This window comes from Sorghum bicolor, chromosome 5, assembly GCF_000003195.3.
Source record: "Sorghum bicolor cultivar BTx623 chromosome 5, Sorghum_bicolor_NCBIv3, whole genome shotgun sequence".
NCBI classification, from domain to species: Eukaryota; Viridiplantae; Streptophyta; class Magnoliopsida; order Poales; family Poaceae; genus Sorghum; species Sorghum bicolor.
Genome location: NC_012874.2, coordinates 70,791,359 through 70,925,455, shown reverse-complemented (window position 1 = coordinate 70,925,455; position 134,097 = coordinate 70,791,359). Strand labels below are relative to the sequence as shown.

At 42.3% G+C, this 134,097-nt stretch overlaps 8 protein-coding genes and 6 long non-coding RNA genes across 25 annotated transcripts; 3 read left to right on the top strand and 11 right to left on the bottom strand.

Moving 5' to 3' along the window:
- Nucleotides 7,263-10,876, top strand: LOC8076336 (phospholipase D alpha 2). Its single transcript, XM_002451254.2, has 3 exons — nt 7,263-7,459; nt 8,050-10,024; nt 10,175-10,876. Exons 1-3 carry the CDS (start codon nt 7,376-7,378, stop codon nt 10,630-10,632), a joined length of 2,517 nt encoding a protein of 838 aa, XP_002451299.1. The 5' UTR covers nt 7,263-7,375; the 3' UTR covers nt 10,633-10,876.
- LOC8076335 (3-hydroxyisobutyryl-CoA hydrolase 1) lies at nt 12,412-18,263 on the bottom strand. The gene is made up of 14 exons (XM_002449980.2): nt 18,088-18,263; nt 16,201-16,281; nt 16,048-16,116; nt 15,326-15,389; nt 15,033-15,112; nt 14,858-14,941; nt 14,339-14,423; nt 13,878-13,963; nt 13,531-13,652; nt 13,386-13,446; nt 13,203-13,301; nt 12,994-13,095; nt 12,858-12,899; nt 12,412-12,746 (listed from the first exon to the last, which is right to left on the bottom strand). Exons 1-14 carry the CDS (start codon nt 18,136-18,138, stop codon nt 12,609-12,611), a joined length of 1,164 nt encoding a protein of 387 aa, XP_002450025.2. The 5' UTR covers nt 18,139-18,263; the 3' UTR covers nt 12,412-12,608.
- On the bottom strand, nt 25,977-27,694 carry LOC110435242. Its single transcript, XR_002452853.1, has 3 exons — nt 27,565-27,694; nt 27,088-27,479; nt 25,977-26,057 (listed from the first exon to the last, which is right to left on the bottom strand). It is a non-coding gene; the product is annotated as an uncharacterized LOC110435242 (long non-coding RNA).
- Nucleotides 32,096-38,609, bottom strand: LOC8086011 (3-hydroxyisobutyryl-CoA hydrolase 1). Its single transcript, XM_021461888.1, has 14 exons — nt 38,556-38,609; nt 36,754-36,834; nt 36,600-36,668; nt 35,946-36,028; nt 35,737-35,812; nt 35,567-35,650; nt 33,801-33,885; nt 33,368-33,453; nt 33,010-33,131; nt 32,869-32,929; nt 32,685-32,783; nt 32,475-32,576; nt 32,339-32,380; nt 32,096-32,233 (listed from the first exon to the last, which is right to left on the bottom strand). Exons 1-14 carry the CDS (start codon nt 38,607-38,609, stop codon nt 32,096-32,098), a joined length of 1,182 nt encoding a protein of 393 aa, XP_021317563.1.
- On the top strand, nt 50,075-52,659 carry LOC8076334 (zinc finger MYM-type protein 1). Its single transcript, XM_002451253.2, has 2 exons — nt 50,075-52,420; nt 52,504-52,659. The coding sequence occupies exon 1, from the start codon at nt 50,075-50,077 to the stop codon at nt 52,415-52,417; it is 2,343 nt and encodes a 780-aa protein (XP_002451298.1). The 3' UTR covers nt 52,418-52,420; nt 52,504-52,659.
- Nucleotides 54,375-57,758, bottom strand: LOC8086010 (ATP-citrate synthase alpha chain protein 2). Its single transcript, XM_002449978.2, has 11 exons — nt 57,539-57,758; nt 56,609-56,785; nt 56,276-56,518; nt 56,143-56,194; nt 55,921-56,035; nt 55,765-55,846; nt 55,523-55,618; nt 55,301-55,402; nt 55,069-55,185; nt 54,850-54,966; nt 54,375-54,681 (listed from the first exon to the last, which is right to left on the bottom strand). Exons 1-11 carry the CDS (start codon nt 57,635-57,637, stop codon nt 54,610-54,612), a joined length of 1,272 nt encoding a protein of 423 aa, XP_002450023.1. The 5' UTR covers nt 57,638-57,758; the 3' UTR covers nt 54,375-54,609.
- Nucleotides 62,562-68,574, bottom strand: LOC110435613. 10 transcript variants are annotated; one of them, XR_002453408.1, is made up of 6 exons: nt 67,942-68,572; nt 67,253-67,461; nt 66,747-66,820; nt 65,341-66,673; nt 64,817-64,889; nt 62,562-63,293 (listed from the first exon to the last, which is right to left on the bottom strand). It is a non-coding gene; the product is annotated as an uncharacterized LOC110435613 (long non-coding RNA). The 10 variants fall into 10 exon arrangements; XR_002453403.1 differs by adding an exon at nt 65,006-65,073 and having other exon boundaries at nt 65,341-67,461; nt 67,942-68,574; XR_002453406.1 differs by adding an exon at nt 63,913-63,937 and having other exon boundaries at nt 65,341-67,461; nt 67,942-68,574.
- LOC8086009 lies at nt 70,565-79,075 on the top strand. Its single transcript, XM_021461195.1, has 21 exons — nt 70,565-71,069; nt 72,664-72,836; nt 72,940-73,110; nt 73,530-73,640; nt 73,726-73,803; nt 74,218-74,408; nt 74,516-74,576; nt 74,756-74,830; nt 74,913-74,990; nt 75,077-75,139; nt 75,219-75,302; nt 75,552-75,712; nt 75,831-75,870; nt 75,962-76,102; nt 76,245-76,364; nt 76,448-76,666; nt 77,037-77,210; nt 77,294-77,972; nt 78,087-78,289; nt 78,374-78,509; nt 78,602-79,075. The coding sequence occupies exons 1-21, from the start codon at nt 70,901-70,903 to the stop codon at nt 78,751-78,753; spliced, it is 3,279 nt and encodes a 1,092-aa protein (XP_021316870.1). The 5' UTR covers nt 70,565-70,900; the 3' UTR covers nt 78,754-79,075.
- LOC110435550 lies at nt 79,436-83,205 on the bottom strand. Of its 3 annotated transcripts, none has more exons than XR_002453288.1 (3): nt 82,641-83,203; nt 80,164-82,491; nt 79,436-80,064 (listed from the first exon to the last, which is right to left on the bottom strand). It is a non-coding gene; the product is annotated as an uncharacterized LOC110435550 (long non-coding RNA). The 3 variants fall into 3 exon arrangements; XR_002453287.1 differs by having other exon boundaries at nt 79,436-82,001; nt 82,090-82,491; XR_002453286.1 differs by having other exon boundaries at nt 79,436-82,491; nt 82,641-83,205.
- On the bottom strand, nt 88,696-90,093 carry LOC110435696. Its single transcript, XR_002453537.1, has 3 exons — nt 89,924-90,093; nt 89,346-89,460; nt 88,696-89,005 (listed from the first exon to the last, which is right to left on the bottom strand). It is a non-coding gene; the product is annotated as an uncharacterized LOC110435696 (long non-coding RNA).
- On the bottom strand, nt 97,483-98,555 carry LOC110435466. Its single transcript, XR_002453165.1, has 3 exons — nt 98,434-98,555; nt 97,683-98,245; nt 97,483-97,607 (listed from the first exon to the last, which is right to left on the bottom strand). It is a non-coding gene; the product is annotated as an uncharacterized LOC110435466 (long non-coding RNA).
- LOC8076332 lies at nt 99,778-102,282 on the bottom strand. Its single transcript, XR_002453591.1, has 3 exons — nt 102,268-102,282; nt 100,344-100,467; nt 99,778-100,119 (listed from the first exon to the last, which is right to left on the bottom strand). It is a non-coding gene; the product is annotated as an uncharacterized LOC8076332 (long non-coding RNA).
- LOC110435330 lies at nt 119,235-119,866 on the bottom strand. The gene is made up of 2 exons (XM_021460788.1): nt 119,709-119,866; nt 119,235-119,578 (listed from the first exon to the last, which is right to left on the bottom strand). The coding sequence occupies exons 1-2, from the start codon at nt 119,848-119,850 to the stop codon at nt 119,376-119,378; spliced, it is 345 nt and encodes a 114-aa protein (XP_021316463.1). The 5' UTR covers nt 119,851-119,866; the 3' UTR covers nt 119,235-119,375.
- Nucleotides 131,552-132,129, bottom strand: LOC110435385. The gene is made up of 2 exons (XM_021460887.1): nt 132,022-132,129; nt 131,552-131,854 (listed from the first exon to the last, which is right to left on the bottom strand). Exons 1-2 carry the CDS (start codon nt 132,125-132,127, stop codon nt 131,634-131,636), a joined length of 327 nt encoding a protein of 108 aa, XP_021316562.1. The 5' UTR covers nt 132,128-132,129; the 3' UTR covers nt 131,552-131,633.

Below are 134,097 nucleotides of genomic sequence, written 5' to 3'. Positions count from 1 at the left end.
ATCAGCCCCGGACTTATTCCCTCCTCAATTTCTTTTTTCAAATTACACAATACAAATGCTCGAACATCCTTGGGGGCAGTTTGAAATCTCTAAGAAAATAAATATTCTTGAGTGCTAACTCAACCCGCCAAGTTAATTTCATATGTCCTTGAGTGCTCGTCTGAACTGTCAAGGTAATTCATATTTTCTTGAGTGCAATTAGAAACCGCCAAAGTAATTCATACTCCCTCCGTCCTGTAATATAGTACAATATAGAACTTAAAATTTATCCTCAAATATAATGTATTCTAGAGGACAAAACCCAAATTTGCATTAAATACTTTCCTTTTATTAACCGATCATGATTAATCATGTTGATGATAGCGTCTGGTTAGGAAATAAAATGAGGGTAGATGTGTCTTTTCCATTCTCTCTTAATTTGTCTTAAAATTCCTAGAATGTACTATATTACATGACAGAGGGAGTATTTCCGTAAGTGCTATTACGTTGATGTCAAATCATCACACGCCCACCATGGGTTGTGACCGTCATCGGCGAGAGCAAGCCACAAGGGGCCCACAAAGGGGGCGTCACCATCCCTGATGCCACCAAAGGAGGGGCGGCATAGCCGCCGCCGCTGCGGCTGTTTCCTTCCAAGTCACCTTTGGTTAACATATCTAGTCTTAGTTGGGTTTGAAAATAGTTTGTTAAGATAGAAAGTAAAAGAGTTGATTGATGGATAGAAGAATCCATGTTCGATAAGGATCTCCTTGTTTTGCTTGTGAGCCAAGTCCAATAAGGACTATAAATAATAAGGAACATGTAATCATATCAATCAATTAAGTAATAGACTGGCGAAAGCTCTTTTCCTCTCTCCCTCTCTCTACCAATGTGGCCACCCTAGCTAGCGTCGTGGCCCCTTGCCACGCCGGCGGCCACCACCTGGCCAGGCCCCTAACACAAATGTTTGGAGAAGTTATTTTGGAAAGAACGGTAGTAAATGTTTGGACATCTATGTATTTACCTATGTTGATGCAAACAAGACATCTTTACATGTATTGGATTCATGTTAGACAATCTATCCATAGATCTATATGTATTTATTTTGTTACATCTCCATGATTCAATGTGTATTATATTACTCCTGTTGTATAGGATTTAGAAGTCGTTTATGACAGTGATACGGTCTCCAAAACACAACTTTGACATCTTATTTTTATAAAAATATTTATGAAAAGTGACATATGTATACTTTTATGAAAGTATTTTCCAAGAGAAATCTATTCATATATTTTTCAAATCAGTAATGCTTCTGTCAGGGCGTCTGTCCGAGCATCTCTATTCGGACACCGCGTTCTGGGGCTGCACAGCCATCAGGGCGCAACATCAATATCCTTACAGCCTTTTTAGCTCCCCAACTCATCTCCAGAACATTCCCCACTCCCGACCATCGTGGCTGCTTTCACTGCGCTCTCTGCTTACAACGATCGCAACCACCGCGACCTCCGCTCGTAGGAGACGCGTCCACGCCCATCAACCATGCCTCTGCTCGCCCCACTCCGCCTCACCTACCGCAACCATCCCCTACCATACCCCATCCTGAGGTCGCGCCGTGTGGGCGTCCCTCGCCATGCCCCCATCCACTTCACGCCTTCACGACCATGGAGTGTACCGCGCCACCACCACCCCGGCGCCACCAGGAGGAGGTCGCCGCCGGTTCCGCAGTTCTTCACGTAGGTAGGTCGTGGCCGCACGAGCGTATGTTGTCTTTGAAACATTTGAGATTTTTGTTTCAAATGTTTTATCTAGATGTTGCAAAAGTCGATCTAGGATGTTGAATATATTGTAATAGCAATATACATATGTTGTAAGCCTATGTTTCAATTGTTTCGTGTGTTTGAAACATTTCAAATGTTTCATCTGGATGTTTCAAAATAGATCTTGATGTTGTATATTAACTCTGGGCGTTCAGGTTACCCGATTATTTCGGGGCGGGTAGTTCGGGTTTTGAAAAGTTCGGGTAATGAAAAACGTTACCCGATTACAGCCCCAAAAAATTGCTACCCGCAAATTCGGGTTCGGGTTCGGGTATACCCAATTTACCCGAAATATTTAAGTAGAAATACTCAAACAGCACAGAATTTCTCATACAACTAGAACTGAATGAACTGAATAATTGGTAAGTTGATAACTGATATGTTGAACCGCAGGTGCCAACACAAAGACATAAGTACTCGACATACTAGATACTTAAGTCTTGGCGTCTTGTGCAAGTGCAAACCACGACACATTCAGAAAGAAAAAGACACAGGTACTTGGTAATCGTCAAGATAAAAAAAAAGCACAAATTCAATAGTTCCAGACTTCCAGGCGTCATGTCCTCCAAACTGATGGTTCAGACCAGTACTCCAAACTTCAGTAGCAGCAATCCAGGCCTCATATAGTCCAGGCTGTGTGATAAAAAATGAAGGATCAAATCTGGGCAGAGCACCATATTTGAAAAGCATACTGAAAAGTGAAATCTCCATACCTACTTCATACTTGACATACCTTTAAGTTTTCGGCTGAGCCATAGTTGATGTCTGAACATTATTGTTTGGTGGCTGCTGCTGCTCGTTCTTTTTTTCTTTGCCACCATATTCTTCTATCCACTCTGTAAATGTAAATGTACAACATAGTTATATATGTAATATTACATACAGTAAATTCATAAATGCAAGAAAGAAAGGAAATATAATACCTTTTTCTAATATTGCCAATTCCTCTGTACTCTCTTTGATGTCAACAGTAGGCCTTCGAAGCCAATCCTGCGTGCATACTACAGCCTCTAACATGAATGGAGTAAGAGAGGTACAGAAGTCATCCAAAATACGTCCACCTGTGCTAAAAGCAGACTCAGACGCTACTGTTGTGATGGGTATAGCAAGCACATCACGAGCCATGTGACCCAAAACTGGAAACCTATTTGAATTGACTTTCCACCAAGCAAGAATATCCAATTTCGTTTCTGGGTCTTCTGTTTCTTCAGCAAGATATTTCTCAAGTTCAGTTTTTTGGGTGCTGATAGAACTATTGTTTAATTTCATCTTCTTGGCAATTTTTTCTTTAAGCATTCCTCCTGTTGCTTTCTTAGATTTTTCAGCATCAACTACTTGAGTAGTTTGTTCACTTGGAGCATACATGTTCTTGTATTCTTCAAAAAGCTCTGTCAGACAAGTATTGATTGCTGCCCAAACCAATTGACCTTTTTCCTCACCAAATATTTCTTCCTCCTAGTACCAACCTATACATCCGCCGGTACCGTCCCACTAAAATTAACAGAGATAATCAAAAATTTAATTAATATCATTTAAAAAAATATGCACATATATAAGCAAATGTCTGGAAATAACTCACATTACGATCCGGACACTTGTAGAATATACGACCCTTGTTTACTCCCTCTTTCGACACTTTGTACTCCATCACAATCTTCTGGCCACACTTGCCACAAGTAATGAGAGGGAGTTCCGGCCGGTATCGCTTTTGAACCCGTTGAGAGACCGAAGACCCGGTCACGGTTGCCATCTACTATCCATACTCAATTTTTAAACAATTATAAATTCCACATTTACTAGTAAACATGTATGATTAAAGAAGAACCTAATAATATCCTTTATTTGTCTAGCTACTTCAACAAATCTTCTAAATTATAATAACAAACCAATTAATTTGAATTATCCTACTTTCTAAGATCATAAAAAGATACTATAATTCATTCTTGCAAACTACATTAATACTAGGTCAATCATGAAATAAGCAAGAACATGTGGATTTGAGCTAAAAATAAAGGAAACATCACAAGCCAAAAACAATATGAAAAAGACAAGAGAGACAAAAGTTAGTCACCTCCAAACACGAAGAAACGATGACGGAGTCGAAGAAGATCAACGATAGGCGTCGGAGATGAAGAACAAGGAAGAACAAGCTCCAAGAACAACAATGGTGAATGGTGCTCTCGGTTTCAAATGGGCAGAGAGGAGGAGGGATCTGGCCTATAAACCGGACCTTTAGCACCGGTTCAGGGCAAAAACCGGTGCTAAAGGCTTTGCTTTGGCCCGTGGCGCTGGCCGGTGCTAAAGGGGACACTTTAGCACCAGTTTGTAACACGGACCGGTGCTAAAGGTCTCTGCCCCGACAGCACCTGTCAGTAGCCGTTGGGCAGGACCCTTTAGCACCGGTTCGTGTTACGAACCGGTGTTAAAGGGGCCTTTAACCCCGGGCCGCAAAAAGGCCGAGGTTTTTGGCCATTTTGGGCATCGACCAATGCCTCATTCTGTAGTAGTGCCACTAATAATTGACCATATAAAAAATCAGCATATATAAAAAATCACAGATCAAATAATAAACAGTAAGATTCACTCAGGTATACTACATCTAAACTCCATATACATTGGCACATTGCAATTTCTAGAGATACAGCAACCTACAGACCACTGATTCAATGATTTACGGATCAAATACTAAGAAAAATAGGGACACAGGTGTTAGGGTTAGGGAATAGGAATACTTACATTGCAGTCGTCCATCAATCTTCAGGTCGCCTGGCGCTGGATTCCCTCTCCTGCGTGGTGACGCACGGCGCCGGGAGGTGGCCTGACGGGGGGTCGACGGCAGTGGCGTCGAGCTCCGAAGGCCGAGTCGCCGACTCGCGGCGTCGGCGCGCAGTGAGGTGAGACGGAGGACGAGGGGAGTGTGGCCGGTAGCGGGTCATGGCTCGGTTTTGAAGGAGACGGCAGATGGGGAGTCGGGGTCTCGGGGAGACGGGAAGACGTCGGGGACTCAAGAGTCAGGGAGACGACGGCGAGTTACGAGATGAGTTAATGAGGAGCCTGAAGCCAAGGAGCCGGAGGTGGCTTAGCTTTGACTACGGCAACGTAGAATTATGGGTAGTTCGGGTACCGGTCATAGTTACCCGAATTACCCAATATAAATTCGGGTAACAGAATTTGCTATCCGAACAAGATATCGGGTAGTGCGGGTTCGGGTAGTTCGGATCTGGGTATTTCGGGTTCGGGTAGCGGGTAATATGCCCAGAGTTATTGTATATGTTGCACTGACTTCACATGCATGTTGGAAGCGCAAGTTTCAAGTGTTTCATCTGTCGCAGATTTTTGTTGCAATTGTTTCATCTGATTGTTTCAAAAGTAGATTACTACTGCTGAGGGCCCCGCCATGGCTAGTGTGCTGATGCCTGAGGTCAGCAGAAGCCTCCGCAGGCAGGGCAGGTGTGTGTAGGATCGCTGTTCCACCAAGCGAGCATGGGATGGGTGCTGGGTGTGGTTCGATCGTATGGGCATGGGATTGGTGAGCGCGGGGCGTGGTTTCAGCTACTCCTGTGCTGCCCTAGCGAGAGGGTATTGGGATGTTATTGGACGGCCCTCTCTACTCTTTATTCATGGAGTTGATCGTGTGAGTTACGAACGCAACAGACGGTTCTAACAGCTAAAGATGCCTGTCTGTCTCAAAAGAAAAAAACATGCTTCTGACTAAGTTGTGAGCATCAACATTAGATTTTGTACTCTCATGCATGAGCAAAGTCTAAAAAAGGAAATCAAGTGCCCTAGCCTTTATCTCTTTTACAACTTATTGGCCATATGAACACAATCCTACGCCTCCAACACTTCTTATGACACAAGATAAATACTTGAACCTTACACCTCGACCACATGCATTCTTTTTCCGATCGTTTTTTCCATTCCGTTTTAGCTAGTTGTTGTTTTTTTTTGCTTTTTTCACGATTGTTTTTCCGTTTCTTTTACTATCAGTTTTTTTTACCAAAAACTTTTGGGTGTGCAGTTGGACGATTCTTTGTGGGTGCTCTTTAGTTGTAGAAGATTGACGTTGTCGGAAGCCAAATGAAAGGACCTCAAAGCTAAACCTTCCCTACAACTCTACAAGCAATCGCCTCAGCTGTTTCAGCATTAGGGCCCGTACGTTCGGTTCCTAGCTTGGAATGGCACGTAACATTTAGGGCCTGTTTAGTACAAAATATAAAATGGTTTTGGTCACCAAATAGTTTTAGGCTATTCCAGCTCAGAAATGAATAAGCCCTTAGTGAGCCCATCGTGACGTACCCAGGAAGTTGCCGGCCTAGTCTCATGCATGCTACAGCTGCCACTGCGGTTCCTAGAAATTGCGGCATCGTGATTGTGCCACCCAATGCGCCGCTAGAAAGGCCCATCCTGGGCACTACGACTCAAGCCACGCCAACGAGGGCACTTATAGGGTTTGTGCTGGGGTGCTTTTAGTGTCTGGCCAAAATTATAAACCTCATGCTAACCATTTAGCTCGGCCCATCTTGTCATCTATGCATGTGACCCATGTGCTGCTCCTGATCTAAAAGCCTTTCATTCCATCCAGACCATTTTTCACCTGCAATTAAAAAAAATAAAGCAACTTGCGTAGCCTTGGCCCATTGGAATATCTCTTGATAGATTGGAATAGGCAACTATTCTCAATTGCTTGGCAGCAATCTCTAGAGCTGCAGCTGCAGACAGATCCATGCATGGGAATGCCAATAACAATTTTCCATATGCTCTCCAAATTGCATGATGATTGGACAGGAAAAGAAACTGCTGATTTGTTTGGGGCCATTACATAGTACTTGGCTGATTGTTTGGGGACAGGAAAAGAAAATCATTGCAACTGTTTTATATTAGACACAAACATGTATATGCAACTAGAGCTGTCTGCACTGTGCGAAATTGGTGATTTTCTTAACTTGTAGACACAAACATCAATCCCCAACATCAGTAGGGCGCGGGTAAAATCTATCTGACGCCAAAATTATATCGGCCAAGGACCAGACTGTCTTTGCTAATTGCCTATTAATTAGTACTATTGTTGATGGATCAAGATCTCCTTGCCCGACACTTCCATTGGAGTCTCCCCACAACTTGTCACTTTTTAAAACTTGAATGGCAGTTGCAATTCAGAGGAAGAGCATCAATCTCAATAATGCCAAGTAGGTCCCTTTCACATGCTGTTTAATTAATTCTGGCTCATTTATCTATGATGACAAGTACATCCACATGTGTTTAGCGCGTCCAGACCACTAGCTAGATCCATGTCAACTCTCTTATCTCGATCGTTTTGCTACATGGCTTTCCAGACGAGAAACATGTGAAGATATTGCTCGCTGACTGCAAGTGTATGCATGTGAAGAAGGCATGCCCGCAGCTTCCTCTGAAGCATCAACAGACAACAGGTGACATGATGCTATAAATTGGCAAGCCATCACTGCTACCGAGCACACCACAAGTAGCTTCAGTAGTAGCAGTGCTCACTACATTATATTTGTTCCTCAGCTGATCTTGATCTGTCGTGGAAGTACCAGGAGGAGCTTTTGCTAGCAATGGCTGCCATGCCGCTGCTGCATGGAACCCTGGATGCTACCATCTTCGAGGCCAAATTCAACAACAGCAACCAAGTTACCAAGGTGAGCTCCATATAAATCCCTGATGCCAGTACAGCCAGGCGTGTGCATACGCACGTCCTTTGCAAGAATATCACTTTGTTAATTACTCCTACCACATCTTATCTAGAAGCTGTAATAATTCCTTTATTTAGCAAAATGAATCACTTGCCCATTAATATGTTTTAAATATATATTTGGTAAGTTAAAAATATTTGACTTCTCGGAAAGTGAGAATGACACTTTCTGTGGGATAAAGGAAATACTGTATATACTATTAAAAAGTATCCATGCATTGTTACACATGCGTTTAACAAAGCACTTTAGTATTATAGGGAGTCAAGAGACCACACTAAAAACAAAGAAGAAAATATATATGTTAGCTTGCATTGCATATACCAAAATGTATATAACGGATATTATTTGTATTGACTTATACAATACTTTGTGCAGTAGTATTTGATGATGACTCTTTGTTTGACTTCTTTTTTTTGGCATTGAGAAAGACACTTGTTTGACAGTTGAAGTGATTTGCTCAATGCTCATCACCACTCTCACTCTAATGGGATCTGGTATAATGTATTGGAATCCTAATGTATTTGCTGTGAGTGCAGTTTCTCCAAGGGCTGATTCCACAAATGGAGGGCCGGCCCACTACTGGTCTGCCAGTACAGATGTACGCAACCATCGACTTGAACAACGCTCGCGTGGGCCGCACCCGCATCGACGACAGCAACCCCGACAACCCACGCTGGAACGAGTCCTTCCACATCTACTGCGCGCACTACACCACCCACGTCGTCTTCTCCATCAAGCTCCGCCTGCCCATCGACGCCGTGCTCGTCGGCCGCGCCTACCTCCCCGTCCAGGACCTTCTATCTCCGACCCCCAACGACCAGGAGGACAACATCGTCGACAGGTGGCTAGACATCCTCGACGACGAGAAGAAACCACTCCCGCACGGGCCGAAGATCCACGTGCGAGCACGGTTCACCGACGTGGCCGGAGACCCCAGCTTCGGCAGCGGCATCGACGGCAAGAAGTACGCCGGCGTGCCGAGGACCTTCTTCAAGCAGCGGCAGGGGTGCAGGGTGACGCTGTACCAGGACGCGCACGTGCTGGACACGTTCAGGCCGGACATCAAGCTCGCCGGCGGCGCGGCGTCGTACGAGCCGCGCCGGTGCTGGGAGGACGTCTACGACGCCATCGACGGCGCGCGACACTTCGTGTACGTCACCGGCTGGTCGGTGTACGCCGAGACCACGCTGGTGCGTGACGGGAACCGGAAGCACCCCGGCGGCGGCACCACCGTCGGCGAGCTCCTCAAGCGCAAGGCCAAAGAGGGCGTGCGCGTGCTCATGCTGGTGTGGGACGACCCGACCTCGCTCCTCAACATTGGCATCCTTCCCAGCCAGCTCGGCACCAACGATGCCAACACGTTCAGCTACTTCAGAGGCAGTGGCGTGCACTGCGTGCCCTGCCCTCGTAACCTCGACGACAGCGAGTACCCCGTCCAGTTCAGGAAGACGGTGGCGCTCAGCCACCACCAGAAGACCGTCATCGTGGACGCCGACGAGGGTTCCGGCGGCCTCCGCCGCGTCGTCAGCTTCGTCGGCGGCATCGACCTCACCAACGGCCGCTACGACACGCAGTCCCACTCCCTGTTCAGCACGCTCAACACGGCGCACTCCAACGATTTCTACCAGAACAACATCGCCGGCGCGTCCATCGACAATGGCGGGCCGAGGGAGCCATGGCACGACATCCACTGCAAGATCGAAGGCCCAGCGGCATGGGACGTGCTGCACAACTTCGAGCAGCGGTGGAGGAAGCAAGGCGGCAAGGACGACATCCTGCACAACGTGCTCTGGCCGTGGAAGAACAAAGGTGACCTCCTCGTCGACCTGAAAGGTATGGAGAATGTGATCGCGCCGCAGTCGGCGGCGGCGGTCGCCGGCGGTGACCCGGAGGCGTGGAATGTGCAAGTGTTCAGGTCCATTGATGGCAGCGCATGCTCTGGGTTTCCCAAAACCCCACAGGAGGCAGCTCAGTCAGGGCTGATCAGTGGGAAAAACCATGTCATTGACAGGAGCATCCAGGATGCCTACATCCACGCAATTCGTCGTGCCAAGCGGTTCATCTACATCGAGAACCAGTACTTTCTTGGCAGCTCCTTCGGATGGAAACCTGACGGCATAAAGCCGGAGGACATCGGCGCGCTGCAGCTGGTGCCCAGAGAGCTGTCACTGAAGATTGTCAGCAAGATCGAAGCCGGCGAACCCTTTGTGGTGTATATTGTTGTTCCAATGTGGCCGGAAGGCGTTCCAACGGCTTGGAACATTCAGGCTATGCTGAGTTGGCAGAGTAGGACCATGGAGATGATGTACACTGACGTTTCTAGAGCTCTCAAGGCGAAGAACATCGATGCAAACCCAAAGGATTACCTCTCCTTCTTCTGCTTGGGTAACAGGGAGGTGAAGGTACCGGATGAATATGAACCTAAACGTCACCCGACACCTGGGACCGACTACGATCGGGCCCAGAAGGCGCGCCGCTCTATGATCTATGTCCACTCCAAACTAATGATCGGTACGCCAAATCACATATATTCACCATATCTTCTTTCAGTTTACTACATACATACTATGCCATTGGATGAATCGTCATGTGGTCTAAGTTGTAATTCTTCTAATAACATTTAGTATACATAACAAGTAATCTAACTGTTTTTTGTGACAGTGGACGACGAATACATCATTATCGGATCGGCCAACATCAACCAGCGGTCCATGGACGGAGCAAGGGACTCTGAAATCGCCATGGGTGCGTACCAGCCGTCCCACCTCAACACCAATGGTGATGTTGCCAGAGGACAGGTCCATGGCCTCCGGATGTCGCTGTGGTACGAGCACCTTGGTGAGCTGCAGGAGGATTTCAAGGACCCTGGTAGCCTCAAGTGTGTTCGGAAGGTGAACAAGAGGGCTGAGGAGTTCTGGAAGATGTACACCAGCGATAACCTGGAGGATAACCTCCATGGGCACCTGCTCAGTTACCCCATTGATGTAACCAGTGAAGGCACGGTGACAGAGCGTGAAGGGGTGAAATTTTTCCCAGACACAGAGGCTCCAGTGCTCGGCACGGTACCCCTGCGGGTTCAGCTTGGCAGTGCATTCACAGATTATGTCTTTACTACATAAAAAACCAAAAAAAAAAAGCATGCAGGGGCAAGCATACACTATCCAATAAACAGTTTAGTATAGCATTCCACATTTGGTGCGCAAAATGTATTCTAAGGCAGTATGTATGACGTATTTCTGAGCTACTACTTTCCTGTTTACGAGTATTTGAATGATGTGGATATGTGGTTAGTGTTTGGATCCATTGGATTAACAAATATATTATTAATATATGTATCATCTTGTCTCAGTAAAAAAAAAATAAGTGGCTCGCCAAATTGTGCAGCTAGATCGTGCTGGCCAGATGGGCCATTGGGTTAGCAGATGGGGAGTTTTTTTTTTTTTGACTGAGAGGATATGGTTTGGGGAGTGGAAAAGGCCAGATGGGCCATTGGGCTATCCGGTCGGGTGTGCTGTATGGCCTGCTTTGTTTTTTTTTGACAGAACATCTGGATTAAGAGAAAATTAATTAAGAGAAAGAGTTCAAGCAATACAATCAAAACATCTGGATTGCTCTTGCTTTGTTTTTTATGTGAATTAGAGCCAAAAAAAAGCAAATAATAGTAATTTAAGACCTTTATAACTATATATATTATAGATGAATATGCCTCTACAAAGTCCCCCTTAATCCCCACCAATCCACTAGTGGAATAGTTGATGCAAATGAGCCCTAAAATTTTTCCCAAAATTGTTGGGTATGCTCAGGAATACCGGAGAACATAAGGTCACAATGGCATGGACTGAGACTGAGGGCAACATAAGGTCAGTTTGGTTGCATAGCTAGCTTTGCCTTGTCTTGCTAGCAAAAGCAAAGCCTTACCTCACTAGGTTGTGTGGGCCAAATTAGCTTAGCTGAGTAAGGGTGTTCCTTGCCAGCACAGACTCCATGGTAGCTAACATCCCCATTGCAGGGATGCAGGGCTATACTTCTAGATAAAGATCATAACCCAATGGTTTAGATAATTTCAAACTTAGCACATCTGCATCAAATTTTATTGCTGGGGGCTTATTTTATCTGATACAACAACAATTTAGAACATACGAATCAAATTTTATTGCTGAGAGCTTATTTTACCCCATACAGCATCCTTTTTCTTGACTTGCAGTGGATGCCTCCAAGTTTGGAACAAGTACATGAAAACTGCGCAAAATAAAACGTGTAGTAGTGATATACTAGTGCCAAGGAATATGTGAGTGAGAAAATTAAATAATTTCGAAGAAATTTAGGGTTTTGATAAGACTAGGAGATATGGTGGGTCATTTTATTGTAGTTTAAAGTAACTTTGAAGTGAAACTTGAATTTAACCGAAAAATTTGACCGATATAAAAAGAAATCGGACCTCAGTGAAAAATATGAAATTTCAAAAATTTCAGCGAAATTTCACCGAAAAATAAAACCCTGCATGCATGGTCTACTAGATTTGGCAAATATTTTTATTTTGCAACTTTCTATGTATGCGTGACACATCTTGATAGACGTTCGCACGAGAATATTTTGATTACCATGTTACCTCTTTTATGTATAGACGTGAATTGCTTCAAAACCTCTTTGTGCTAGTGTTAGGTGCTGATTTAATTTGATGCATATATAACGTGTAATTCCTGTTAGCTAGCTTTTTAGGTTATGGTTTTTCCGTTCAAGAGGGTCCCAATCATTATTTGTCTTGCATTGGTATTTCTGGAACCGGCAGTAGATAATTTAAACTGTCAATTTCAATTGAAGAACCAGCAGTGATAGCCCATCCTCTAGCACTGTAGTAGTATAGCTTGTGAACTAAACAATCAAACTCGAGTGGTCAGACAAGATGAGCTGACTGATAGTCTAGCAATACAAATTGAATAACAAAGAGTATCATTTGTGATATAAGTGGACCAATATGGCACAATCAGTTTTATTGTAGCAGTAGTCTTCAGTCTACATAGGCTCTTCAAAGATGAGATGATTCGTTATTCTGACCACAACCGAGGCTCCGTTAAACTCTTCCCAAAGACTTCCATCAAATCTTGGACTCCATAATTCTTCCATGGGAACGTCTGTATGGTAGGTTCAAATCTTCCCACTTTGGATCATCAATTCTTGAGAAATATTCTTCAACTACCTCCTCATGTACTTGTTCCAAACTTGGAGGCATCCACTGCAAGTACCAAAAAAAAAGAATCGCCATTATCTAAAGGTTGTATCAGCTAAAATAAGCTCTCAACAATAAAATTTGATACAGATGTGCTAAATATGAAATTATCTGAACCATTGGGTTTCGATCTTTATCTACAAGTATAGCTCTGCATCCCTGCAATGGGAATTAAATGTTAGGTACAGAGAAATTGCTGTGCAATGGCAATGAAGTATACATAACAGTGTTGATAATGTCCATATTTAATTACCTCAAAGAAGTCTCGGCTGAAGTCACCACGTATGAGATGGCAAATCACCCTATATTCCCGATGCAAGCACTCACCAACAGTTTGTGTTCTCCCTTCTCTTATCTGAATTGCAAAGTACAAAAGAAATAATGAATCAACTATATTCTGGTGTACACAACTGAGATCATAGACTAGTGGTACAAATATGGAGTGTGGTTTCTGATAGATACCGATCTCAGAGTGACTTTCAGACTAATAGGAGAAGCCTTTTTCAAACACTGGATTGTCCTAGCAACCCATTCATCAGACAAATTTGAGTCCACTTGCTCCTGGCATGATAAATACATGTTTAATAATTATTTGTCAAGACAGAAGATGTGAACCCATAGAAACCAGCATTTACTCAAACTCACTAGCGCGCTTATAATTTCTTCAACTGTCCTTTTAGAAAAGCAGTTGTTGATGATTTCCATCCTGCAGTGCACCATAGAATAAAAAATTAGCTAGTGAGATTATGGATCAGGCATATTTCAGTCATTCAATCAGAAACACCCTTACCTATTCAAGGAACTGTTTTCCTTCAGTGATGGCTGTTGAGCAAACTGATCGATAGTACTACGCACAGCAAAAGTATTGGAGGTGTCCACATTTTTAAGGGATTCTTCAAGCAATAGTAGTATCTGGTAAACAAAGAGTATTTACTAGATGTTGTAAACTAATATACCACACATATGAATTCAATGATGCAGACTAAAAATTCTGAAAGCATTCAAATGCTTTATGATTAAGGTCACAATTTATGTAACATGTTCCAAAGAATAATAACCACAAATACAACAGCAAACATCATAACTGGAAGCAAAAATTGAAAGCTCAGTTAAATTTTAAGTTACATGTGAACCTACATTTGACATGACAAAATGAGTAGCCAGACCACATGCCAGCATTTCAGCACCATCCAATCTGGCACCAGTAAGAGCAACATACTCTCCTGTAAAAAATTAAGATAAAACTTTAGTTAACAATATCTCTCAAGCTACATTTACCACCAACTAGAAGGCTGACCTCACTAAGTACAAGTAATTCACATAATATGGAACCAAAAATCAAATAGAAAACAAGAAACTTGGCCACTCTTTATTTCTCTATATAATTATATCTTCATAATTACTTACATAATTGTATAGATCATTTCCACAAAATCTAGCACACTTGCTAAAAATCAATTAAGCACATGTTCTTTTGTAAAACTGCAAACTAAAGAATAATCCAAGGATGCGTAGTATTCCCATACTGTTAATAAATAAATGGCAATGACATGGCTACATGTACTTTAATTAAACAAAGAAGAGAGATATTAGATAACCATAGAACCCAGGAAGCCGAGACAGAAAATATGTGGCCCCTACACCTGGAAGGAAACCAAGAGCTGTTTCTGGCATTGCAAAAACCTGCAGGAATATTTTGAAATGTAAATGCAAATGACCCATATTTTGGCACTTGAAAATGCTACGATTTTCTAATAAAAACAAAGCAAGATTCTCAATATTCCAAATGAGTAAAAGAACTACTATCACTCATCAAGCTCACAAAAAAGAAAGTATATATATGCACCATAACTGAAATCTAGTCCAATAAACAATTAAACATTCAAGCATAATATTCAACAGAAAAGGTAGTGAAATGCAGTCATCCTGGGTCTTTTTTTTATGAATAGTATGCCTGAAAGTTTATATTCAGCAGAACCTAACAACCAGATCTCGAGCTGCATCATGACACGCAAACTTTTTGTGCTTCATAATCATAACTACTGGCTGTCTTGAATAGACAAGTAAAAGTGACAACGTAAGAAAATTGTCACTTGATTTTGGTTTCTAGTATATACCGTGTTATCAGTGGCAACTCGAAATCTTCCATGTAAAGAAACCCCAGCACCTCCACCCATTACAATTCCAGTAAGAAGAGAAACCTGTAGTTAAATTGCCTAAGCATTTAATTTAGAGGCAACGAACAGCGAACTGAATAATTAGAATGAGTTAATGTTAAGGGATGCAGCTCACCTGAGGTTTGATATATGTTGCACTAATGTAGTTTAACAAATATAGATCTCTGAAGAAATCAGCACCCCATTTCCAGCTTTCTGATTTAAGAATTAAACACACAACACAGTCAATAAAACATGTAGAACAACCTTAGAGCATTTGATACGCGCCAAGGCGTGCTCTAAAAAAAAAACCTTAGAGCATTTGAAACAAGTAGCATGGGTGTTGAGTCAGGTAACATAAGACGGTTACAAACATGCAAACAACTTCACTGGGCAATAGATACCTCAGAGACATTATAAAGTAGTTACCGTTATGTATATACCGGACACATTCAGTAATATCACCTCCAGCACAAAATGCTCTTCCGTTCCCCTGAAAACAAGTCATGCTTCAACACAATGGAAAACATTGAGATCAACTGACGGTTTCCCAGTGGTAATAAAATTATAGTTATTATCATACCAATTTAAATTAGCTATATGAAAGAAATAAGAAACAAACTGAATTGAAGAAAGAAAAGCAAGTTATAGCAAAACACTATAGCGAGTCTGACATTGCTCTAAGAAATGAAGATTTAGATCACTGGGACACAAAGCTGTTAAATTTTCAAATAGTGTTCCCTTCATTTTGGAATAGAGTAAAATGCTTCACCTCTACCTCTGTGTATTATCTATTGAGAGATGCTAGTATTTGACAGTTGCTAGATTTAGCAACCCATGTTCTCTGTGCATGGTAATTTCTAAAGGAGAATCACACACTTACACGCCCCATTTGGCATGGCTCTAAATGGCTCCAGCTCCTTGCTACCGTGTGCAGTAGAGCTGAAGCCAGTGAAAAGGAAAATAGCCGTTTCACATGGCTCGTTCATTTGGAGAAAAAAAAAAGATAAAAACAACTCCTTACTATAATCCACGGAGGAGCCGGAGCCTGTCAAAGCTCCATGAGATGAAGCCTAATAGACAACTATAATCTAAGTTAGACCACTGACCTCAATATTGAATTACAATACAAACACAGTGGTATGAGATACCTTCATAATCAATAATTTAACTCTGTCATCTTTCTCATAAACAATGAAACACCTCAGGAGTCCCTTAATCTGCAACATGAAAGAACAACCATCATGTACCTACTATTCTAAAAGTAAACATGAGACTGTAATACTAGCAAAATATTAACATACCACTGCAGAGGAGAGTACATTAAGCTGCTTTGGCCTATTCAAAATAAGTGTCCGTGTTGAGCCATCTGCTTCTTCCAAAAGCTAGAAAATAGAGGACACAAGAAAATGTTTTCAGTTCTGGTACCAACAAGCATGGAACAATTGTTAATGAAAATTGAGCACACTACACATTGGCCCATCATTTTTAAGCTATCATTATTAGTTACAGCAGGTACATGATGTATCTAGTTACTGTGTTTAGTGTAAACATGCATGCCACTTTGTACACGTCATTAGTGACGTGCTGAAAAACTTCCATTACTATTGTTCTCAGCCTGATCTACTAAGTTGAGGGCTATTTTGTTCCTAACTTTAGTTTGCTGCAACTTACCTTAGCTAACTGTGGCAAGCCTCAAAAAATTTGATCAGAAAATTTAGAGCCAGACTTTGCCATGATTTTTACTCTATATATGACATGTAAAGCCCAAAAGAACATTAACTAAGTTAATGTGCAGGAGTATTTGGATGTCAATGTATGACTTCATTTTCCAGCAAATTCCACCAAGCCTACAAAGATGCTGAATGAAGCAGGAGTTCACATTGATTATCCAAAGTGTGGAAAGCAAATATTTTCCTCTGATCTTCCAAAATGAAAGGCTTAAGGCAAGGTGACCCACTGTCACCTATTTTTTAATATAGGGATGGATATGTTGGTTATCATAATTGCTGGGGCCAAGGATGGTGGTCAAATTTGTGGGGTTGTACTTCACTTAATAGGGGATGGTTTAACGATCTTGTAATATGTAGATGACACTATTTTATTTCTACACCATGATAATGCACAAGCTATGAAAATGAAGTTATTCCTCTCCATATTTCAAATCAAGTCTGAAGATAAATTTTCACAAAAGTGAAATCATGTATTTCAGGCAGACCAAGTTGTGTGAGACACAGTATTCTCAACTTTTTGGTTAGAAAATACGTACATATCTCTTCATATACATGGGAATACCAATGCACTATAGAAACTCAACAATGGGGACTGAAAATTAATTGGAGAAAGAATTCAGAAGGGACTATATATGTAGCTGGAAAGGAAAATCACTGTTGTTGGGTGGAAGATTAATCTTGATTCATTCAGTCTTATCTAGCCTACCCATGTTCATGCTTTCTTTCTTTGGGATCCCCAGAGGTGTTCTAAAGAAAATAGTATTTTAGTTTATGGTTTTTTGTACTATGAAGATGAAAAAAATATAGACTTGCTAAGTGGTCTGCTATTTGTCAACCGAAGGAACATGGAGGTTTGGTGATACAGAACCTGAATATATAGAATAAATGCTTGTTAAGTAAATGGCTTTTTAAATTGTGGAATCAAGACGGTATTTGGCAGGACCTGTCAGAAATAAGTACATTAAATACAATACATTGTCACAAGTTAAAAACAACATGGTGATTCTCATTTTTGGGTGGATCTTTTGAGAGTGAAGGATCAATTCATGATCTTAAGGAAATTCAAATTAGGATCTGCAAGCAACCAGGTATCTTTTCATAACCTTATTTGAGTACCATAACTATAGTAGGGGCTCACACCTCCTGATTCCTACTAGAAAATTTGGTCAGAATAAACCAGTTGGCTATGTTTAATTGCTAACTAGACACCTGCTAACTTGGTAAAAATAAAAAAAATAAACTTATCTAAGGTAAAGTTTGGAAAAATGAACCAAACACCACCTTTCATCCATGGAAGCGCTGTATTAGAAAAACCTGGGCGTCAGGTGGCCTTTTGGCCAGCAATGGATAGTGACGGGTCACGTGCTTTGGGCTGTGGTCACCGTGAAGGAATGGGAGCAGATACAGACGCGAACGAGCAGCAATGGTATCCATGCAGAGTGAACGAATGGGAACTACCTGTTCTGAATAGCCACCTGCAGCACAGCCGGCGACTGGCAGAGAAGCCATCGGTCTCTTCCTTCCTTGGACGAGACGACGAGCAGGCAAGCGGCTCAATGCCGTCGCCAGTAGCACAGCAGCACTCTGAAACACACTTACAGCAGGGATGAGGATCGAGCCAATTCTTGCTTGTGCTCGACTACTGGCTGCATTTGCTTGCTCAGTATTTCATTCTTATTTATAGGAGAAGCAAAGCACTATAGACAGTATGGCCCTCCTATGCACGCAGAGATAGCTGAATTATAATGGCTAGAATAGACAATTTCAGAACTGGGTGTGGTATGGATCGGGGTTGTTTTCCGAACTGTGTGTAGGATGGTGCCGCCTACAAAGCTTGTTTTGGGCCACATGCCCAGATGCATCCACATGCACATGCAGGGGCGGTTAAGGGGAAGCTGTACATGTGGGTCACTGTGTGCAGGTGCTGGTCCTTTAGGCCACTATACGTGATTATAAGAAGGGAAATAAAAGATATATCAGATTAACACTTCACTGAACAATTAGTTTTCAAAACATGTCTAACTATGTAGGATTTGCCGCAACTAGTCTTACTATAAAAGGTACAGTACAAGAATCTACATTCGACAATGTGTACTGCTCCTGACTCTTGAAAGCAAACGTTGCTTGAAGCTATTCAAATTACTGGTTTTCGTGAAAGTACCCAATAATAATATCTAAATACTCAATCACTATATCTTAGCAGCCATATAGTCCGTCAAAGTAGACCAAATTTGAATACTCCCTGTAATCTGAAACAATTGCTCTCACAGCATAAGTAACCAATAACAAAACTTCACCACACATGCTTCGTCTTGGGCATCCCTCCCTTTACTAGGCATCAAGTACCAACCACTGCACACCTGATTATTCAAGGACATCTGACCTAACTTGTTATACTATTGGCTTCCCAACACTCAGGCTTGTTAAATCTCCTGTATATAGTACAGTGTCAACTAAAAAAACGGAGCAGCCGGTCAGCTCTATCTACGATAGATTTTGGAGAGTGGATCTGCTAGGAAAATTTTCATTGTTATTGGTCAGAAGTCCAGGCTCAGTGTTCATGTGAGGCACACACGCATTTGTTCGCAAGTTGTACTCCCTACAATCCAAAATCTATCCAGATCTTGCTTCTAGAGGAGTCAAGCTTTTCAAGTTTCACTAAATTTATAAAAAAAAAGTATTACTACTGATGATGTGTAATAAATTTATTTAAATATATAAATGGTGTACTATATTCTAAACACCTGGTTAAAATTAAAAAAAAAATGATTCCTTGGGAAAGGAGACGTGCATTTATTTTAGGACGGAGGAATTAATTTTGCAAGTTCAGTTCCAGTGTTCCATGTGAGGCGTGCGCGCATTTGTTCCCAAGTTGTTAGTATGTAATTTTTATGCAAGTTGGACAATTTAGAGTTTAAGTTTAGAGTTGATTAGACCACGGATTGGTACGGCTAATCTCTGGAATTGCCAGCTAATTATTTTTAACATTTCTCACATTTTCTTATGGAAAAAGACATGTATCATGAATACTTTAGCAAACGATAGCTTACAACTTAAACCTAACCAAATAGGACATGGAAAATTAGTTTATATAGGCAGCCAAGTTGCAAATTCATTTGAGGAAAACTAGACCAAAGTAGAAAAATTAAAAACCGTGAAATCGCACAACTATAGTCCTACTCTTCTTTCATGCCAATTTTTGAACCATCACTATGAGAGCAAGTATCTATGTTGGTCTTTCATCTCATTCTTCAAGACGAATGGGATCGACGTAACAGAATGAACAGAAGGGCTTGATGAAGGAGGTTGCGGCCTGATTAGACCAGTTCATGGCCATCTTGTGGTAGACTGAATAAAACAGGATTGGCAAGCCAGTTAGGATGGTGTATGCCACCATAGAAAAACCTGCTACCAAGAGTGTGGACAGTTCCTCCACTTATATGGCCTATGTATCTCTTCATTAAAATGATGCAGCACTTGGAACTATTTACAGAGAGTTCTTGATGACTTTCCATGAGACCCTGGCATATCGGACTTGCAACGTGTTAGCTGAGTCACCAAGGTCAACTCGGACTGCCTTGGTGTCCTCGACGGGTTTGGAGGTAGAGGATAAAGCCTTGTTCGAGTTAGGGGAGCCCTCAAAAGAGGTTGTGATCATGGAGGCCACCAAGAAGCACACCTTTCGCATAGATATGCATGCTAGAAACTGGTCCTAGCAGTGATAATGTCATTGCGGGCCGACATCTGTATCATAAGATAAGTGTAGTTGGGCATAGCCATGAAGTTCACATAGTTTGGTCGTCCCAGAATGACAAGGTAGGTGTCTAGGAAGTCCATCACCTCAAAAGTCTATGCAGAAGTAGGTGCGGTCGCCAAACGTCACTTTTTCCATGTGTCATTGCTTGCTTATTGTGCATGACGATTTTGGATGGTTACTTTGATTGGTCTGGTGCATGAGCGAAGGATATTCATTGCATCTAGTCTCTTGTTGTAGAGTGTGTTGAACTATTTGTCGCCATCCATGAGCACCTTTTGCGGGTGCTTGTCTCTAATGTTGGGGTCGACCAGGAGAGGAAACCTTCCTAGATGGGGACATGGTTGGGTTGGTCCAAACTGTCAGATGTGATGGTTAGTAAGACAACTGTAGGCATGCATTATAGGGCATGCATGGTTCATGTACGACCTCTCCACTACCTTCTCTAAGTGGACAGATGTGTATTTGCCATGCTATTTGCCAGTGCAGTCAGATGCCCCAGTGAACTCACTGTTGTGGTAATTCTTTCCTTTCTTTCTCCACTTTTTCTTGATAGGACAACGATGCTCCATAATCCTCTATTCCACCTCATTCTTGGCCATGCAATTGCCCTTATTAAAGTTGGTGAGGATAGCCTCTTCACCCATGGCATGAGTAGCGGCAATGTTGAGGACCTCAATATGGTGCACGGTTTGAGCACCCAAGGTTGCGAACAAGGGACTTTGCAAGTAGTGCCATGGATCGGATGAAGGCGTTGATGACATCGACATCAGTAATATCCAAGACCTATTTCTCTCCCCTCCCTCCCTATCATTCACATCATCAGAAAACCTACTTATTTTTATATGAGAGTATATATAAAACTACTGACATTAGTAATGTACTTGTCAAAAAGATATTACATTGGTTGTGCTCGGATCTAGCCTACACAATGGCTACAGACAAATTGACAATTAGTACCACCTTGTAAGTCTTCTATATATATAATAGGATATGTAGATTTCCTAGAGCTGGTCTCTATATATGTAAACCGATCAAAACAGAATGAGTTGGCCTGGCGATTTGTGAGGTTGCGCATGCCAAGTATTTGTTGAGGGCATCACAACAACTTATTTTTTGTACCTAAGGTATCAACTTCTCTAGGATATATAGATTTTGTAGGGTCTCTAATCTCTATACATGTAAACCAGTCAAAACACGATCAGCTGATGCTGGGATTGGAGAAAATGACAGAGCCAAAATCATCTGATCGTCTGTTTTCCATGTAGTTATTTCTTTCTTCATATGGTAATCAAAAACATATGCTTATTTCTGATAATGTTGGCAGCTTCATCTATTTGTGTAGCACAAACGACAATGTTTTTTTTTTTGATGAATCGCAAACGAAACTCACCTGTGATACTAATAAATATATAATGTATTTATGTCAATGCCAATGAAGGATTAAAATGATCCATAACCATCCATGGTTGTTGGTTTCAAGCTAAGCCTGAGTTGAGATGATGCAATCAATTATTTTGTTTCGTTGGAGCACTAGTGAAACACCGTACACATACCTCTATCAACGTGAATTATTGCGATCGTTCATGTCTCAAATCAAACGAACAGGACGCGCGCCATGCACCACCAACCTTGAGACAATGAAAACGACGTGCATGACACCACAGCAGGACAGAATCTTGGTTGCTTGATTACCTTCCTGATCTCGTGATGATAATGTTCCTAGCACACGTACGGCGTTTTTCTTGGATGCCAGTGGATGGAGGATGGGACGGCGACAAAATGCAAAAATGATGTCTGTATGTGCACTTCCCCTCGTCTTCTTGTTGGCTGCGGAATGTCCGTACGTAGTGCTCCTCCGGCCGTATGTAGACAATGCAATGACGTGTTCTGTTTTGCATGCATACACACATGCTAATTATCTGCTCCTTTGGTTACCTTCCTTTGTATGTTCACCATGAATATTTGTGTAGCCTTCATTGTTTGTTTTATATTCTCTAATATGTTCACCATGAATGAGGATGTTTTGGGGGTTGGCTTGATCTAGATCTATGTGAAGAGAAAGCATAAGTGCGAGGAAAAAAAGAAAATATGTTGTTATTTGTTTGTAAATAAATTGAGAAGAACTAGTGCTAACGACCCTTACACATAAAGGAGAATATTACAAGGAATGCGCAAAAAAAGGATCAAATAGAGCAACAAGTAGAAGGAGTACACCATCAAAGCTAGTACGGAGGCCAAAACAAGTTGTATCTACATACTTTAAGGTGGCCCTTGTGTAGTTCAGCTAGTCATAAGGCTTTTAACCCTTGACTATTAATTAATTGCCTAAATGAAGAAAATTATACAAGTTCATACAAATAACTAGTTAAACGTTGGTTGCACAAATTTATGTGCCCATATCTGCACCTTAGGAGACCCTCCTCTGTAAATGTTTCACAAAACAACAGGCAGATTCAACACAAGGTCCCCTTCACTCGTACAATGCGTCTGTGAGTGGAGGTGCTCTAGGAGACCAAAAAAATGGATCTTTAGAGGGGAGACACTATTTTCTTCAATTCCTAGGAGTTGGATCCAAAAAGGTAAGTTTACCCCTCATATGCTTTTTTAGAGTTATCTTCATAATTTATGTCATCTTTCGAGATAGAACTCGGTTAGTTAAGACAAAATAACACATACATATGATATTTTTACTTCGCATACAAAGAAATATTGGTGGTCATATATATATGATGTTTTTTTGCATTAGTGATCTAACCAACAGTGGATTAATTGTCGGCGGACCTCAAATAGACTTAATTTTTATGGGTTACACAGCCATTTGAGGTCGCAGGGCATCGATACTGACTGGGTGGTATGGTGCTGGGGGACCGAACGAAATGGTGCTAATGCAGCTTTGTACACTGCATGCTATGGGCCTGCCGGACTGTGTCGCGAGTTGCCAGGCCAGCGTTGCCGTGGCCTACAAAGTACTACAAATCCTTGGCGGTCGGAGAAGGCTGTCTGCGCAGTTCAATTGGGCCAGATGCCCAGATGCATGCACATGCAACGCTTGTTACGCTGTCGACTACCGATTGCAGGGAAGGTTAACTGGCACCTGTATGTATATATGTGTGTGTCACCGTGGCATGCATCCGTGGTCCTGCTGGTGCTTGGCTTTTAGGCCTCTATATATAAGGGAAAAAATCTCCAATTACTAGTATTAGTTTTAAAACAGTTCGATTAACAATTAGTTTTGAGAACATGACTACCTATATAGGCTCATGTTGGGAAGTACTCCCTCCGTACTCACAAAAGTAGTCGTTTAGGACAACGACATGATCTCCAAAGCTTAACTTTGACTTCTTGTTTTTATAAAAAATGTTTATCAGAAAGTGGTATATGTATATTTTTGTAGAAATATATTCCTAATGTTTGACTCAAACCTTGTCCGAAACGACTTTCTTTGTGAGTACAGAGGGGGTATGGATTTATAAAATATAAGTTGGAAAGACATTTTCCTTTGGTTAACCCAAGTGCAAATGTTTTTTAATCCAACAAACACACGAACAGTTTTGAAAGGTCCATTAAACTCCAATCACTCATGCAATTTGTGATACTATAAGCACACCTCGCGCGTTGCTACAGGGATCACGAATAAATTTTAGTGGATTATGGGGCATACTGACATGGACAAATAACTACATGTTAGTGGATGACGTGGCTCCATATGCTAGTGGGCTGCTGATGTAGATGTCTTGCAAGTCGGGAACTCGAGATTGACTTATAGTGGGGTTTAGAATTATAAGAGATATAGCTATAGAGATATGAGGTGTAAAAAATGAATTAGGAAAATAATCCCAAACAATGCTTGGATTTTTGTATTTCTAGAAATAAATTATTACTTAATTTTGGAAAGGAGTATTTGACATATTCTTTTTGGAGAAAGCATTTGACATTTTAAAAGAAAAGGAGTTTATTAGGGTTTGAGAAAAGGTAGAGGATATGTTTTAATGCCGTAATATTCTCAATAAAACTTAGTGCAACTAGCTCTATGTTTAAATCCAAATGTTCCCAAACGAGTTTTGTATCCAGAAAAAAAAATTAAAGCACTTCGGTAAATAAGGGTTTATAAAATGTATTCGCAATGGGGATGGTATTTTTTGAATTTGAGTGATCAATTTCCGATCTTAAATTAATACTTTGCAGTAGTTATTTTGTATAAAACATGGGTTCAAACCTGGTTTAAATTAACTAGACTTTTGAATTATGGTGAAAATATTTCCAAGACATTTTCTTCCAAACAATGTACCTTCATAAGTTTTTCAAAAGGTTTGCTTTAATTTCCTTCGGCATAGACTAAAGCAACTTGGCTCAAAACAGTTTGAACATATTAGTTGTTGTCACACCCGGTTTTAAGGAACAAAACCAGGCTAGCTATATGTGTGCCCAGAAAGTCCACACATACAACAACAGAAAGGAACAGTATCAGAAACAATGTTATATAGCGAAAACATACTTATAATTAACACTTACATCAGAGTATCGCGGAACGATAACTAATCTTCAGGCTCAATCTTCACAGGGACGGTTGACTGGGGGTAACATATGCCTAGCACTTCTTGTATTCTGAGAACATCCTTAATGATTCCATCACTCTTCTGATCAACTCTTACTAGTAAACTGGAGTGGTGGGAAATAGCAAGAGTGAGCACATATCGTACTCAACAAGTATAACCAGGGGTTCATGAGGGTCAAAAAGCTGACACTGGTTTGACTGCAATTAGCTTTTAATGGTGGATAGCATGTTCATAATTAAGTAGCAAATGTCAAGGTAGCATAAATAATCCATTAATCACATGATCAAGTGTAAGCATAATTAATTCATAGCATAAACAATAATCAAATGAACATAACAACTTAATAAGCTCATCGTCGGCGCAGCAAGAACCCCCAAGGCCGCTCATAACCGTGAGCACGGCTAGTATACTAGTTTTAACACTCTGCAGAGGTTGTACATCTTTACCCATGAGTCATGATTTACCCTTTCGCCCGAGGTGATCAGCCTCTTAACCCACTTCCAAGGAAGGTCGGCAGGGATCACTATGAAGCCTTTCAAAAGTTCGTCTAACATGTTAGGGCCGCAAGGTTTCCTTTGCGAGCAGATATAGATACCCCCCTTCCGAATGGCACAATGACGCGCAGCCTATACACATAGGGACAGGGGCTCGCACTATACCCGTGTCGGTTCAGCCCCTCCGCCCTTTCGGGTAACCTCTAACAAGCTAGAAAAGGTCTTCATACTGAGCTAAAGCCAGAGCCATTATAGCCCTCATGGTTGCACTGTTGTCCCGGTGATCACTTACAGACAAGATCTCATACAGTTATTTGCCATTCTTTTATGTTCATTGCATAGCTATTAATCATCTTACAAGATCATGGATCATATCAGGCACTAGCACATCTACAACAAATGCATATCAAGTAGGTAGCAAGGAATCCAAGTAACAATCATCTATGATTTTGCTAAGGTCGACAAGGTGATAGCATGCATATGATATATATGTGTAGTTATAAGTGAATAGGTAACAAGGATGATCCCAAGTTATACTTGCCTTAAAGACTTGCTCAATTCTCACACCATCAGCTTTTGGTCATCATCTTCTAATCTTCCACGTCCACGGACAGTTCTTGTCTATTCGTATCAAGCACCACACATAGGCAAACATACAAGCAACAAATAGAACACTAAGAACAATACACCATACAAGACAAAAGAGCATACTAAAAGAGAATCAACGCTACAAGATCACTACAAACACCGAAACGGAACCAATCGTTAAAAGAAATGATTAACGATACTTTTATACTATAAAAGAGAAGCTTAAACATTTAATTTATTTAAGTAAATAAAATAATGTAAAAGTTATTAATTCAGATTAATGTGAACATATTTAATTTCAAAAGTCAAGTTAAAACTATTTTATTTATAAATATTTAGATTTCTTTTATGTCAATTCAACACTAATATGTAAATACAAACTGACATATGAGAGCATCTAAAATCTAATCGAATTTAACATACATGTTTGGACTGAATAAAGAAAGCATAAATAAAATGAGAGCAACTAAATGAAATCATCATGTGTTGAGGTTTATCCAAGCAGATCATATTTCCAAGGACATTAATGTTGGTATTGTTCATATTAATATTCTTTATTAAGTCCAAGCTTATATACCTGCATCACTTTCAATTGAAGATATTAAATAAATATTAATTATATTACATCTAGATTGACTTTATATGAATCATAACTAAGAAACCTATAATTTAATAAATACATATACATATTTAAGTTAACAAGCAATTATAAAAAGATCGAACATAAACCTAAATTACTTTTAATTAATTAGAAAGGACACTAAACAAACATTAATCAAATTAATTATATTCATAAACATGAGACATGGGAAATAAGTTTGCTAGTATGTCGCTTTAGTTGCCTTGATCACAAAGCAATAAACACGAAATTACAACTCTACGTCACTTTTAATTATAAAGTTAGTTACCTATATTAATTAATTAATTTAATAAACAACTATTTATAGAAAAGCATGTGACATGAAAAACATTGGCACTATTATGTAAAGCACATCGACGAATCTAACGCAACCTGAACCATTTAAATAGGACGTAAAACGAATGAGCAGTGAAGATTACGAACCGGTGGCACTTCTGTAAATACGTGCATCTTCTTCCTTGCTCCATGTGCATCTGGACGTGGCCTCCATGGCCTCTGCTCTGCAGCAACTCGCACAGGGGAAAGAGGAGGGGCTCAGGGAGGGTCCAACCTGGCCATCCGGCAGCGGCACGCGGTCATGTGGAGGGGTGCTGGGCCCTTGGCGACCAAGGACAATGGCCCTGCTCGGCCTGCACTCAGGCAGCAGCCATTGCGGCACCTGCCCTGCGCAGGGGCGCACGGCCAGGGAACCGGAGAGGCGGCACGGTGGAGTGGGGCCATGGTCCACGGGCGGCGGTGCTGGTCCGAGGAAAGGCAACAGCAGCCGGAGATGAAGGAGCGACGGACGCCGGCCATCCATGGAGGGCTCACCGGAACTGAGGAAGATGAAGAGGACGACGGTGAGAGGTGACGTTCTCACGAAACGAATTGGGTAACGGTGCAGAAAAGATCGACACGAACCTTGTCATGGTCTTGGAATCTGTGGAGGAGGCCGAGGATGGCCGAAAAAGCTCGCCGAAGAGTTCGCCGGAAGTTCGTCGGAGCTTTAGGTTCGAAACTTCGGCTTTAGATCTATGACGATAGGAGTGGCGGCTCGCGAAACGGGGCGTACTTCTGGATTCAGCGCGTCGAGGGCTACGCCGGCATATATATAGTGTTAGGGTTTTGGGTTGATGGAAAAAACGAGATATTTTATTATTTTCGGAATTAATTAATTTCGTGAATAAAAATAATTCCAGAAAGTCCAGAATTGATATTTAAGGACCGAAAAATACTCCAAAAGCTCCAAAAATTATGAGAAAATTCTTAGAGATATTTTAGAACATGAGGAACCCAAGTAAAGTATTTAGAGCTCATAAAAGATATCTAGAAGTATCTAAAAATTAGATTATGCTCACAGAAAAGTGGAACGAGTTTTAGGAAAATGCTGAAATAATTTTCGGTAACTCTTTAGAGATTGATTGACGGGTGAGAAACTGAAAGGAGTGATTTTGGGTTACACAGAAAAGATTTTGGGAAACTCGAAACGAAAGCATAGGCTGGAAAACAAAGAATAAAGATGTGCCGAACAAGGAGAAAATTTATTTTTTTTTATATATCTTCATGAGCACTCAAATACAAAACTAAATCAATTTTCATCTATTTTAAAAGGAGCAGATTTTAGGGTGTTACAGTTGTTTAAAGTAAGTGTTGGTCAAATCCAGAGCCTTCTAAAGGTTTAGGATTTTGTCAAAAAGATGTGGGCTTTAACGTTATTCTCCTATAATATAGCATCAATTTCATGTTTGTCTACCTGTTCACCACGAATGGGAATTTTTTAGTAGGTGGCTAGATCTAGAAGTAGAGGGAGTGTGTGTCACTACTACAGACAAGATTAGTAGGGGCGGCTCATGGAGATTTGTAGGACTGGTTTGTGCAGCCACCCCGATCAAACTGTTGGTATTTTTTTGCAGCCACCTCTACAGATAGAATTTGTAGCGGCGGCTGCTGATTTGTAGGGGTGGCTGGACATAGAGTCGCCTCTACAAATCTATTTTCTAGAAACAAAATCATGCCAAAAAATAGTCAAAATTTTTAATCTAGGCAAGCCCCCATTGGTCAGACACCCGTCCACTCCGGTGAAGTCGCAAGTCGTTACAAATCATTTTTATAGTAGTGTGTGTGACATAATAGAGAAAATAAAATATGTCCTTATTTGTTTGTAAAAGTAAGGAAAGAGGTTTCAAGCAGCAACACTAACTAAAGGCATTTGTTCACATATTGCTCATATTCTTATTACACGGAAGTCCAGGTTCGGTGTTCCACGTGAGGCATCCGGCATTTGTTCACAAGTTAGATTTTAGAGTTTAGACTTTAGACCATGCATGGATCAGTACAGTACACCTAATCTTTGGAATTGTCGGTTCCTAACGTTTAGCTTTGCCCACATTTTTCTGATAGAATGCCTCACGCATATATGGTTTTTTTTTTATTTTTGCTACAATACCCTCTACATTATTTTTTTGGCAAAAACAAGACCTTTGTTACCGTACTTGGAGGAACCACTGGTTCCTCCGGTAAGAAAACTTAACAGTCGCTGATTAGATTAAAAACTCTTCGGTAAGACTAATGGGTAATTTAGTATTTTCTTCTCTTCCTCCTAATGTGCTACCGACGAACACACGAATCCGATCCGGTTGTTATGTAGCTGCTCCACCAGCTTCGACCGGGCTATCATCGCAGATACCCCGGCAGCCGTTGCTGACACTGATGCTGACGACTTCGCCGCCACCGCCTACCTGCTGATGGTCCACTTCTTCTGACCGTGTCTCCCCCACTTCTTCTTTTTAATAAAGGAAATTGTATTTCCGGCTTCAGTCATCATCTTTCAAAAATACATCAAGCCAAATTATTACAACAGGAGAAACTAAAATAAAAGAAACTGACGGAAGGAAAATATATCTCCAACAAGAAACTCGAGTAGTCCTACGCGACAACTAACTTGCTCCGTGATGTCAACTCCACAAGAATATAACCACCAACTCAAGACAATAACGCCAAAATGCGTCTGTCAGACCTAGTAAGGGTCCTGAAAGATCATTAGACACCGACCACCATTGAAGACACTGGATGTTATATCCTGGCAACAGCACGAAGCATCTGGTGTGTATGCATGTCGTTGCCGGCACCAGAGCTGACAACCTAAGGGATCTTCCAAGAGCGATGTCTCCAACGAGAAAAATAACATCCATAGATGCCATCATCGCTCCAAGAACTAGAGATGGGTTTTCACCCGGAGAGATCCGCATGAAGGACAAGACGACGCCTCCAGCAAGGAAAGTGCCGCCCACAGGCGTCACCGCCATCGAAACTTGATATTACTACCATTGCCCACCAATTGCTGAACTGTTACGCCATTGATTGCTGCCTCCGTCTTGATCTGGCCGTCATTGTACAAGCCTAGGCCGGCTGCCACCGCTAAAGTAAAGTCGTCGATGACCAGACACGCGATGGCACTGGCTCCGCCGCACCTTTCTTCGGTGGCAGCGCGGCGAGACACCGCCCGAGTCGACATCGGGGTTGATCCGACTTTTGCGGACTTCACTAGATCGGGTCACGGAGGGCCAAATTGGATGAGCCACATACGGATTCACCGCCCATGCAAGTGAGCGCCATCGCCGGACACCCAGCTTCGCACCTCCTCCGTCATGCCGGAGAGAGGGCATCGCCGAGGCATGGCCCCCGCCGCCACCATCCTTGTTTGCTGCCCGGGCCTCCCGGTGGCGCTCTTCAGTGGCAGCGAGGTGGAGAGGAAGGGGTGGGGGAGGCGGTGGCAGCAGCTAGGGTTTTGCCCCAAGCCGCTCGTGCGAGGGCAACGCGGGGCCTAGACTGTGCTAATCCGGGTTGGTTTGTGCTCAACCCGTCAGCCATCAGGTCGTCTTCTTTCCTTGTAACGCATCTCTCCGCCCTCCAGCTCTCCTTGCTCATAGAACTGGTGCTAGTCAGAGACTCAAAGGTTCTCCGTGATGGCATTGAGATGCAGCATGGCATGACGTAGGCGAGGCGCCGCCGCCACTCAGAACCACCGTGACGGCCTGGTGGTCTGTAAACCGTAAGAGCTTCTACAATTCAACTCGACTACTACTACTACTACCAAGAAGCGATACAAAGGAGATGTTTTTTGCAAGCTTTTTTGGAATCAACAGATAATTTGATTGATTTATATACCCTTTACCCAACCGTAAAGAGAGAAGCAGAGATGAGACGCGGTCGGGCCAAGACTTCTTGAGCTTGCCCATAGCCAAGCCGCCAGGAGCATGCCAATCTTTGTGTCCCATGTCCGAGCACCATCCAGCGCTGCACCTGCTTGATGGCGTGCACTACCGCCAGCCACTTCAGATTATCCTGCGTCATCACCATTGGCGCAGACTGCGCACGGCCGGCCTCGAGGCGGCGGTCTTGTTTGTTTGGCTGATAAGCCGTGGCAGTGTTAGCTGATTTGTCGTGAGAGAAAAATACTGCTGAATGGCTGGCTTATTCGGCTGATAAGCTCAAACGAACAACATGTCGGGCGAAAGCTGAGGTGTCAGAGCAGAGAGTTGAGATGGAGCGAGTGAGCCATGGTGCCATTGCCGGCACCAAGGTCGGCAGCGGCGCTGGTGCTCCGTGCGGGAGCAGGTGATTGGGGCTGAGGGGAAGGTAGATGGCCTATGTCATGAACCACCACCTTCATAGTCAAAATACTGTTACATCCTCCAAAAATAATTATAAATCAGTATCAGTTCTAGATCTGATGAAACAGAGGACTCTTATTATTTCCAGGTGCTGTAAAATTTCAACCAAAAACAATATTACACACTTTCTTACATGATAATCAATTTAATACAATTTAGAAAGAGGTCAACCAATCCAATTTGAAGCACACATGTCAACTGATGGAGACTACACCAATGGAGATTTTTACACAAAAATGGGATCCTGGCCAGTCTCAATAGAGTGTTTCATCTCGCTGTTTCCAAGAGTGACACGTTAGCTCTAGAGGTTTAGACTAATGAATGAAACAACCCCTTTCAATACATAGTTTTATTTCATGGTTTCACAAGCAAACCACATCATTTAAGGGTTGCATGGTATGATGATCAAATGTGCCATATGGATTATGTCCCAACGTTTGGAGACACTAATAATTCAGAACCTATTCGCGAAAAAAAATTCAGAACCAATAATGTTCAGAGTTCAATAACTAGGAGTGTCTCACTAAAATATAGTCTCTTTCAGTTTCACATGAAAAAAAATTGATTCGATCCATACAAGCTTTCTTTGGCCACAGCAAAGAGTACATTTTGTGATACAAATTGACATCAAGCTCTGATCTACACATTGAACAGCAAACCGTATCTTTTGTGATACAAATTGCCATATATGGCATATTCAGTTTATTTTAGCAGTAGTCTTCAGTTTAGACAGACTCTTCAAACGGAGGCTCCATTGAACACTTCACCAAAGACTTCCATCAAAGCATAGACTCAACAATTCTTCCATTGGAACGTCTGGCAGGTAGGTTCAAATCTTCCCACTCTGGATCATCAATTCTTGAGAAATATTCTTCAACGGCCTTGTCATGCACTTGTTCCAACCTTGGAGGCATCCACTGCAGATCCCCCAAAAAAGATCAGAAAAGGTTGTATCAGATAGAGTAAGCTTCTGCCAGCAATAAATTTAGATGGAGATGTGCTAAATAAGAAATTATCTGAACCATTGGGTTTTTATCTTTATCTACTAGTACAGCCCTGCATCCCTGCAACGGGAATTCAATGTTAGGTACTGAGATATTGCTGTGCAATGACAACAAAGTACAGAGCACAATAATATTTGATGGTGTCCATATTTACCTCAAAGAAGTCTGGGCTGAAGTCACCGCGCATGACATGGCAAACCATTCTATATTCCCGATGCAAGCACTCCCCAACAGTTTGAGTTCTCCCTTCTCTTATCTGAATTCCATGTGAACAAAACAAATAATGAGACAACTATATTCAGGTGGACACAACTGAGGTGGTAGGCTAATAATGCCAATTTGAGATGGTTTATATAGAGGATACCGATCTCAGAGAGATTTTCAAACTAGTAGGAGAAGCCTTTTTCAAATACTGGATTGTCGCAGCAACCCATTCATCAGCCAAATCTGAGGCCACTTCCTCCTGACATGGTAAATATGTATTTATTAATTTTTCAGAACATAACACCTGAACCCATAAAAACCTGCAGTTACTATAACAAACTCACAAGAGAGGATATAATTTCCTCAACTGTCCTTTTAGAAAAGCATTTGTTGATGATTTCCATCCTGGGGTGCACCAGAGAATTAAAAAAAAGTCAAATTATGAATCAGTCGTATTTCAGTCATCCAACCAGTAACACCCTTACCTATTCAAGGAACTGTTTTCTTTCAGTGATGGCTGTTGAGCAAACTGATCGATAGTACTACCCACAACAAAAGGATTCGAGGTGTTTACCTTTTTAAGGGACTCTTCCAGCAATAGCAGCCTCTGTGAAACAAAGTGAGTATTTACTAGGAGTTGTAGACTGATATACCACATACAGGACCTTAACGAGATGCAGGCCCAAAAAAAAATATTGAAAGCATGCAAAATGCAATATATCAGTAAGGTAAGGATTTCGGTAGCATGTTCCAAACAATAATAACCAGAAATGTAACAACAAACATCATAACTGGAAGGCTATTTTGCTAGCTAAGTTCAATTTATGTTACAAGTGAACCTACATTTGATGGGACAAAATGAGTCGCCAGACCACATGCAAGCATTTCCGCGCCATCCAATCTGGCACCAGAAAGACCAAGATACTCCCCTGTAGAAAATCAAGATAACATTTTTGTTACTTCTACCACCAACTAGAAGGTTGACCTAATGAAGTACAACTAGTTAACATACCAGAACTGATAGATCAAAGAGAAAACAAGAAACTTGGTTATTGTTTTTTTCTCTATATATATGATTATATGCCAGCAATCACTTATATTATTACATATATTATTTGCACAAGAAGCTCATTGTAAATCTTAAACTGCAATTTAAAGAAGAGTACGATCATGAATAATATTACTAGATTGTTACAAATATCGAGCAATATAAATACACAGCAATGGCATGACTACATGCACTGTAACTTAATAAAGAAGAGAGATGCTAGATTACCGTAGAACCCAGGGAGCCGAGATAGAAAATATGAGGCGCCTACATCTGGAAACAGACCCAGAGCTGTTTCTGGCATTGCAAAAATCTGCATGATTCCAAATATAAAGGATGCACTTGAGAATATTACGATTTCCCAATAAAAAGAAAGCAAGATTTTCTATGCTCCAAGTGATTAGAAGATCTACTAGCAACAACCTAGATCACAAAAAGGAAAGTGTGTACCATTACTGAAACCTGTTCCAGTAAACATTCGGGCATAATAATATTTATCAGCACTAGCACAGAAACTATTTTATAAGGTCACTCACAATGCAAGACTCTATCACAGAGTCCAAGACACTTAATTACATATTATTTATGGTATTTTGCTGATGTGGCAGTATATTTATTGAAGAAAGAGGTAGAAAAAATAAGACTCCAAGTCTTATTTAGACTCCAAGTCCACATTGTTCGAGATAATAAATAACTTTAGACTCTATGATAGAGTCTGCATTGTGAGTGCCCTAAGACATCCTCTCTGATTAATGGAGATGGGCACATTAATATACTGCCTCCATGAATGTCCAGGCAGCCTCTAGGAAAATGCCCACTTCTAAAGATTATTTACAGAGACCGGCGTCTTAGGACATCCTTCTCTGTATATCGATTTCTAGAAATAAGCAAAGGATGCCCATCTCCAATATTAACAGAAACGGGAATTCTAAGTGTCCATCTAAAAAAGATCAATTTTCAAAGGCAGGTGTCCAATGTTGCATGTCTCCAAACATAGTTTCAACAAATTTAATTCATAACTTTTTCATACAAACTCAGACGAAGACAAACTTTAGTTCAAATTGTGGCACTCAACACAATCTACAACTTTGTGCTTGAAGAGTTTTTGAATTCATGAAATTCAAAATTTATATTTTATAATTTTCAATCAACCTCAGATGTTGATATAATCTAAACCAAAGTTGTAATTCTCAATATAGTCTACATCTTTGTAGTTGAATTTTTTTTTTGTTTCAAGTCATTTAGTGTCCAAAGATGTGTTCTATATTCATTTATTTTTAAATTCAAAATTTAGAATACTTAAATGACCTTGAACGGTTCACATAGTTAACACAAATTTTTAGTGGCTGACCTGAAGTCTATATTTTTGCTGTTAATATATTTTTTTTATTTGAACTTTTTAGTGTCTCAAATTTTTGTTTTAGATTCACAGATTTTGATATTCAATTTTCTAAAATTTTCAACAATCTGCGATGGAGACACATCCTATACAAAAGTTGTAGTGCTTGACAAGATTTAAAACCTTGTAGTTGAAATTTTCTTATTGGAGTTCATTGGTAGCCAAAATATTCAATATAAAATTCAAAAATGCTGATATAAAAGGATATCCTATATATAGTGACAAATGAGTGTGGAGTATAGTGGTAGAGAGGTGTTATGTCTAAGCACTATACTGCACGCTCGCCTCTGGAAATGGCCGATTAATAGTGACCATTTGCCAGACGTTGACACACTGCCAGCCTCTGTTAACAGAAAATGACTGTCTCTGAGAATAATTCTTGTAGTAGTGCAAAAAGGTAGAGAAAGGTTATGCTGATGTGTCCTTTTTATGGCAAACATTTGCATGAATGTTTTCAGCAGAACCTTAATTACAGAATATCTGTGTCATGACAAGTGGGCTTTTTGTGCTTCATAACTACAGCTCATCTTGAATAAATAAGTACAAAGCAACGATGTCAAAAAAAAATCTATTGAGTTTGGTTTCTAGGATATACCGTGTTATCAGTGACAACTCGAAATCTTCCATGTAAAGAAACACCAGCACCTCCACCCATGACGATTCCAGTAAGAAGAGAAACCTGTAGTTAAATTGTCTAAACATTTAGAGGCATTGAACAGAGAAATGAATAATTAGAGTTAATCAATGGGAAGGGATGTAGCTCGCCTGAGGTTTGATATAGGTTGCAATTCTGTAGTTTAACAAATATAGATGTCGGAAGAAATCAGCACCCCCTATCCAACTTTCTGATTTAAGAATTAAACACACAACACAGTCGTCAACAAAACATGTGTAACATGGGTGTTGAGTCAGGTAACACAAGATGGTGAAAACATGTAAAGAAATCAACATTTGGCAATAGATACTGCAGAGACATTCTAAAGAGATAGTTACCGTTATGTATAGACCGGACACAGCCAGTAATATCACCACCAGCACAAAATGCTCTTCCTTTACCCTGAAAACAAGTCAGTTCAACACTACAACAATCATTGAGATCAAGAGACAGCTTCCCAGCGGTAGTAAAGTTATGTTATTAAAATATCAATTTAAAATAGATAATAGAAGGAAATGCGAAACAAACTATTTGATGAAAGAAAAGAATGTTACAGTAAACTCTTCCTCTCGGTAACAGAGTAAAATGTGTCACCTCTACCTCTCGGTATTATCTATTTTGACAGAAGCTAGCTTGGGCAACTCATATCCTCTGTGGCTGCCTTCCTACATGGTAATTTCTATTGGAGAAACACAACACATGTACATCCCATTTGGCATCGCGCTAAATGGCTTCAGCTCCTTGCTACAGTGTGCAGTAGAGCTGAAGCCAGTGAAACCAAATATAGTTGTTTCACCTGGTCCTAGTTCATTTGGAGAAAAAAATAAAACAACTGCTTATATACTACAATGAACAGAGGAGTCGGAGCTGGTCAAAGCTACATGAGATGAAGCCTAATAGACATCTATAATCTAAGTTAGACCACTGACCACCTAAAATATTTAATTACAATACAAACACTGGTATGAGATACCTTCATAATCAACAATTTAATTCTGTCATCTTTCTCATAAACAGTGAAACACCTGAGGAGTCCCTTAATCTGCAACATGAAAGAAAAATCATCCTGTACCTACTTAATCTAAAAGTAAACATGGTACTGTAATACTAGTGAACTCTAAACATACCATTGCGGAGGAGAGTACATTAAGCTTCTTTGGCCTATTCAAAATAAGTGTCCGTGTTGAGCCATCTGCTTCTACCAAAAGCTAGAAAATAGAGGATACGAGAAAATGTTTTTAATTCTGGTACCAACAAAGCATGAAACAATTGTTAATGAAAACTGAGCAATCTACATTGGCTCGCCATTTTTAAGCGGTCGTTATTAGTTAGAGGTATACCAGGATGTATCTAGTCAACTAGTGTTTTGTCTAAACAATGCATGCCACTTTGTATTTGTCTTTAGTAACATGTGCTCAAAAACTTCCATTACTATTCATCTCACCTGGTTGTTCTATTGAGTTCAGACCAGGCTATTTGGTTCCAAGCTTTAATTTACCACAACTAACCTTAGCTAAGTGTGGCAAGCCACAAAAAGTTGGAACACAAAACTTGGAGCCAGACTTTCCCATGCCTAAGGGAATATTGTCATACTTTTTTACACTGATATGTGGAGCCCAAAATGACATTTACTATGTTTGGTAGGGTGCCTCCTCCCTGACTCTGGCTCGAGCTCCTTCAGACGAGCCCTTCCAAAATGGCTCTGGCTTCACCGAAGGATCCTGCCAAACACCCCCTAAAATTATCTGCTGGAGTATTTGATTGTCAACGAATGACTTCATTTTCCATCAAATTCCACCAAGCCTAGAGATGCCAGATGATCTTCAAGCAGGAGTTCACATTGGTTATCCAATGTGCGGAAAGGAAATATTTTCCTCTCATCTTCCAAAAAGAATGGGTTAAGGAAAGGTAACCCACTATCTCCTATGTTGCTTTTCATCATTGCCAAGGCCAAGGAAGATGGTCAAATTTCTGGGGTTAGTTGTAGTCCACTTAATAGAGGATGGTTTATCTACTTGCAATACACAGATGCCACTATTTTATTTCTAGACCCATTGCACAAGCTATGAATATGAAATTACTGCTCTACACATTTGAACAATATCAACTCTAAAAATAAATTTTCACAAAATTGAAATCATGTATTTTGGGCAAACTAAGTTGTGTGAGACGTAATATTCTCAATTACTTGGTAGGAAAAAAGATACATATCTCTTCTGATACATGGGAATACCAATGCACTATATGAAACTCAACAATAAGGACTAGAAATTAATTGAAGAAATAATTCAGAAGGGACAATGTAGCTGGAAAGGAAAATTGCTGTCGTTGGGTGTAACATTAGTCTTGATTAATTTAGTGTAAAAAAATCTAGCCTACCGATGTCTGTGCTTTCTTTTTCTTTTTTTTTTTTGAGATCCCAAGAGCTGTTCTACAGAAAATAGAGTATTTTGGATTATGGATTTTTTGGTACTATGATCAATTGAAAAAAAATATTGCTAAGTGGTCTATTATCTGCCAACCAAATTAAGGAACATGGAGGTTTGGGTATACAGAACTTGAACTTATAGAATAAATGCTTGTTAAGTAATTAGCTTTTAAAATTAAGCAATGAAGATGGTATTTGGCAGGACCTGGTCATTCTCAATTTTGGGTGAGTCGTTTGGGAGTGTAGGATCCATTCAAGAGCTTAGGGAAATTCAAATTAGGAGATGGTACTCAAATAAGGTTCTGGAATAATTAATGATACCTGGTAGGTTGCACATCCTCTCAAAGCATAGTATCCAAATTTTTATGATACAACATGCTAGTGTAGCAAATACTCTAGGCGATCCTCTAAATAATGTTTTCTTTAGAAGGGCTTTAGTGGGAATTAAGTTGGCGAACGACAGCAATAGTCTCCACTCAGAGGGAACGAACTGGGGACTACCTGGTCTGAAGAATCGCCACCTGCAGCACCGCCGGCGGCTGGCAGAGAAGCCATTGATCTCTTGGTTCCTTGGACGAGATGACGAGCAGGCAAGCGGCTCAAGACCCGCGCCAGCAGCATAGCAGCCCTCTGAAACACACGTACGTACAAAGATGAGGATCAATTAAGCCAATTCTTGCTTGTGCTCAACAACTGGCTACGTTTGCTCAAGATGACAGGATTTCATCCTTATTTATAGGAGAAGCAAGGCACTATCCACGCACATATAGCTCTATTATCAAGGCTAGAATAGACAATTTCTCAAGCTCCAACAGATTTTTAACGTTAAACTATGAAAGTGTGTACGAGGTGCACTTCAACTGTTCAAACTGGACATGGTCTCTAGGTGCTCTTAAAGATGATTTCTAGACAAGGAAAAAAATATTACTGCATCGTAGGTCCATTAACTTCTAGGCTATGTCATTTAGGTCCATCAACTCTGCAGGTCCATACTCGTTCGTTTTGAAAAAAGATCCGACCTAATAGTCCATGCCTTGCTGCCTTCTCTTGGTCGATATGCAGTACCTAAAATATTTTTGCATGTCTTATTTATGGGATCGGAACACATTGGTTCCAGTTTTCGGATCAGTTTGCAGTGAAGTGAAAAAAAAAGAAGGAATGTATCTGCAAAGCATGTCAGACCCCGAAGACATTGCCTTTGGCATTTTTTCTCTTATGGATGGCACATTATGTCTACGATTGTGAACTGATTTCTGTGTTTTTTGTGAGTCTTCTTTAAATATAATTGTGAGAGCTTCTTTATAATAATATTGTATGATTCCTCACTTTATGAGGGAGGATGAAGCCAGATGTTTATTATATTATCTAAAAATTAGTCAGCGTATATAGCGTGGGTCGCATAAACTACACGTGGATGCATCATAGGCCCAATAACTTTTTCGGTTGTGTTATTTAGATCCATCAACTCTAAAACTATGAATTTGGGTCCATGAACTTTTTAAACCATTCAATATAGGTATGTTCCGATTTTCTTATCAAATCGATCTGACGTTGTTATCGTGTGGGTCACGTGAGGTACACGAGAGGACCGAGTCGGTATCTATTTTTTTGCTGGTAAACCCCCTATATATGGTTTCCCGTCCCTCCCACTTCACGGCTCCCTCTTCCTTCTTCCTCTTTTGCCCTCTCCCCGTTTGAAGAAGAAGAGGGTCTGGCTGCTTATTTTCATGGTCCGAACCACCTCACACTCTCTTCACATGCACAGTGGCACAGTCAATGCCTCGATGATGACGCCACATAGGCCAAAAGCCAGCTCCCAAACTGGTATAAACCTAATTGACACACTTTAACAACATCAAGGTGTCAGAAATGTATTTTGAGAGATTGTGGATCTAAGTGGCACACTTGAACAACTTTCCTTCTAGACAAATTCAAGAGCTACCATGAATTTAACTCTAGTTTTTTTGTCTATATGAGTGGTACATGATATAACCATTAAATTACTATATCTCCATTCCAAATTATAAATTATTTTGTCGTTTTAGTTTACCTAGCCACTTCGCATCCTAGGGAGGCATGAGACATCCCAACTCTGTGTAGGTGCTGCCGCGACCGCGAGTTGCCAGGCCATGGCCTACAAAGCTTGGCGGTCGGAGAAGGCTCTCCGGGCAGTTCATTTGGGCCAGATGCCCAGATGCATGCACATGCAAGTTGTCACCGTGTTACTTCAAACGTGATTTCTAGGGATAGGCGGTCCAGAAGCTAGCTACAGTGCAACCAAAAATTCTATAGACGATGATTTCCTACATCAACCGCCTCTAAGTACAACTATGTAATAGTACACTAGCTTTCACGTGATTCTCTTATATTATATGCTCATAACATCTGTTCCACGTTTGTGTACCTGATGATCACCACATAACGGGAGATGGCCATATCTAGATGGAGAAACCGAGAAAGTGTGTGTCTGACTACGATAGATTCACCCATCACTGCCAGGTCCAAACCAGCTAGCTAGAATTGTTAGATCCGGCAGTGATCAGACAATATGTGCTTTCAAGATTTAAACTCCAGACACATTCACGTTTTCTAGACCATCCACACCAGCTAAGTTACACAAAACATGTGATTATACAACAGACGCTATCTTTTACTACACAATTTCGAATCTTATATTATATATTTGACACTCTAAATGAGGATCTCAAATACAAAAGTTGTTAACTGTAAAGTTGTAGATCCCATCAAGTAATATAATTTTAATGTTGACTTTGTCTCCATTTGACATTTCTAACCATTTCAAATCGGATGCAAGCATTATATTGAGTATTTTGATATGCAAACCGTATGAAATTAAAAAGTTGTCAAGTACGAAGTTTTAGATCTCTATGAGCTCTAAAATTTTGGTATAAAGTCTACCTTAATCCAACCTCATATGACAAGTTTATGTTTGTTTTCATGCAGAAAAAAATATCATTAGCGGTGTGTTCTGGGGCAGTGCTTATTTTTATTTGCAAAAGTAAAAAAATAGAAGAGCTACTCTTACTAAAAGGTACAATACAAGAATATACTTTCAACAATGTGTACTGCTCCTGACTTGTATATGACAACATATACGGGTACATAATTGAAATTATTCTTGAAAGCAACATTGCTTGAAGATATTCAAATTACTGGTTTTCGTGAAAGTACCCAATAATATCCAATAAATCATCAATGACTATACCTAAGCAGCCATAGTCCCGTCAAAGTAGACCAAATTCCAATACTCCCTGCAATCTGGAACAATTGCCACTCACAACCTAAATAATCACTAATAGAGCTTCAGAAAACATGCTTTGTCGTGGGCTTCTCTCCCATTACAAGGCATCAAGTACGAATCACACCTGATTATTCATGGACATCTGACCTAACTTGTTATACTATTCAACATTCCGGCTTGTTAAGTCTCCTAGTATTGTGTCAAATAAAAAATGGAGCAGACGGTCTGTAGATGCCAGCTCGATGTAGGATGGATTTTGGAGAGCGGGTCTGCAGGTAAACTGTTCATTCTTATTGGTCAGAAGTCCAGACTCAATGTTCAAGTGACGCCCTGCGCCCATTTGTTCGCAAGTTTTAATCCCTCCAATCCAAAATAAATGTAAATCTTGCTTATAGAGGATTCAAACTACTGATGATGTGTAAGATTTGTTGGGGGTTTAGTCTCACATCGTGTAGCTACGGTGGGGGAGCACAACATATAAGGCGGGAGGACCCTCACCTATTAGGCTAGTCTTTTGGGTTGAGTAAGGCATGGTCTTATATGTTGTCAGCTCCGATGCTATGTGGAGCGTAGGCTCACGGTAGCGAGCCAGGCCGGCTTCAAACCAGCTCCAAGATCGAGAACTCGGTGGACACCACCGGTTCTAACAATTGATATCAGAGCCGAGGGTCAAAAAGGCTAAACCCGATAAAAATAAAAAAATCGCAAAAAGGTCGCAGGTGGCAAGAACCACCCTGATGTGTGACTAAGGGGAGTTTGTTGGGGTTTAGTGTCACATCGTGTAGCAATGGTGGGGGAGCACAACATATAAGGCGAGAGGACCCTCACCTATTAGGCTAGTATTTTGGGTTGAGTAAGGCCTATGGGTCTTAATTAATTATATGTTATCTTATCAGCTCCTGTGGACCTGGGACCTATGTAGAGCGCAGGCTCGCGGTAGCAAGCCAAACCGGCTTCAATCCAGCTCCAAGATCAAGAACTCGGTGGACACCACCGGTTCTAACAAGATTGATCCTGGATTGTAGGCTACCAAAATAGTGGAGTTCTCCTAGTGTTACAAGTCTTAACGCACAGGAATCCTGTCTAGGAGGCATTTGGTAAATTGGTAGGGAAAAAGTCATATATACTAAATGTTGAATGCTAAATAGTAGAAGAACCTCATATCATTAGTAGAAGCTAAAGATTCTAGTTGTGGTACTTTTATTATTTAGCTAATAAAGATATAAATGTTGTACTATGCATATGTAGTTAAAATTAAGTGGTTTGACTCCTTCGAAAAGGAGATGTGTATTTATTTTGGAGCGGAGGAAGTATTTTTGCACGTGCAATTTTGGTGTTCGATGTGAGGCATGCGCACATCTGTTCCCAAGTTGTTAGTATGTAGTGTTTACGCAGGTTGGTCAGTTCCAAATTTAGACTTTATTAGACCATAGATCGGTACAGCTAATATCTGGAATTGCAGCTTCCTTATTTTTAGCGTTCCTCGCATTTCTTATTGAAAAAGACATGTATCGTGGATACTTCAACAAGACGATGGCTTACAAGTTAAACCAAGCCCAATGGGACATGACAAATTTGTTTATATAGGCACTCAAGTTGCTAATTCATATGAAGAAAACTAGACCAGAGTAGACAAATTAAAAACAGTGGAATCCCGCAACTACATACAGTCCCCTAATCCTTCCTTTGTGCCAATTTTTGAGCCATCACTATGAGAGGAAGTATCTATGATGGTCTTTCCATCTCATTCTTTAGGTCACACGGGATCAAGGACACATAATAGAAAGAACAGAAGGGCGTGATCAAGGAGGTTGCGCCCTGATTGGACTGGTAGCCTGGATAAAACGGGATTGGCAAGCCAGTCAGGATGGTATATACCACCATGAAAAAAACGGCTACCAAGAGTGTGGACAGTTCCTCCCCTATATGGCTCTATGTATCTCTTTTCATTGAAACAATGTAGCACCGGGAACTATATATATTCAGAGAGTTCTTGATTATTTTCCACGAGACCCTGGCATATCGAAGGGCTTCCAAACAAAGACATCCCAATTGACATGGAGAAAGTCGTTGAGTATGTCTTCCTGAATAATGAACAGTGTTATTCCGACTTGCCCCATGTTAGCTGAGTCACCAAGGTCAACCCGGACTGCCTTGGTGTCTGTAGAGACTAAAGCCTTGTTTGAGTAAGGGGAGCCCACGAAAGAGGATATGATCATGGAGGCCACCAAGCAGCACTCCCTGCTCGCATAGATATGTATGCTAGTAATTGGTCCTCGCAAAGATAATGTCGTTGTGGGCAGACATCTTTAACATAAGATAAGTGTAGTTGGGCATGGCCATAAACTTCTACATAGTATGGTCGTCCCAGAATGCCAAGGCAGGTGTCTAGGAAGTCCACCACCTAAAAGATGAGGATCTTCGTGTAGAAGTTGGTCCAATCACCAAAGGTCACTTTTTCCAAGTGTCATCTCCTGCTTAATGTGCATGACGCCGTGGATGGTTGTTTCGATCAGTTGGATGCACGAGCTAGGGATATTCATTGCATCCAGTGTCTTGTTGTACCGTATGTTGAAATATTTGTTGCCATTCATGAGCATCATTTGTGGGTGCTTGCGTTCGATGTTGTGGTTGACCATGAGAAGAAACCTTCCTAGTTGGGGACATGGTTGGGGTGGTCTGAACTGTCTGATGTGATGGCCGAGTAAGACAACTGCAAGCATGCTTGATAGGGCACATGTGGTTTAGGTATGACCTCTCCACTACCTTCTCAAAGTGGACAGATATGGATAATTTGCCACACTATTTGTCAGTGCGGTCGCCTGTCCTAGCGAACTCACTGCTGGGTAATTCTTTTTTTTTAGGAAAAATGGAGGGGCCTTAGCCCCTGCAGTAATTATATTAAAAACAGGTAAACAGTACAAAAAAAAAGAGCATTACAGGGGAGTTACAGGCAGGGAAGAGAAGGTATTGCCTTTATTCCTCCTCTTTTCTCGATGGGACAACAGTGCTTCATAATCCTCTATTCTTCCTCATGCTTGACCATGCAATTGCCATCATCAAAGTTGATGAGGATAGCCTCTTCACCCATGGCATGAGTAGCAGCAATATTGAGGACCTCCCTTGTGGTACACGGGTTTGAGCACCCAAGATTGTGAACAAAGGACTCACAAGTGGTGCCATGGGTGAAGGCGTTGATGACGTTGACATCAGTAATATCCAAGACCTATTTCTCTCCCCTCCCCCCTATATAACATTCACATCATCCAAAAACCTACTTATTTCTATATGGGAATATATATATAGAGCTGCTGACATTAGTAATGTACTTGTCAAAAAGATATTACAGCGGTTGTGCCTAGATCTAGCCTACACGATAGCTGCAGGCAAATTGACAGCTAGTACCACCTTGTAAGTCTTGTATATACATAAACCAGGTCAGCTTGATCTAGGATAGATATATCGATTCTGTAGAGCTGGCATCTATACATGTAAACCGGTCAAAATAGGATGAGCTGGCCTGACGGTTTGAGAGATTGCGCACGCCAAGTATCTATTATTGAGGGCCTCGCGACAAGTTATTTTTTGTACCTAAGGTATCAACTTATCTAGAATATAAAGATTTTGTAGAGTCGGTCTCTATATATATGTAAACCAGTCAAAACAGGATCAATTGGCCTCATGGTGTTGCGAGATTGTGCATGCCAAGAATCTATTTAGGGCATCACGACAACTTATTATTTTGTGTACCTAAGGTATCAGCTTCTCTAGGATATATAGATTTTGTAGACCTGGTCTCTATATATGTATACCGGTCAAAACAGGATCAGTTGACCTGCCGGTTTGCAAGATTCCATGCGCCAAGAATCTGTTGAGAGCGTCGCGTGACAGTAAAGAAAAAGCAAGTGGACTGAGTGTGTGAGCCCTGTTGTTTTCATGGGGAAGCAAAAAGAAAGCAAGTGGATGAAAATGCTAACATTATCACACGTTGTTCAAATGCTTTGAAACTTACTAAAAACATACTTTCTGAGCAGAGGATCTAAATGACATTCTGATTACATCAGTAAAGCTAAAATGCGAAGCAGCTGGCTTGTCGTTTTGACATGGTTGCGCGGCCATAGTATTAATTGGTTGAGGGCATCACGGCAACGCCTGTACTTGAAATAAAGGTATCAACTTGCTTGGTCAGATTGAGAGTTGTTAGTAGGTAATTAGCCAGCTTGGTCAGTTTAGACTGCCGATCCATAAATAATCGCTGGCATTGTAACTAGTGCATTTTAAATTTTCTCCTATTTGTTTTGAAAGTCACGGATAGAAAATACTCATGAAACGGTTGCTTACAAATTGAACCGCCCCAATGAGCCTACAGCAAACGTTCTTAAATATCATGCCTCGTTGTCACATCTATGCTTCACTAGTGGTAGTGGACCAGTTTTTTTCAGCTTTAAAGCTATTTTTTTGGTAAATGTTTAGCAAAACATCTCCTCTCTTTTTTTACAACTAGCAAAACAACTCATTGTGGTAGACCAAAATACTTAAATAGCCATAATATCCTCCTATTCTCTTTTTTTCCCCTCCTCTCCGGCTTCTTCTTCGTTATCTCCTCATTCCTTCATGCATATCCGCCCAGCATCAGCTCCCTTGCACTCTGCCGACGTCATGTCCGGTCATGTGCTCGTGTGCTCGTGCACTCCGGTGGCGGCCGAGCGCACCCTCAATAGTGTTAGGGGTCAAATCCGACATCTGCTCGCGCTGGGCCACTGTTGCAAGTGAAAGCTAGGAGAAGCTGGTGGTTTCAACCCACACCAATCCTCTATGATTATTTGCTTTATTTATGGAGCTTCACCTATAAAATTGTTTGCCGAATTGGCACCAAGATGTGCCAAATAGGGTTTAAATATACACTGAAGTTCATAATCTAAAGGAAGAAATAGAGGGTAGTGTAGGGAATGGCCAAAAGCCAAACTAGTTCGCTACATTGATGTACACTTCTATCAGTGTCACTAAACCTTCCTTGTCATTGGCGTTGGGATCACCACATGTCCTCCCAGTGACGGAGCTGGAGAACTTTCACAACTAGAGCCAATACTGTGAACTACCAACATCAGATCACATGCTAACAAAAGTAATGTTAATATATAGATTTAGCTGAAAAAAAAAGGATTACTCTAGTGTTTTTTTCCACACCATGGCCATACTGGCCTTAACCACTATGTCCCCCCACCACCCAAGGCTAGTGTCGCAAGCCACTAATTAAACCTCATCAGTGTGTGATCTGACTCTCTCGGTGACCTTGTGTAAGAGGAAGTATAGTAAAGGAGTGTAAGTGAGTTGTATGATGATGTATACCTCCCATCACCAACGGTTTAGTTGTGCCGGTTCAAAATGTGACAGTGCAGAGGTTAGGGTTTGAACGGGCACTGATGTGCCGGGTGTGTGTACGTGCACTTCCTGACTTCCTCAGTAGCGTGGGCGTGTAGTCAGCTTTGGACGGGGAAGGAAAGTAGATTAAACAATTAAGTTTTGTCCTTTTTTCATTCACGTAAGCACATGACGGTCACATAGTTGGCGGTGAAAAAAAAAAGACGTGTGTGAGGTGTTCATCATTGGTCTTACCAGGAACGCGTTAGGCGTTCTAGGGAAACATGTTGATTTTAGTAGTGTATAAGGGGAGTTAGGCCCATTGCCAGACTAATGTAAATCGTTATATTATTTATTAAAGATACTTTAGTGATCCAATGGTTCTCATATAAGGTCCTTTTATTTTTATTTTTTTGCTCTTTTATAGTACTAGCAAATATGTGTGTGTTGCATCGAGAAAAATCCTTCAAATGTGCATGAAAACACGGTGATGAAAATTCTACAGATTTATTTATGCTTATCTTATGTACAATTTTTTAAAGTTAAACTTTTTTTTATGACCGTAACATCCATAATATAATATTTTTTGAACAAATAACTTTATTAAAAATCAAATAGTATTATTACAAGCAAACGAACTTGACAAACTAAGGAAACGAAGCAAAAAAAAAGGCCTAACTACAACTCAACCTAATAAGTTAATGTTTTTTTGTGAACAAATAATTTTATTAAAAATCAGATAGTGTCACTACAACCAAATGACTCGACAAACTAAGAAAAAGAAGTAAAAAAAGACCTGAGTACAACTCGGCCTAATAATAGCATAATGCGCAAGCTGATGTGCTACGACGTTATTCTGACATCTCCAACCTTAATGATGTGCCGATTGAGCGGTATTTTTTCTCTCACACAAATCAACGTCATAATTTTTTAAACAAGCGAACAACAAGTTAAGTTCTGAATAAATGTTCTAGTAACAAAAATCAAGCCCACGCGGCCCACCGGTGCCAAAAGGAACGACTAAACCCACACCACTAGCTGCTACTTGCCTTGTCCAGCAGCTCACGATTTGGGCTGCTGCTCGAGCCTGTCTAGCCCCTTAATTATCATGCAATCTGCATAATGTTTATTTTTATTTTTTTGATAGGCAATCTGCATCATGTTTCGGTGACGCATGAACATTCAAAGCTAGAGTACCTGTATGTTTGTTTTTGTTTCGACCGCATACACGTTTTCTTTTATATTCTATATACGTTTTCTTTTTTTAGTTCTCTATTTTTATTTTCACACGTATTTCGTGATAACAATAAATAATACCCATGACGTTGGTCATATAGGTGATTAGTAGTGGGAGTGGGCACATTTACAACAAAAAACAAACATACTTGTGGGGACTATTTAGTTCCTCTTGAGACCAAAATCAAAAATAAAGAATGACCATCTTTTTATCAAAATTTTTGCGTGGTGTTTAATTGTATTATGTAAAATAATAAACTAAAACACAAAAAAAAAATTAAAATAGAAGGGGAACTAAACATCCTTTCAATTTCTACATGTAACCGAACCGACAAACCAAGGAACCAATGAGCAAAAGCACCGACCACACCGGCTACCAGCAATGCTTAACCTCTTCAACTAGCAGCCCGGCCCAGCCCACTAGAACAGTCACACTCCACCACATCACAAGTCGCATACTCCCAGATAAATCAATTCTTAGAATCCGTTTAAATCAAATTATAACATAATTTTATTTATAACAAATATATTAAATTTAACTCATTTTATACGAAAGAATAACAATATTTAAGACATAAAATAAACATATTATAAAAAATATATTTTATAATATATCTAATGATACTAATTTGATGTCGTAAATATTGATAGGTTTTTCTAGAAGTTTGATCAAAGTTTAAAATGTTTGACATAGTAATTTTAGAAATCTATTTATTCAAGCACAAAGTATATCACATAGGATGGATGTTCGATGGCAAAGCCCCAGACCCAGCCGTCGCACCACTACCTCCTAAGGTCAGTCTCAATGGGGTTTTCATAGGGATGTTATGCACATTTAATATGGTGACACATCAGCAAAAATGGAATCTTTACATGAAATAGGCAGGAGAGAGAAGAAGAAAGTTTCGTCTTGGTGAAACGACGTCGCGGTGTTTCCAAACCAGCGTTGAGGAGCATCGTTTCATCCTCCATGATCCCGTGCGCACACATATGCTCACCATCGTCCCTATCTTCCCGCGCTGTCGAGGAATCCCGCTCCCGCGCTGCCGAGGATCCCGCTCCCGCCCTTTGCGCCGTCCCCAAACCCACCCTGTCCCTCGTCCGCATCCGGCCTTCCTCGATTTAGCGCGAGCCGGCGGAGACCCGGCATGGATTCGCCGTCCGCCATGGATCCACCGTCGGCAAAGCGAACCGCCACGGATCCGCCAGCGGCAAATCAATCCGGGCGACGCCTTCCCGGTAGAGGAGGGAACGGTCGCCAACATCGGCTCGGCATGAAGTCTGCTGCCCCTGCGCCCCTACTGGTTCCTCCGCCACCGCCGCCGATTTCGTCCCCAGGTGCGCCGAATGTAACTCCAGCCACGACGACCCCCACCCTTGCTGCGTCGACTGTCGGTTCTGCTATGCCTGGCTCCTCTGCTGCGCCGACATCCACTATGCCGCCATGCACGGGCGAAGCCACGTTGTGGCCACTGGATGCCCAGGCACCCACGGCAAAATTGCAGTCACTTTGTGAGAAGCAAATTTCCACCCTTTGTGCAACCCCCTTGGGCCAAAAGAAGGCACCCCCACTGGCCCAACTGCCCAAGCCCATGTGCTATGCATGTTGGATGTAGCTTCCAGGAGAAGGATGCCAATACGCAGTGGAAATTTTGCCGTGCCTTTGGCGTGCGAGGAGGCGCGGCGTTTCGGCTGCCGCAGCGAGCCATTGACGGAATCACGGAACTGCACAAGGGCGGCAACATCGCAGCGGCAGGGCACCAAGGCACCGACGCGACGCCTGCGCCCCTTCCCCTTCTCGGCTTCCCCGTCGTCAACTCATCGAGCCAAGCTGAGCGCCGACGGCCGCGAGCCCACGACAACAGCCGGATGTAAGCGTCTTCATCCTCAGAGCCTCTCTGTTCTACACTTCTGGTCCAAAAGAAAAGGCAAGGAATCAAATCCTTAATTAATTTATCTTGTATTTCAATCAAGTTAAGCCTCACATCCGATCGGACATCTGATTTTGATTCTTCCTGGAATTCTGGTTATATGTTGAAATTTAGTAGGTTGCAGTTTAGGGTTAGTGTGTCAATTGGGGTTTTCTCTTTTTAGCATATGCATATACATTTATGATAGTATGGATCTGCAATTTGTTTATGTTTGCAAATGATAGGTAATCATGGAGAGGTTTTATAAACGGAAAGCTCAAGACATAGACACTGCCAACAATAACAGAAATTCATGTCTAGATGATCTCAATTGGGAAGAGGAGATTAAATATGATCCAGGCTTGAGAAAACAAATTGATGCTTACCATCCTAACCATAGAGAAAAGGTCAGAAGAAAATATTTGGAAAATGGACCTTGCCAGCCTCGCACATGTAATTTTCCTGTGTCAGATATTGGAGACAAGCCAAGAAGATTTATCCCAGAATGGTTTGATGAGTTTGGAAGTTGGCTTGAATATAGTGAGTCAAAGGACAGAGCATATTGTTTTTGTTGTTTCTTATTCAGAGAAAAGAAGGATGCAGGATATGAATCATTTGTAGTTAATGGTTGGAATGGTTATCATAGGAAAGCAAGGCTAAAGTCACATGTTGGTGACGTTGGTGGCTTACACTTCAATGCAATGAAGAAGTGCGATGATTTGTTACAAAGAAAGCAACACATAGATGTTGCTTACAATCAGATAAGCGAGACAGCTAAGAAAGCTTATTTTACTCGGTTGAATGGATCCATTGATACTGCTAGGCTATTGTTGAAGCAAGGATTGCCTTTTCGTGGCCATGATGAGTCACTAGAATCCAACAACAGAGGGAACTTCAAGGAGTTTTATGATTGCTTAGCACAACATGATCCAGAGTTACGCAAAGCGGTGAGTACAAATGCTGCAGCTAATAGTTGTTTGCTAGCTCCTGAAATTCAAAGGGACATTGTTGAATGTTTTGCAAATGAGATTGTACACTCTATCCTTGAAGAACTTGGCAATGATGTGTTTTGCTTGCTAGTTGATGAGTCAAGAGATGTTTCTTGCAAAGAACAGATGGCTGTGGTCTTGAGATATGTGGACAAATGTGGGATCGTGAAAGAGAGGTTTGTTGGTGTTGTGCATGTGACTGAAACAACTTCTTCTCACCTGAAGTCATCTATTGATTCTCTACTTGCAAAGTTTAAACTAAGCTTAAAGCAATGCCGAGGCCAAGGATATGATGGTGCTAGCAATATGCGAGGTGAGTTCAATGGCTTGCAATCATTGATCATGAGAGAAAGTAGGACAGCTTATTATGTGCATTGCTTTGCTCACCAACTTCAATTAGTCATTGTGGCTGTCGTGAGAAAACATAAGGGCGTAAGCAATTTCTTAAGCATGATTTCTATCTTATTAAATGTGGTGGGTGGATCAGCTAAGAGACGAGATATGATTAGAGATATTAATCATGAGCAAGTGACAAAGGCATTAGGTTATGGGCAACTTGAGACCGGGACAGGGTTAAATCAAGAGCAATGCCTTCAAAGACCCGGAGATACTCGTTGGAGTTCTCATTACAAAACTTTCAAAAGTTTAGTCAACATGTTTCCTACAATAGTTGAAGTGCTAAAAGCTGTTGAAAAGGATGAAAGAGATTGGAAAAATAGAGATCAAGCATCAAATCTTCTAGTATACTTCAAATCATTTGACTTTGCCTTTTATTTGCATCTCATGTTGACTACATTAACTGCCACAAATGTCTTGTCATTAGCATTGCAACGCAAGGATCAAGACATTGTTAATGCCATTGGATGTGTGAAATCAACTAGACTCCATTTGAATAATCTTAGAAGAGATGGGTGGGACAAATTATTAGATGAAGTGAATGAGTTTTGCAACAAGCATGAAATTGACCAAATGGAAATGGAAGATACATATATTGATCCCCGGCAACCTAGAAAAAAAACAGGAATTACATACAAGCATCACTATGAAGTGGATTGCTTTAATGATGTTATTGATTGGCTAGTTCAAGAGCTTGATAGCCGCTTTAGTGAGACAAGCTCTCAATTGCTTGTTTGCTCAGCTGCTTTCGACCCAAGGGATCAATTTCATGCTTTTGATGTGGAGACTTTGATGAGCTTAGCAAAACTCTATCCTGATGATTTTAGTTCTGATGAGTTGAGGGAGCTTAGCCATGATCTTTGCCTTTACATTGCAGATGTGCGAGAAGATGCTAGATTCTCCAACATCAACACTATCAGTGAGCTCTCTCAAAAAATGGTTGAGATGAGAAAACATCATCGTTATCCATTGGTCTATCGACTTTTGAAGCTTGTACTAGTACTGCCTGTCGCTACTGCAACAGTTGAGAGATGCTTTTCTGGAATGAAGATTGTCAAAACAAGTTTGTCTAATCGCATGGGTGATCAACACTTGAGTCATAGACTTATTTGCTATCTAGAGAAAGAAGAAATGAAGAAAGTAAGTAACGAGGCTGTGGTTCGTCGTTTCATGACCATGGAAGGAAAAGGGCGCAAATACGATCTCTGATAGGTAATGTAATGTATCTAATTTTAATCGATAATTCTACAATTTATTTGCTAAATAATTGACCTATTTTTTCTCTTTCTTTTTAGCCAAGGCTTGGGATCTTCATCATGGTCTCCTCGATCAAAGATTTTGCTATATGGGCATATTTTCTTGATGATTTTGGCATTCTATCAATGAATACACTTCTTTTTTGTTAAATGGTGAGTGCTATGTTTAAACCAAAATCTTATCTCTATTGCTAGAAGTCGAATTTGATATTAAAATATGGTAGTTGCACTTATGCTATTTTTGGTTGAACATCGTATCAGTAAGTGTAGTTATGAATTAAGTAGTGCACCCCCCATCATTTTGCTCTAGCTTCGCCCCTGCCGCCATGGACACCGCAAGGAGCAGGATGGGGCGCCATTACCCCAAATTTGGCTTCTCCAAACCAACAATGCCCAAATTCACGGTAACCATTTTATTTCAATATGTGCAACTAGTTCATTTCCATGTTTGCAGTTCAAATGGTTTTCATTTTTGCAGTTGATATCAATTTGTGTAACACATCTGTAGTCTAGTAGGAATTTGTTTAGGGTTTAGGTTCAATCTGTGCCACCATTTCGTTTCAATCTGTGCAAGTAGTAGGAATTTCCATGTGTTACATATGTGTTTCAATCACTGCAAGTAGTAGGAACTCTGATTGTTTCAAAAATATTTAGGTTCTATCCGCCAGGTGGTTTTTTAAATATGATTAATCAACCACAAGTCCAAGGAGAAAATCTTCATTTGGTTGGTCAGGCTATGACCTTCAATCCAATGTCTTCACCACCACCAGTAAATGCCTATGGAACTGGAATGTCTTCACCACCACCAGTAAAGACACTTCTATTCGCGATAAATCGGCTCATCGCCGACTTAAGAATGATTTGCTGGAACATATTTGGAATAAGTTTGGTGACCGTGCACATATACCTGGTACTTGTAACTATCTTTATCAATATTGGTTATCATTTGTAGTTATTTATCTACCTTAAAAATTTAACTGCACTTCATGTGTGATCTGATCCTGCACTACTGAATGTCTCTAACTATTCTGAACTGTTTTTTTTTGTTTCTGCAGGATGAAGGCAAGGCTGGAGGCTATCTGAAAGCAAGGCTGCAGGTTGAAGGCAGTCTGATCTTGCAGTATGTTGGCTTAAAGCTATCTGAATTTTAGTTTGATATCTAAGTACCAGCCGTATGTTGGCTCAAAGCTATCTGAATTTTAGTTTAAGTCGTATGTTTTAGTTGTCTGAACAATCGTATGCTGAAAGTTGGATGCCGTAGTTATCTAAACATTCGAATGCAATTTTATCTAAACAAGCAGATGTTGGGATAGTTCTGAGCGACTGATCCTGATGGCCTGTTCTTTTTTCCAGTCCACTTTTTAAATTTGATCACTGGTGCTTATGTGTGCATCCGATTGGATCTGTGTCATTTTTGTTCACCGTATCAGTGTTGGCTGCTGCTGTCGGCCTGAATGTTTGTTGCTGACAAAAAGAAATGGCCACACGATTCATAGGGTGCATATGATCCCAACAAACTGCAGCAATTAAATGTTTTTTTAGCCTTGGAAACATCAAAGTGAAACCATGTATTGTTGAGGTTGTTTCATGAACAGTTTCATTTGAGTTTCAATAACGTTTTAATTTTGGAAACTGTGCAACGACACTAGACATTGAAACTGGCCTAATACTACCAGCCCTTTCGTTGGAGCCTCGGAGGCACACCGCACACACGGCAACCGCAGGTGTATGAGCCGGCGGTTGGTTTTGTTTTGTTCCATTGGTATTTTTCGGTTAAAACCCAAAAAACCAAACTTGTCGGTTTTGGGGTTTCTAACAAACCAATCGGTTGATAGTTTCTGAAAACTGAAGTTTCATCAGACCGCATAAACCAACGATGGTCATTGCATTGCATTGCAGTTCAATGTGAATTCCAAAACGCATGAAACTAGATTTTGAATTTATTTTAGCACAACAATAATTTCTTTGCAGTAATGATGTATAAAGTTTTCGTTCAAACAACACGCTACAACATATCTGAAACAAAAAAAGAGAACCATGTGTGGTACACTACTGCAACTACTGTCCGTCTCTCATTTATGCCGAGTCCATGACACATTCAATTGCGTGTTTGCAGATGCCAAACTACCCAGAACTACACTCCGCTTACGCTGCAGCCATGATGCATTCAATTGCTTGTTTGCAGATTCCAGTCATAGTCTCTTCTGGTCCATACACCTGCGGTGGATTTTTCAAAACACAATCAGATCATCTATATGGACTGCTGACAATGATTCGCAACTGCCAACAACAATCGGTTGAATATTCTTTTCACGTCTATTTTCTGAGATAAAGGATTTCCATCAAAAAAAAAATCAATATTCTTAAAGGCAACTAGATCAGTACCTCGATTGGAACACCGAGTTCCGCACCAAGCTTGCGCATTTTGGCCAGTCCAGATTGGTAATTTGGACCACCTCGGCGAACATAAATGTGCATCCTTGATGCCTTCAACTTGGATTCCTGATAGTGAATTGTGTGGCAATTGGTGAAGAATCAATTAGGTGAACAGATATGAGTAGGCCAAACATCAGTGAGGATTCTAAAGTGAGTGGTCTTAGGTACCTTCTCTCTTAAGGCCCGGATGATGCCATTGAATGTGGCAGCAACATCAGTGAAGTTAGCTATGCCACCTCCAATGAGAAGGGCTCTCTTGCGGCCATCAGGATCAGCAGTTGCACACTGCATTTAATTGTACAGTTAACAGATGATCCTAACATTGTCCCCACCAGAAGATGGTCCAAAGGTGGAGTTAAGACTTAAGAGCAGCATTGACAAGGTTACAGTGTTTGCTTACATCAAGTACAACTCTGGCATAATTCAGAACCTCCTCCTCATTAGGAGCACCACTATACTCTGCATAGTTTCCAAGCTCTGACGCGTATCCCAAGTCTCCAACCTGGTACATGGGGGGAATTAATTTCATCACGGCAGTTAAATATGGGTGAACAGTTTAACAGGCATCATCGTGAAAATCTTTTTATGTGTAAATAAAAATAGGATACAAATTGATGCTTACTGTATCAGCATATATGACACTAGCACCACCACCCGCAACCATTGTCCAGATACGACCTTTTGGGTTCAAAACTGTGAACTTCAGAGAGGCACTTGTCTGAAATAACAAGGTTGGCGAATTAACAACACAAGTCAACAAAATGTATTGCAGATCCAGTATTTCTCATGGAAACTGATTATTTTATAGGTGATAGACCTCAGAAACAAAAAGGAAAGATAAAAACATAGCTCTGCAATCAATACCTTCTCATCAAGTTCATGGATGAAACTTTCTGTAGAGCTGAGTACTCTTCCAAAAGGTAGAGGGAACTCTATATCTCCCCACCTGCACAATTGATAATTAAGAGTAAATCCAACCATGACATGAAGAAATGGTGTCCCTGGGAATCTGAGACTCACTTCTTGAAGTTCTTGAAAGCTGCTGTGTCATCTAGTTCTCCCCTCATGTCCAGAGGATATGGCTCCCCGTTGACCATGGTGAATGGATTCATCTCAAGAAATGAGAAATCCAAGTCTGTGGATGGAGAAGAATTATTATCAACATATGGAGGAAATATAGCGACATGTACAATTTTTAATTCACTACATCTGGCAAATGAACATTTCCCAAATCTGTAGTACCTTGGAAGACAGCAAACACTCCTTTAATGAAGTCACCAATTTTCCCACGTGCCTGATCAGCAAACAAGGAGTACCTCAAATGTGAGAAATGAGATAACATGGAGGTATTGACGTTAAAACTAAGGACAAGTACCTCCAATGGAAGCGTTGCAATCAACGGAGCACATGAATCAGGTGTCATTGGCTTCTCAGTAGGCAGAAAAATCGTCTTAACCTTGTCCCAGTTCTCCTCGATCTCAATCCCACCACACTCTGAGAAGCTGATGGTGCTGCCCAGCCTCTCTGAAACAATTGAAAGGTAGTACTCTTGATCATGGGGCACAAACGGCTCGACGATGAAGGTCGTGATTGGAGCCTTGCAACCGCCCATCTCAATCTGAAAATTAATGGATCAGGAAAAAAAAAAGGAAAATCAACTCATGTAGCATGTCGAGGAAAAGCCTTTTCACACAAGCAACTGCTATACCTCAACTCCAAGCCGCTCCTTGACAAACTCCTTGACTTGATCGAAGTCCAAGTTGAGAGCGACGAGGCCGCTCTTCCCACGCTTCCCGAACAGCATATCAGGCTTCACCACTAGCTTCATGGTTGACAGCCATGGCTGCTGGCTCACAAGCTCTGCAAAGTCCGTTGACTGTGTGATCTGTTATTGAGCAAGGCACAAAAATCAGTTCGTTTCTGTCAATTCTTATCTGTGTCCAATCATCAGTAGTAGTATAAGACTGGGAACCACCCAGAGTACAATTTTATAATTCAAATTGGTGATATTGGATTTCTTTGGTACGCCTATTGTACAGTTACTTAAAATACCCCAAATACCCTAGATTCAACAATCTGAGCACCGCTGTCACTGTCCTACGGATCCAAGCTGCTTGAGACGTATACTAATTTAGACATGCCTGAACGAGCAAATCACACCACACGGCTAAACAACCACCAGATCTAGCTAAATAATTAGTTCTACTTATGAACTCCTACTACCTATCACACCTACTGCCATTGGTACGGTAGCTCATATGAGTTGGGCAAAGATTTAAAAATCGCACCTTTCCAAGTTCATCCTAAGATACCACGAATTCAAGCATAGCATCAGCCTGCGACAAATTGGATCTCCACTCAACCTCTGTCTGTCCAGATCCCAATCCTAATTCCTAACCCACAACATTCCTACCGATTAAGGCAGTACCCTCGAACCATTCAGTGCGTATAAAATCCTAGGAATGCGGCTGCTTAATCCGCCGGCCGCTCATAAAAACCGGATCTTTACATTACCCCACAGGCCAGATCCAGTCTGAGAAGGATCAGGGGAAGATTCACTGGACGCCGGTCAGACTGAAATGGGGTGGGGGAGGGAGGCGACGCGGACGCAGAGGCAGAGGCAGAGGCACTGACTGACCTGGGCGGAGAGGATGGTGAGGTCGATGCCGGCGAGGCGCTTGAGGTGCTCCCTGAGGAGGCGCTTGGAGTCGTACTCCCGGATCTTCTTGCGCGCCATGGCGAGCGACGGAGGGAGAAGGTGGCGTTGGACTGGAAGGTGGGCTGGTTGGTGACTGGCGCTGGGCGTGCCGCCGGGTCCGGGTGCACGTTGGTCAGTCAGCGAGAGGGAAGAACAGAGAGGATGGTTTTGGTTATATATATATCTCGAGATTCAGAGGAGGCTTTGCTAATGCAGGGGTTAGATGGGATCTAAGTAGTGGTAGTCGTTACACAGAAATGGACATGATTTTTTTAAAAAAAGAAATAGTATATTCAGCACAGCACTGCCGTGCTAAACATTATTAAAATCTTAAATCTTAATCGTCCATCAAGGAGATCTTAGGGTCTGTTTGATAGACCCAATTAAAATTTAGCTAGCTAAAATTTCAAAGCAAAACTTTAACCAGCAAAAAGTTGTGTAGCTATATTTTTATTGAGGTGTTTGGATGCTTAAGCTAAATTTTAGCTAGATGAAAATAGCTAAACATTAGCTGGTCTTTTTAGGTGGGATATTTGGATTTTTTTTTTGAGATTAAAGGATATTTGGATATCAAGCCGCTAAAATTTAGTTGGTGCATCTAAATAGACCATTAATACTCTTGCTCCTAGATCGTAAGTTGCAATGATATCGTACATCAAGAAGTCCTCTCTTATTTTCTTCTTCTTCTTTTTTTTGCCTTTTGGAAGTCCAAAACAACGGAGGGGGGGGGGGACGAAAATGTGTTCTTAGGGGAGAAAAAGGGAGGAAAATAACGAAAGAAGTTGAGCGATGTACTACTAGTACAAGATTGTGTGTGTCCATGTGTCAAATACCACGTGCAGGTAGTATTACCTCGTGTGTTGACCTGACGGTGATGGCTTGTATATTAAGTGGTTGTATATTAAGCAAATGTTTGACCAAACGCTGGTATCGATTTCTCGGCTCTTATTTTGGTCAAAAACGTGGCTGACATTAGTGGACAAAGTTTAGTCTCATACATTACGCACTTCATTCATCCATGTGGCCAAAAAAAGGAAGCATATACTAAAAGTTTTTTCCCCCTTGAACTGGAATGGCACGTCGTCAAATACGTACGTCAAGCTTTGTGACCCGGCGGCCGGCGGTGCAGATTGGTCCGTACATGTGTTTTCCTCCTTTTCCCCTTCTTTCTGTCGGATGAGAAATAGGTCATGTTTAGTTCTCCACCTAAAAAACATTTCATCTATTCCATCAAATATTTAGACATATACATACAATATTAAATATAGATAAAAAAAATCTAATTACATAGTTTGGTTGTAAATCGTGAAACGAATTTTTTAAATCCAATTAATCCATGGTTAGCCATAATTGCTACAGTAACCTATATGTGTTTATGATATATCCGATGTAATTTGTTTCTAGACGAGTTATATAATTTATTCTTTTATTAATATCCGAAAACTTTGTCCATCCTTGTGATAGATTCGATGTGGATTGCAAGCCAAGGAAGAGGTTTGAGAGTTTGGTGTTTGGTGGCAGGTGCGGCGAGGAACGGATGGCATGGGCCTGCTGACCGGAATGAATGGAATTTTTTTGTATGGGCGACCAGCTGACCGGTAGATGCATCCATCTGCATGCAGCGGTAGTAGGTTACGCAGCTACTACTACACCTACACTGCAAATGCGTCTTGCTGTCGTTTGGTAGCCACACACACACGCAACCAACACTTGCGCCACAAAAGAATGCGTCTTTGCACCCAACACTTGGGCGCCACGTCGGCGATGCTTCCTTCCCCTGGCTGCAACCAGTGCAGGTGGGCCGTGGGCCGTGAGCCTGTCTGGGCCTTTCGCACGTTCCACGAGTTATTATATAAACAAAAAGGGATGCAGTCAAATTATTAGGGCAGTGATCAAGAATGAGCTAAATGTCCACAGTGAAGCACTCAGTGAGAAATATTTGGGTATGCCGTCAGATGTGGGTATCTCAACGATTGGTACTTTTAAGTACTTGAAAGATCGAGTATGGAATAAAGTCCAAGGGTGGATGGAACAATGTCTTTCGGCTGGAGGTAAAGAAGTATTAATCAAAGCAGTAGCTCAGGCAATCCCGACATATTCCATGTCATGTTTTAGACTCCCTAGAGGTTTGTGCCAACATATCAATGGTATCTTGCGGAATTTCTGGTGGGGAAGTAAAGAGGGTAAACGGAAGACATGTTGGGTGGCTTGGGATGACATGATCAAACCAAAGTTCCTCGGTGGTCTGGGTTTCAGAGATATTGAGCTTTTTAATCTAGCTTTGTTAGCGAAGCAAGCATGGAGGGTGTTGTCTGGTGCAAATTCTCTAAGTGCTCGTATCCTCAAAGCTGTTTACTTCCCAGATACTGAATTCCTACAAGCTAGGCTTGGTAATGCGCCTTCCAGGATTTGGAGGTCAATTTTGGATGGCAGAGATGTCTTAGAGCAAGGTTTGATACGACGTATTGGTACAGGAGAGGCAACATATATTTGGACTATGAACTGGCTCCCGCGCGACAGTCTGTTGAGGCCGGTGATGAGGGTCCAAGCTAACCTTCCGCAGAAGGTTAGTGAACTTATTGACTCTACGACAATGTCATGGGACATGCAAAAGCTGCATGAGTTTTTTGCTCCTATGGATAGGGAAACTATTGTTAATATTCCTTTGAGCACACGGAGGCAAAGTGATTTCTGGGCCTGGCACTATGATAAAAATGGCATATTCACTGTCCGTTCAGCTTATAGGATGCTAGTACTAAGGAAAAATAATATAACGGCCTGCTCTGATAGTGTGGCGGGAAGATCAAGCACTAAGGCAGACGAGAAAGAATGGACAGCGTTGTGGCATGTCCAGGTGCCGTCGAAGATTAAGGTGTTCCTGTGGAGATTAGCTAGACAATCTCTTCCTTCTGGGGATGTCTTGCATCATAGGAATTTGAAGGCACAAAGCACTTGTGCCATTTGCGGTGCTTTGGACTCATGGAAACATTCTTTGATAGACTGTCATATGGCAAAGTGTGTATGGGCTTTGGAAAGGGAGGATATCACTGAACATTTATGCACCATACCGGTTCAGGATGCTCGAGGTTGGTTACATACTATAATAACTACCTTGAAGCATGAAGATCTTACACGGGTACTAGTTACTTTGTGGGCTATTTGGTACGCGAAGAGACAAGCTGTTTATGAGAATTCCTTTCAGAGCCCTCTGTCCACGCACTGTTTTGTTAAAAGTTTCATGTCAGATCTAGAACTTGTGAAACAGGCAGCTCCTCCAGGGGCAAGTCATCAACACCAGAATGCACAAAAGGCACCATGGATCCCTCCGCCAGCGGGCGTCTGGAAAATAAATGTCGATGCGGCCATATCGAAGAATTCGAGCAAGGCATCAGCTTCGGCAGTGGCAAGAGACTCCTCAGGCATGTTTGTTGGGGCTTCAGTTGTAGTAACTGAAGGTATTTCTGATCCTGAAATCATGGAGGCAGTAGCGTGTAGAGAGAGCCTTGCGCTCGCATCAGATTTGTTGCTACAAAAAATTAGGGTGGCTTGTGATAATATCACAGTTGTTAGAAATATCCGAGGCAAAGGCTTTGGATCTTATGGCCATGTAATTCAAGAGATCAAGGCACGAGGAGACAGTTTCACTTCAGTTGAGTTTGTTCATGAAGGTCGGATGTCTAATGGGGATGCTCATAGGCTAGCAAGAGGCTCCCTGTATGAGACAATTGGTAGACATGTTTGGCTTATCAGTCCGCCGAAAGGCGTGTGTACTTCTTATTCTCGGACTAGTTAATAAAGTTTGAGATTCTCAAAAAAAAAAATATAAACAAAAAGGTCTAATTTTTTTAGCAACAAACAAGCCGTTTTGTTGTGATCATGAGGAGAGAACACTTTGCCCTCCAATGGTCCCAGATGCAATTTCTGCTCCTTTATTTATGATACCCAACACAAACGTAGACGTTCATGTACAGGAACTTAAACTCGTCTCTATAAATGTGCACACACATGCTCATATGAGCGTATCTAAAGAACTAACTTTGACAGCTAAATCTTAATATTGATGAAAGCACCACAAGCGTTTATATTCAAACTTCACACATAGGAGGGTCTTTCAAGACTATAAACCCTTAGTATACAACAATACTGTACGCAAGCACTTAGTGGCAAGAGTTATGCAAACCTCACTAAACATTGGGTCTAAGCCTAGACCAAAGCTTCAAATACGGGTCAAACTAGCCTAACACTTTGCAAAAAGTACTCACTGTTTTCCCTAAAGCACTATGGTAGCTAGAGCATCTTAGAGATGAGCCGCAATTCTTTAGCAATGATCCTCAACTCCAACAACACTCAAATAGCGGGGCTTGAGGGCTATATGTAGCTTCTACCATGAGACATAGTCATTCACAATAGACTTCACTCATGCAACGTTTGCTACAAAGCTCTGGTGACACCACTAGAAATTTTGGTTCTTACCATATGTACTAGGCGTTATGGCTAGCCAGTGCTAACTGTTGGGGTGAACACCCTTTCTCCAGTGATTATCGAAGAATTCTGGTGGTGACTGGAACTTTTTGCATAGCTCGCAATTGTTCGGTGCCTTCACAAACCTTCTACGGAGCCATTTTCCCTCTACCTAATGTTGGCCTTGAGCCTAAGCTTTAATGCTGCCCAACGCACACCATGGGAGAAATCCAGTGAGTGAAAGACGACTTGACCATCCCCTTTGTACATTGAGCTTTTGTTTCAGTGCTCTTGTTAGGCCGACATTAGACCCTTTTTTGGTGCATGTAACTAGTGCGCATTGAGCTTTATTTCTTAACTAGTGGCAGGGCGCGCCTTCGCGCGCCATGGCGGGTGCAGGGTGCAGGAGGTGTTTAGTCATAAGCATGGTCAGGATATTGGAAATGAGAACTGTTGCAACTGGACCTGGATGCATTTAATACATTAGATGGATGCATGAAGGGAGTTTCAGATGTCTTATATTACACAAGGTCTTAGCAGAGTTTTCACTATTTGTATAAACACTAATGCTCTAATAGAGAACTACTGGTGTATACTATACATTTTGGATACAGAGCTTCTGGCTAAAGCTAACAGACCAGCTGATGTTCACAGTAAAATGTCCAAATTTATCAGCCTATGGGTCCGGTGTGGTTCCGCTGGAATCTGGCAGCTGTAGTCAGCAACAACCGAATCAGGCCCAGCCAAAAAGAATCGGGTCGATTCCAGTCAGCGACAACTGAATCAGATTCTAATAAATTCTGAAAGCGGCTAATCCGGGCCACTAATCGAAGGCATCAGACGGCTGTAGTAATTAAAGCTCACGTGGATAGGGCTTCTGGGCTAGGAGGTGTTGATCTCTATAGTTTTAAATGCTAGCAACCCAACATCTAAGGGCACTCACAATGCAGACTCTATCATGGAGTCTAAAGTTATTTATTATCTCGAACAATGTGGACTTGGAGTCTAAATAAGACTTGGAGTCTTATTTTTTCTACCTCTTTCTTCAATAAATATGGTGCCACATCAGCAAAATATCATAAATAATATGTAATTAATTGTCTTGGACTCTATGATAGAGTCTTGCATTGGGAGTGCCCTTGGCTTCAGCTGTTGTGGAGCATGCAACTGCTATTGTTGACATATTTATAGCAGCTTTTATCTCTGTTGTTATGGTGTCGATGTCTCAAGTCCCCTGCAAGTTGTATGAAGGCAACAATTGTAAAATCGAGATAGGAATATCAAATGTTTATCAGAGTTTGGTTATTGCCATTCCCATGATATATAATTACCCTGTCAGTATGAACCATGGTAATCAATGAGCCTTTTTTAAGAGGTTTTTAACCAAAAGAGCAATACAATAGAACATGGACCTCTTCTAATACCATAACAAAGTTATGTATTTTTGGGATAACTACCAGCAAATACAAATAGCAATTAGATGTGTGTCTCCGAAAAACATCTTGAATGCAATAATCAAACAGTTAAGCATACAAGAAACTTTTACGGGAAATATCTCCAATTAATATGGCAAAGACCTAAACATATGAGAAACTTTTACGATACACATCTCCAATGCAAATGGATGAGATTTTAGCGATTGAGGATAAACACTAATCCTAGCACAATAGAAGTTTGATCTATGGCACATGAAAATGGACAATCCATACATGTCATAACTCAAAATGAGAGTTTCATTAAGATAGTTTAGATACACAAGAAAATGTACATAGCAGAACTATCATCCAATTTTTTTTGCACTGTCTCCTAAAGGAAGCACTTCTATCAAATGGCTAAGAAGAGATCGTGCGTACCTCTAATCTCTAGGTACTCGTGATCCTGGCCATTAAACAATTTTAGTAAAGCTATAACAATACTGAAATTAGAAGTAGTACTGTTAGAAGTTAAAGGACAATTTGTTTTGGAAATCTAATTGCAAAACTATTTATGAACACTATCAAAGCACTATGCCTGTGACCTTCCCATAATTTCCTGCTGCTCTAAGTAGGCCTTCCTGTCTCTATATGTTTCTGAAGTGTTGGGAAAATATAGTCCAAGTCAAAACTGTAGCAAGCAACCATAGAAGAATGACAAGCTTCTTAGGCTTCCTAGACATGATCTTGTGTTAGTAAATACAGCCATGCATCTATGGATTGTTCGTGTTCTAGCTCTACAATTATGTGCACCGCAAATTTATAATTTATTATGTCACCAAGTTTAAAGAAATCTGAACATATATAACTATAAGAGATTCTGTAAATGGTCTATGCTTCAAACAAACAATGCAACAATATGCAAAGATCTATTGAACATTAATGTTTTTCCTGAATTATTGGAATCAGTTTGTAGCTTTCAATTATCAACGACTATTTAAAAATTGACAATTTGCTAAAATCTCGTAATTGCTCTTACAAAGCTGGTGGCACAACCAGAAGATCGAAAAAAAGCAAGATCTATGAAACTAAACCTATATCTAACCTAACATGGTGTGCTTTAAATATGGACTATAATAGTTTAACAATAGTAGGCGTCAGCGTCCAAAAAAAAAAGAAAAAGGCAGAACATGTGAAACTAAAGCATATTCAGTTGTGATGTGCTATAAATATAGATTACATTTAATAGTGTTACAATTTTGCATATACATATAAAAAAGGCATAGCTGCTTTGCTGCAAGCCACAAGCATAGGAAAGAATTGAAATAACGATATAAAGGCTTACCAAGATGCCTCTCAGAATATAGCTTAGGCTAACAACATGCGCAACAACTTCAATGTGTTTGTATGACGTAGGCCTAACAAAACCACCAAGTGGTTAACCGATGGGAGTAAATTAAAATATATGTGGATGCATAAAATCTCAATATAATGAACCAAAGGAGGTAATCATCTTTATCACAAGGATTATTACATTTAAAGATGCAAAGGAACCTGTACTGTTAATCCAACCCTGTTTTCCTAGTGATCTCTAAAATGGAACTACAGGCAAAAAAGATGCAGATAATCAATTTAGGAACAAAAGGAACATCATAGATAGACCATTGAAGCATGCATTTGGAGCAGAGTTTTTTTGAAAAGAAAACACTAAGAAGGCATACACTTCAGTAGATGAATTGTGCCATAACTTTAGTACATGAACACATTACATTATCTAATATTTGCAGCAAGATGAATGCTAAATCTGAACAACCTTGCTTCAAGCGCTGAGAGAACTGCATAATACAAAGTAAAGTATCTCATTACTACCTTCACAGTTTCAGAAGAGGAGACAGTGTTGTGGTGTAGTGGACTTAATGTTGTTGTAGAAAGGTCAGAGGTAAACTATCTCTGTTGAACTTGCTGCCATGAGAATCCGGTCTGTCCACCTTGAAGTCTATCTACACTGAACTCTGGGATTGAGTAGGTACATATAATACAACAAAGGATGAGTCCCACATTTCATGATTAAAATATATCTTCCTGAGATTTTTCTTGGAACAAAGAGTTATTTTTTTCGTGGTAGCAGCTATAACTATACATGTTAATTAACAACGCCTCATTGAAATAGTTCCCCTATATGTTCTCTTACCGAAGACCCGTAATGCAATCGAGCACTATAAAGGTATACATGTAAAAACCTGAAACCTAATCTAGAAATCACAAAAAACAATGTAACAATATAAATCTAAAGGGGAGGGGGTTAGGAATAAAGCTGACCTTAAAGATTAGAAACCATCATTGTTATATGTATCAGCAGCAGCTGCTTATTCATCAAAGGAAAACATGCAAAGTCCAGTAAGCAAGTATATGTTAGAAACTAACATGAAAGGAGAGAATGTCCAAATTTGGTTTGATATGGCTAGGCATCATCTGAGTACTATGATCGGCGCTTACCGAAAGCAGCACATACTATTTTTCATTGTAGGCAAAATTAATTGTAAAAAATATTGGTTGCTATGTTTGGATAGCACATTTGGAGCAGCAAGTTAAATGGTTGTGTGTACAGAGCAGCAAGTAGACTCGTATGGAAACTAATTTTCTAAAACACTTCTCTATGAAAATAATAGTGATTTAGGAATTCTTGTGTAAAAAAAATCCTAAAAGTCATGGAATGTTCCCAGGAATTGTGTAAATTTGACCACACACAGGAAAATTTGTACTAAAAGGTTGAAGGCCATGTGTGTCAATCATTTTACTGGCATCATATTTAGCTTTCTGTCTGTATGTTTTGTGTGTAGAGAGGTAAGCGACATATTTTTGCCTCATTGCTTTGATTGTGTTACCTAAAGGTCCCCAATGGCCTCAATACCTATATCCTGCCAATTTGAAAATTTCTCAAAAAATATATTGTATTAGTATCCGGAACTGCATGATCAGAGACATACTTAGCATGATGCAGGTGCAGCAGTAAGCAATCTCAATCTTTTAGGCCACTAGGAAAACAAAGGCATAAAGTTATCCAACACCCAATGCACACACAACCTGGCACTCACTGACAATTGTCTTTGCAAGCACGAGGACCATAGAACAGAACTCCTTTTTATGGAGACATGCCAAACTTATCAAACTTGTCCGGATGCTCTACAGGATACTGAACAGTCTGCATCAATTTTTAAAAGGAATTAGGAAGCAATAGTACAATACCAATAGCAAAAGGTCAATTAGCATCTAACTACGTCCTGGAGCTCCCTCTTGACACTCTCCAACCAAGCAATATCCTCCAAAAAGGAGTTGAACAACTTGAACCCTGCAGGTTGGCAGAAAAACGTTGCACCACCAAGGTGTGAAGCAGAGAGAGTAATTCCACCAAGATAAAAGTATTAAAGCAGTAGAATCATGACCATGTAAAAATACAATGGTTCCAACCGAAATCTATTGACAATGATGAAAACACTAAAAAATGCAGATGTATTAGGCAATTGCAGGGCTATAGCAGATAAAGGTGGGCAACAGAAAGAGTATTTTCAGCAAGATGAAAGTACTAAAATGGGCTAAGTGTTTTTATTCTTGCCATGACTGAAATTTTATGCTCTCTATTAGTGATACAATAATAGTTTAGGATTTTGTGGGATGGTAAAAATGCTCTAAAAATATTAGGAAATATTTATGTATGCCGTCAATTTAAGAGCACCACAATAAATCATGAAACACATAAAGAAGAAAAGAAAATTCCACTTACAATGCAGGCATTCGCAAGTTTGGCTGTCTGAACTAAGTGAGAAGGGTCACCAACACGTGTTGACTTTAGTGCACCTGCAAAATCTCCTTTGTATTGTGGCCTTCATTACATGCATCTACGAGCTCCTTCAGGTGGCCTTAATTTAGCCATGGAGCTTGCAATTGGCTGGGCATAGCGCTGCACATGGATGCATTGACCACAAGGTAATCCTGAAAATGAGGAACAAAGACAAAGCCGAGAGAGAGAGAGGAGAAATTGAGATCTACCTTAGCTAGAAGGTCATCATTGCACATGCCAAAGATGTTTAGTTTATTAAGAATACAAAAAAGGACATATATGAATACCTCACTCACAATAACAAAGCAAAAAAAAATCATAAAAGAGTGTTAATCATGACCACATACTCTTGCCTAATGTTGCAAAGCGGCTAGGGTTCACTCGAGGACAGGCCATCCATGTTAGCAAAAATCACATCGTATATTTCAGAAAAAGATAGTTGTTTGCAGTATCGTTGGAATTGACAAATGGTGAAAAAAAAATGCAAAATAGCAAAGGCACAAAAATATGTTCAGTTTTATTAAAGCACCTCACAGGCATCATCACATCATCAACAATAACATATGCTTAGACCTAATAAATAAATAAAACAGCACCATAAGCACGTACTTATAATCCATCAAGATAAGCACCTCATAGGCATCGTGACAACGCACACGGGGGATCGCCGGCGACAGATCTGAGCCCACCGTGGGTGCGGCCCAGGGCCGTGGCCACGTTGGTGCGCCGTCGTGGCAAGGGGCGGCCACCGGTCGCGTGCCGCTGGCCATCTGGCTGTCACGCGCACTGGGGAGAGCGAGAGGTAGGCCGTGCCGCCGCACTGCCCATGTTGGGCCTGAGAGAGGGGGGAGAGATGAAGAGTGGCACTTAGGGTTTGCTCGGAGCAGACACGGGCGCGGTTGTCGGGAGAGAGAAAGGGAGAGCACGTGAGGGTGGGGGAAGGAGCGGCGGAGGTGCCGGAGCGTCGCCTCGGGCCGACCACACGTAGCAGGAGGAGCCAGCCGCGCCGGCTGTTGCGGCATCGGGAGGAAAGAAGAGAACGCTCGCAAAGGACGATGAGGTACAGGACAAGGAAGCAGCGGACGACGCGGCAGCTGAAGGTGGTGTGCCGTGCCAAGACAGAGCAGAGGAAGATGGGGCACGCAGAGCGGAGGCGCCGAGGAAAGGAATGACAAGAGCAAGGACAGAACTGGAGCAGACTTCGTGCGGAACTGAGAAGAAGGAAGGCGAAGGGGCCGAGGAAAGACCGGAAGCAGCCGATGGCGAGCATATATTGGTCTGGCACTGCGATTCGTCATGGAGCAGCCAAAAACGCCGGCCCACCAAAAGAAGCTGCCCAATCCGGGTTGGAGCGGCTGATCCAGCTTTTAGAAAGTAACAGTGCAGCTAATCAAGACCGTTAATGAGGCAGATCAGATGGCTGAGCATGTTTAGGCTAACGTGGACAGCGCTTCTGCGCAGGGAGCTGTTGCAATCTATAGTTTTAAACTATTCTCGTTTAGGCTTTAGGCTTTGAGTACTTGATATCTTGGACTTATTCTATAGTCTTCAACATAACTCCTTAGCATTCCTTGAGGTGTTTATTATCATTTCTCTTCATGTTGCCTCTTGACAAAGCACATCCTTGCATCCATTTGACTAAATACCATGTATATTAGCAAACTATATTAGTCCAAATGATTATGTTGTCAAATAATCACCAAAATCATAGATGGCACTAGGTAGGTTCCATTTTCCTTACAACAGTCGAATCTATCCTTGTAGCATCGTAGACCCGCGCGCCCTAGCTTAGTGTTGTAAATACAAATTGATTGGATCATCATCACACCTTTAATTTTATCCTAAGCTAATTAATATCAAATTATGGTTGTTTATGTTTACATATGGATGGTATCAAGATGAACAATTTAGTAGCTATCATCATGTTGGATTCGCTATAAAAGGAGGCTACTACTTCCTCTTTCTCCACAGTTTTTTTTGTCTTTGACTTCTCTTTCTTTATCTTCTTCCATTTTTTACCTTATTTTCATCTATGCATAAAAATTGTTCCATTGTCTACGCAGGGTAGGGGGCTCACTCGAGTCCCCCAGCTCACCCCCATAGTGGATCTTCCCTTATAGCAAATCATAATAAATTCAATGAAAACCTCAAAACCCCTCCCTCCGCATTTTTAATATTTCCTTAGATGTTGTTAAGTCAACAAATAGCTACGTTAAGTCACTATTCATGGAACACTCTTTAATTGATCATAAAGGTGTATATGCACCTTTCTATTTATTTTTATGCTTCCATAAGAGTATCAAATAATTTGTATCATACAATATTCCCTATAACGAGAACAAACTAACAATATGAGGGATTTTGCACCAACTGTTCCCAAATAACACCATTGGTCTGAAAAATTCCTCCTTGAGAAAAAAAATCTCAGCCACTTCCTCAAAGAAAGGGAGAACCCCTTGTCCCCAAGGTCCCCCAAACTTGTTGTTTCTTGCGTGATGCAACAACTAATCATCCATGACCTCTTAGGCTTTATTTAGATGTGAATTTTTTTTGGATTTCGCTACTATAGCACTTTCATTTGTTTGTGGCAAATATTATCCAATCATGAACTAACTAAGATCAAAAGATTTATCTCGCAATTTACAGATAAACTCCGTAATTAGTTTTTGCTTTCGTCTATATTTAATGCTTCATACATTTGTTGCAAGATTCGATGTGACAGGAAATCTTGAAAACTTTTTGGTTTTTGGGGTGAACTAAACAAGGCCTTAGTATTCATCAACATCTTTCGAGCTTGCTGTGGCAAGGCTTGACATTGACCAAACCATTTTCGCCCATGGTGCTTGAAAGGAAAATGATTCTTGAATTAGGCCTCGTTTAGTTCACCTCGAAATCCAAAAAGTTTTCAAGATTTCCTGTCACATCGAATCTTGCGGCACATGCATGAAACATTAAATATAGACTAAAATAAAAACTAATCACACAGTTTGACTGTAAATCACGAGACGAATCTTTTGACCCTAGTTAGTCTATGATTGGACAATATTTACCACAAACAAACGAAAGTGCTACAGTTCCGAAAACTTTTCAGTTTTCGGAACTAAACAAGGCCTCCGAATGACATACCAATGATCATACATAGCGGGAAAAATGTTTGACCTCCAATCGTACTTTTTCTACCAGCCAATATTATTTTTCTCTCACAATGAATCAGTCAACAGTAATTTCAGCCATAATTTTTAGACCAATGAACAGGCTCGAAACTCAAACAAAAAGCAAAACCAACAATTTAGTTTTATTGTGGTTTCTCATCATAATGACACCCACACACATGAAGTGAAATTATACAAAAGTAAAGAATCTGGAGAAAACAAAAAGCGGAGGAAAAAAAAAGAGAGAATCCCAAGCACCGACAAACGGCGCCTAATCATTGTTCCTGGCCCTTCGATGATTTGCTACTAACATTTCGTTTTCCCGCCACACTCTCCCGCGCAATACCCCTTCCTTCTTCTTTCCCTCCACTTGCCAGCCACTCCAGCTGGTCAATCAAAAAAGGGAAAGGGGGAAAAAATATCCTAGGGTTCAGCTTCCATGGAGTTCGACACCGCCCCCGCCGCCGCCCTTGCCGGCGACGAGCTGCGGCGGTTCCTCGCCGCCACCCTCAGCCCCGACAAGGCGTCGGTGGACGCCGCGGCCGCGGGGCTCGACGCGCTCGCTGCGGACCCACGCTTCCCGCTCGCCATCCTCGCCGTCGCCGCAGGTACCCCCTTCCTTCCTTGCTTGCTTCCTCCGGCCGCTGCTTGAAGTTGTAGCTGTGCGCTCGTGCCAGCTCTAGTCCCGTCCCGTCTTGAGAAAGCTTGAACCTTTAATTGCTCTACTTGGAGCTCAATTTTGGGGATCCCGATGTGTGGATTGTGTTGCCGCGGTCTTGCCGCTGCCGGCTGGCATGGGCTGCTCTCTTGTTTCACTGTAATTCCGTGAGAAATAATGCCTTTTCCCCTTCGGGAATCAATACCTCGCGTGGCTCTACTGATGCGACTGGTAGCTCTGAGTGTTTGATGCGTAATTGCGTATAGGCGTATAAGCTACAGTAAGCTGGCACGCACTACACCTAAAATCCTCCTGAATTTTACTAAAGCTTAGCCATTTACCATGTGTGGATTTTCTCTATGCACGTGGAAAGACCAAATTTAGGAAAATCATGGATTGAAAGACATGAATGAGTTCACTAACTATGGCCATGGGTATGATCAATGACGGACCCAGAAAAAAAAATTAGCTGGGGCGAAATCCAAAGAAAATGAACCAAGAAGACATCAACGCACCGCACTCACATACTATTATCACATTGAACTCGAACCAAGACTCAAAGTTGGAAAATATTCTTCGAATCTGCATAAAATTACTTGTCAAAATAGAATTTATAAGTTGCTAATAATTTGAGATGCTAAATTGATAACGAAGTTATGATTCAATACCATTTTTCTAATTTTCTTGCCAATGCCACTCCTGGGGACGCCCCTTGAAGGCTTGAACCTCGCCTCGGTCGAATCCAGATGTTGGTGGAGCTGCAGGAGCACTTGCTCCTCTGCCGGCGCAAACCTGTCCGCAACGGCGACCATGGCCAGCCCCAGACCCCTCAATACCAGGCACCAGCTCCTGCTCCTCCTCCCCTCCTCCGTTGCCTCCTTGGCCTCCTCCCTCCATCTCCACGAGCTTGCTGGCTGCTGCCTTGCTCGGCGCCTAGGCGGGTAGTGGGCGCACCCGACGACCTCGTGGCTAGGCTGGGCGGTGGTCGAGGAAGCGAGCGGGGCGGAGCCACAGAGGAGCGATGCGGCGCCGCGCCTGGCGAAGTTGTGAGGAAGCCGACACCGGGTTGGATAGCGGCGGTCGAGTCACACGGCAGCTAGAGATTTGGGGGAATAAAGGACCTAATTGGGCCTTTTACTGGGAGTGGGCTAAACAAAATAATAAAGCCCATCGAGGAATTAGCTGACGCTGCATTGCCCTCGCGTTGTTCATGCCGCTCGCTCACCTTGTGTCGTCGTCGTTCATCGCCGCTCGCCAGAGACAGAGAAGAATGGCGAAGATGGAGTCTGGGGGTCTGCTGCTACGGCGCCGGTAGCTGGGGCGGCCGCCCCACCCCGCCCATAGGGAAGGTCCGTTAGTGGGTATGATTCAATTGATTGCAAGTCACATGTTTTTTTACTAGTGATTTTTTTTATCACATTTTTTTTACAAGGGAGTAGGGATTGGGAAAGAGAAATTTCCTTTTAAACAGAAGCAGAAGTTAGATATTATTTACTTCTGAAAGTCTGGTGATTATGTTCTTACTATTTGTGACGTGGCTGTAGGGGATGGTGATCAGGGGATGAGAGTTGCTGCAGCGGCATACTTGAAAAACTTTACCCGGCGGAATTTGGAAAGCAGTCTGTCTTCGTCTGAGCATTACAAGGAGTTCCGTGACCAACTTGCCCAGGCTTTGCTTCGAGTGGAACCTGCAATTTTTCGAGTGCTGATTGAAGTTGTAAGTCTTATACTCTTATATCCCTCAAGAGCCCTGTGGTTACAACCCTGTTTTGTAAGTTTTAGTGTTGTTCTACTAACTGCTTACAATATCTGCTGAACAGTTCCGCCAAGTTGTTGAAAAAGATTTTGTCAAGGATAACTTGTGGCCTGAGCTTATCCCTCAGTTGAAATTAGTGATCCAGAGCAGCAATCTAGTTAGTCCAGGCCAGCAGCCTGAATGGAATACCATCAATGCTCTCAAAGTACTTCAATCTGTTGTGAGGCCCTTCCAGGTACATGTCTTGCTTTCTTTGCTTCTGCCATCTTTTGAAAACCACCTGTTTCACCCTTGGTTTTATCTCTAGAAGCATGAACATATGATTGTGACTTTGATGGCTATACAGTGTAGCCCTTGTATTTTCTACAGTTACCAATTTCTTGTTCAGTGTAGTCACTAGCTTTCCTATGAATGAAACTGAAAGCTGATTCCTTTCTTTTTGGGGTTTACTTTTTATCCTTATTCCCTGGTATCTGTTCGAGATGCTATGCTCATAACTTGGCATTTCAATACACTAGTAAGTTTAGTATGCTGCTATCAGATTTGTACTGTCCACACTAATTTATTTAGTTCTATTCACTTATGTTCCATGATTCACCCATAGTATTTTAATATGTTGCATATTTATTTTTTCTAATTTGTGTCATCTGCCAGTATTTCTTGAATCCAAAAGTTGCAAAAGAGCCTGTTCCACAACAGTTGGAGGAAATTGCCGCAGAGATTCTTGTACCATTGCAAGTGACATTCCATCACTTCTCTGACAAGGTATTATGTTTGTGCACTCTGTTTTTAGTTAAATGTTACAGCCAGCTTGATCTTTTCTGTTGAACATTTATGGTGTGTGCAATAGGTTCTGTCGTCACCTGATGGGACTAACATGGAATATGAGCAGCTCCTACTCATCACATGCAAATGCATGAATTTCACTGTAAGCCCTGTTTTCATTTCTTATTCCTTTTGTATTGACAATATCATCATGACATTTTCTTGAATCATGACAACAACGTAATTAAGGCGAAGAAGAAAACCACAAATTTGCTATCAGAAAACTAAGTATCATTTTCAGGAATATATTTAATATTGCCAATTATTAAAATCTGGGAAGATAAATCAATGAAATGGTGGGTTGAGTTGTTTAGCTTCATGTCTGTTTATGGTGGTATTATAGGATTGCTATATTGGTCTTGGCTTTGCCATTTTGGTTTCTAAATCTATTAGTTGCTTCTCTGTGCATTGTGCATTGACACTTGTGGTGCAGCACTGCAGCCTATCAATTTTGTGGCATGCATGCTGTTAAGTGCTAACTTTTTCTCATGGGTATCTAATTGTTATACTCTTTCAGGTGAGGTCATACATGCCATCTAGGGTGAAACAGATTTTGCCTTCCTTTTGCAAAGACATGTTCCGTATACTAGATTCTTTGAACTTTAATAGTCTTATTGAAGACGGACCTACTGTGAGGCTCAAGATTGCAAAGAGATGTCTCATTATATTTTGCGCACTTGTTACACGTCACCGGAAACATGCAGATAAGTATGTACTTTGGCCTTTACTCTTCTTCTTTTCTAGCATATTTTCCATTTTACCTATGCAGCTATGCTCCAATGTTTTCTTCAAAACTTATACTCTGATGTTCTCAGCCAGATGCCACATATTGTCAACTGCGCAATCAAAATATCAAAACAAAGCATTCATTTAAGTGTAAGTTCTATATCTCAAAGAATTTAATTATGTGTGCAAAAAGATGGAGAATATGCATTCTGAGTCAATGCTGACATTCTAGATTAATGAATGTTGGAATAATCGTTTTTAATTCTTATTGGATTAGATCCTAAGATAGCCAAATGATTGCAGAAACTTGACTCTCCAAATGATTGCAGAAACTTGACTCTCTCCCCAATCGGATTTTTTCATTAGCATTTGATGTGATTTCTCGAGTTTTGGAAACAGGACCGGTAAGTATTTGCACCAAATATTTGAGATGACAATTCTCTCATGTGTTCAAAAATTGATGTCCATCTGCTCCCTTGTTTGAAGGGATGGCGACTAGTTTCACCACATTTTTCTTCACTTCTTGATTCAGCAATTTTTCCAGCATTAGCGTTGAATGAGAAGGTTAGCTCCCTACCTTTTGGTCATAAATAACACCATGCTCAATATGCACTTCTCTTGTCCTAAGTCCTAACTTTTGTCTATAATAGGATATAGCAGAATGGGAGGAGGATACTGATGAGTATATGCAAAAGAATCTTCCTTCTGAACTTGTAAGTACAAGATTCAGCGTTTCTAGTTTTTTTCCCTCTCTCCTGGTGTTCCTTCTGTTGCTGATATATTTATTGGCAGGATGACATTTCAGGATGGACTGAGGATTTGTTCACTGCCAGAAAAAGTGCAATCAATTTACTTGGTGTTATAGCGCTGTCAAAGGTTGTGCTTCATTTTTTATTCTAGTTTGTTGAGCACAAATAGTACTGAGTTCAGGCTGAGCAAAAGGTTGTTTTGCTATATTGTAATCCATAACTTACTCATTCTATATCAAGCAATTTCAGTGGCTACATGCACAATCTTCCAAGTGCATACACATTTGCTATTTTTCACTGAACCATGTAGTTTGTTGAGTTAAAATAAAATGCAGAGCTGATGCTATCATTTACTTACATTTTTTTTTGGTTTCAGGGTCCACCAGTTGCATCTGCAGCATCCAAGCGTAAGAAAGGTGATAAAAGTAAAGGGAAATCTGAAAGGAGCTCAATTGGGGAGTTATTGGTCATCCCATTCCTGTCAAAATTTCCTATACCTTCCCATGGTGAAGATGCATCATCAATGGCAGTGCGGAAGTAAGATCATAAGAATGAATTGTCTTTATCATAAAAGAAAGGATTACAGATGTTTAGACTTAACACTGTGTTTATTTACTTTACTCTTATCCTGATGTACTAAATGGTTTCATTTCAGTTATTTTGGAGTTTTGATGGCATATGGAGGCCTACAAGATGTAAGATTTTTAAATTATATCCTTCTAGTGTGTCTTATTTTATGAATTTATTTTATAAGAATGCTAATTCAATTCAGTATCCATCTTGCAGTTTCTGACTGAAAAGAAAGATTTGACAATTACATTGATCAGGAACCGGATTCTTCCACTATATTCTTTGGATCCATGCAGCCCGTATTTGATTTCTACAGCTAATTGGGTTATTGGTCAGCTTGCTATATGCCTACCAGAGGTTACATGCTTTCCCTGTTTTTTTAATTCCATCATCTCATAAGACATGCTGGATCAAAGTAAAGGCTTCATGTAATATGTATATTCCTGTTATCCTGTACATTATATATTTGGCTTTCTAATTCTTGTTTGCTTACCTGTAGGACATGAGTACTAGTATTTATCAGTCCTTAATGAAGGCATTGAAGATGGAGGATGTGGATGACATAACTTGCTATCCGGTTTGTGCCTCTGCTTCTGGTGCTATTGCAGAACTCATCGAGGTAAGAGTCAATGCAGTATTTTCCATTGTTCTCTACTTGCACCTGGAAGTATAAACTGATATATTTTTCTCTGATTTTTTCAGAATAGTTATGCTCCACCTGACTGGCTCGTTCTTTTGCAAGTGGTTGTGAAAAGAATAAGTACCGGAGACGAAAATGAGTCTGCTCTTCTGTTTAAGCTTCTGGGCACAATAGTTGAGGGTGGACAAGAAAAAGTTCTATCTCATATCCCTGAAATTGTGTCTAACATTGCTAATACTGTAATGGAGCACCTGCCCCCTGTCCCAGATCCTTGGCCTCAGGTAGTAGTGCATCTTTCTTCTGTGTGGTCAATATTTTGGTACTTTGTGCAAGGAGGTTAAATTACCATGCCTGCTTTTAATCTTATGATCAGTTATTACTTTCATATTAACAATATTATTTCTGGCCTTTGGCAAATTATGGATTAGCTTATTCAATATATTGGTACTAAAAATCGAACATAAGAACCTACCTTGTAAACTTCTTTCAATAGAATAATTAATACAATAAAAATCCATTTGGAACTACTGACAGCTTACCTTTTTAAAACAAATGGATGTTTCTCATTCATCCCCGTATGATCACCTTTCATCATATCCTAGTATTCCTTGAGGAAATCCCAACAATACTATTAATATATCTGCTATGTAGGTTGTTGAACAGGGTTTTGCAGCCCTGGTAGCAATGGTTCAAGCTTGGGAGAGCTCTGCACCAGATGAAAACAAGACACATGAAAAGAGGGTCTGGCAGTCAGGCCAGTCTGCCATTGCTCAAACAATTTCATTGCTGTTACAAAAAGCTTGGTTGTTGCAAGTTGACAATATGGTATGTTAGGTTTGCTGTTGACCTGTTATCTTGCGGTATTCATGCAGTGAAATTTGCTTGACTGTTTTCAACATTCATTTCAGGAGAATATCGGTTCTGCATTGCCACCTCCGTCATGTGTAAATGATGCTTCTATGTTACTTGAGTTTGTCATGAGTTCTGTTACTTGCATGGAAGAAACTGCAAGTATGAAGGTCTTTGAGCTGGTAGCTATATGGGCTGACACTATTGCTAACTGGGACTCCTGGGAGGAGATGGAGGATCAGGGTTTTTTCAACGCAATTAAAGAAGCTGTCAATTTCCACCAAAGATTTGACCTTGACGGTTTCTTCCTGAAAATGCTTCCGTCGCAGTCTGAAATTGGTTCACAGAGTTCAGTCATTGGTCGGGTTTCTAATTTTGTGACCAGGGCAATTGCAGCTTACCCATCTGCAACATGGAGGGCATGCTCATGCGTCCATACAGTACTGCACGCTCCAAATTTCTCCCTTGCAACACAAGATGCTAGAAAAACTATTGCTGAATCCTTTGCACAAGCAGCGTTTTCCCATTTCAAATCTATATCTGACAGTCCTGCTGGGCTATGGAAACCACTATTGTTGGCAATATCTTCATGCTACATTTGCTATCCAGATGCCATTGAACAAGTCTTAAACAAATTTGATGGTAATGGTTTTGCAATCTGGACATCTGCATTGGCACAAGTCTCAAGCAGCTCATTCAATCCTGGCCTGTCATCTGAATCTGAGATCAAGTTAGCTGGTAAGTGGCTATGTACAGATCACTGCATTGTTTTACGCCGTTGATATTTTCTCTCTCTGACATGACATCCTATTAATATGGGTCATCTTTTAATTGTTTGTTTCCGTGATGCAGTGCTGACCTTATCAACTGTGATTAACCATCTCGTGTCCCTTTCCATGGGTGGCACCAAAGTGGTACAAGACTGCTATGTATCACTGATGGAATCTTGCATTCAGCTGAAGGAAGTTGAAGAGGATGGGGACAATGATGATGATGATGGCGCTGAAGATCTTGATGATGACGATGAAGAGGAAGACACCGAAGACGATGATGAGGTAAACAGAATGAAGACACTGCTTTGTACCTTTTCTTTTCATGCTTAAGCTCACTGCTTATAAGATAAAAAATCATGCAATTAGGATTCGGACGATGATGATGTGCGAGAAGAAACAGAAGAGGAATTCCTTGAAAGATATGCACTAGCAGCTGCGGGTGAGTCAATCGAGGCTATCGAGGAAGGAGACATTGATGAAGAAACCCAAGACATTGAATTAGGTAAGTTTCTTCATCTGTTACCCCAATCTGGATTTTTTGCCTAAAACATGGGGGGATAGTTTCATGACCACTTGCCTCTTGAGTAACCGCAGGCTCTCTGGATGACGTGGACATACAACAGGTGGTTATTTCCCTGATGCAGAAACATCCTGCTTTGCAGGCCCAAACGTTTCCAGACAGCCTGGTTGAAAGAATTACAGAAACATTCCCAGAATACCAACAGTTTTTCCAAGTCCATCGATAAGCTTAGAGTTAGTATAGGAAACATGTGCAGATTTTCCTTTTTTGATATGTTCTGTATTTCGTATCATTTTTGGTTAGCTTCTAAGTATTTCCCATTGAGGCTTGAGCGTTGTTCCTTCTGTCAGATATGGTGTAGTGGCTTCTTAAGTTTTTTGTTTTCCCTTGATTGGAGTGATAAGATATGCGTGATGATGTCCGAGGGTTACATATGTGGTGTATTTATAAACACTAGGTAGCATGCCCGTGCGTTGCTACGGGATAACTAAATTTTGTACGAAAAACACATAGATCGCATGATAAGATAATAATATTATGAAACTAAATATCAATGTTAAAGTAACATTTAATCAAAAAGCAAAATTCATGAAATTAACACATTCATGGATAGTGCAGCGTCATAGGCTCATAAACTCTACTGTATATACATTTTTCTGATGCGACTAAGATAATCTTTTATATCAGCGAGAAGAAATCTCCAAGATATTTAATTTCGTAGTACATGATAGTATGGAAATGCTATGACTATGTTAATTTTATAAACTTTGTTTTTTATACTAAATGTCACTTTAACATCGGCAAAATTTTACAATATTATTATCTTATCATGTGATTCATGTGTTTTTATTATAAAGTTAATACTCGTGCGTTGCAAAGGGAAAAAATAAAGTCAAGACTATTGAAGGTTGACAAAAAAAATGACATTTTTGAATTTGAGATAGCAATACTGTTGGACCATATTTTCTCCCCTAAAAAAGAATTCAAACCAGACATCACGACTCTTAAGTTGCTCAAAGCCTACTCAATAACACATATGCCTTCTATCCTGATCTGCTCAAGTGAAGCCTATTGGAAAAAATATACAAATATGAAAAACTCCAAAACTCAACAACCATAAGTCTGAATTCCTATAGTGTTGTTCATGGCAGTGGCTAGGGAGTGGCGGAAGCAATTCCACAACGAGCATGGGTGTGAGATTACCGGTATCTTGACCTCGCGGTGCTTGTCCGACGACCAGCAGTATTGTGCAGCCTCGGCCTATGTCGCAATGTTCTATGGTTCATCAAATCCGCCTGAAGCCAAGCAAATCTGGAAAAGATGTCCTCCCATGAGTCAAAAAATTCTTTTGGCTGGTGATGCATGGACGTTGTTGTACTACTGCTAGGAGACATTGTCATGGGTTGCAGAGCACTAAAGACTGCATCATCTATGACCAGGCGCCGGAAGCTATGGATCACCTTCTGCTGTGTAGTGTTTACAGTAGAGAAATTTGGGCAACAATCATAAGGAAGTAAACATTGTATCTTCCCCTTCCCTGGTAAGCAGAAAAACAAACATGAAACAAAAATTTTACAGATACATACTAAAAGGCAGACAAATTCATATCAACTGTAGACAAAGCAAGTATACTGACCATCATTTATATAATGTGTACTGTGGTGGTTGTGCAGCCATGAGCCCATGATAGCAACAGATAGGGGGTAATTTAAGCTAAATATATGTTGTAGTGTGCATGTCAGCTGAACCTTGAATGTTACGACAACTTAACTGAGAATTGTCAGCACGCTTAAGCTAAACTGTGGAATGACAAAGAATCCAATCTAAAATGTACCCCTAGCGCTCACCAATAAATAATCCACCAAGAAGCAAATTTACTATCTAGAATGACAACGTTCAAAAATTAAAAACATGCCCTAAAACTGCAGTACTAAAATAAAGAAAAATTAAACAAATTGCAGAAATACACATATTATTAGAATTGAAGAGAAAAATAGTATTGCTGCCACATAGTCCTTGTTCATTACAACCAATGGCTGACCCCTAATGCCCGGATAAATCTGGCTTTCCCATAAAGAAGCAGACGAGTTGCTCTCTCTTGAGAGAAAGGAGATCCTCAGGAATTGCTTGTGCAGCTGCCCAAACGGCCATAAGGCAAATTAAACAATTGGTATCTAGTATCTTCTAACTATGCAAGTAGCAGAAGAATTTGCTTTCTTCCCAAAATCAACACAGGGAAAATGGCATGCCAAACAGAGTTGTACATGAAATCGACACAAGTCTACGTGTTCATGAAATATTGAATGTGACTAAACTTATGTTTCCCTGTACAAATACACCAGTCTTGGAAATGAGAATAGGAGATAGCTTTTTAAAACTATCATAATTCATAAGTCCCAATTGACAAGAATTAACTGGATGATTGATACTTGCTTTAACTGAGATGCTGCATTGCAGAAATGAAGCTGCCCAATAAAACTAAGAGCATGGAGCTAGCTAAACAGTCATAAGTAATAACTATATTTCACGGGGGCCGGAAGAGACACATTCTTGTCTCACCTATTAAAGCCAAAATGCAGCAGCTGCATACAGCTGCATGAGAGAATCTGCAAGCACCAGTTGCATGTCTTCTGATATCTCAACTTGCACTCCAATAAAAATATATTCCTGATTTTTCATGTCCTAGACTAAAATTATGGTAACAAAAATTACCAAGTTCTAAATTCTTGTGTAATCTAAATGCTACTGCATTTGCCCATCTAATACTGAAATCTATTAGATGGGCAAGTAAGAACTTTGACTCTACTTGTATATGTCTGAATGAAGTTTAGAAATGGCAAGTAAGAGTGTTTCTATTAGACATACAAACCCAAATTACTTGTTTACACATCTAGCAGAGGGCAAAAGTCACATTACATGGCCTGTTTAACTCATATTGTTTCTTTTCTAAGAAAACACCCATTACAATAATCAAGAATGCCGCTTGCTATCATGTAAAATATGTTGATACTATCATTTTACTATCTATTAAGTGCATCAATACAACTCAGAGAATGGCAAAACACTAAAAGCAATTTCACTTATTAAGCATTGCCTTCTTGTTTGTGTTTGCAGCCATAGGGGTAGAATTACAGAAGAAAATCCAAAGCCAAGGGGTCGTTTCAGAAGCCGCAGTCCAAGACCAAGGTAAGAAATAGCCTGCATATTTGAATCTTGACAATGACATAGTTGGTACTCCCTCTGTTCCCTTTGTGTATGATGTTTCAAAATTGCATGCACTGAAGGAAAAGCTAGCTATGACCTCATGCCCTTATTGACTTTGTGAATCTTGCTGCGTACTAAATTTGTTTGTCTCCCAAACTGCTCATGTTTAGGCTTATTAACCAATAAACAAAGAAAAGTGTTGCTTGCACTAAATGGAATAGGCACACTTCACTACTTTAGTAGAGATGTACTCCTAGTTGTCTCGTTTAACTGCTACAATGCCAAATAAAGAGGATTAAAGGAATACTATTCCACTATAAAATATGAAATGAAAATGAATGTATGCTGCACATATTACCTTTGTGATAGGCTATAGCATACAAGGGCCCCTGCAAAATGGTGTTGTGTTTCATGGTTATTGCTCAAGTGCCCAAATGGTACCACGAAGGCACCAAATTAGACCTATACAATATAACTTAAGAAATTTTCAGCTGGGATGATAGCTCTGTTACTCATAGTACTAAAATTGGTATAGTATTTCAAATGAATTATCTTTATTTTTAATATGAGTGCTAGCCATTTGTGAAGGTATCGAGAGGATTATCAGGACAGAGACTATAGAAGGCGAAACCAGAGCAGAAGTAGGGAGCGATATGAACAAGACAGGTACAGAGATGGTGATCATCGCCGCCATCGGACTCGCAGTATTAGTCCTGATTACCGTACACCATCCTGTTGCCGTTTGGTTGAAGTCATGCATCTGTAACCAAAACAAACAGCAGTTTACACTAAGCAGCAGCATTATAAAAAAATGGTAACTGAACTTCACAACTGTTTTTATAAAAAAAAAAAGAACCAAGAGAAGTATGAACAATAACAACTGAGAGACATGGACAGAGCATCTTATACCGATCCCAACTTGCTGGATGCTGAAATGCGGGAGAAATTGGAGATCCCCCGTCGGCTGCATCCCACCAAACAGGAGAAGCACTGGTGAAGCTTCTGCCATAGATCGGGGACGAATCAGCTGTTGCCGTGCCAAATCCAACCATGGTGGAAGCCGCCGCCGCCGCCGCACCAAATCCGGTCTGGGAGGAAGCCGCCGTCGCCGCCACACCAAATCTGGCCTAGGAGGAAGCCGCTGCCGCCGCCGCTGCGCGAAATCCGGCCTGGGAGCCCGCGCTTGCGCGTGCGGAGGCCGAGGCGGAGGCGAGACGACGTTCCGGTGCGTTGCTACGGGTTACGGAGCTGGACGGCGTGCGTCGGGGAGCTGCGCGGCGGCGGTTGGACTGGCGTGCGTCCGGCGGATGATATCGTGGTGGAGCTGGACGTGCGGAGGCCTGCGTTGCGGAGGCAGAGCTGCGCGGCGGCGGTTGGCGTGGTGGAGCTGGACGTGCGGACCGGGAGAGGAAGGGCGTTGCGGGAAGGGATACGGAGAGGCAGTCCGATGAAACGCGGAGACGATAACATGTGGCTCTTTTTAGTTGTAGAGATATGTCAAGATTATCACTTTGTCGTTCTGCCATTTTGCCATTTTGTTTTTGCACTGTCGCCAAACATTATGTGCCATGAAACACCTTTTTTTTTTCTTGCAAGAGAGTTTTCTTTGGGTCAAAACTAAGAAAGTACACTTACCAGGAGGCCCATCTTGAGCATCGGCAGCAGTTGCTGTCTTTCACCAGCGAGGAGGCCCAGCTCCACCATCGGCTTGATAACGGGCTGGGTCAGCTGGTGAAAGACGACAATCAGATTTACTATTTTATGTAATTTACTATAATTTTATAAATATTCAGTTGAAATAAATAAAAATGAAAAAGATAAAACTGTCTTTAAAACCGTTTATAACCATGTGAGAGATGTAATATGCACGGTTTCAAAAGTTGAGGGATGTATTTTACCCAATTTTAAAGTTTAGAGATGAAAAGCAGACTTCGTGAAAGTTGAAGAGTGGACTTCTTTCTAAGCTCGGGGTTTCCATTCCTGCCGCTCAGCTTTGGGCTCGGGGCTAGTGGATTGTGGCCCGAAGAGAGAAACAAGTTTTTTAAACCCTGTTTTTTAAAATAATTTGAAGTATTTTGAATCTAGTTTTGATATAAAAATAAATTTTTTTTGAAACTTACGGTTTCAAGAGTTATTCTTGTTTTTGACATATGCAACTACTTTGAGGAATTAAATACCTTTTTTTATTTTATTGGGAAATTAGTCAATACACATTTTCAAACATTTTTAGAACACAAAAGTGAACTTGTTTTTAAACTTATTTTTGATAAATAATTTGTATCTTTATTTTATGAAAATATAAAAAAACCTATTCAATACTTAATCAAATTTCCTAAATCCATTTTCCACATACCAAGAATTAATGCAACGGCAGCAAATGCAAGTATGCAACAAACACTTAAATTAACATTGTGATTTCTTTTTACCAATTTACATCTCTTTCATTTGTTAATTGAAAACAACTTAAATAAATCATGGAAAATTTTAGAAAATTAACAAAATAATTTGATTCATTTAGTGGTTTGTAGTCACATCCCAATATGAAAATTTTTAGGTGCGACACGTGTGCTACCATCTAGACCTACTACGTGTACAACACACCATAATCACTGTCGGTGGGAAATACAACGACCACTTGGTAGTTGAAGACATGTGCCTTTTCTTTTCGGCCGTACTTTTTCGGCTAGTCAGCAGTGTTTTTCTCTTATAATAAATCAACCAACAGTAATTTTAGTCTTAACTTTTCATACCAGCGAACAAGCAGAGCAGTGTTTTTTCTTATAATAAATCAGCCAATAGTAATTTTAGTCTTAACTTTTCAGACTAGCGTGTGCTTTGTTAACTGACTTAAAAGCGTCACCCGGTTTCATGGAACTAAGTCCTTTAGTTTTACTAGAGAGCATACATATCCCGCTTTCAGTCAGAGTCCGAGACCGAGCTATGTTGTGCGCGCTCGCCACCAAAAATTATTTCAGAGCCGTACTCGAGCTAGAACAAAAGAATTAGCATACATGTGAATATGATAAAAAAGCCTGAATGCATTTGGAAATAGTTTAGGTTCTCAATGCAAAATCATTTTTAATAGTTTTTTTTATCATGTTTTGAAAATGATCAAATCCTTCATAGTAGACGTGAAAAAAAACATGGCCTCTCATGCAACGCACGGGCATTTATCTATGTCTATATCTATATCTATATTAAAAAAGCTCTAACATAAACATCTACCTGGTGATATAAAAAACATATACTATCCGATCACAAAAACTACCAAAAAACTATAACAAATACTCCCTCCATATCCATAAAGGAAGTCGTTTGAGAATATAAATTATGAATAGCTTTGAAGTTGTTGAGTTTGAAAATATGAAAACCATATAAATAAATTTATCTTAAAAAATACTTTCATAAAGATATACATATACAACTTTTTGAAAATACATACACCAGTTTTTATATTTATGGAGATGACGTTTGGTTCATTGCTCCTTTATTGCAAGCTACCTCTATGGTCTATCCCTAATTCAATTGCTACATATATTTATATTTATACTTACATCTATATCTATATCTATATCTATATCTATATCTATATCTATATCTATGCCTAATATGACATCCATCAAATGATATTCTCGAACGACAAATGGCGTATTTGACCGTTCACTTGGAAGTATATATAGAAATGAAAGACACCGCGCACCCGAGGCACACGACGATATATATATAAAAAGACATGCTGACTTGTTACATTACATTCATGGAATTACTATTGTTTTCAACGATGGGCAGCATGCTCGTTATTTGCATTGGTCGCAGCATTGCAGTGAAGAGCATGCATGCCGGAATGCCGGCCGACGACCGGCTGTCACCAGCCGCCGCCGTCAGGCGTCCGCCGGGATGGCTTGTGTGTTTTCCTGACGGTGCAGCAGCACTTGGGAGGGTTGATACTGTTCTTGCCACTGTTCGCCTAAACGGCCGTTTAGACCGTTTAAACGCCGTGTAAACGCTACACAATGATACACCGTTTCCGTTTAATCATATGTTTAGTCCGTTTAATTGACCGTTTAGCCCGTTTAATGGACTGTTTAGCCCAAATAATGGCTAAACGGTAGGTGACCGACTGTTTACCGTTTAGCGTTTAGGAAAACATTGGTTCTTGCAAGTCATGGTGATCCACGTGTGCTGGTACTTGCGCGTGCATACCTGCTCGCACACGTGGTCCATGCACTTTGGACGCATCGGGCTGCAAATCTCCTCCGTAGTATCATCTGCAAGCCGTCATGCAGAGGTATAAATATGGGTAACAAATTTGACTAACTTCGTGTTGACGCCGAAAATCGCTCCTCGGATCAAGCACACCACCGGTGGGATTTAGACGCTCTTGAGGTTGCTTGAAGCACCTGCAACAACGGTAACAACGCAGCGTGACCGGCAAATCGCACTACTACAGTCAGGGACAGTAAGAGCGGCTAAATAAGCTCTGTAAGGGCGGTTGGTCTAGCCGCCCTTATGCAAACGCTCTTACAGTGGATTCCACAATAAGGGCGGTTCAACACCAGCCGCCCTTACAGTGGTCCACTGTAAGGGCGGCTGGAAACACCAGCCGCCCTTACTAGTAACCACTGTAAGAGCGGCTGGTGTTTCCAACCGCCCTTACTGTAAGCATTAGTAAGGGCGGCTGATGTTCCAGCCGCCCCTATTGTCTACATTTGTAAGGGCGGCTCAATCTAGAGCCGCCCTTACGGTTAATTTTCAGCAAAAAAAATAAAAATTACAATATAAAATAGGACAGTCAGCGTGCTCCCCCACACACACATATATATATATATATATATATATAGGAGCGCGTGCGCACATATATATATATATATATATATATATATATGGTAAATTTTTCCTACTCCTTAGGAGTAGTTACTCCCTCTCCTCTTTGGCACACACGAGAGGTGAGATGCCACTAGCTAATGGGTTAAAAAACTTGACCCGTTTACATGATACGTGTATTCGTGAATAAAAAATCAGCGTACCGATCGGAGGATAATTGGCGTGGAAAGCGGATCAAGCTCACGCTTGGTTGAGCGTGGAAATCGGATCAAGCTCATGCATGCACACATCATGGCTACCATTTATAATTTCTCATTTTTCTCTCCTCGCATCACTCCAGGACGGGGCGGCGGTTGCGCCGAGCTCTCGTCACTTCCACTAGCTGTTGTGATGTGGCGAGCCCTCCCCACCTCCCGGCGATGTTGACGACGATGGCGCAGGGCCCCTCCACCACCGGCGAGCATCACGCAGGGGCGGCAGCGCGGTCCTCTTTGCCACTAGCAAGCCTCACGCAGGGGCCATGGTGCCCCCGTCCTCTGCCGTGGCGCCGCCGTACGTCTAGCTTCACGGCGAGGGCAGCAGCACTGGTACGGCTCCGTTCGCATCGGCAACGAGGCCACTAATTGCAAATCCAGATCGATGGCTACAACTCCCCCATGTTGCCGTACCTTGCTGAGTTGTTGCAACTCCACACGGTGCCGCGACGACATCGTCTCAGCGAGGGCACTTGTTGCTGCTCCCTTCCATCCACAGTGACCGCTCGGCGACAGCCATGGCAATTGGCTGGTGATTCTCATGAGTGCGAGTGTGGCACGATTTGAGTCGTATCTATTTTCTTTGTGAATTCCAATGCTTCGTCTCTCTATTTCTTAAAGCATTTTGTGGTGAAAATTGTTCCCAACAAATGCGATGTTGCTCACGAGTGGCACAGATGTGGATGAGTGCGTACAAATGCCAGGAACGACAGTTGCTAGATTTGTTCTTTCTGATCGTTTTTGTTTGTACAGAGTATAAATGAGTTTGGTTGATTTTGGCTCAAAAATTCATGTGTAATGTACATACTCTTCTCTTAATGTGTATACTCGTCGCCATGGAAATATGTGCATAGTCATACTTCATTGTGATACATATACCAGAGTATATGAATACAGTACACGTGAATGTATGCACATGTACTCTGATCGTCTGGTTTTAAGTATGCACTTATACTATCTTAATCTAGCGTATGCGTGCATACTTTATTTGGAAAAGTATGTATGAATACTCTATTCTAAAAAGTATCTATAAATACTACATGCCAAAAAAATATGTATAAATACTCTATTCTAAGAAGTATGTATATATACTCCATACTCCATTTTTAAAAGTATATATAAATACTCTATTGTAAAAAGTATGTCTATATACTTCATTTCAAAAAGTATGGACAGATACTCATAAACGAGCAAGCTCAATCTAGATAGGATAACCATGGTAAGCTAGAATCACGGCGACCGTACAACGTATATAATAATTAATTAAGTTTGTTAAATATACTGCTGCATGTATCCCTCACAGTATCCACTACCCGTTATGGCCAGTGGTGTTAACGCAGCTGTAGTACAAAACAGATAGGGAGTAACTACTCCCGGGAGTATAGAAAATGCACCCTATATATATATATATATATATATATATATATATATATATATATATATATATATATATATATATATATATATATATATATAGTTACTTTCATCTATGTATCTCTAGATTTAAGGTGTATATGACCGGACGAAATATATATAGACAAAGTATATGATCATACTAGACCATCTAGAGTGATATGTATGTTAAGTATGCATACATACATAGAGTATATGGTTATACTTATTGTATATAATATAGTAGTGGCATTTTAGTAATATATTTAAAATATAATTTTTTTTGAAAAATTTTCGCGTGGTAAGATCCTGAGTATCTTGATATGAGTATATAAACATACTCAAACTGATAAACAAGTATGAATACATACACAATGTAGTTTATGAAGATGAGAGTAACTACACGTACGTGTACAAAGGAATTTCCCTATATATATATATATATATATATATATATATATATATTCCAAATCTAATCTAACCACAGCATAGCATATATAATATTAAATCTGAGCACATCACATCACAAACATCAAATTCAAGTTCCATCATCAAATTTACAAATTCAAAAGTTCTATCATAACAAGTTCCACAAGTTTGTCAAATCCACAAGTTCCACTCTTTCTATAGATCTAAAAATCCATGAAGAAATCTAATATACTAGCTAGCTAGAACTGCAATCAAAATCCATCACCGAAGAGCAAGAAATAAGATCCTTGCCTTACAAGTTCAGGCTTATAGAAGATCAATGGTGTCCTCGTTCTACATCTGGCTTAGCTCTAGCAACAACAAATCTTTGGGTTCCTGTGTTGAGAGGTGCAAAGAAATGAGAACTTCACAACATACTTCAAGCGACCAAATCTTGCTGGCAGTACACAGTTATCTCTTAAAAATCAAAACTTGTCTCTTAAAAATCAAAACTAGGTTGCAAGGAGGGTATATATTGTTCAGAACAAGAATCAAGTACAAGTGCATTCTAATTAATTTAATTATGAGACAATTAGCAAAATATATTCATTATGCAGAGAAACAGTGAGAGGAAAGCAATTAATAGAAAACTAATTTACTACTTATGAATCCAGTAGGTATACCTCAAAGAAACATGTGTCAAAAAATAGCAAGCACATAGGAAGCAGTGAAATACCTGACGATAGGCGCTGGTTCGTTGTTAGACCTCTACGACATGCATATACATCCAATACTATCTGCCAAATGATAGTACTTCAGCAGATAATCCATCCTTTCTAGATATGCCAGAACTACACGCTCAACAAGTTCCATGCAGCATAGTTATTAGGACCGGACCAGAAATCGAACGGGTCACAAATACTTTGAACCGGTATATATAAATATGATATAATTAAAAATTAAGCATTGAACTAATATGTATATATATATGATATAATTTAATAATTGACAGATGGAACGATATAATTTAATTCACAGCTGCAAGGTGCATACATCATGTAAATATAGAATGACATGATCTCAAATTTAAAATACAAAGTGCGTGATAAACTGATAACGTAAGGTTCACATTTCACTTCACACACAGTAAGACAAGTTATCATTAGCAATGGTCATATAATTGAAATTGTTAAACTTAATTATAAAATTAATCAGATCTGGACATTTCTAATATTCTATAGCACTAATCATACTAGCAGAGAGCTATAGAAAATCTAAGAATTATAACTTGAAAGCTCAGGCTCAGAAGCTTACTAGTAGGCAGTAGCCATGTTCTTGTTATTGCTTGATTTGCTTCTAGTGGAGCCATGTAGCACTAGCAGTAAAGGAGCAGCAGCAGTGGAGCCAAGGCTCAGAGCCTCACAGGCTCGAACGCCAGCCTGTATGTGCTGCCGTGCTGGAGCAGGACCAGGACCAGAACACACACACACACACACATACAGATGGGATTCAGAAATGCTCCATCCCAGACTACCAGAAATTGCAGTATCAATTTTAAAGACCAGAAGATACCTAAAAACAAAAATAAAGGCAAAATCAAAGAGCAATTGCAGTATCATTAGAAAATAATTGTCTTCTCACCCACATAGCTACTAGCCACTGTGTCAGAAGGTGTCCTGAGATTGTTTCGAGGTTTCATCTTCTGATATGCAAAGAAAAAGGCAGCATGGCACAACAACCCGCCCACCGATGCTTGCTAGCTTGAGGAAGTGGCCACCACTCCAGCCTGCTGCACATGCTCTGCAGATCGACAGAGATGGCACAACTGCAGATTAACGGACAATTGAACAAGCTTTGTCAAATTAAAAGAAAACTAGAGAAGCAGCCAATCTATTGCTCGTAACTACAAGAGGAATGACATCGGTTTCCGGATCTCAGGACCACAGCGTGTGTAGGTATCACGCACCTGCCGGTAATGGACTTGGGAGACTTCGTAGATGCTGCGGTCGTGCTGCCTGGGAGGGAGGGTCAGGAGTTGTGTCACGGCTGACCGGAGTTGCGCTCGCCACGATCGCCGTCACGGGCTTCTCCCGTTTAGCGCGGTTACCCCCTCACGCTGAGGTCGAGGTCATGCCCACGCAGCGCCCACCGCCATGGCCAGGGCTGAGACCGAGGCTAGTGTAGAGGTTCGCTGATGGTGGAGACCTGGACGCGCACTCGCCGTTGGTGGAGATCTCGGAAGAGGGCACGGCGTGGAGGGGAAGAGGGAGCGAGAGAGTGCATGGCGGCGGCCCATGAATCATATAATTTGTTGAGGGAATTCATAATTTTTTATTCTACTTCTAATTGGAACTATGTATAGAACTTTTTTTTTATAGAAAATAATTCCAAATGAAAAAGTCATAAGCAAAAAAATTGTAAAAATCATCAAGATCTATAAATTTTATTTTGGTCATTTCTCCATCGGACTTTGTATTTAAATTTTGAATTTCAAAAAGTAACAAGTTCAAACAAGATTTAGAAATAGCAAATGATTCCGGCTAAAAAAACTCATCACCAACAAAGTTGTACAACTCATATAGGTCTACAATTTTTATTTTGATTATTTCTTCATCGGACAAAATAGTAGTATCAACGTTGACAAAATATAAATTTCTCATAGTTTATGAAACTATATGAGAGATATGTCTATTTATGAACAGTATTATTACCACTTTATCGGATGAAATAATGAACAAAATAAAAATTGTAGATCTTGAAAAGTTCAACATCTTTTATGTTCATGAATTTTTCACTTAAATCATTTAGTGTTTTAAAATATTGTTTGAAGTTGTCATTTTTTGAAATTCGAAATTTGACCAAAATAATAGCTATTCGAACACAATAAATTAATAGAGAATGATTTTAGAAAATTGTAGAAAAAAGTATCGTCAAATTTGAAGTTAGTATGAGGAAGAAAAACTAGTTACAAGTTTTAGAGAGAAATTAAAAAGAAAAATAATGCTTGTTCATATGAAGTTAATATAGAAGGCGCTTTGTTGATAAAACCTGTTCACATGAAAATCATTGAATTCATATATAGCGATGGACGATCCAACTCAGTTACTTATATCTAGCAACGGATGATGCAACACAAAAGTAAAATACTTATAGCAACGGACGATCCATCGATGTATTAAAATTTAGCAACAGATGATCCGAGAGGCACCTTTAGCAACAATTTGTTCAACGCTAATTTTTATCTTTTGCAACAGAGGTCTGATGCTATTTTAGTGTTGTGGTGTAGTGGATTTGTATATAACTGATTACCATTTTTTGTCATCAAATTCCCGTACAATCTATAGGCTCAAATGTAAAATGTTATATTTCAAATTTAAACTGCAGGTGCATGGAATAATGCAATATAGTGTTTCAAAAAATATTATTCATGTTATTTTGTGTATATTCAGTCTCTATCCACAAACTTGCATCAAATTTTACGCATCTTCTTTACGTAATATGACGAGCGACTTGTTAGAAAAGTGTTTTTAAATTATATAAAATTCATATGAAGTCCGAAAATCACGAAACTTGTCAAGATAGAAAAGTGTTTCGATCTTGATGATATCTAACAACTTGGTATTCAAAATTTTTTCATTTTAAGTAATTTAGTTTGTCATTTGACCAAAACCCGTCTTGGATTTTATAGAAATGTGATTAGGATTGGCTCAAAATTATCCAAATGAAAAAATGGACAATATATAAAATGTAGATCTTGATGATCTCTAACAACTTTGTATTCAAAATTTTTTCATTTGAAGTCATCAAATGGGCCATTTGATCAAGTTTGACCAAAGTCAAAGCATTGGTTTTTACAAAAACACTCTTTGACCGAACCCTAGATGGTCTCAAATGGAAAAGTCATAAATACAAAGTTTGTTACACTCATCAAGTTCTACATTTTCTCTATTGGTCAACTTTTCATTTGGAAAAGTTTGACCATTGAATTTTTAATTTTCAGAGAATTCATAGCCACGCAGCAGTTTCGGAACCCTAGATGGTCTTGAATGAAAAAGTCATGAATACCAATATTGTTCCACTCATCAAAATCTACATTTCATATATAGACCATTTTTGGATTTGACAAAGTTTTGGGAAGGTGTAGTTGAAAATCCACAATTGACACATATAGTTTCATATAGTTTGTGTGAGTTTCAAGAATTGGTGGGTATTGTTAACTTAAACTTTCTCAAATGGAAAAGTTGTGTATATAAAAAGTTTAGATCTTGATGATATCTAATAACTTGGTATTCAAAATTTTTTCATTTTAAGTAATTTAGTTTGTCATTTGACCAAGTTTGACCAAAACCCATCTTGGATTTTATAGAAATGTGATTAGGATTGGCTCAAAATTATCCAAATGGAAAAATAGACAATATATAAAATGTAGATCTTGATGATCTCTAACAACTTTGTATTCAAATTTTTTTCATTTGAAGTCATCAAATGGGCCATTTGATCAAGTTTGACCAAAGTCAAAGCATTGGTTTTTACAAAAACACCCTTTGACCGAACCCTAGATGGTCCCAAATGGAAAAGTCATGAATACAAAGTTTGATACACTCATCAAGTTCTACATTTTCCCTAATGGTCAACTTTTCATTTGGAAAAGTTTGAACCATTGAATTTTTAATTTTCAGAGAATTCATAGCCACGCAGCGGTTTCGGAACCCTAGATGGTCTCGAATGGAAAAGTCATGAATACCAATATTGTTCCACTCATCAAAATCTACATTTCATATATAGACCATTTTTGCATTTGACAAAGTTTTGGGAAGGTGTAGTTGAAAATCCACAATTGACACATATAGTTTCATATAGTTTGTGTGAGTTTCAAGAATTGGTGGGTATTGTTAACTTAAACTTTCTCAAATGGAAAATTTGTGTATATAAAAAGTTTAGATCTTGATAATATCTAACAACTTAGTATTCAAAATTTTTTTATTTTAAGTAATTTAGTTTGTCATTTAACCAAGTTTGACCAAAACCCGTCTTGGATTTTATAGAAATGTGATTAGGATTGACTCAAAATTATCCAAATGGAAAAATGGACAATATATAAAATGTACATCTTGATGATCTCTAACAACTTTATATTTAAAATGTTTTCATTTGAAGTCATCAAATGGGCCATTTGATCAAGTTTGACCAAAGTCAAAGCATTGGTTTTTACAAAAACACCCTTTGACCGAACCCTAGATGGTCCCAAATGGAAAAGTCATGAATACAAAGTTTGATACACTCATCAAGTTCTACATTTTCTAAAATATAGTTTCATACAATTCTCAGAATTCGTACATTTTACAACACATACTATTAAACATGACTTTATGTTAAGCCGACACAACAGTGAACTTCTTGACGTATGACCCTTGGTTATGATCCTGCCGTAACCATGGAGTATCCTCATTGTTTAAGAGAATGCTTGGGTCTTTGTTGACTATGAAGGGTGGAATTCGATCATCCCTTTCGTAATCGCCTGACATGTCTGACTTGTCCTCAATTCCGACAATGTTTCTTTTCCTAGAAAGGACAATGTGGCGCTTTGGCTCATTGATGATTGAGTGGTCATCATTTTTTCCTCTCTTTGGTTTCGTAGACATATCTTTGACATAGAACACCTGACTCACGTCTGCAGCAAGGACGAATGGTTCGTCTTTGAACCCACTATTGTTAAGGTCCACGGTTGTCATCCCATACATGCTAGTTTTCGGAACCCTAGATGGTCTCAACTCGAAAAGTCATGAATACCAAGATTGGCCCACTCATTAAGATCTAGATTTTATACATAAGACATTTTTACATTTGACAAAGTGTTAAGAAAGTGTAGTTGTAAATCCACAAGTCTCACATATAGTTTCATAAAGTCTATGTGAGATTCAAGACTTTGTGTCTAGTGTTTACTAACACTTTCTCAAATGCAAAAATTAGCTATGTATTAAATATAGATCTTGATAAGTTCTAACACCCTTGTATTCAAAAGCTTTTCAATTGAGGTCATTTAGTGCCTTATTTGACCAAGTTTGACCAAGTCACATCTTGGATTTTTCAAACATATGACTAGAGTTTACTAAAACTTTTCTAAATGGTAATATGAACTACGTATGAAATGTAGATCTTGATGAGTTATAACACCTTTGTATTCAAAACTTTTTCATTTGATGTCATTTAGTGCCTCATTTGACCAAGTTTGACCAAGTCAAATCGTGGATTTTAACAAAAATACACTTTGACTAAACCCTAGATGGTCTCAACTACAAAAGTAATGAATACAAAGAATATCAAAATCATCAAGATCTACATTTGGTATAATTGTCAACTTTTTATTTGACAAAGTTTGAACCACTCGAATTTCGAATTTTGAAATTTTCACACCTACATGCTAGTTTCCGAAACCCTAGATGGTCTCAACTCGAAAAGTCATGAATACCAAGATTGATCCACTCATTAAGATCTACATTTTATACATAGGATATTTTTGCATTTGACAAAGTGTTAAGAAAGTGTAGCTAGGGATTGAGCCACCATATGACTAGTGTTTACTAACATTATATCAAATACAAAAATAAACTATGTAATAAATGTAGATCTTGATGAGTTATACAACCTTAGTATTCAAAAGTTTTTCATTTGAGATCTTTTAGCGTCTTATTTGACCAATTTTGTCTAAAACCACTGTAGGAGCGGCTGGTGATTGAGTCGCCCCTACACTAATCCACTGTAAGGGCGGTCGGTGATTTAGCCGCCCTTACTGTGACCTACCACTGTAAGGGCGGCTGATAACACTAGCCGCCCTTACAGTGGCCACTGTAAGGGCGGGTGACCAGTTGGGGCCCGCCCGAGTCACTGTAAGGGCGGCTCCAAAGCCAGCCGCCCCTACAGTGAAAGGAGGTGGCGTTCTCTTAGTGCTTTTTTCACGTAGTGTCGATCTAAAGATCGATAAGCCGGTGTAGAGCTCGTTGAAGACCACAGAAAACCCTAGAACCACCTCCGGAAGGATTCCGTCAGGAGGAAGCACGTAGGGGATCCTAGGACCAGCAAGGCCGCCTAGGATCGCCGACAATCTCGCCAGGAGAATTGTCGAACAGCAGGTAGAACAAGAGATTAGGATTAGGGCATAGATCGAAGAAGATATGTTGGCATTTGCCGTTGTGTTTGATCGATTGAGTTGGATGGGATTCAATCGGTCATGATATATATATATATATATATATATATATATATATAGAGAGAGAGAGAGAGAGAGAGAGAGAGAGAGGGTGGTCTTATCCCAGTAGAAAACCTCTCAAAATCTTATTTTCCAAGTTTCCCACGAGTTTGGTAAAGTTCGATTGGAATCCCGAAGTTTAGATCCAAACAGTTATCAGGTATGCCGGAAGTCGAGTTGGAAGTCGGGTTGGAACTTCCGACGTTTGTTAGAACTCCCGACGTAAGTCAGGTCTACCAGAAGTCGTGTCAGAACTTCCGACGTGAGCTAAAACTCTCTACGTGAGTCAGAACTCCCGACTCAGGTCGGAACTTCCAACAACGGAGCATCTTCTCGAGGGCGTAACTTCTTCATCCGGATTCCGAATTAGACGTTTCATATATGTTTTTTGATCGTCTCGACAAGAGGAACGCAATGCTGGAGTCAGTTCCACATTTTGACAACTTCACAAAATGGACAATTTTGGTTGTTAACACTTTGTTCCAAGTGTACCGGCCGGCATAGGTTGCTGTCATCAGGGCGCAAGCAAGACACGACCATGAGGACGACGAAGCAAGTAGCCTAAGCAATGAAGTCTTCTTCACACGGCCGGGTGCCAGGTGGCTTCTGTTTTGCGTGCTAGTTAATATAGTATAATGCCCGTGCTAACGCTACGGTGAAACATTAAACAAAACTCATTAAGATTCAATATTGTATAACCAAATATTTTTGTCACACTAAAATATATGAGTCTACAATAATACTGTTATAGAAAAACAATAAGCAAAACATAATTTTATCTCTAATTTGAAGAATAAACCAAACCATCCAAAATAAATCAAAAAGAAAATTAATCAACCTGTAATTTTAGCTTCAATCAGTGACCGATACAAAAGGATCACGTCTTGAACATGATGAATATTAGAATAATCTACATGTCAGTACTTTGTAAATAAAATAGTTCTGTGCTTACATGACAAACAAAGCAGTAAAGCACCTTAGTCCAATACAAGTTATCTTTAAGGCTTTCGTATGCAGCTTTGACAATACCCAGCTCTACCTGTTGAAAAGGAGTCAATTTTAGGCTGCAGCAGATGAACAAAAAGGAATTTTACCACAATTTTAACAATGGACAGACTAATGATGACAATGAGCTGGACCAAAAACCAACATCACATCAAGGATGAAAAAGGAGTATATCTCAACATATAATTCCAGATTGGTAGTAAATTATGTCATATTTGGTATATTATCATATTGGAAGCAGATAAAAAGTAACACCCCAAATAAAAATACGGAGTATGCAGAAAGTATACTACCTGTGCTAATGCTATGACAACACGTAATAGTGCAAATCAAACAACCAAAAGATGACATATGCAGTCCCGAAGAAGCAGATTTTAAGCCAATGTGTCACAACATGTATTAGTAATAAAACATAGATGAAATGTATTTAAAAAATTCACATAAAAACAAACAACTGAAAGAGTAGAACAGGAAGGTATTTTATTTCACTATTTAATAAAGAAAAAAAATCTAAAGTTGTGGACCATATTAAGTCCAAAGTTAATTCTATCCCCGCGGTTCTCGAAGCCTCATCCTAGCAGATAAAGAAAATTTACTACCAGATTTATCTTTCAGTGCTTCATCTTACCTTTTACCAAATTTTATCTCCAATAGGCTCCAAGCTTGTATGTTTGGTACTTGCTCCAAAAGGCTGCATTGCTTATATATTTGGTACTTGCTCATTGTTTGGCCAAAATCTTGTGTGTTCTTTAATTGCATGCCAATATACAGTCAGCACAATCTCATGTGTTTTGAGAGTCAAGAACAATCCAAGCCAATTACCTTTGCCTGAAACTCGCTAGTGGCAGAGGTTCCATCACTTCTCTAGCTTCTTCATCTTCCATCTCACACCAATTCTAGAAGTAGATAGCTACCAACTAAACCATTAAATCACATAATACTGTGTTCAGTTCCAACTAACTCCTAAGCACAGTGAAGTAACAACTCAATATGAATTGTTTAGATTAACATACCTGTTCATATACATATCAAGTTCAAGAAGAATCATGGTTGCGAGTGAACCACAACCAGATTGAGAAAACATAGTCATGCCAAATTTAAGTCACTCTTAAATGAAAAAAGTAAAGCCACACTTGAGAATGAAAATTTAAGTCATCATATTAATTGGCATCCAGGTAGCATCATTTAGTGCACAGTAATTGCACTCTCACTCAGAGATACTTCAAAAGAAATTAACAAGTTAACTCATCTAAAAATTAAGGGGATCACAGCTGCTGAAAATTACCTGCAACTTGCTTAAATTTTTTAACCACTATGAGTTGCAAATTTGTTCACATCCCAGAGAACATGAAAATGACAGGTACTGCTTGTTCCCAGCAAATACTCTGAATCATGAATCAGACAATTCCATCATATAGTGTATGAAAAATAAATAGATGGAATTCAGCAATTCGGTAGGGACAACATTAAAAAATTCTATTAACTTTGCAACCTGCAGTGCTTAAACATTCTAGATAAGTGCTGACCTTTGTTGCTACAAAAAGGGAAGCAACATAATAGAAATTTGGCTTACAAATTGTGCTTTCTCACTGGATGCTTGCTTTGATCTGCCATCCTCCTGTTGTTCTTTCTTTTCCTTTCCATAATTCTGCACAATCCATCTAAGAATTTCCATAAAACATAATTATTTGGTTTCTGCAACAAAGGATGGAAGCAAATATAAGAGTGTCCATGTGTGATCCTAGAGAATGAAAAAACTACCTACAACACTAAATTACAGAATAGGCTGAAATAACACTACTATATTACATAATGGACTAAAACAAAACTAATGGAGGAAGGTACAGTGGAGGGATCTCAGATCAAAGTGCCAGTGAATTTCCATCATTGATGCAGCAGAACAACACGAAGCGGAGCTGGAATCAGATAAGTGAGTACACACCTAAGGCCTTGTTTGGATGTAGTCGGATTCACATAAATCCACATGTGTTGAGGTGGATTAGAGTGGAATTTGAACTAAATTCCACTCCAATCCACACCAACACACATGGATTGAGGTGAATACGACAACATCCAAACAAGGCCTAACGTGGATATCTTCTCCCTGAGCTGCCCAAGCTCAGTGGCTAGCACTGTATTATTGCTAGCACTGCCATCTGCTTGGCCCTCGTGTTGGCCAGGATCTAATCCGACGCCAGGGCCAGGCCCTCCACCGCCGTGTCCTATGCTGCCACTGGCCTGCGCGTCCTCGCCTTGCGGGTAGCAGCCCGCGCCCCCGGCCGCACGGCCTCACCGGCCTTACGGCGTCCCCGCCCTGCGACGCCTTTGACGTGGCCTCGTAGAGAGTAGTACTCGAAGCGAACATGACGGCGAGCCTCTGGCCGCGTGCCCCGGCAAGCCCCAGCCGCGAGCCCATGGCCGCGCGCCCCAACCGGGAGCCTCTGGCTGCACGCACTGGTGAGCCTCTGGCCGCACGCCCCGGCGAGCCCCGGCCGCGAGCCCCTAGCCGCGCGCCTCGGCGTGTCCCGACCGCGAGCCCCTGGCAGCGCGCACCTGGCTACGGCTAGGGGTTCCTGGCAGCGCGCACCTGGCTGCAGCACTCGCGGGACCACTACAAGAATTGGTGCTTTACATGACGATGGATTTGGTCACAGATTGCCAAAAATACGTCACAGTCAACTATCCATGACGTACAAGAAATCCGTCATGTATCTCACGTCATACATTTGTTGCACCGAATTGAGCCGTCGCGGATTCATATTTATTTCCGTCATGGATTGCATGTTCTGGAACCATAGCAAAAGGGTATTGTGATGATCTAAAACGTCATGGATTTGGTCCACGTCAGCTATAGGCCCAAATTTTTTGTTCAAATACGACTTAAATTCAAATTTGAATCAACATCACATGAAGATCGTCACAGATCACAACCTATTTTCATCACAGAAAAGGTTTAGAAAACAAAAGATCAGGTACAGATGATCAATGCCATCTTCATTACATGTTAATCCCATCTCCAGAATATAGGGTATCAGTTACTGAGAAAATGGCAAGACTTACACATGTCAATGCCATCACCATTACAAGTCTCAACACATTTCAAACAAATATCAACACATTTCTTGGGCACTTGATGTAGTGGAAGAGGACCAAAATACATCTTCTTTAACTTATAGCGCCGTTGGCGAACAACATTCTTCAGCATAGCCACACATGCTTTTTTCACATGGATTGAGGTTTTATCCACTTCAAACTTGGACTGCATTTAACAAGATTACAAGTACATGAAATATTTCTTTGAAAGAAACATAGGAGCAACATTATACAAGATAATCATGTTTGTTCACTGTTTTCAAATTAAATGGCTAATCTGGAGTATTGGAATCAAGAGCACAGTGATTTGACTATGTTGAATAGGGAGGCCACCTCTCGTACAAGAGATACTTGCATGACAAGAGATCAAATTCAGAGTAGGGAGGTCACCTCATACAGAAACTGGACATGAAACTTCTTACAGCTTGGACAAAAAAACTGCAACTATCCTGGTTGCATTGTCTAATCAGCTCCTCTCATAAAGCAAAGTTCACATGGATCAGATGCCGCAATCCTGCAAATACGAGCAAGAGCCTCAGTAAATATTAGTAGGCAACTTCGTCAAGCCGTTCCTTCCCACCACTAAATGCAGATGTTCATAAGGTCTAGGCATCTGCTTTGTCGCATTTACAAGACCTTATGAACCTATGCAGATGCCTACTAAAAAATGAGATGCTTATAGTGCAGATTATACATTCCAAAATGAGATGTTTCAGCTCAACTTCTTAACCGAGAGACGGGTCTCAACTTCTTAACCGAGAGTCCCAAATTGGAAGTCATTCCAAAAATTTTGTAGAGTTAAATTTTTCTAAATTTAACCAAATTTATATTATAAAATAATTATTATTATGGTACTAACTAATTATTATTAGATTCTTTCTTAATTATATTTTCATAGTATACTCACTTTACGTTACAAATCTTAGTATTTTTCTCTATAATTTTGGTCAAACGTGAAAATGTTTTGACTCTCTAAGATTCTTGGAATGACTTACAATTTGGGATGGAGGGAGTAGTTAACACGTTGGATGATTTAATTGCGACCAAATCAGCCATTTGTCACGAATACACAAGTAAAGTGCCACAACACTCTGTGACGGTTAGCTTGTCATAGTTGTATCACCCTAAGAATGACTAGTGTAATTTTGTGATGATTTTTAAGAAGGTCATAAGAAAACGTCATGTAAAGCACTATTTCTTGTAGTGGACGGGGCATCCTGGCGGCGGCGCTCGTGGGCCGGGGTGTCCTGTCGGCGGCCCTCGCAGGCCGGGGCGTCCTGGCGGCGGCGCTTCCAGGTCGGGAGGAAAAATGACGAAAAAATGCAATTGCAGGTGTCTGGGCTCGAACCCGCGACGTGGCTTCTGAAGGCGCGGGCTCGCGCGCGCGTGAGAGAGGAGAGTTGGAAGCGGCTTCTAACATCTTAATCTGAGACGTCCGATTCGTTGGGCGTGTATTCTTAGCCGTTGATTTTGAAGTAGGGAGGTGACTTGAAGAAGATTTCAATTATAGTAGAGATATATAGAATAATGATGGTGGTATCTTTAATTAGTGTAGACTACTTGTTCAGAGCGAACGAAGTTTCGAATTGAAAAACATCAGGTCCAACTATTTTTAAGCATCATTTGTTGAAATTGATATGACAACTAAATGCCTCTTCATCATCATGTTAATTAGAGTACACTGACAGGTGGATGGGCACAGGCTGGTACATTCATATATATATTGATTGCACACATGCACGCATGTAGTATCTATCTATCAGTAGCGACGCTTTTATTTATTATTTATTTTTATATATATATTTATATATAGTTTGGAGGGCGTGGATTCAGTACGGTGCAGCAGCACTCCATCGGCTGCAGAATCAGGTGATCCTTGCAACGTGGTCTGAAATTCCAGCTGCCCATCGAGGCTGCCTTGGCTCTGCATGATTCATGGCACAAATACCATTTCTTCATGCAGTCATAATCCACGACGTTGCACTCCTCTCTACCCCACTCTGCACACGTACAGGTACATGCCATGTAATCAACCGGCACAGATCAGTTCAGTTTGTTATATTATATGTATTCGCACGTACGTAATAAGCACGCACAAATGACAATATATGAACTCATCAGCGAATCATATTATATATATTCTTGCAGGGCAGGCAGCGCAGCTCTAGTAGGTAGATATATATAGCCTGTCGTTAATCAATTAATTAATAATCTGGGGATCATGCATATTGTTGCAGCGCAGCACAGCAGTACGCCAGTACGTATATATATGAGTGGAGTTAGGTACATGCATGATTATACTAATTGATGGTACCTGCAGAGGTGGAAGAGAGGAGAGAGGACACGACCAGCAGGAGAGCGACCAACATAGTCGTCGAGTGCACGGTGCAGCTGCTTCTTGTGTGGTCGAGTGCCATGGCAAGATTATATGTAGTCGTACTCTGAGTACTCCCCGTCCCGTCCTAATGCAAAGCTAGCTAGCTTATATATAAATAGAAGCAGGACCAAATTAATCGATCCTCTGTAGTGCATAGTTCATTAATTAATTAAATCTATCTATCTATCTATCTATCTATCTATCTATCTATCTATCTATCTATCTATCTATCTATCTATCTATCTATCTATCTATCTATCTATCTATCTATCTATCTATCTATCTATCTATCTATCTATCTATCTATCTAATCCAAAATAAATAGATATATTCTAATGGGGTAATATAAGACAAATGATACATGTAACCCTATCTTAACATAATGCATGTGATTATCATATTTGTGTTGATGATATGACAGATATTTATGGGCTGCAGGTGGTGGAAGGCTGAGGATCGGGGGTAGCTAGCTTAGCGGAGGATGGTCGTGAGGAGGGAGGCGTGTGAATCAAGGTTGAAGATGCGGATATAATCCGGATCACACGCTCACAGAGCTTGAGACCGGTTGTGGGTGCAAATTAAAATTGGATGAGACAACAGAGTGTAGACTGTAGAGTAATTTTAATTTTTCTTTTGACGGTTTTAGATTTTAATATTTCAGAAAATTATAGCAGGACGAGACAACAGTGCAAGCCCGTGGTACGTACATGCTTATTATTAGTACTAAAATGCACGGTACAGGTGTTGAGGTGTATACATACATATAATTAAGTAACACACCTGATCGACGTGGTACAACTGCTGCTGCCGAACGAAAGCATGGCAACTTGACACCATTATTAGCTTGTTCAAATTCCATGCTACGTGTAGATCGACGTGGTTCCCTGGCATTGTCGTACCGATCAACAACACGGTCATATATATATTCCATGCCGGCAGCGGTGGCAGTGATGAGGAGGAGAGCAGAGAGGACATGCATGGTTCTTGTGTGTCTCATGTAGCTGCATGGACCCGGTATTAATTTATAGCATGCATGCAGGCGTCCAATGTAATAAGGCAAAGGATATCGGTCTCCAGGATATGGGTCTTTTTGGATATATGAGCACTAAAAATTAGCAGCTAAAATTAATACTAATAGATCTAAACAGATGACTTGCCAATTGACCTACTAATTATTTGTTGGAGGGCGGCTAACTATTAGTTGCATGAGCAGGTTTGGAGTTACTAATATATAGGTGCTAATGATTCATATGCACCATCAACTCAATATCCAACCATCTATTTTTTAGATAATGGATCCAACCATCTATTAGCAGTTAGTGCAAATAACTCTTGGTAAAATTTGCAACTATTAACTACTAGTTAACTAATTTTTAGTGCTACTGGATCCAAACAAGCCCGCCGCAGGGTGCTTTATTTAGCCACTAGCTCGCGAACTCGGTGTGAGCCGGGGTCGGACTGTGGAATTACCGGATCCTCTGCTTGCACGAGGCCAGTGGAACACAACAGAATAGATGAGTGCCGAGAAGATAAGGCCAACACTGCTTGTCATGAGTGGCTGATTCTGATGTATACTGCAGATAGTGTGTTTGGTCCAGCCCAACGGTGAAAAAACAACTGCAATGTTTTGGTTCCAAATTTTTATAGATCGAGACAGTCATCTTAGAACGCTGCCTCAGTTAATAGCAATTTTTGGAGATTGCATGACATCTTGAAAATTGATTTACGATAATGAATGTCCTAAAATGGCGTCTTTGTTAATCGGTGATTTACGAAGATGCAACCTTAGAACTTTCGCCTCTGTATTGATTTCGAAGGCAGGTATTTTTCAAAGAGCCCCCTAATCATTTAGGAAGATGGTTACTAAATATGCCCACCTTCGATAACATTTGGCCTTTATCTCATAAAATCATTTGTTGCATTAGTGCACATGATTGATGTATCTGTGTCGAGGGTATCAACAAGGGGTACCCTCACCAATGCGTATAACGAGACCATCCGTACATAAAACTAGCTCCTCGATTCGATGCTCCGTCCGCACACACGCGCGGCCATCGACGGCCGCAGCCTCGAAGACGGAAATAGCGTCGAGAGAATCGATAAGGGGTCGAGCGACAACAGCCGTCGAATACGGAAGCGGGCTCGAGCGAACCGAGAGGCGTCGAGCGCAAGGACACTGTCCGCCGCCTGACGCGCGCACGAGAGCCAGGGCATTTAATGCACCTGACGCTTCCCCACCTAACACACGGGTCACGGGAGGCGTGATAGGGAACAGGCTTCTGTCCCATCGTTTTTTTTATAGCCTTCCCACCGAACGACCCAGGGCGTGTCAGGACGCGGGAAACAAGGATGAAACGTCTAAACGGGACCCCCTCGAGACCTCCAAGGTCAGCGCTCCAGATATCAGCACATTACACGGCGTCCGACCGTCGACCGAACAGGGACCCTTCCTAGGGACGTGTTGGGCGTCGACTGACAACACCACAACTACCCCGCCGGATCTGCCGCCATACCGTACAAGCGTGCGACCTCAGAACCAGCGTGAGGCGGCGTGCAGGGCAGAACGCAGGAGCACGCGTAATCATCACCGGGCTATCAAGATGGGACGGCTCGAGGCCATGTCGTACGGAAGCCTCGAGTAGGTCAGCGCTCCATGCGGCTATCGACCCCTACTCTAACATCTACGCATGTACCCTAGGTCTCTCCTTGGAGCTATAAAAGGAGAGACTCAGGAATAGAACCGGGAGATCACGACACAAGACCACGCTCATACGCAGTAGCACACACACACACACACACACCATACCACGCTTGTATCCGCCCCTGTACAAGCACTTCGGTGCAAGATAATACAAACTCTCTCCCCCCCGCTGGACGTAGGGCCTTCTCTTGCCCGAACCAGGATAAATCTCTGTGTCTTCTTGCATCACCATCTGGGAAAGGGAGCACGCATACAAATTTACTCGTTGGTGTGACCCCCCGTGGGGAAAACACCGACAGTTGGCGCGCCAGGTAGGGGTTCTGCGTGTTTTTCATCGATTTCCCACTCCTTTCTAGATGGCAACTCTCGCCTCGCCGATTCCGCGCTCCACGGTTATTTGGTTTGGGAGTCTCGAGTTCATGTCTACGGGCTCCGGCTACGACATGATTTTGCTCTCAGTCAGAGGACCAGGAGGAGCCCGCGTTGCGCCAGCACGATCGGGGGCCCCGAGACGTGCTCACCACCACGCCTCCCCGCCTAAGAAGAGGCGCGGACAGCATCACCGCGGCCCCTCTGCCTCATCACGACCGACAACTCGTGCAAGGCAGGAAGCGGGCCACAGGTCGGCAGCACCGTGTGATGGGGCACCAAGCGCGACGGCTCAGCACCGCACAACGACGGGAGGGGACGCGTCTCGCGCGTTCTCCCCCACCGCTGCTAGGCTACTTCCACACGGGTTGTTCGCTCCAAGAACGGCGCTGCCATTCGGATTGGACAACGCCGCGGCGTCGCTCGCCAGGGCGATATGTCCAAACGCCCAGACGTACGTAGAAAGACCAATGGTCCTCCCGCGCGGCTCTGACGCGCGGCGGCCGGCGTTCGAGCAGCCGGACCCTTCCCGGGTACGGGGCCTCCGTCGTCTAGGCCCTGGACGTTACACGATCACCTCCCTCAGACAGCGATTGCTCGAGGAGGGACGTGGGTGTTTCTACGCCGCCAAACCAGACTCCGACTTCGAGATTGATAGCTACGACCCTACGAGGGAATGTTGTCACATCGACGGGGCGGTAGAAACTACCGACGAGACACAGGATGCTGCTGCGGGCGGTCGAGCCCCCGCGGCACGAGAAGACCCCAGGACGCCTGGGAACGACGGACAGGTCGACCCCCCTCCACAGGAAGACAGAACCGCGCAGCTCGCACAGCTGCGGGAGCTCAAGATGAAGCTCGACGAAGACCGCGAGCGCCTCGTCCTGCTCGAGCAAATCCTTGAGCAAGACCTGCCCTACCCGCCGGGCGGAAGCGTCCGCAGACGCGCTCGAGAGGTACATCGACAGATCGTCGGTGACGCAGAGCCAGAGCAACCTGTCAGCCGTTTCCCTCGAGCAGGCCAGAACGTAGTGGCGGCGACGATGCTGTTGCGCAACATGCCAGAGCCGTCGAACTCCCAGGCTCGACGCATTCGAGACGAGGTAGAGACATTGCTCCAGGTGGCAGCAGTTCAACAGGCCGAAAGCTCTGCTTCTCGACGGCGAGGAGTTGCCACTGAAAACCACGACGAGCAGCCTCGAAATGAAAAAGAGGTATCAGTCCATCAACAGCCTCCACCTCGAGGTAGAAAGGCCACTCTTGTTCTCCCCGTCGACAATCAGCGTTGACACGACGCACGGCATGACATCGAAGAAAATCGACGCTGCCGGCACGGAGACGCGGAAGAGCGCGGTTACAGCGCGCATCGCGGTGGGAGGTACGACAGCGACGAGGACCGGATGGCCCCCGAGCCACCGGGCCCACGGGTGTTCAGCAGGGCGATCCGCAGCACGCCCCTGCCCAGTCCATTCCGACCCCCGACCAGCATCGCGAAATATAATGGAGAGACCAAACCAGAACTATGGTTGGCTGATTTTAGGTTGGCCTGCCAGCTAGGTGGCGCTCGAGGGGATGATCGAGCCATCATCAGACAACTACCGCTCTTCCTCTCCGACACCGCCCGTCGATGGCTCGAAGAACTTCCAGCAAATCAGATTCACGACTGGGTCGACTTGGTAAAAGTTTTCGAGGGTAATTTCAAAGGGACCTACATACAGCCCGGGAACTCGTGGGACCTTAGCAAATGTAAGCAGAAGTCAGGAGAAACTCTTCGAGAGTATGCTCGACGCTTCTCGAAGCAGCGCACTGAGCTTCCGCACATCCCTGACCATGACGTCATCCTGGCTTTTGTCTCTGGTACCACCAGTCGAGACTTAGTGCGGGAACTGGGCCGAAATCGCCCTCAGACCGTCGATGAGCTGATGGACTTAGTAGCAAACTACGCGGCAGGAGAGGAGGCAGTCGGCGCCTTCTTCAGCTGCGAAGGGGGGAAAGGCAAGCGGCCTGTCGATGAAGATGGAACCCCCAGTCGAGGGCTCAAAAAGAACAAGAAGAAGCAGAAAGTGCGGCAGTACAGGCAGGAGAACTTCGACGACGATCTCGTCGCCGCCATGGAGCGGAAGAAGCCTAGAGGCCCCCAGACGGAGGTATCTTTGACAAGATGCTCGAAGAACCGTGCCCTTACCATAAGGGAGGCGCCAACCACAAGCTCAAGGACTGTCGAATGCTGAAAAGGCATTTCGACAGTCTAGGGCTCAAAAGGGATGAGCGTGACGACTCGAAGAAGGACAAGGGCGGTGACAAAGAGGGCGACAAGAACGACGACGGCTTCCCCGCCGTCCACGACTGCTACATGATCTATGGTGGGCCCTCCACTCAGTTAACCATGAGGCAGCGCAAAAGGGAACGTCGTGAGGTCTTCGCGGCAAGAATGGCGGTGCCCCAGTACCTTAGCTGGTCGAGCACTCCCATCACTTTCGATCGAGAGGACCATCCCGACAAGGTAGTCGCCCCAGGCGTCTACCCGCTCGTCGTCGACCCTATCATCGTCAACACCAGGCTCTCAAAGGTGCTGATGGATGGTGGCAGCAGCCTCAACATCATCTACCTGGAGACCCTCGACCTCCTCGGCATAGATAGAGGAAAGCTCCAACCAAGCGCCGGCGGTTTTCATGGCGTCGTACCAGGAAAAAAGGCGCTGCCAGTAGGTCGAATCGACTTACCGGTCTGCTTTGGCACAGCGGCCAACTTCAGGAAGGAGACCCTCACCTTTGAAGTAGTTGGATTCCGAGGCACGTACCACGCCATCATCAGACGCCCGGGCTACGCCAAGTTCATGGCTATACCCAACTACACCTACTTGAAGCTGAAGATGCTAGGTCCCAAAGGCGTCATCACCGTCAGCTCCTCTTTCGAGCATGCGTACGAGTGCGACGTCGAGTGCGTCGAATATGGGGAGGCGGTCGAAAACTCCACCGAGCTCGTCGCGAAGCTCGAGGCCCTGGCCGCCGAGGCTCCAGAGCCCAAGCGCCACGCGGGCAGCTTCGAGGCGGCAGAAGGAACCAAGAAGATCCCACTCGACCCCAACAACTCCGACGGCAAGGTGCTGACGATCAGCGCCGATCTCGACCCTAAATAGGAAGCTGTGCTCGTCGACTTTCTCCGTGCAAACGCCGACATGTTTGCATGGAGTCCCTCGGACATACCAGGCATACCGAGGGAAGTCGCCGAGCACTCCTTGGAGATTCGAGCCGGTTCCAAGCCAGTGAAGCAGCGGTTGCGCCGATTCGACAAGGAGAAGCGCAAGATCATTAGCGAGGAAGTCCACAAGCTTTTGACGGCCGGATTCATCAAGGAGGTTCATCATCCCGACTGGTTAGCAAACCCTGTATTAGTTAAGAAAAAGAATGGGAAAATGAGGATGTGTGTCGATTATACTAGTCTAAATAAAGCATGTCCAAAAGTTCCCTTTCCATTGCCACGTATTGATCAGATTGTCGATTCTACCGCGGGATGTGAAACCCTTTCTTTCCTTGATGCGTATTCTGGTTACCACCAAATAAAAATGAAGGAGTCCGACCAGCTCGCGACCTCTTTCATCACACCTTTTGGGATGTATTGCTACGTGACCATGCCATTTGGGCTTCGAAACGCGGGAGCCACGTACCAACGTTGCATGCTCCACGTATTTGGCGAACACATAGGGTCAACGGTCGAGGCCTACGTCGACGACATTGTCGTCAAGTTAAAACGGCGAGGGGACCTGATCCAGGACCTCGAGATCGCTTTTAGCTGCTTACGCGCCAACCAGATCAAGCTCAATCCCGAGAAATGCGTTTTCGGTGTGCCTCGAGGCATGCTCCTAGGATACATCGTTTCGCAGCGCGGCATCGAGGCCAACCCCGAGAAAGTCTCGGCCATCACAAGAATGGGGCCGATCCGAGACATCAAGGGTGTACAGAGAGTCACGGGATGCCTGGCGGCTCTGAGCCGTTTCATCTCGAGACTAGGAGAAAAGGCGTTACCATTGTATCGACTCCTGAAAAAGGTCGAGCGCTTTTCTTGGACCCTCGAGGCCGAGGAAGCGCTCGAAAGACTGAAGAAGACGCTGACCTCGGCACCAGTCCTGGTTCCACCTCAACCTGCAGAGCCGCTACTCCTCTACGTCGCATCGACGACCCAGGTCGTCAGTGCGGCAGTGGTGGTTGAAAGACAAGAGGAGGGTCATGCGCTGCCGGTCCAAAGGCCAGTCTATTTCGTCAGTGAGGTGCTTTCGGAGACCAAGGCGCGTTACCCCCAAATCCAGAAGCTGATCTATGCCGTAATACTTGCCCGTCGCAAGCTGCAGCATTACTTTCTCGGCCACCCCATCACGGTGGTCTCGTCTTTCCCTTTGGGCGAGATAATCCGGAGCAAGGAGGCCATGGGAAGAATAGCTAAGTGGTCAGTCGAACTCATGAGTGAGACTCTCACTTACGCGCCTCGCAAGGCCATCAAATCGCAAGCCCTGGTGGACTTCATCGTGGAATGGACAGACTCCCAGCTCCCCCCGACCCAGGTCCAGGCGGAACTGTGGACGATGTATTTCGACGGGTCACTCATGAAAACGGGGGCCGGGGCTGGTCTGTTGTTCGTCTCGCCCTTGGGCGTCCATATGAGATATGTCATCAGGATTCACTTTGACGCATCCAACAACGTCGCGGAATACGAGGCCCTCGTCAACGGTCTCAAGATCGCCATCGAGCTAGGAGTCCGACGCCTCGACGTCCGAGGTGACTCCCAACTCGTCATCGACCAAGTAATGAAAACCTCGAGCTGCCACGACCCGAAAATGGAGGCGTACTGTAAAGAAGTATGTCGACTCGAGGACAAGTTCCATGGCCTCGAGCTCGTGCACATCGCCCGACGCTACAACGAAGCAGCTGACGAACTCGCCAAAATCGCGTCGACCCGAGGCACGGTACCACCTGACGCGCTCTCAAGAGATCTCCACGAGCCGTCCGTCGACTTGGGCTCGGGGGCTGGCGTCGACGCTACTCCCGCCCAGCCAACCGACAACGTCGACACGCTGCTGATCTCAGCAGAAGTGATGGAGGTGGAACAGCGATCCGGTCGACCGTTCGACTGGCGCACACCATTCCTCGACTGCCTAATCCGCTGCGGGCTGCCAGAAGACCGATCCGAGGCCCGCCGTATCGCTCGACGAGCCAAGTCATATGTGATTTACGGCGAAAGCAATGAGCTATACCGACGAAGCCCGACGGGGGTCTTGCAGCGTTGCATCACTGTGGAAGAAGGCCGGAAACTACTCGAAGACCTACACTCGGGGGCTTGTGGCCACCATGCTGCCCCACGTACCCTCATTGGGAACGCTTTCCGACAAGGTTTTTACTGGCCAACGGCCGTAGCAGATGCCATCGAGCTCGTACGCTCATGTCATGGATGCCAGTTCTACGCCAAACAAACACATCTGCCCGCCCACGCTCTTCAGATGATCCCCATCACGTGTCCGTTTGCGGTATGGGGGCTCGACTTAGTGGGGCCCCTGCAAAAGGCAAAAGGAGGGTACACCCACTTGCTGGTGGCCATCGACAAATTCTCCAAATGGATCGAGGCTCGGCCCATCACCAACATCCGCTCCGAGCAGGCCGTCCTTTTCTTCACCGACATCATTCATCGGTTTGGGATTCCGAACGTCATCATCACCGACAACGACACTCAGTTCACCGGCAAAAAGTTCTTGGACTTCTGCGATCAGCATCACATCCGTGTGAACTGGTCTGCGGTAGCCCACCCTCGAACTAACGGCCAGGTCGAGCGTGCCAACGGCATGATTTTGCAAGGACTCAAACCAAGGATCTACAATCGTTTGAAGAAATTCGGCAAGAAATGGGTGGAGGAGCTTTCCTTGGTCCTATGGAGTCTGAGGACAACACCAAGCAGGGCCACAAAGTACACCCCATTCTTCATGGTCTACGGCTCCGAGGCTGTCCTCCCCGCATACCTCAAGTATGGATCACCTCGACTCAAGGCATACAATGAGCAGTCCAATAAGGAAGCTCAAGAAAACGCGGTCGACCAACTCGAGGAGGCTCGAGACATGGCCCTCCTCAACTCCGCCAGATATCAGCAGAAACTTCGACTCTACCACGACAAGCACGTGCGCAAGAGGGACCTCAACGTGGGCGACCTTGTCCTACGACGCTGGCAAAGCAATCAAGGACGCCACAAGCTGACTCCACCTTGGGAAGGCCCATATGTGGTGGCCGAGGTCCTGAAGCCGGGAACGTACAAGTTGGCGGACGAGAAGGGGCAGTCCTCACCAACGCATGGAACATCGAACAGCTACGTCGATTCTACCCCTAGAAGTTCTAAACTTATGTTCCTACGTACATTTTGTACCAAGACTTTGAAAACGAATGAATGAATAAGTAAAGTCTTTCCCTCGAGCAACTTCTTTTTGCACCGAAAGGTTTACAAGTCATGATCCCGACGTTAGAAGGGGGCATCGCCTATGACCCATCATAGCCAACACCCCCTCGGGGGCTACCAGGGGGACGACCCCCCCAAGCATCAAAAAAGACAAGAAGTTCCCTTTTCTTACTTAGTAAACCTCGCACGGTTCGAGTATCTAAGGCGCCTCGAACCCCTCAAAGGCCGGGGGATAACGAGCTAGAGAACTCCTACGCCCCCGGGCTACGGAAATTCTACTCACTTCCCCACCATTGAGGTGGTCGAGGTGGTTTTCTACGAAAGATCGAGCGAGGGATACGAACGTAGGAACAAAGAGAAATAAAAGGACCTCGAGCGGAAAGACAAATAAGCATTTAACAATTACAAAAAGACACTGTATCACTTAACAACAGAATTAACAAAGTATCATACAAGGGGCCCCAGGCGCCCTGAGCAGGCTCACAGGCCTCAGTCCGCGGCACGATCCTCACCGCCCTCGCCTCCGCCTGAGCTAGTCTCGGGAGGGAGCACCTCAGGCTCAAAAAGCTTAGCCAACCTTTCCCTAGGAGCCTCCGCGTCGTCGATCAAGGCGTGGAGCCTCTCCTCGTTCTCCGCGTCGGTCTTGGAAATGTCGGTGACGAAGCCGTGGGACACCACCTCCATGTCGTAGGAGAAGCCCGAGCAGACAACTGCCATCGCCCGCTTCACCCCGATGTGGAGGGCATCCCGCACCCGATCTCGCAGCGTCGCACCTATGTAGCACAGCTGGTCGACCAGCGCGTCGCCTCGAGCACCCTCCCTCGACTCATCCATAGGCTCGACCTCCCAGGAGGTCGAGAGGTCGCTTATTGCCGTCCGCACTCGACGGTTCAAAGCGACCTCCACCTCGAGCTGAGCCTTGGCGTTGCGAGCCTCGGCTTGGGCAGCCAGGAGTTCGTCCTTGAGCCCTGTAAAGGCCAATATAAGAGACCTTAGGAAAAACCAAGCACACCTCGAAAAAAGAAATCTGATAGAGGAAACGTACCGTGTACGGTCTCCTCTAGAGCCGTGTTTTCGCCGACCAGCCTGGTGTTGGCCCTCTCGATCTCTTTGTTGGAGCGTGCCAGCTCGGTGTTGGCAACGCGGAGATCCTCGATCACCTTGCCAGCCTGAACAATGGCCCCGCTCTTCTCCAGCAGCTCACCCTTCAGACGTTCAACGTCGTCAGAGAGCCTGCGGGATTGAGCCCGCTCCGCCTCGAGATCTTCGAGGGCCTTCTTCTTGGATTCCTCCGCGGCGCTCCTGGCGATCTCGCCGTTCACGTGCTCCACCTTCATCCTTTGGAAGGACTCTCGAAGGGAGTCCAGGTCAGTTTTAAGAAGGCCCTTCTCCTTGTCCAGATCTACGATAACGCTCTTGTAGGACAGGGCCTCCTCCCGGGCTTTGGACGCGGCCTCTTCGACCGTAAGAGCCCGCTCCCGCAGCAGCATCGTCTCCTCCTCCGCTTTCTTTGAGGCCTCTCGAGCCTCGGCCAAGGCAGCCTCCCTCGCCTTCTTCTCCTCCCCGAGCGCTATGAGATCCTTATAAGCTTGAAGGAGCTTTTCCTGCGACTCGAGGAGTTGATCCTTGAGGAGGGGGAGCTGCTCCCAGCCGCCTCTCGTGGCGTGTATGAAACTAGACTTGATGCGGGAGGTCTCTTTCATATCCTGCGAACCAAGGATCGAACGGTTAGAGCACAAAACTGGAAGGTTTTCATAAAGATTAAAGATCGACAGAAACTTACGAAATAAGCCGGCCCGAGCCCGTTGTTGATAACGTCTGCGAGGAGCCCCACCACATGCTTCATCCAAAGGCGGAGCTCCTCGACGTGTTCCCACTTTTCCGCCTCTTTCCGGTCGTCCAGGAAGATGTTCGGCTCGGACGGATCATGGGAGGCCCGGATGCGGATCCGATCAGGGCACCAGTGCTCCATCTCCCGGTCGGCCCGTGCCTTGACGCCGCGGATGAGGTCCTCGGCGGTCTCGAGGGAGCCCCCATGGCGCAGGAACAGGTCGACGAGGCATGGGAACCGCCCGTCGTCGTCCACCATCTTCCAAGTACCGTCCTTGGTCCCCGACGTCCCGATTTCATCCTCCTCGGAGGGAAAGCGTTCCTCCCATGCCCGACGCTCCCGGAGGAACCCTGGGGCGATCCCGTCCATGCCATAGATCGTCCGCTTGATCTCGGACTCAGGGTCGGTGGGGGTGCGCATCATGCAGGCGAGCGCCACCACTCCATCCGCTCGCCCCGGCTCTGCCCGGATCGCGGCAGGTGCCCCCGGGAGGAGCCATGCTGGGGTCGGGGGGCCGTACACCGGCAGATCCTCTTCTTGCTCACCGGGCTCTTGCGGCTCCGGCGGCGCCGGCTGAGCCGGACCTTGGGGCGGGGGTTCGAGCAGTCCCTCCCCTTGGCGCTCCTGCTGCTGCTCCTGCTGCTGCTGCTGTTGCTGTTGTTGCGCCTCATGCTCCTGCGGCTGCCGCGCCGCCTCGCGCTCCCGCTGTTCATCCTCCTCCCTCTTCTTCCTCTGCTCCTCGAGGGTACGGAGGCCGGCGGGCCAGGGAGTCGACCCTGCGACGTGAGGGGTCGACGTTTCCTCCTCCATAGGGCGGACACCCCCAGACGCTTCGTTACCATCAGACGTATCGTTGATGGTGATGGGTTCCCCCTCGACCCCCAATCGAGGGGACTCGGGGGCTCCCTCTGACGCTTGCGTCCGGGGCGCCTCATCACAAATCGGTGGCGACGGAATAGGCGCGAGACGAGACGGAGCCCTCTCGACGCCGGCTGAAGGTTGGGAACTGGAGGAGCCTACAAAACAAAGGGTAAGGGTCAGACGTTATAATAACCGACACAAGAACATCGCAAGGCCCAGAAATAAACTACAAACCTGGTTCCTTGGAGACGGCTCCCGTTTTGAGCCTCTTCGCCATGGATGGCTGGGCCTGCTCGAGGGCCCGCTTTAGCCTGAGAAAAGAACGGCATATGAGGAAACGCAGGGGAGTAGAAAGACAAAAGCCACGGCATCGAGAAGCCTTACCCCACAGGGAGAACAGCTCGCCTCCCTCCGCCCCGACCGGCGGGCCTCGAGCCTCCCCGCGTCAGGGCTCCAGGCCCCTCGAGGGCAGGCGCTGGCCTAGGTGCGTCAGTTCCCGCCTGGCGGACGCCGGGACTGACACTCCTGCGGCCGACCTCTCCTTTCTCGGAGGCCGCTGCGCGACCGCGGGTCAGTGGCCCCGTTGCTTGGGGCCCGGCATGACCGCTCTCCCTGAGCGCCGGTGGAGGGCGCGGCGCGACTTGGCTGACCTTGGGCGCGGGAGGGGTATCGGCGCGAGGACGGTGGGATCCGCCTGGGCCCCCCGTCGGAGCTTCCGCCCGAGGAGCGTCGACGTCGCCTTGAGGTGGACCCCTGAGGATCCGGTAAGGACGAGACGCCATCCCCTCGGAGTCCTCACTGTCCTCGTCATCATCGTCATCTTGCTCGCTGGGGGACTCTTCCTCAGGCTCTCCCCTCTGCCTGGATTTGGACCGGCGCGCCTCTAAGGCTTACCGGTCGAGGTTTTTCTTCTTCTCCCCCTTGTTTTTAGAGTCCTTGACGGACTTCGACTTCTCAGTGGACCGGCGCCGCGCGTCGCGGTCGACTTTGTCCTCCCTCACCGGGGGCCTCGAGGATCGAACGTCGATCCGCCCCTGCCACCATAAAAAGTAGACTTAGAAAAAGGGGGTGGAAGAGGAACCCAGAGTCAAGGCTACCCATGAGGAAGAAACATACCAGATCGACCGAGCCCTCGTCGGGCCTCATAGGGAAGCCGTTGACATGCTCCGACTTAAAGTCGCCAGCAATGGCCGCCCTGACCCGGGCAGCGACCTCGTCGTCCGCCAGAGCCACATTGGACATCCGGCAAGTCTCGAGATCCCGGGACGAAACGCCCGGCCCCATCTCGTCCATCCTCAACGGTCGGGACATCAAGGGAAGGACCCTTCGACGATGGACGGCCGAGAGGACGAGAGCGGCGGACAGACCTTCCAGACGCAGCTTCTTCATGGCATCCAGGAGGGGGTCGAGCCGCGACTGGTGCTCCTGGACGACGCCGTACGTCCAGTTGTCCGGGCGCTCCGTGATCAGATGGCCCGTGTAGGCGGGGAAGAGACCGTCGTCGTTCCGCAGGTAGAACCACTGGGAGTCCCACCCGGCGTGGTTCGACGACAGCCCCACAGGGATGTACTCGCGCGGCCTTTCTGTCTTCTTCGTCTTCAACACCAGGTTGAGGCACCCGGCCCGCACATGCTTCCTCACGCCGGTGGTTCCGGTGGGGGCGTTGAAAAGCTCGCCCCTGTAGAGGTGGATCCACAGATCCCAGTGGGGCATCATCCCCAGATAGCCCTCACATACCGCAGCGAAGATCGCCGCGACGGTGATGGCGTTCGGGGAGAAGTGCTGGAGCTCCACCCCATAGTGGAAGCAGAGGGCCCGCATGAAGCGGCTCGGGGGCGCGCCCAGGCCGTGGCGGTGGAACTTGGCGAACGACACCACGTAGCCCTCGGGCGGCTGGGGCTCCCTGTGACTCGCCGGCGGCGCGATCCACTCTGGCGACGATAGCGAGGTACGGCGGCGCAACAGTCCCTCTTTCTCAAGCTCTAACAACCGGCGTTCCGTCATCGACGACGGGCGCCAGTCGTCGGCGGCGACGAGTCTTACAGGCATCTCGGCCGAAGGGACGGTGGATCCGCTACTGCTCGAGGGGGCGTGTGCGCGTGAGACGGCGAGAGAGCTAGGGCGGCAAGAAGGCTAAGGCGAGAGCGAAGATGGGAGGCGGAAGAAAGAACGGCGGCGGTGCCGCGGCATATTTATAAGCCAAGATCCGCCAACGGACAGATCCGAGAAATAAGGTAACGTCCCCCCATAAATGCGCAACCTAACAGTCTTTCCCCCTTCACAGGCCGGGCGCTCCGAATTCCACGCCGATATAGTGTCGCAACATCACTTACCTCAAAAGGTGCGCCCAACGGGCAGAAAGACAAACCGGCACGGCAGCTTCCTTACTTCGTAAGCCAAGGTATGCGCCCACGATAGTCTCGAGAGGTCGATGGCTGGCCCGTCGAAAGGGTTCGACAGCCGATCTCGAGCATCAAGAGTCAGGGATCCCCAGCGAGCGGTCGAAAATCGAGGCCCGCCTCGAGGGCTCGCTGGCGATGTCCAAGGTAGGGTCGAGACAGTCGAGAGGAATCCCCCCGAAGGGAGGCATCGAGCCGCTGGACTCTATCGAATGAGACCGGTATCCCCGACTACGCCGACCCTGCTATATGAGGACGCCTCCGGGCTACAGCTGACCCTCTCGAAAGGGGCACAGGTTCTCACTTGGACTACCCGCTAGGAACTCAATCTGGGGTGGAAGACGCTCGCTCTATCGAGAGTACGTCGAAACCTCACGCAAGGCAAAGCCGAACAGAACCTTCCACCATGGGTGTTGACAGCGTTTCTGCAAATTTGGCAAAATAACCCTCGAAGGAGTTAAATACTCCCTCGAGGGCTCGGGGGCTACCCCCACGGGGTCGCTCGCGCGCCCCCGCGGAAGCTCGACCATAAAAGCAAAAGTCTCCACTCGAGCGCCAGCGCTCGAATGAAGACTCGGGGGCTACTGTCGAGGGTATCAACAAGGGGTACCCTCACCAATGCGTATAACGAGACCATCCGTACATAAAACTAGCTCCTCGATTCGATGCTCCGTCCGCACACACGCGCGGCCATCGACGGCCGCAGCCTCGAAGACGGAAATAGCGTCGAGCGAATCGATCAGGGGTCGAGCGACAACAGCCGTCGAATACGGAAGCGGGCTCGAGCGAACCGAGAGGCGTCGAGAGCAAGGACACTGTCCGCCGCCTGACGCGCGCACGAGAGCCAGGGCATTTAATGCACCTGACGCTTCCCCACCTAACACACGGGTCACGAGAGGCGTGATAGGGAACAGGCTTCTGTCCCATCGTTCTTTTTGCAGCCTTCCCACCGAACGACCCAGGGCGTGTCAGGACGCGGGAAACAAGGATGAAACGTCTAAACGGGACCCCCTCGAGACCTCCAAGGTCAGCGCTCCAGATATCAGCACATTACACGGCGTCCGACCCTCGACCGAACAGGGACCCTTCCTAGGGACGTGTTGGGCGTCGACTGACAACACCACAACTACCCCGCCGGATCTGCCGCCATACCGTACAAGCGTGCGACCTCAGAACCAGCGCGAGGCGGCGTGCAGGGCAGAACGCAGGAGCATGCGTAATCATCACCGGGCTATCAAGATGGGACGGCTCGAGGCCATGTCGTACGGAAGCCTCGAGTAGGTCAGCGCTCCATGCGGCTATCGACCCCTACTCTAACATCTACGCATGTACCCTAGGTCTCTCCTTGGAGCTATAAAAGGAGAGACTCAGGAATAGAACCGGGAGATCACGACACGAGACCACGCTCATACGCAGTAGCACACACACACACACCATACCACGCTTGTATCCGCCCCTGTACAAGCACTTCGGTGCAAGATAATACAAACTCTCTCCCCCCCGCTGGACGTAGGGCCTTCTCTTGCCCGAACCAGGATAAATCTCTGTGTCTTCTTGCATCACCATCTGAGAAAGGGAGTACGCATACAAATTTACTCGTTGGTGTGACCCCCCGTGGGGAAAACACGACAATCTGATTTATGTTAAGATTTCGTGGCTTATCAGAGATAATAAAGAACGTTCTTGTGTTTTATAGATAATGTTGTAAAAAGTTATTTTTTGTCCGACCAAAAGTTAAGATTTCTTTACACATGAATTAAAATAACTTTTTACTATTTTACAGAAATAAAGGTGTACTGAAAGTTAAGGTATTAGAGGCTCTAGAATTCTCTATTAGTACAAAGCTAGATTAAAGAAAAACTCGACCTATTGTGGGTAATCCATTAAGAAGGCAAATCCCCGAACCTATGTTCATGACCCATATGAGTTGGAACAACTCGTGTTTATCATTTGTTTGAGTTCAATACTCTTGTGTTTATCATTTGTTTGAGTTCAATACCACAGACGTGTTTTCATTAATACGCGTCGGTAGTAGAAACTTATTACGGACGCACTTAAACGTATTTGTGATATCAAGTAAATACCACAGACGCGTTTTCATTAATACGCGTCGGTCGTAGAAACTTGTTACAGACGCGCTTAGACGCGTCTGTGATATGTACTTATCACAGACTCTTTACTACAGACGTTTCCTAGCGCGTCTGTGATAACACTAAGGCGCGTCTGTGTTGTGCCTTTTCTACCTAGTGCGTGTTAGGTTGAATAGTGCAGTCACATTTGCTAGTAATATTAATTAGTAAAGAACGAAATGTCTCAAGAACTGCCACTCTCTTTATATATTTTTATTTATATATATTAGGTACTGTATTAGATATAAGGTAGGCTGATCCAGCATATCTCGGCGGCCAAAAGGACGCTACATATATATATTCCAATATATATATATATTTATTTAGGAGCTTGGAGGCCACGGGTGGTGTGGATCCTTGACGGTGCAGCAACACTGGAACGGCGCAACTGCAGGTTGGCATTTTGAGCTGTAACTGCTACTGCCCTGGGAGCGGGCCTTGTCTCTGCACGAATCTCCACACTTTCGGGATCCTGGAAATTGGTTGCAGTTATAATTTACACCGATGCACTCCATTTTTCCGAACTCTGCACAAAACTCAGTCAGTCATATTGTTCGTCAGTATTAGGCTCGCATAAATACGGTTACACACACTCCATCAATGTATATACATATATATCCTCTTGAAAATAACTATGTAATATAAATTGGTCATACCAGCATAGGTGGACGAGACAAGAGCGGACGCTACCAGCAGAGCAACCAACACAGCAGTAGCCATCGAGTGCATGCTGCTACTTGGTGTGTTGCTGAGTGCCATATAGCTAAGAGAGTAAGAGTACCAGTAGTGCCCCTCCATTTTGCTTACATGTATATATAGGAGCACTGCCGAAAAATCAGACGACATTTAATAGTTCAATCTATATTCCATTCAACTAAATAATAATGATACATAATATATATGGTATATCCAGTTCATACACCGCCGCATCATCTACTGCATCTCTTTGTTTCTTTCACCTACATCTCTTTCTATCTATCTGCTACATCTGTTTCTTTCTATCTATCTATCTATCTATCTATCTATCTATCTATCTATCTATCTATCTATGACCTTATTTAGTTCACCCCAAAAACAAAAAAATTTTCAAGATTCCCCGTCACATCGAATCTTGTGGCACATGCATAAAACATTAAATATAGACAAAACAAAAACTAATTGCACAATTTATCTGTAAATCACGAGATGAATCTTTTGGTCTAGTTAGTCCATGATTGGACAATATTTATCAAATAAAAACAAAATACTACAGTACACAAAACCAAAAAAATTCAGAACTCTATCTATCTATCCATCTATCTATCTACCTACCTACCTACCTACCTACCTATCTATCTGTCTGTCTGTCTGTCTATCTATCTATCTATCTATCTATCTATCTATCTATCTATCTATCTATCTATCTATCTATCTATCTATCTATCTATCTATCTATCTATCTATCTATCTATCTATCTAATCTATCTATTTTTTTAGATAAAGATATATTTATCTATCTATCTATCTATCTAAGTAAGTAGCTAATCATTTTTTTTTGCATAGAGCAATGAGCTTTTATGGATATTAAAAATAAGGTTTTCCCGATGCTGATTGCTTGACACGGAAAGCTTGAACCTTCCCTTGACAGAACTATAACCAACAAGGAAAGTATGAACCTTTACTTATGGTATTATAACTGAAAGGGACAATTTCAACTTCTCTTGGTAGTCCTATGTCAGGGAACTCTATGCTAACAAAATAGTGAAAACTTTGGGGGAAAACTCTCTCTTGACGCTCTTGTCACGAATCATTCATTGATGGTTTTTTGTTAAGGTGGACTTTCCCTGAACAATTTTTCATAAAATGGTTATCCTTGATGGTAATAGTCACGGAACGTCTTTCCTAATGGTTTCAGCTACCTTTCCTAACGGTTCCTCTATCATGGAAAAATTTTGCGAGGTAGTGAGACGCTCCCCAAAAACCTGATTGCCGGTCTTCACCCAAGCATCTATACTTATGATAGGAGTGGCAGAGAGGAACACAACAACAACATGATGGTGTTCTTGGCTACAAATTCTCTCACGCAAACAAGAGAACCATGCCCCCTTTTATGCAACAACCAAACAAAGATGAGCTAGGCGCGTGAAGAGATAGTGGTCATCATAACATCTTATGAAACTAACTAATCAATTGTCGGCTACTAGTAACACAAACCACTAAAACATCACAATGCACAAGTACATAATAGTCATCATGAACCTCTAACACATGCCGGCAATCATGCACTTAATACTCACCAAACCATAAGTTACACCATATAGGATTCATGCATATTACACCTAGCACTAACTATAGTCTTGGAATTTTCTTTGATATAATTGTTGAACAAAAATAAGACAAATCCAATTAAGTCTTTTCTATAGTAGTGATGGTGGTTTACATGCGAACAATGCGTTTGTTGGATAGGAATCAAAGAGTTGCACTATCATTTTCTGGAAAGAAAAACAAAGAGTGTCTCATATATGATTTAGGTAAACCATGACAAAGGATGATTAACTGCACTAAATTTTTACTAATAAATAAATAAAATTACACAAAAGATCTTTGTGGTCATCCTCTTCCCACTACTACAAATATGATTTTTAGCAACACCTTATTTTTTGAATAGAGGTGGCTCCATCTATAGCTACCTCAACAAATTGGTCCGAACCAAGCTGCCTCTAGCAATGCATTTTGTAGATGTGGCTGCTATTCTTAAGTGCCTCTAAAATAGACGGTTCTAGATCTATCTGGCTCTTATTTTAACATAGTAAAATTGAATTTTTGAAAGTTTCTCAGATAGAGAGACAACCAAAATGAATGCTATAGATCTTGAAGGCTCATATAACTTTATAATTGACAACTTTTTCATTGGAAATCATCCTTTCAAGGAAAATTACGTTTAATTTCTCGCATTTCAAATTCAGAATTTTCAAACGACCTCGAATGAAGAAATGACCAAAATTAGAGTTGTAGATCTTTATGATAACTAGAACTTTCTAGTTGAAAATATTTTCATTTAAAGTTGATTGGGATCACAAATAATTATTTCAAAACTAGATAAGGATAATACGGAGGGAATGAATATGCCTCAAAAACGCAACTTAGTCTAGGGTGGAGTGGTTAGAGGAATAACACTTGAGGCATGAGGTTGAGGATTTGATCCTCTATGGTCATGAACCGAGTATGTTTTGAAATTTAAAATTTTGTAAATGACCCTGGTCATGAGTTCGATCCTCCATAGTCGTGAAGTGCGTGTTTTTTGATATTTAAAATTCTCAATTGACCTCAGATAGAGAAACATTGTATTTTTTCAATTGAATTCATTTAGAGTCACAAATACTGATTTATAAATCGGATGAAGATAATACGAGAGAAATGAGTAACAATTTGTAGGGGTGGCTTGGAATGGAGTCGTAGGTTGCATGTACTCATGCACTGAATTTATTGGACCATCAGCCGAATGGGTCGAAACATATACATGATCAGTCCACGACCCACAAAAGTCCAAACTATTTCGTCGGTCTGTGGATGACGCAGCAACACTTGTCGTTTCGCCCTTCGCATGTTGCTGTGTATTTCCCACTATGCACGATGAGGCCCGCGGCTCTGCAATGGTTGCTGCACACGAGTATGTTGCAGGGATTGGAGGCGACGCACTTCTTATCTTCGTACGCTGCATTTGCAATTAATCACAGCTCAGTTCGACATTACACACGGACAAATAATAGTAAAATCCCTAGGGCTTGTTTAGTTCTCCGAGTGAAAAGTTTTTTTTGGTACTGTAACACTTTCGTTTATATTTAGTAATTATTGTCTAATCATAGACTAACTAGCTAGGTTCAAAAGATTTGTCTCGTAAATTACGGGCAAACTGTGCAAGTAATTATTTTTTTATCTATATTGAATGCTTCATGCATGTGTCGTAAGATTCAATATGATAGAAAATTTTGAAAAAAATACCAACTCTGATAGAGGTACCAATAGTTGGAACGTAGTGATGAAACCAACTCTAGATCATGAGACTTGGTACAGTGATTTTAAAAGACCATATGATGTGAATCATCTAGATAGTATATGAAGAGCTAGTCCATACTGTTCCCCTACCTATCTCATTTTAAGGGGGGTAGTACCTTGACATTATTGGTTAAGGCCCTTTCAATTTAGCATGAAGTGAGAAGTTGTCTCTGGAGATATCCCATGATTATAATCATCTATCCTAGCTTAAGTTAGTGAAATTGGTCACTTGACAACTTAGGAAGTGAATATGCTACATCTACTATTGATTCTACTAAGATTCAAAAGGCTTTATTACTAAAGGGAGCATGACCAGTATGTTCTAGTTGATGGAAGTTCTCATCTAGGAGGTGTCATCTTTAATTATGGACTTAAGAAAGTTAAGGATGTACGAGTTGGAAACCACCAAAGGAAGTGAATGAGACTTAGAGTTCCTTAGAAATGGCAAGATACTATCATAGGTTGTTGGAGGCATTGTAATCTTGACATAAGATGACCAAGAGATGGATCTGGAATTATTCTATCAGCAGTTCATTAAAGGTGTTAGGAAGATTGACAAATAGAGTTCTTCTATCCCATCAAGACATTAGATGTAGAAATGTCATGGCTTATGCATGTCAACTAAGTAAGTTGGACCACCTAACACATGATGTGGAGGTATCTATAGTGGAGCATGGAGATACTGTCTTCTTGGATATAAAAGTGATATTTAGGTAGAATGTAAGAATCTAAAGGAAATCTTTAGGAAGTTGGATTTGAGCTGGTCACATTGTCGATGGGTTTGAGCGAATCAGGAGTATGACCAGAAAAAAAATGCTATCACTTGAAGGAGAAAAAGCCATTGCGAATGCTCAGAGCATAAAGAGTGTGCTAGAGGAGTTCAAATGACACTGAAAGTTTAAGAGGAGTGTATGATGTCTTCCATGTGTCTCAACTTAAAAAGTACATGCGGGTGCCAGAAGAGCAGATATCGTTGTTAGAAGAATTGACTGTTAAAGGGGATTTCACTTATGAAGAATATCCGGTAAAAATTTTGGAAATAGCAGAAAGGGTTACAAGAATTCGAGTAGTCAAGATGTGTAAAGTTCAATGGAATCGGTATTACCGAAGAAGAGGCTACTTGGGAAAGAGAAGAGGATCTAAGAAAAACATACCCGCAGTGGTTTGAGTAAGCACCAACTGAATCTCGAGGACGAGATTCATCTTAAGGGGGTAGAATTGTAACACCCTAAAATTTGCTCCTTTTGAAATAGAGTTAAAAAAATTAATTATGTATTTTTGTGTTCATGAAAATGTAGGAAAAATAATATTTTTTTTATTAAATTAAAATTTATCATAGGACTTAGCAACATTGTTGTGCATACATGCTAGTGTATAAGAATTGATGTAATGTTTGCTTGTTGCTCATTTGTGTGTGTAGAGTGAGTAAAGTTTTTCTTTTAAATTTGCGTTTAGTAGAACGATCTTCCTTGATCGGTACGTCTTTCTCTACAACCAATTTTTTTTATTTCTCAGCTCAAGTTTTTATTAGGAGCTTCCTAAAATTATTCCTTTGTAACCAAATCACTTAGTTCCTCGTTCATCAAACACTATCTGCGATCTTCTTGGAAATTTTCCAGCTTTTTATGGAACTTGTTCTCACTTCTGTGAGCATAATCTAATTTTTAGATGCTCCATATTATCTCATCATGATCTCCAAATACTTTATTTGGGTTCCCCATGTTCTATAATATCTCTGAGAATTTTTCCCGAATTTTCAGAGCTTTCGGAGTATTTTTTTTTGGCTTAACTACCAATTCTGGACTTTTATAGAATTATTTTATCCATGAAAAAAATTAATTCTGAAAATAATAAATCTCTTACGTCAAAGCCCATTTACAATAATCGTAATAAATCCCAAAGACCATATATTTATTTACTAATGGGCTTTAAGAATTAAATTAGGCCTATTAGTAAAGATGAAGGTTGCAAATTAATTAGTACCATATCGCTAGTTGACGTGGAGGTGGGTAGTTTTTCTTACTATAAATTTGTACAACCCTTTGAGCAAATCATCACCATGGCAAATCTCTGTGCACGCCAAGGAGTTCGTGTCCACCTTTGCCTTGTATATATACCCATCTATAAATACCAAGTAGCCTCAACGATTTCATCTTTTCCGAATCCTTGATATTAAGCTAGTCGATCATATATATGCGAGTTCGCTGCATTGTTTTGCACCCCCATCGTGCATCTGCCCTAGTAGCTAGCTAGCGTCATCAATCTCCAATTTCCAAGTTAATCTGTCATGCTATGTTGCTGTCGCTATCCTCTTGGTATGCCATACTGTCCTCTTCTCGGCAAGCAAAGCCGCGCGCCTACCATGTCCCTGTCAATCCCCAACATGTTGCTTCGTCCTGTCATTGCTCCTTGGCAATGCAATCTCCTACTCGTTGCCGATCGTGAACCGTGTATCAGCAACGCCAAGATCTGAGAAACACCATTGAGAAGAAACACCGTCATCAAGCTGTCGTTCTCATCTCCTTAGCCGTAGATCGAGTTTGTTGTCGGCGTGGAGTCCAACCGGCCACTCGACAGAACCTTGGTGGTCACCATTGTTTCATCTGGTGCACGTCTACCTCCGGTGAGGACGCCTCGACCCTCTCTTCTTTTTCTCAGGACTTTATGTTCTCCGCAGTCTACACTCATTTATTTTAATTATCATCGTGTATGCATGTGCAACATGTAATCTTGCCGAGCTAGCATGAAGAGCAGCACGTCCATGGCAACCAGCCAACCACACAGTGACGGTAAATCCGGTGCTGGCTGAGCGATTACTGTTCTAATTAGCTTGATGACTTCATCATTACATCATCATGATGTCAAATATGCATTCTCGCCGTTTTCCCTTTAGAAAAATAAATCCAGAAATACAAAGAAAAATACACTAGTTTGTTTAGGTCATGTCTTCTTTGTTTTAACTCCGTTTTGACCCATTCAAATTGCATTAGGTTCATAACCATGAGCTCTACATGTTAGTAAAATTGTTTACTCAGTTTGAAACCTTTTATTTTCGTGACCCTATTTAATTAATTACTTTTCTAAAGAAAATCTTAAAAAATTCATATCTTTTTCGTTATAGCTCCGATTTTCGTGATCTTTACGACTGTGTGATCATAGTGCAACGTAGATTCATTTTATAAACTTTTCATCTTTATTTTCTACTGTTGGTGTATTGTTCTAATTATAGGTTTGTTTGCTTTGTATGATTGCCTCTGGATGAATGTTGTTGATGTGATGACTAAGTTTAGTCGGTGAGCTTTTACGTGGTGATCGAGAAGCAGATTGTGGAAGGTTTGGAACTAAAAGAAGGATCTGAGTTTCAAGGCAAGTATAGCATGGGATCATCCTTGTTTCCTAATAACTTTAATCACACAATTCATATTGCATGTGTCTCCTTGATAAGGATTTCCTAGTATTGATCGTATACCTTGTCACCTATGGTTTTGCATTGGGTAGCTTATGCTAGTGCTCCACTAAACCATGATCTTGTAATTTGACTAAAGAATTATGCAATAAACATTAAAAGATGACTTTTTAGCAACTTTGGATAAGAGGGCTGGAGCATTGGGCTATTTTATGGTGCTCTAGTTTCTCTCCATAAGGACTTATCTGTATCTGACCATCCGGGACATACAGTACAACTGTGAGGGCTACATGGCTCTAGCTTTAGCTCAGTATGAGGACCTTTTCTAGCTTGTTAGTGGTTACCCTTGCGGCGCAAATGGGGGATAGCAGACCGTGGATTCCTGCGGGTGAGTCACACGGACTGACTAACGAAACCAAGCGGCCCTAACTTGTTAGACGAACCTTTGAAAGGCTTCATAATGAACCCTGCCGGTCTTCCTTGGTAGTGGGCTAAGAGGTCGACGGGCCTCGGGCAAAAGGGTAAATCATGACTCACAGTGAAAGTGTACAACCTCTGCAGAGTGTAAAACTGATATATCAGCCGTGCTCACGGTCACGAGCGGCCTTGGACCAATACAGAATAAATGATCACTAATGGAAAATCATTAAATGTTATTATTGTTAATATGTTGTTTATGATATTCTTTATTCACTTTACTTGATCATGAGTTTACTTTGGGACTTGACAACTTGATGCTACTCATATGCTAAAATCGTGACAACTAAAAGCTACATGCAGTTAAACCAGTGTCTAGCCTTTGAGCCTCATGAACCCTATGTTATTCTTGCTGAGTACGAGATGTACTTACGCTTGTCTTTACATTTTATTTGGATAAAAATCCCGGATGGGTACCAGCTTGCAAGTTTGGAGAAGAGTTTAGGCTTGTGCTCAACCAGTCAGTTGTCCCTGTGGATTTGGAGCTTTCGCCTGAAGAACGGAGTGTCTTTCCGCTGTTTGCTGTCTGAGGTTATATCTTGTATACTAAGTTCGTTATATATAAGCATTGTCTATTGATATTACCCCTATTTGTGGCTATATGTGAGATTTGACTTCCTGGGCTCACATATGGTGTGTATCTGGTTTTGTTGTTAAAATCGGTTGCTACAACTAAGTTCTGATACCTCAAAGCAAACTTTTTATATCCTTTTGATGCAAATAATTAAATATGCCACGGATCCTGTTCAAAAATCATGGCATCCTCCCTCACCTGTATATTTATCTAACTACCTAGATTATAATGATTCTCATGTCTTGTTTATGATAGCCTTTGGATTAAAAGACATGTAAAATACGCTCCAGAACAAACAACATTTATATGTATACTTGGTTTATTGTTTTTCTTCTATCGATCACCACATATCTTTACCGGTTTGCATGTCGAGCCAGCAATGATGTCTTCAGCAGCAGTGATGTCTTGAGCAATACTGCTGTTCGAAGCCAAGCCAGTGTTGCCTTGAGCATCACTGCCAGCTAAAGTCACAAACCGGCAATGTTGGCTTGGGCATCACAGCTAGCTGGAGCCACAAGCCAACAGTGATGTCTTGAACATCACTGTCGGCTCGAGCCACATGCCGATAGTGTTGGCTTAAGCATCTCTATCGGCTTGAGCCATAAGCTGGTAGAGTTAGCCTAAACCATGTTGCGTGCTTATTTTTATTAATTCGTAGTTACCCTATACGTACCACTCTATATATATTGGTGATCACAGTAAAAAAGATGGTAAAGGGGAAGCATCGAATTTGGCCTATCTTCCGTAATATGACAAGTTTATGGAGATAGGGAATAGTAAAGGAGAGCTATTGAAGGCGTGGTAATCCCTTGGCGTCGTTCAACAGCACGGTGTCTCTCTCTCTCTCCAGCTAGCGGTCTAGAGAACGGAGAAAGAGAAAGGCCCGGCCGGCAGCGAAACCGACCAATCCGACGATGGCGCTCAGCTTGGTCAGGTCGCCGAGCGCCTGAACAACCTTCCGCACAAATTAACAGATGTCTGTGCATTCCTCTTTATCGATTGAATTCTGCACACATGCAATGCAATCAACAGCCGGCGCCACGAACAAGAGTACGTGCACAGCAGATCTAATCGAACTCTGAAGATTGTTGCAGCAGATCTACTATACTACTCTAGTGCAGTACGGCCTTGTTTAGTTCACACAAAAACAAAAAACTTTTTAAGATTCCTCGTCACATCGGATCTAATACTCCTATTTCTACCTATAATATATTCCCTCCGTATCCGATTTAGAAGTCGTTTTGGAAAATGTTTGCGTTAAACATTGGAAATAGAAATTATTAATAACTTTTAAATTGTTGAGTTTGTAAATATAAAAATTATATGAATAGATTTATCTTTAAAAGATACTTGCATAAAAGTATACGTATATCATTTTTTCTAATTTTTTTATAAAAATAAGAGGTCAAAGTTATGTTTTAGAGAGCGTGTCGCTGTCTATTCGATTTTTAAATCCAATACGGAGTGAATATATTATTAGAAAATTTTGTCTTAATAAGCATTTTTTTAATAACAATTAATAAACATCTTAGTTGTGCCACTATTTCTATCTATCTATCTATCTATCTATCTACTCACTCCGTCACTAAATATCTATCATTTTCACTTGTCGAGAAACAATTTTGACTAAATATATATAAAAGATTTTCACATTTATAGTACATAATTAATATCATCAGATAGATATTTGAATATAGTTTTTTATTAATAAATTCATTTGAAGATGTAAATGTTGTATATATTTTTTATAAATCGAGTCTAACTTTTGGCACGGAAATCAACAACAACAGTTAATTCGGGACAGAGGGATCTATCTATCTACGGTAGTGCTAGGCTGCTAGAGCCCGGACGTAAGATCCGAGCGCTAGTGTCCGGACGCTCGTGGCAGTTGTGTCTGACCACGCGGTTCTGCTCAAGTCATCACCCCACGTCCATTTTTGTTTGCTCCATGCGTACGGCCTGAGTGCGCCCCTAGCCCAGTCCGCTGGGCCTTCTATGAGCCACGCGCCCCCAACTCGCCCCGCAGCCTGCCACGTCCACCACAAAAAAATACGACCCAACGCAGCAGCACCTCCTTTGATCGCATCATCCACCGACCCCCTAACGCCTCTGTCCGCTAGACTCCCGACGAGCCACGCACCCCCATCCGCCCTGGCTCGCCCCTCCCAGACCGAACAACATAAACAACTCAAAAGAGCACACTTGCAACAACAGAGAACAACTGCTGCAACAATAAGTTGAAGGAGCTGAAACATTTGGAATATATTATTGCAACACTAGTGTGAAGCATATGAAAACAACGCTCAAACATTGGCAACAACAGCATGAGATTGAAGCAATCGAAACATTTCGAAAGTATTATTGCAACATTTATCCGAAGCATATGAAACATCCAGATCAGAACGATTGCAACATCATATAGAAACAAGTGAAACATCTTAAAACAGTGCTTGCAACAAACCTTTTGAAACAATTGCAACATGGGGAAAACACATCCCTAGATCTACTTGTGCAACAACCATATGATTCTACTGCAACATACCTCTAAAGCTTCTAAAACAACTGAAAAGATACAACTGCAATATGGGGAGGAGAGAGAAAGAAGAGAGCCTCCATGGCTGCCAGATCTGAGGGCGTCAGTAGTTCCCTATTGGGGAGGACACCGATGTCGGGGAGGGGCACCGCCGAGGTGGGGAGGAGCGCCACCGGGGTGGGGAGCAGGATGCCGAGATTGGGGAAGGAGCCGCCGTGGTGGGGGAGGAGGACGCTAAGGTTAGGGAAGGAGATGTCGATGTCGGAGAAGGAGCCGTCATGGTGGGGAAGGAGCCACTGTGGTGGAGTAGGACACTGAGGTTGGGGAAGAAGATGTTGATGTGGGAGAAGAAGCCACAACGGTGGGGGAGGAGGACGCCAGAGTAGGAGAGGAAGACGCCGCCGCCGGTCATGGAAGAGGCGAAGTGTGTGGAGGAAGGGAAGAAGACGGGGAGAACCACGACCGCTAGTTCGTGGCGCTACAGAGCATATTCGGAGGAAACGAGTGACGAAGGGATAAGGACGTGAGAAACAAGTGGAGGTGGACGCGTGGCTGCTGTATCGTATCCTTGCCTGACACGCGTCCAGATGGTCGGACGTTCGGGTAGTATTACCGATCTATCTATCGTCCATAAGGCCCTTGTACATCAACGCCATAGCCAGCTTGGTCGCGGCCGGTGGGCTTATAGATGCTAAAAGGGCAGTGGCCATGGCATTGGATTTCAAAATTTAATAACTTAATATTTGTATCTGAGATCTTATTCTCCAACGACAAAGTTATCAATTATAAAGTTGTTCACCTCATCATTCTCTATAAGATTCATATAAATTTTATCATCATTCGACTTTATTTGTAAATTTATGAATTTATTTAATTATTTCACAGTTAGTTTAAGGACGATTAACTTGAGTTATGAATTTATGACGTTATCGCCTTTGAAAATCACTATCTAGAGACGGCTGACTATGGCAACCATCCCAAAAAATCAGCCCTTTTAATGGCGGTTGGCATAAGAAACATCCTCCTAGAAATCATATTTCAAACACGATTATCATAAATCATCTGTCTGATAGTGTCTTTCCAGTTTTGGTTTATTTAGGCCTTGTATAGATTTAATATAAAATTTTTTTGGGTGTCATATCGGATGTGTCGGAAGGATGTCGGGAGGGGTTTTTAGAAACTAATAAAAAAATAAATTACATTAGCACATGTGGGTTACTGTAGCACTTAAGGCTAATCATGGACTAACTATGTTTAGAAAATTCGTCTCGTGATTTTCAATCAAACTGTGTAATTAGTTTATTTTTTATCTATATTTAATGTTCTATGCATATGTCAAAGATTCGATGAGATGGATGAAAACATTTTGGGTGGGAAACTAAACTGGGCCTTAATAGAACCATCTCGGTATTCACAAAGGCTAAGGCTAGCTAGAAACGGTTTGCTAAGGTGAACCACTCCTAAAAGAGACGTCTAGCTATTATAAAAATTATTTGTGTACTAGTTATATTATTATTAATTATTGGATACATACGCACATACAAACATAAACATAACTAGTACGGTGGAAGTCCCGGAGGCCAAAACGGCGGAGGAGGTCCTGGTGGCAGCGTGGTGCAGCAGCACTGATGCCGTGGATCGGGACCGGGACCGTCGCATCCTGTCCTGTAATTTTCACTGCCCTCGGCGCTGGCCTTGTCTTTGCACATTGCATCACACTGGTCCAGGTGGTAGAAGCACAGATAATCCACGTGGACGCACTCCATTTTACCTATCTCTGCACACACACAGACACATGCAAACAATGCAAATCAACCATTCAGCACGATTCAGTCAGTGTTTAATATTATAACTTACCAGTAATTAACAATTAATCTTTAAGATTCTGTTGTTGTTGCAGGCAGCAGCACTGCTGCAGGGATATTTGCATGATTTTGCTCGTACCTGCATAGGTGGACGTGAGAAGAGAGGGCACGACGACCAGGACAGCAACCAACACAACAGCAGCCGTCCAGTGTGCGTCCTGCTGCTTTGTGTCCCAGAATGCCATAGCTATAGCACTCCGGCTGAGTCCTGCCCGATATGCACCGGGCTGGTGCTTATATAGCTACTCCCTCCGTCCCAAAAAGAGTGACGTTTTTGACTTTCAGACATCTTGTTTACCTGTTCGTCTTATTAAAATTTTTTTATATAAATTATAAAATAAATTAATCATGGGTAAAGTATCTCTAATGATAAAATAAGTCTTAACGAAATATGTAATATTTATGTAAAAAATTTGAATAAGACGAATGGTCAAATAAGATGTCTGAAATTCTAAAACGATACTCTTTTTGGGACGGAGGGAGTAGATAGCTAGGTGCGCAGCTAGGACTAAATCATTAGTGCAATAAATTACATATTTACTCCCTCCGTTGATTTTTTTTTTTGTAAATCTTGTTTTCCGAGAAGTCAAAAGATCTTTACGTTTGACAGTTTATAGAATATGTTATCTACAATTGGGTCTCCTACTAATTAATTTTATTATGAAAATATATTTCATGGTTAATCAAACGATAAAAATTAATATTTTTTATTTATATATTTGGTGAAAATTAGGAATCTCTGACTGCTCGGTATGTGATGGTTACATTTTTTTTGGGACGGAGGTAATATCTTATTGCTGCTTTGTTGCTATCTCAATCTATATCCTATGCTAAATAAAATCATAAATATGAAAATGTCCAGTTTGTACACAGCCACATCATCTACTACATCTCTATTTATCTATATATCCACCTACTACCTATCTAGCTATCTATTTATTTTTATTAAAAATTCTTTTTATTTATGTATTAGTTTCTATGTATTATATCTTTTTAATGAAAAATCTACTATTGATGTATCTAGTATCTATTTATATGTCTGTCCGTATATCTATCTATCTATCTATCTATCTATCTATCTATCTATCTATCTATCTATCTATCTAAAGATAAGATTTTTAGTTATAGGCACATTTGGCCTCTAACCTATGGTCATTGTTAATCACCATCTACAGAGGCGGTTGGTATATGTCCACCTCTCAAATCGACTATGTAAAGATAAGATTTTTAGTTATAGGCACATTTGGCCTCTAACCTAAATCACCATCTACAGAGGCGGTTGGCATGTCCACCTCTGCAAATCGATTAACAGAGTCGAACACCTTAAAGATGTCCAACTCTGTGAATGCCATTTAAAGAGGTGGCCGTGCTAGATGTCTGCATCTACTAATGGGTTTTCCACTCGAACCCATGACCTACTACTCAACAATAACACCTCCCTAACACTGCACGACGTATATGCTTCAAGTTAACTAAGCACTAGTGTTTTTTTGTTTGTTTGTTTGTCCATTCAAGATAGAGAATACGATGGCATCGTGACATGTAACATGTAATAGGCCGTATTTGCCTATAGAAACTAAGCTCGATCGCTTTGTAGTGGGCCTGGCCCAGATATATATACGTGCTGCGTCTGATACCCCTGTTTAATTCCATGGATTGTCATCTATACTGAACTTTTATTTTGAGGGGATGGATTTGCATTACTTAGACTTCCAAACAGCGTAGTTGCAGTGCTGAAACGAAAAAACTTAATATACAACAGTACGGTATTCATTATACTGAATCTGCACCTACATCTTTTCAGAGATAAAACACCTATGCTGCAAGTTAATAACTGAGCACAGTGCTTTCAGGATAGAGAATATGATAGCATCATGACATCCGTGTTGCGATGGACGTCGACCGGTGAAAGCAGTGCCGGCCGGCGACCGGACGCCGGTGATCATCAGTTCATGCATCTGGCACTCTGCAGCAGCAGTTGGGGTAGTACTGGCCCGGCGTGCAGTACGTCTGGAAGTTCTTGTAATTGTTCTTCTGGCAGTAGTAGAAGCACGTCTCGTCGGAGCACGGAACGATCGCGTGGCAGTAGTCTGTGTGATCACCAAAACATACATATATACAAATGATATATTCAATCTATATGCAGAATAATCAG

Coding starts and splice junctions, on each gene's coding strand:
- LOC110435385 (XM_021460887.1), bottom strand. CDS start 132,127: ATGGCATTCTGGGACACAAAGCAGCAGGACGCACACTGGACGGCTGCT. Junction 131,855..132,021: donor TCTCACGTCCACCTATGCAG/GTACGAGCAAAA, acceptor GTGTGTGTGCAG/AGATAGGTAAAATGGAGTGC.
- LOC8086011 (XM_021461888.1), bottom strand. CDS start 38,609: ATGGCTTCTCTGCCAGCCGCCGGCGGTGCTGCAGGTGGCGATTCTTCA. Junction 36,029..36,599: donor TTAAATTGTTGATTATGAAG/GTATCTCATACC, acceptor ACTTGTTTTCAG/GGTAAAGGAAGAGCATTTTG. Junction 32,930..33,009: donor GAAAACAGTTCCTTGAATAG/GTAAGGGTGTTA, acceptor GGTGCACCCCAG/GATGGAAATCATCAACAAAT.
- LOC8086009 (XM_021461195.1), top strand. CDS start 70,901: ATGGAGTTCGACACCGCCCCCGCCGCCGCCCTTGCCGGCGACGAGCTG. Junction 72,837..72,939: donor TTCGAGTGCTGATTGAAGTT/GTAAGTCTTATA, acceptor TCTGCTGAACAG/TTCCGCCAAGTTGTTGAAAA. Junction 74,831..74,912: donor GAGTTTTGGAAACAGGACCG/GTAAGTATTTGC, acceptor CCTTGTTTGAAG/GGATGGCGACTAGTTTCACC.
- LOC8076334 (XM_002451253.2), top strand. CDS start 50,075: ATGGAGAGGTTTTATAAACGGAAAGCTCAAGACATAGACACTGCCAAC.
- LOC8086010 (XM_002449978.2), bottom strand. CDS start 57,637: ATGGCGCGCAAGAAGATCCGGGAGTACGACTCCAAGCGCCTCCTCAGG. Junction 56,195..56,275: donor TTGCAACGCTTCCATTGGAG/GTACTTGTCCTT, acceptor TTTGCTGATCAG/GCACGTGGGAAAATTGGTGA. Junction 55,847..55,920: donor GCTTTCAAGAACTTCAAGAA/GTGAGTCTCAGA, acceptor TCAATTGTGCAG/GTGGGGAGATATAGAGTTCC.
- LOC8076336 (XM_002451254.2), top strand. CDS start 7,376: ATGGCTGCCATGCCGCTGCTGCATGGAACCCTGGATGCTACCATCTTC. Junction 7,460..8,049: donor ACAGCAACCAAGTTACCAAG/GTGAGCTCCATA, acceptor CTGTGAGTGCAG/TTTCTCCAAGGGCTGATTCC. Junction 10,025..10,174: donor CCACTCCAAACTAATGATCG/GTACGCCAAATC, acceptor TTTTTGTGACAG/TGGACGACGAATACATCATT.
- LOC8076335 (XM_002449980.2), bottom strand. CDS start 18,138: ATGGCTTCTCTGCCAGTCGCCGGCTGTGCTGCAGGTGGCTATTCAGAA. Junction 16,117..16,200: donor ATGTACTCTCCTCTGCAGTG/GTATGTTAATAT, acceptor TTCATGTTGCAG/ATTAAGGGACTCCTGAGGTG. Junction 12,747..12,857: donor ATAAAGATCGAAACCCAATG/GTTCAGATAATT, acceptor TGGTACTTGCAG/TGGATGCCTCCAAGTTTGGA.
- LOC110435330 (XM_021460788.1), bottom strand. CDS start 119,850: ATGGAGGGGCACTACTGGTACTCTTACTCTCTTAGCTATATGGCACTC. Junction 119,579..119,708: donor TGTCTCGTCCACCTATGCTG/GTATGACCAATT, acceptor AGTTTTGTGCAG/AGTTCGGAAAAATGGAGTGC.